At 49.8% G+C, this 138,529-nt stretch overlaps 6 protein-coding genes across 21 annotated transcripts; 5 read left to right on the top strand and 1 right to left on the bottom strand.

The window, feature by feature from the left end:
- The first annotated feature begins 1,765 nt into the window (after nucleotides 1-1,765).
- On the top strand, nucleotides 1,766-5,335 carry PSMG3 (proteasome assembly chaperone 3). Of its 8 annotated transcripts, none has more exons than XM_034065746.1 (3): nucleotides 1,766-1,899; nucleotides 2,286-2,506; nucleotides 4,695-5,335. In XM_034065746.1, exons 2-3 carry the CDS (start codon nucleotides 2,291-2,293, stop codon nucleotides 4,845-4,847), a joined length of 369 nt encoding a protein of 122 aa, XP_033921637.1. In that variant the 5' UTR covers nucleotides 1,766-1,899; nucleotides 2,286-2,290; the 3' UTR covers nucleotides 4,848-5,335. The 8 variants fall into 8 exon arrangements, with proteins under 8 accessions (XP_033921637.1, XP_033921642.1, XP_033921638.1 ...); XM_034065751.1 differs by having other exon boundaries at nucleotides 1,794-1,878; nucleotides 2,289-2,506; XM_034065747.1 differs by having other exon boundaries at nucleotides 1,832-1,899; nucleotides 2,289-2,506.
- A 1,869-nt stretch (nucleotides 5,336-7,204) lies between these two features.
- TMEM184A (transmembrane protein 184A) lies at nucleotides 7,205-15,987 on the top strand. Its single transcript, XM_034065847.1, has 9 exons — nucleotides 7,205-7,284; nucleotides 10,427-10,651; nucleotides 11,243-11,408; nucleotides 12,265-12,355; nucleotides 12,447-12,522; nucleotides 13,113-13,204; nucleotides 13,452-13,621; nucleotides 13,717-13,914; nucleotides 14,324-15,987. The coding sequence occupies exons 1-9, from the start codon at nucleotides 7,213-7,215 to the stop codon at nucleotides 14,572-14,574; spliced, it is 1,341 nt and encodes a 446-aa protein (XP_033921738.1). The 5' UTR covers nucleotides 7,205-7,212; the 3' UTR covers nucleotides 14,575-15,987.
- A 2,497-nt stretch (nucleotides 15,988-18,484) lies between these two features.
- Nucleotides 18,485-32,400, bottom strand: MAFK (MAF bZIP transcription factor K). Of its 6 annotated transcripts, none has more exons than XM_034065211.1 (3): nucleotides 32,254-32,400; nucleotides 24,577-24,656; nucleotides 18,485-23,393 (listed from the first exon to the last, which is right to left on the bottom strand). In XM_034065211.1, exons 2-3 carry the CDS (start codon nucleotides 24,610-24,612, stop codon nucleotides 22,959-22,961), a joined length of 471 nt encoding a protein of 156 aa, XP_033921102.1. In that variant the 5' UTR covers nucleotides 24,613-24,656; nucleotides 32,254-32,400; the 3' UTR covers nucleotides 18,485-22,958. The 6 variants fall into 6 exon arrangements, with proteins under 6 accessions (XP_033921102.1, XP_030901456.1, XP_030901453.1 ...); XM_031045596.2 differs by lacking the exon at nucleotides 32,254-32,400 and adding an exon at nucleotides 27,064-27,211; XM_031045593.2 differs by lacking the exon at nucleotides 32,254-32,400 and adding an exon at nucleotides 26,652-26,874.
- Nucleotides 30,679-46,297, top strand: LOC115945861 (lysosomal alpha-glucosidase-like). Its single transcript, XM_034065212.1, has 20 exons — nucleotides 30,679-30,785; nucleotides 37,124-37,649; nucleotides 37,824-37,969; nucleotides 39,043-39,208; nucleotides 39,656-39,752; nucleotides 40,699-40,818; nucleotides 41,026-41,144; nucleotides 41,214-41,345; nucleotides 42,039-42,149; nucleotides 42,939-43,052; nucleotides 43,196-43,280; nucleotides 43,633-43,750; nucleotides 44,094-44,227; nucleotides 44,331-44,482; nucleotides 44,608-44,756; nucleotides 44,841-44,982; nucleotides 45,175-45,273; nucleotides 45,402-45,566; nucleotides 45,641-45,787; nucleotides 46,016-46,297. Exons 2-20 carry the CDS (start codon nucleotides 37,134-37,136, stop codon nucleotides 46,076-46,078), a joined length of 2,775 nt encoding a protein of 924 aa, XP_033921103.1. The 5' UTR covers nucleotides 30,679-30,785; nucleotides 37,124-37,133; the 3' UTR covers nucleotides 46,079-46,297.
- A 909-nt stretch (nucleotides 46,298-47,206) lies between these two features.
- On the top strand, nucleotides 47,207-75,807 carry INTS1 (integrator complex subunit 1). Of its 4 annotated transcripts, none has more exons than XM_034065415.1 (47): nucleotides 47,207-47,313; nucleotides 47,411-47,701; nucleotides 48,269-48,465; nucleotides 48,669-48,806; nucleotides 49,239-49,398; nucleotides 49,769-49,874; nucleotides 50,153-50,339; nucleotides 50,481-50,626; nucleotides 50,924-51,065; nucleotides 51,410-51,586; nucleotides 51,940-52,048; nucleotides 52,625-52,745; nucleotides 53,406-53,483; nucleotides 54,009-54,166; nucleotides 55,273-55,369; nucleotides 55,745-55,836; nucleotides 56,173-56,233; nucleotides 56,609-56,806; nucleotides 57,043-57,172; nucleotides 57,348-57,527; nucleotides 57,619-57,768; nucleotides 58,334-58,513; nucleotides 58,694-58,798; nucleotides 59,625-59,792; nucleotides 60,141-60,252; nucleotides 60,693-60,854; nucleotides 62,035-62,181; nucleotides 62,592-62,690; nucleotides 63,060-63,184; nucleotides 63,863-64,117; nucleotides 64,783-64,948; nucleotides 65,544-65,684; nucleotides 66,089-66,263; nucleotides 66,348-66,471; nucleotides 66,997-67,115; nucleotides 68,144-68,231; nucleotides 68,859-69,085; nucleotides 70,072-70,195; nucleotides 70,674-70,807; nucleotides 71,191-71,383; nucleotides 71,625-71,752; nucleotides 72,242-72,354; nucleotides 72,909-73,022; nucleotides 73,890-73,960; nucleotides 74,511-74,602; nucleotides 74,719-74,828; nucleotides 75,233-75,807. In XM_034065415.1, exons 1-47 carry the CDS (start codon nucleotides 47,256-47,258, stop codon nucleotides 75,346-75,348), a joined length of 6,564 nt encoding a protein of 2,187 aa, XP_033921306.1. In that variant the 5' UTR covers nucleotides 47,207-47,255; the 3' UTR covers nucleotides 75,349-75,807. The 4 variants fall into 4 exon arrangements, with proteins under 4 accessions (XP_033921306.1, XP_033921308.1, XP_033921307.1 ...); XM_034065417.1 differs by having other exon boundaries at nucleotides 64,783-64,942; XM_034065416.1 differs by having other exon boundaries at nucleotides 60,696-60,854.
- An 8,481-nt stretch (nucleotides 75,808-84,288) lies between these two features.
- Nucleotides 84,289-108,529, top strand: MICALL2 (MICAL like 2). The gene is made up of 17 exons (XM_005145304.3): nucleotides 84,289-84,499; nucleotides 90,516-90,564; nucleotides 94,042-94,183; nucleotides 97,041-97,201; nucleotides 97,863-97,984; nucleotides 98,348-99,016; nucleotides 99,223-99,401; nucleotides 99,884-99,959; nucleotides 100,274-100,389; nucleotides 100,862-101,011; nucleotides 103,766-103,821; nucleotides 104,227-104,350; nucleotides 104,940-105,030; nucleotides 105,394-105,467; nucleotides 105,786-105,900; nucleotides 106,846-106,892; nucleotides 106,990-108,529. Exons 1-17 carry the CDS (start codon nucleotides 84,357-84,359, stop codon nucleotides 107,082-107,084), a joined length of 2,409 nt encoding a protein of 802 aa, XP_005145361.2. The 5' UTR covers nucleotides 84,289-84,356; the 3' UTR covers nucleotides 107,085-108,529.
- The last annotated feature ends 30,000 nt before the right edge of the window (nucleotides 108,530-138,529 follow it).

Here is a 138,529-nt window from a genome sequence, read left to right on the forward strand (position 1 = left end):
GCAAGGACAGCAGGAAGAATCTGGTCCTTTATGTTCCCTGGAGTAGAACTATTGTCTGGAGAAAGCAGAGCAGGAATAAACTTCTTTATGAGTCAGGAGGCTTTACTGACAAGAGCTGCCATTATCTCCATGGAACAGGCAAAGCCTCGAGTGATTGTGGCAAGCAAGGAAGAGGAACGTTGTTTTCCCACAGCTCTGGAAAACAGACTATTTCCCAGATTGCAAGGAGCGCCGAAGAGGCATCAAGCCTCTGAATTAACCACAAGTATAACCTGGTGCATTAAAAGCCTTTCCATGGACCTCTGCTGCTCTCTAACGGTGCTTTAAGGGATTCTCAGCACGAAGTTTAAATCCTCTGTAGCCAAGTTTTGTTACAACTTTTAATGCAAAACAAACGAAGATTCGTTAAATCCTTAAGAGACGTTACCTGCACAGTTCACAACTCAGGTCTCTATTGCTGCACCACAGCAGGGATAGTTTGTGTGTGGTGGGAATGACCGTAAGGAGAGATAACACACAGAAAACGAGGACTGGAGCCTATTTTAGACACAGCAATTGTGAGTTTGGAAGGTTGCAAACCTCTGAGAAAGCCCAATCTTCAGGGCTTTGTATAAATAGTGCTCAGAATTACTATTAATGAGTATTTCAAAGAGGAAAGATAGCACTGGATTACCTGTATGCAATTAACAGAGATGTTTATCCATACTGCTCGTGGGACATGAACATCTAGGTCTGCACTCTCCACATGGAGGTCTTCATCTCCTGATGCATGGATAGACTCCACAACTAGTTAAAGTTGTAAAGTAAGTATGCTTTTATTCAGCGCTGAGGGGCATGGGGATAGCTCCTCCAAGGCATGCACACCTCAGGGTTGTTCTCCCTTTACATTTACTCTCTTAAGGTATAGATAGACATGAGGTTGCTCAATCCACCTATACATATTTAGTATCTATCCCCGCTTCGTATTATAACGAGCCGGAAGGTCCTTTGCACCTGAGCAGTGCCCCTTCTGGCCATGGGCAGGGGTCTTCAAGATGAAGTAAATGAGTCTTCCTCTTCTTAAACTTTACACCTTTTAACCTTCAGACATGGCCTTAGGGTTTGGTCTGTGCCCAGTCTGCCTCTCCCTGGCTTATCAGTATAACCAATCATCTTCTTTTGTCCCTTGTCAGAAGAACTGGCATCTGCTTCTCCCCCTCCAGCAGTAATCAATGCCTTGGCAGGATGGCAATGGCAGGTACTTAGGACAGACAATACTTTTGTTTAAGCAAAGGAATTCCTTTAACCCCCTTGTCCAATTTCTCTGTATTACCCCCCTGTACATCGGTTACCCCTGTATCACTCCCATCACAGCCCCATCGTGCCCTCAAGCCCCACAAGTCGCTCATGAAGCAGCTGGACCATGGTCGAAGTGCCTTGATGCCAAACGTGCCTCTTGTCCCACCAACGAGGCGTGCGGGCTGTGACGGGGATGAGGACACGGCTGCTCCCATGGCCCAAACCACCCTTATTTTGACGGGAAAACACGGCCGGGGGCCTGAACAACACCCGGAGGGTGGGAGAGGAGAACACGGGGGTGAAAAACAGGAAAACGGCATCAAAATGAGGGCGGTGGAAGGGGCTCAGCCCCGGGGCCAGCGAGGGGCCACATCCCTGAGAGGAAGGGGGGGTAATGGCGGCGGTAATGGCGGCGCGGCGCTGAGGGGAGGGAAGAGCAGTGGCCGCCCCGCACCGCCGCCATCACCATCACCCTGCACCACCGCCATCACCATCACCCCGCACCGCCGCCATCACCCTGCGCCATCGCCCCGCGCCGGCGGAAGGACGGGAACGGAGCCGCTTCCGCCGCGGCGGGGCGGGCCTGGGCGGACAGCGGCGGTGCGGAGGGGCCCGGTGCCGGTAGGGGCGGCGGGGCTGCCGTCAGCCTCGGCCCGGAGGCAGGGGGAGCGCGTTAGGCCTGCCCGGCCCAGGGGTGGGAAGCGGGGCTCGGGGGTCCCCCCTTCGGTGCCAGCGGCTGGGAGGCTGCGAGGGGAGGGAGGTGCGGTTGTTGTTAAACCATGATGAGCTCGTTGTGCGGACGGCTGCTGAGGGGCGGTTAGATATCCCGTCCCCATCAGGGATGTGGGGTGCTGATCGCTGCTCCTGCACAAACACACACCTCCAGATGCGTTTGTGCTCTGTTAACACTGGGTATTGCAAATGAAGGATTCGGGCTTTTTATAGCCCATGGTCCGTGTTTTTAATGTTATTTTATTTTTTATCGTTGCTTTGTTGTGCTTTTTCAGCAGCCATGGCAGCGAATCCCGTTGTGATGTCCAAGCAGCGAGAGGAGGTGGTACACGGGGTCCCGACAGAGGTGGTGTGCACAGCGTTCTCCAACTCCATCCTCGTGGTAGTCACACAGTACGGCAAGATGGGCACAATCGTCTATGTGGACCCCCACACAGTGGGTGACAACGTGGGCAGGCCCTCGCTCACCACTAAGGTGCTGCTGGGCAAGGATGAGGTGAGAGTGGATACACAGGCAGCAAGGATAAGAAGGGGGGAATGTTGCAAGTGGGGCTGTGCAAGTTGCCAGGGAGTTGGTGGATGGCAGCAGTTCACTGGTGTTTGCACAGTGGCAAGATTAATTGAAGAGTGTCTTCCGAGGGCTTCATCAGGAACATGGGGTGCTCCTCTGCTCCTTGACATAACAGATGTTGAACTGAGTGGTTTGGGGAGCTGTTATTTCCTGTCCAAGGGTTACTTTGCTGTGTTTATGGAAGATCTGATAAAGCAGCTGTAGATTTAAGGGTTACAAGATCAAACATGCAACCTTTGACATCCTTTTTGGGGTTTCCTTTCCCAGTGAGGTTGTTTTCCTTCTTAAGTCCTTTTTGTTGCCCCCCCCAGTCTATGCCAGCCACATAATGGACTTTAGTTACCCTCTCCCAACTGTGCTTGCCAGCACCTTCCCTTGAGAAAGTTTCATTTGTTTTGCTTCAACAAAACGAGTTTTTATCGACCCTTTCACAAAGCTGGAGAGAAAGCAGAAGAAAATGTATTTCACAAAGCGTCAGCTAGTCAACCATTAAAGCACAAAGTTACAGCGCTACAATATGAGGCTTTCCATCAGAGTTGGGGCTATCAAATATTACTTTCTAACCTTAACTAGAAAATCTCTAGCAACACAAGTTCTTGATTCTACCTGCAGCTTCCCCTCATGGAGTTCTTGTCATTCAGTGGTAGATTCCCTTCTCTGTTTGGGAGGTGCTTTTCTTTCCCTGGTATGATGTCTGCTAATTCTGACCACCTCCATCCCCGAGCTGGTTTTGTGCTTTATTTGGAGATGGGAAGTGCCTTTGTTTTCTTTGTAACATCGATTTCTAAATCATTTTGCCAACTTTATTGATCAGACTTTAAGGAAAAGCTTTCACTGGTTTGCTGTCTTCCTGCTTGTCCCCATTAACAACCCCACCTGGGATGGTGCACACTTCCATAGCACACTGGTAGCTGAAACCAAGCTCATCCTTCTGATAAAATACATGACTGTGGTTGTAAATAAAAGCTAAGACAAGCTGAATGGGTCAAAGCTGCAGCAGTGAAGGTTCAGACTGGACATTAGAAAACACTTATTTACCAGGAGAATGGTCAAACATTGCAACAGGCTTCCTGGAAAGGTGGTCGATACCCTAAGACTGTCAGTATTTAGGAGGCATTTGGTGCCCTTAATAACATCCTTTAACTTTTGGTCAGCCCTGAATTGGCTCCGGGTTTGTACTAGATGATGGTTGTAGGACCCTTCCAACTGAAATAGTCTGTGCTATTCTGTTCCTGGTTTTTTCTTGTTAAAGAAACCTCATTAAGAAGATAATACGCCTCTTCTTCCCTCCTTCAGCATCACTACTTACTTCTGGGTTTCATTATTCCATTAAAATTAAAATCAAAACTGACACGTCTTTTACACATGCTGTAAAAGACTAAAAAACCACTATTTTGGGGTCTTTAGGAACTACAAAAGTAAGTTCGTTTCCAGAGCCTGTATGTTAACATACCTTCGTCAGCAACAAGTTTTTAAACAAAAGCTGCACTTGGAGACTTCCTCAGAATTCTTCTGATGGAAGCAGAAGCATTTTGATCCATGGCATTTCATATAATTTGATATTTGGTAGGTGGGAGGATTAGTGGAAGGAAATTGATGGTTAGGGTGGGAGGATTAGTGAAAGCTTCTCTGTACCAGCTTCCGAAGATATCTGGGCTGGTGCAGAGCTCGATTAAAGTGCAGCTCCAGTTCAGTTGTTTCAGGGTAGTTTGGGTGGCTGTCACTCCTGTGTCCAAACTCTTCCCTTTTAAGCTAGCTGGGTGCATACTTTGGCTTTGCTGACCAGCCAGACTGTGTCTGTTCCCAATCATGTTGCAACCTCTCAGCGAACTGCACTCTCAGTCTGAGTCCAGTATCATAGAATCATAGAATCCCAGACTGGCTTGGGTTGGAGGAGACCTTAAAACTCATCCAGTTCCACCCCCCTGCCACTGGCAGTGACACTTTTCACTAGAAGAGTTCACTCCAAGCCCATCCAGCCTGGCCTTAAACACTGCCAGGGATGTATCAACAGGTTCTCAACACGTTCCATGTCATTGCAGGGCTCTCCCAGCTCATGCAGGAGAGCTCTCCCAGCTGTGATAGTGTACATCTGTTTGCCTTTGCTTTTCAGCCCCTCGTTCATGTTTGTGCCAAAAACCTGGTGGCATTTGTGTCTCAGGAAGCTGGGAACAAACCCATTCTTCTCGCCATGGCTTTAAAGGACAAGACCATGGAAGGAATACAAGCTCTACGGGAAGTGATCCGAAGTTGCCAAGTGTGGTGAAGTTGTGCCATCTGGATTCAAGGAAATGATCTTGAGTCTGTGACTCATCACCACCTATTTAAAAGGACAAGAAATGAAAATGATGGAATGTCTTTGTGCTGGTTTTGGACGAACTGAGGAATTTCATGAATTTTTCTCTACTGTGTAGAACATTTGTGGGTTTTGTTACTGTGACAGGTTTGCAGTCCATACAGTCAGTGATGAGACGAGGGCAATTGTCTCAACATACAAGAGAAGTGTTATTTTAATCACATTGGGTGGGATGTATACTTGGGAAGTGGCGTGGCTCTTGCGTTTGTATCCTGAGGAGCGATGGATGCCAAGCTCTGGAGCTACGCTGCACCGCAGAGGGGGAACACCCAGTGCAGGGTGAATAAAAAGAAACATTGACAAATCTAATTTTACCTGTTTTCTTTTTTGCTCTGTGAAAATTGCTTCAATTGAAACACAAGCCTGTAACAAATCAACAGCAGTTGCATAATAGGAAAGGTTTTCCTGCTTGTTTTTAAGGAAATGAGTCCTAATACGACTGCTTTTGTCGTCGTGTCAGTCCCTTTCCTGATGCAGTCGGAATCCATTTTCCACTTTAGCTCTGGTTTTAAAGAGAGGCAGATAATTATGCTCTGCAAATTTCGTGAAAGCTGACATCAGGGTGGAAGACAGGAGCCCAATTTAGTGGTGAGAAGGAGACAAATAAGAGCTGCTTATGTGTTATGTGGTACCAGCACATCAGAGAGGCAGCACATACCTCGGTGGGACCACTTGGAAAGAGCTGTCCCTCTCCTGAAGCATCTGTCATAGGAGACAAGGGGACAAAAGTGTTTGGGGGGTTACACATGGGTGTTTCTCCCAAGTCTGTTGAAATAAAAGCGTTCAATGAAGTCATATGAGTTGATGCAATGCTTAATAGCCAGGCTTTGCTTGAAAACACATTTGGTTTTACCTCTTCTTGTAACAACACCAAGTAGTAAATTGTTAAGTGAGCTGTTACACACTTCTGTCACTTATTGGCAGAGCAGAATAGAGGCTGGGGCTTGGATTCTGAGCAGGCAAAGCCTGTGCTGCATTAGGACCTGTTGGTCAGGCAGAACCAGCCCAGAGCCTCTGCCTGCCCCACACAGATCCAGCTGCTGGGATGTTTCTGTTGCTAAAAAAATCCCCTACAAGTAGAAAAGCAGAAAGTGGCTTTCGAAAGGTCTCTTTTCTCTGAAGTCATTTACAGCAGTGAAGGGATTATGAGAAATGAAACTTTAAAAGTACATTCAGGCTCTGCAGGCTTGCAGCTGCCCCTGACAAGACATTTCATCTAAAAATAATTCTCCAAACTGTGCTTCCAAGAATCAAAGATTTGCATCTGTGAGAGCTCCACATTTTCCCTCATTTATGCTTTTTTATTGGTCTAGGAAGGCTGAGAGAGGCATGTGGAATTGGTTAATGACGATGCTGGTTTGTTAGTAGAGATCCTTTCCTGACATTAAATTCAATGTATTTCCCAAATCCCAGCCCTCTCTCAGTCTCCACAGCTCCAGCAACATGCGCAAACCGTACATTTATTAGCAAATTGAATGTAAATTGCATCTTCCACCATGGTGATATGGTGGCAAACCACTGCTGCACTCTGAAAACCTGAGTGCTGCTACCTAAAAGCCAGCCACGAGTTAGCCACCTTCATTTCCTGGCTCTGTGTGCTACCAGGTCTGCACAGGGTGGCAAGAAAGGACCTTTTCAGCTAAAAACTGGCTTTCAGGTAATGCCAGGGCATGGGGGTTATTTCCCTGCCCACCCTCTCCATATGACTCTCAAGGCCACCAAGGAGGAAGGACCTAGCACATAGGTATAAATTGAAACAGAGCAGCATCCATCTCTCCTTAAAGCCTGTGCAGAGGAGTGGGTGACACACACAGAGGGCTCTTGCTATGCTGGTCCTATGGGTGCTCTACCTGAAAGCACCAATTTGGTGTTGGAAACAGGACACACATACCTTGCTGCCTTTCCAGGGGTGATAAATTCGATCATGGGCAACAGGTCCTTAGCTTTGCTCCTCTACCCTGCAGCAAACCAAGGGGAAGGCCTGCCTCAAAAAGCAAGCACAGGTCTGCCAATGCCATCGCTTTCCTCTAGGTGAGGATTAACTCCCAGTTGCAATACAACCTGCCTTTGCCCCGCAGGACGTGTGCGGGTGTCAGGCTGCGCCATGGCTTTCGGTCCGTGTTTGCTTTCCGGGTTGGGTGCCGAGCGTGGCAGACTGGAAAGGTAAGTCGGGTGGCTTCTCCGACCTGCCGCTCCGGCTGCGGGCTGCAGGCAGGGTGAGCTGACAGCGGGCAGGGCTGGGAAGGTGCCCGGAGGAGGAGTCTCCACCGAGCCGATGGAGGAGGGCGCAGGGGATGCGGGTGCAGGTGCCCGGCAGCCAGGCCAGCTCCTGGAGCAGCCCCGCAGGGTGAGTGGGGTCCGGGGGGGTCCTGCTGCTCAGCAGCAGCCGGCACAGAGCAGAGGGTGCCCCAGCCATCCATGGGACCAGCATGGTAAATGCCCTGTGTGTGTGGGGCACCAACTTCTCTGGGATCGCCTTAAGGAGAGATTGATGCTTCCCTGTCTCAATTTATAGCTATGTGCTATAGGTCCTTCCTCCTGGGTGGCCTTGGGGTGCTATGGGGAGGCTGGGCAGGGAGATAACCCCCATATCCTGGGGGTTTCTGAAGGCAATCAGGAGGAAAGGCATGTCTCCTGTGGTGGGGCTGAGCCTGGATGTGGGTGATCCCACCCCCAGGATGGGGTTCGGGATCTCTCTCCCCTTACTGTGGTGTACAGCCAGCAGTGCACAGGCACTAGTGGGGGGACTAGGGGTTTGCCTTTCCTTTCTGACTGCCTCAGCCTCACGGGGACAAGGTGGGATTTGTCCTGTGTGCTTCAGGACATGGGAGGGATGTGATGCTCTGGCAGCCTGTGGATGGAGGGGAATCCCTGGCAAAGAAAAAGCCCCAAAAGCAGGTTTCGCTGCTCAGTTTATCTCCTGCTCAGTGCTCACTTAGCAGCTCTAATATTCCATGGAGGGCCGGTAACAGGTAGACATGGCAGGTACCTGCAAAGCGGCTGAAAACACCCGGACTGGATGTGGCACTGCCACTGAGAAGCTGAGTTTTGCTGCTAATATTGTTCTCTGTCTCCTTTCCGCCTTTGTTTTGGAAGCAAATGTCCCTCTAACTGCATTGAATTGCCCAGCTACCTTGCATGGCCGGGATCTAATTACCTGTGGAGCTGGGAGCCCTGTCTCCAAGCGGCACCGAGGCTTTTGTGTTTAATGACTTGCTCTGCCACGTTCAGAGTGTGACAATGTCGGGGAGCCTGCCAGGGACCGGCTGCTGGAGCCACTGTGCTCCTACCGCCGTGGCTGGGAAAGCCGATAGGGGTTGGGCTGGGCACCTGGGGCACAGTGATGGGTTAAAAACACGGTAAATGGGTCTAGCAATGAGCATGGGTCTCCGTTGTGTTCTGGGAGGCGAGCTGGACCCTTCCCTATTGTGATGTTTGAGCAGAGGGTTCAAACTTAGACAGGGGAAGTTCAGGTTGGATATAAGGAAGAAGTTCTTTATTGTGAGGGTTCTGAGGCACTGGAGCAGGTTGCCCAAAGAAGTGGTAAATGCTTAAATGCTCCATCCCTGGCCATGTTCAAGTCCAGGTTGGACAGAGCCTTGAGTGCCATGGTTTAGTGTGAGGTGTCCCTGCCCATGGCAGGGGGGTTGGAACTGGGTGATCTTAAGGTCCTTTCCAACCCTAACCAGTCTGTGATTCTATGACTCGATTAAAGCATGCCCAAATCCAGCCTATGGCCCCAGCCAGCAGCAGGGCAGCCCCTAGGAAGAGTGAGGACTGATGGGGAGCAGGGCACAGCTGAGCTCTCACCTCCCTCTCCGTGCCATGAGCTATCTCCCTCCTCCTGTTAATGTTTACAAGGCAGGTCCGGCAGCGTCATGGTCTGAGCAAAGACCAGCTCCCTGCCCGGCTCTCCCTTCTTCCTGCTGGCAGGGGCAGGGCCGTGGGACGGGCACAGGGAGGAAAGACCCGAATCCCGCTGCCTCCTCCATCCATCCATCCATCCATCCATCCATCCATCCATCCATCCACGCATCCACCTCCGGCTGTGCTCGCAGGTACTGCGGGTGAGCTGCTGGTTCCTCGCCAGCTCGCTGCTGCCCCGGGCATCTCGGCTTACAGGCAGCTCCTGCCAGGCGGAGGAGGGGGGGGGGGAAGGTATTTTTAGGGCTGTTGATCTGACACCAGCCGAGTTTCCTCGCCTGTGAGGCTGGGGTTCGGGCAGAGGGCAGCAGAGGCAGCCACAGGGCGAGCTCTCGCTTTGGTTTGTTTGCTATGTTTAAGTGGACCAAGGTCAGTACCTACCAGTCGGATCTGCGGCAGATACTTCCTTGCTTCTCATCAGTTCACGCTTATGGTTTTATCTGCAGGCAGTTGTTACCCAGCAGCTGAAATCTTTGTTTATGAATGCACCTAGAACTGTCTCTATAGTTAGAGCTCTGCTCACCGGTCATTGGTTTGGGTCAGGGCTTTTATAAACCACTATTGTGGTACTTGGGAAGAAGCAGCTTTCTGTAGATTAGCAGAAAGAGAGGCCAAACATGGCAGTTTGCGCATCTGTTGGCCTTGAGATATGAAGCTGCCCTATAAATAAGAGTGTATTATTAGGCTGGTCCTTGCTGTCTGGATCCGCAGGGTACACGGTGCCCTCATGCCCCAGCTGCTCTCTGTGCTGGGAATGCTCCATGCCTTGGGGCAGTGCTTCTAGGAGGACAGACCTGCTGGGGAGATGCTGGAGCACCACAGCATCCCCAAAGGGCAGCAGCTCTGCTGCAGCATGGCAGGCTTGCTCTCTCATGCTCAGTTTGTATAGGAGGGACCACCGGCTGCCCTTCAAGTCTTGGAGTTGGCATTGATGGCACACCAAGACCCCCATGATCCCAAAATGGCCAAGGGTTTTTTGGCCAAACAACCTGGGTGATGTCAAACATTCTTGGGCAGCCTTGGATTTTGCCTCCATCAGGCCATGCATGATGAAAGGAGCTAAATTTGGGAGGGGATCACAGGTATTCTTGTGTCTTCTGGGCTCCCAAGGAGAAGGATCTAAGTGTCCAGATGGCGAGTAGATAAGGGACTTGCTATTTTCATGACTGAGGGATGAGTTTAGCCCTTAGATATCTGGTTCCTGATGGAAAAGGGTCCTGAGCAACATGAGTGAACTCACAGTGACACAAACATAGACAGGTTTTCCATTACAAGTGGGATAAAGACCCCTGAGGAAGCAAGAAGCAAGGCTGGGAAGGAGAAGTATGTGTTCTGGGGGCAAGATGTTTGCATACACCTCCTGCTCTTGAAGGATGTTTGCATTTTCCTGCTGTTTGCATTTTCCAACCATCATAAATAGGCTGGTTTGGATGAGGGACACGCTGGAAAAACCCTATGGAGAAGATAAACCTCACGGGAGGTTTGCCCACACTGTGTGGGCTGGGAAATGTACTGGGACCTTCCCCTCACCAGCTCACCTCAGTCCTGCCTCTCCCTCCCTGCAGATGAGTAATGCCACACGTGCCTTGCCCTCTTCCGTGGAGCCCAGCACCCTGGGGCCCAGCACAGCACCCAGGCTGGCTTCATCCTCCCCATCCACAGCCCTTACCCTGCTTATGGCTGCCCACAACGACTCCCAGGACAGCCAGCAGCTTTTCCTGACCACTACAGCAGCACATGTCATCTCCAGCATCTTCGTGTGGTCGGCTCTCATCATCACCTTCCACCAGGTACAGGCTGGGGCAGAGACAGGGCTCAGCACTTGGGGCCAGGCTATTGATTGCCCCCAAGTTAATTGCAAATCACTCAGCTCCAGATAAATACCTCCTGCTGTTGCTGCCTGGAGGGGATATCTCTGTTGTGCAGAGGGAGGTGGTGCTGGCAGCTCCGCACAGTGGACTTTGCCCATTGCTCCCTGATGGCTGCCAGAGAAGGGCATCAGCACTGCCTGGAGGCAACACCCAATGGGGCTCCTCAGCTGGTACCTTAGGGTCTGTGCCTTTGGGATGCACACCACCAACTGCCATGGGCATGGGTTTGGGTGCTACTGAAGGCAAGCTGGTGCCTCTGAACACTGGGGTGGGGCTGGCACAGAGGAAGGTGTGCTCCTTGCATAGAGCCAGGGAAGGGACCTGATTTCCATGTGTTTGCATGGAAGGGAGTGCCCCAGGGACTGGGATGGAGCCTGTCTCTTGTGTCTATTCACCACAAAGGAGGGCTGATGTGGGATGAGCATCCTGCAGACCTGTGGGCTGGGGGGTACCTCTGGTTCCCCTTCTGATCAGTGGTAGCCACAGATCCACACACTGAGCACTTTGCAGATCTACACACACCTGAGGAATTACACCATCCCCAAGGAGCAGCGCTATATCATCCGCATCCTCTTCATCGTGCCTGTCTATGCCTTCGACTCCTGGCTCAGCCTCCTCCTCCTCGGAAGCCACCAGTACTATGTCTACTTTGACTCAGTGCGCGACTGCTATGAAGGTGGGTGCAGCCTCTCCTTGGCAGGGATGCTGATGGCAAAGCAGGGCTCTCATCCCACTGACCTGTCTCTGGATTGCATAAGGAGGCAAATCTCCACCTCTTTCACTTCCCTTCCTCCAAGCAGAGGTTTTCCCCTTCCTTCTCCATCAGCAGCAGGAAGCAGATGCCCCATAGGCAGACACGAGCCTTTCCAACAGCCTCAGATGGACCCCAGCATCATATTCCTGGGGAAAGAGGTTTTCTGGCTGCCTTTGGGGTAGAAATGCAGGTCCTCTGTAAAGCAGGATGTTGACATACCTAAGAAACTGGGGAGTTGGGGTGATTTGAGGTGCATGGGAAGCTTCTCAGGGTTGAGGTTGCACTTCCACCTTGTTCACCCCCTGAGGAGTAGAGAGTGTAGGCATGTGCATTCAGGTTTGGAGTATATGAAGAATAAGCAATGAGGATGTCCAATAAAGCTGTTCAGGACCTGCTCCTTGCTGGCCACTTGTGCTGCCCCTTAGCAATTCTGAGGTCTTTCCATGCAGATGGTTCCTGGCCACTGCATTCCTGCCTAGGTTTGTCTGGGTGTGCATGGTGCCTGGCTCCGTGCACACTGCTGAGACATACAACTGCTGCCCCATGCACATACAGACTGTGTGTGCAGAGAGGAGCTGCTGCATCTGCAGCAAACCCTGTGCACATGGTGCTGTGTGTCCGACTCTGCTTGCTCCTCTTGCTGGGCTCCACCTGCCAAAGGCTGAGGAGATGCTGGGGTGGATGACAAAACACCTGGGCAGGAAGGAATGTGACAGGTACCAAGCCCCTCCCCTATCTCCATCAGCCCTGCTGACCCTGTGTGCCCTTCCCTTGCCAGCCTTTGTGATCTACAGCTTCCTGAGCCTGTGTTTTGAGTACCTTGGAGGGGAGAGCACCATCATGGCTGAGATCCGTGGGAAGCCCATTGCGTAAGTCCCAGCAACACACAAGCTCCTTAGCCCTGCACTGACTATCCCCATCCAGCAGCCCCAACAGCATCCCCTCGGCTTCTCCTTCCAGATCCAGCTGCTTTTATGGGACCTGCTGCCTTCAGGGTATGTCCTACTCCATTGGATTCCTGCGCTTCTGCAAGCAGGTGGGTACCTGCTGGGGGACATTGGCTCTGCACCCCTCTGATGAGGGCTCTCTGGGTCCCTTCCCCACTGCCCTCTGGGGGCTCTGCTTTGTCACTCTCCCACTGGTTTGGGTTTTCTCCTCCAAGAGGCAGCTCACCCTGCTCACAGGCACCCAGCCAGCAGCAGGGCTCTCTGTCCTTGCCGCTGACTCACTGCTGAGTCAGGGTCTCCTCCCACTGCAGAGCTGAGATTGCCATCTCTGTCCAGTCCCAGGTTAGCCTGAGCTGCTCTAACCCTCTATAGGTCTGTGCTGCAGGCTGAATCCTGGCTCTCTGTCCCCAGATCAGCTGGTCTCCCATCTCAGAGTGGCCACGCTGCCTTTTGGGAGCCCTGCTACTTCCTATATGCAGGTTTTATATCTCACCCCACAGCACCAGTTGCTGCTGTGATGGAGAACTGCTCCCTCCTGTGTGTCTCTGTCCTGGGAGCAGAGGGGTCAGGTTGTGTGGAGGGGCTGGGTTATGTGGAGGGGTTGGGGCTAACAGGAGCTGCAGGGAGGGCAGTGGGATGTCCCTGCTGCTCAGGCTGCACTGTGTCTCTCCCCATGCAGGCCACGCTGCAGTTCTGCATTGTGAAACCCCTCATGGCAATTGTCACCATCATCCTGCAGGCCTTCGGGAAGTACCACGATGGGGACTTCAAGTAAGGATGCTGGGTTGGGATGAGAGGGTGAAGGGGGCAGGAGAGGCCCCTGCTTCATCACCATAGAGGAAAAGCTGAGAGTAGTCCCATGCTCCCCCCTTTCCCCCAGTCTCTCCTTCCCCTCCTGGGCTGTGCTCTCCCCTGCAGCAAAGCTATGCACTTCTCCCCTCCCCATTCATCCTTCTTTGCCTCTAGTTGTGCTCACTTTGTTCCTGCACCCCGGAGCATCATCTCTGTCTTCCCACAGTGTCCAAAGCGGCTACCTCTACATCACCATCATCTACAACTTCTCTGTCAGCCTGGCACTTTACGCCCTTTTCCTCTTCTATTTTGCCACCATGGACCTGCTGCGCCCATTTGAGCCAGTCCTCAAGTTCGTCACCATCAAGGCAGTCATCTTCCTCTCCTTCTGGCAAGGTGGGTACCACCACAGATGCCCAGTGCTTCTCATCCCATAACCACAACTGAGCCAGGGATACAGCACCAGAGCTGATCCCACTTCCCCTGCACAGGAACGCTGCTGGCAATCCTGGAGAAATGTGGGGTGATCCCTGAAGTTCAGATCATCGACGGGAAGGAGGTGGGAGCTGGGACAGTGGCTGCTGGCTACCAGAACTTCATCATCTGCATTGAGATGTTCTTTGCCTCCATTGCCCTGCGCTATGCATTCAGCTGCCAGGTGTACAGAGAGAAGAAAGAAAATTCAACAGGTAACTTTTCCTTTCTTTGTCAGTAACTAAAGAGATCCCCCTTATAGCATTACCAGTGGGATGCTAAAACCACAGGAGCAATTTTCTTCTCCTGTGCTCCACGAGTTCCTTCTTATTCCCTCATGATACCCATGAGCCACAGCAAGTGGATAGGAAGAGAGACCTTGATGTGGATGAGCAGAATTAGGGGATTTTGGTATTAGAGCACATGCTGCTGAGAGGATCCATCCTGTTGGAAACAGAGCTGGGGTTCCTTCCTTCTCCTTGGAACTTGCACTGCAAGCTGACATGGACCACAATATCTTGAATTACTATGGAAAAGTGTCACTCCAATCTTGGAGCACTTGGGCTCATGAGTGTCTAATGCCCCATTACCCCCCCCCCCCCCCCCTTTCTCTCTGTTTTTCAGCAAACCTTGCTCCAATGCAGAGCATCTCCAGCGGGCTGAAGGAGACCATAAGCCCCCAGGACATCGTCCAGGACGCAATCCACAACTTCTCACCCACGTACCAGCAATACACCCAGCAGTCAATGCATGAGGCAGAGCGCAAAGCACCAGGAGAGAATGGGCACGTGGCCTCCCAGGTGGATGGACTAAGCAGCAGAAAGAGCAAAAACATTGAGAAGAGAGTGCTGATCCTGTCGGATGAGGAGCTGTAGGGGACAATGGAAGTGACGGTGACACTGGGAACGTTAAAACCCATGCACATGAGAGGTGTCTCAAGGCTGAGACAACCTGGTCTAATGGGAGCACTGAGAAGCCAGGAACTCTACCCAAAAAGCCAGTCTCTCAAAGGGAAGATGCAATAAGCCAGGGAAAGGTTAAATCAAATAGTGCCAGTTTCTGCTGTCCCATCTCTTTGGGCATTAAGATTGGGGCTATCTTTGCTCCTGCAAATAAGCAGCCATGCATTGCAGCCTGGGCTTTGCTCCCACTGCTGGTGCCTCAATGCCCCCATGCCTGTGCTGGGGAATGCCAGGCAGGAAGGAGAGCCAGGCTACAGGATGGCCCAGCCGCCCTCGCCGTCCTCTTACCTCCAAGCAGTGCTGAAATGCTTTTCTCAGCACGGTTTTGCTCTAGTTTTTCCTGATTTGAGTGAAAAAACTGATCTCCAAGGGCCCCGTGGAGAAAACCAGCCCAGGAAGGTGACTTCACTTCACCTCAAAACCCGGTAACGCTTCAAAGACATCATTCCTTATTTGTACAGCTTTCCCCCTCTCCTCCTCCCAGAAAAGCCCATGGAGTTGTGCAGACCTTTACCAGGGAGGAAGAGTAAGTGATCCTCCTCTCCCTCCAGATGGGGATGCAGCTGGATGAGGAACTCCCCCGGGAGCAGCAGCAGGATCTCATTCAGGGCTAACATGGGGTCTTGCAGCTGCATTTGGAAAGCTGCTGGTGACAGAAGCACTTGTTTATGTCCAACCAGCTTATCTCTGCCTGGATCAGAAGTTAAAAGGGATTCCAGATTCCTTTTCAGAGCCTTTATTAGGGAACCAGACCGTGACTGGTGATGGTAGGAATGCACTTACTGGGAACTGTCTGTTCCTCCCAGCCCCTTGCTCTTTACCAACCTGGGGGAAGGCAGGAGGGAGCTGAGCACAGCAGGGTGATAATGATGGAGACAGAGATGCTGGGGGATGCCACTGCTCAGGGCAGGATCACTGGCAGGGGAAGATACTGCATGGGGGGATTCTGCCACATCAGTGATGGAGAGTGCACATCCTTCCTTTAAACTTCCTCTCTGGGGTTTTTCCCCACAGTTTTTAGTCCAATTTTTACTCCAAGATGATCCCTGAGAACGTCGTTAGGCACTGGGTGGGCTGTTATTAGGGGGCAGTGAAAGGACAAGGGCAAGCCTACAGTCTGAGTTGCACTCACGTGGCAAAGCAATGGGTAAGGCTTAAAGCTGTTTTACAAACAACTCCTAGCATTTGTTTGGTTCCATCTGTACCTCCTCTTATCTGCAAAATGCAAATCACATCATGAAATTATTTATGAATTTTTCTAATAAACAGCAATTTCTAGCACAGGGCAAGTGTTTTCCCTTAGCTCAGCAAGCAAAGCCACGATCTGCCTGTTCCTGCTAATGCTGATGCTCTTAAGCTCGGTGTCCTCCCTGCCCCTCACTGCTAGCCCAGCAGAAATACCTGCACACGCAGCATCCTGCACATTTTGGCATTCCCACAGGATTCGTGCTCATCTTTTTCACTCCACAAAGAGTGTGTGTGTGTGTGTGTGAGTCCCCTGCTTCCTCTCCTTCCACTGCGCCTCTTCCAACCCTCGTCTGAGCTGTGGATGCAGCAGTTCAGAGCTGCTGGATCTGCTTTAGCCAAGCCCAGACTCCAGCACCAAGACAACATCTATTTGTTGTTATTGGAGAAACCTTATCGTGCTGGAAGCCTGGACTCCACACAAGCAGCCTATAACTAAGCCAGTCTTGCAAGTCCCTTTGCTCTGAAGCACCTCAGCCCATACCTGTTTAGCTGGTGACAGCTGCTACTTCCCTTGCAATGAGGTCCATCAACTAGATCCATATGCATTGTGCATGCAGGCATCCACCCGTGGTCCTGGCATCCTGGAAGAAGAAATATCCTGCCTGCAAAGGGCAGCCTCAGTGCAAAGGAACGAGCCTGCTTGGCTTTGTAGTGCAGTCAGCACTGAAGCAGGGACATCACATGCTGGTCCTCTCCATTCCCTGGGAAAGGGCTGGCCACAGCTGCAGGAACAGAAGCGAGGGCAGGCTGCAAAGGTGATGATAGCACATCTGTTGGCATGCTCGCTGAGATAAAGACTTGCACAAGAACACAGCAAGAGATGCAGTTGTACTTCATCGCGCAAACGATCGACTCCGGTGCATAATGGGCTGCGTTCATTGCTCTTGCCAGCAGGTGCAATTCCCACTGCAGACAATAACATTTGCCTATTTATGTCAAGCCCTGATTACTGTATTATATGTAAAACAGGTCCTTCGTGCAAATGAAACAAGGAGGAGGGGTACCAGCTGTGGCTCATCCAAGTCAGCAGTGTGATACCAGCCTGAAGGAGCCATGCTGGGCTGGACACCAGCAGGAGACACAGCTTGACCTCCTGCTTCTTTAACTTGGAATAGGGAGCAAGGCAAGAGCTGGGCACTGGCAGGGCCCTCAAACCGTGATGCTGTCAGAACACATCCACTAGGGAAGGAAACACCAGCAGTGTTGTAGGTTGAGCAATGCGTTCCCCAGCAGACATGGTCCTGTGCTCCTCTGCTAACACGTCTCCTCCACTTCTCCAGCAAGGACACAGGGAAAGCTGGCAGCGAGCACACGGGTGACCTACACAGGAGCCCGGCTGTGCCTGGAGCCATGCCAGCAGGCAGCCAGGCAGGGACAGGCTCTGCTCCTTGCCAGCAGCAGGCTCCAGTGGTTGGCAGATTTGTTTTCCAGTTGTCTCTTGTTCTTGGGCTTTCCCAAGGACAAGGCTGGGATGCAGTTATGGTTCTCCCAAGCTTTTTGGGCTTGGGTCAGGCAGGTTTAGAGCCTGCTCGTGTCCAGGATGTATCCTTACATCAGGGAACACCATGCCACGGGAGCCGCAAGAGCTGGAGCTCATTGTGCTTCTCCATCAACACACACTGGCCTATTTCCCTCTCTTCCTCATTGTCACCAGCTCCTCGCTGTCACCCCTCCAGGCAGGAGCTGAAGCACATGATGATGAGTTTCTTGCTCAGTGGGTGACTGCAATCACTCCACAGGCTCCACCATGGTCCCTGCTCAGCCAAGCCTGCCTGGCCCCACCTAATGACCATCCATTACCTGCTGACACACAAAGCCTTTTCAGCCCTACCTCCAACTCCAACTCTGGCCAACACACCCATCTGCCTCCAACTATTGCCTCAAGCCGGCACAGACCAACTGTCTTCCTGCTTCACCTAAAGAAAATTGACCATGTGGAATAGGGGGTTAAAGCTAACATGGTCCCTCAGAGCACAGGGCACAAGGTGCCACCTCTTTAAAGCCCAAACAGGGTGAAACATAAAGATGAAATATTGATGTGTAAGGGGTTAAAGTGATTTATTCACAACCAGTCGCATAGGAAAGCAGTGAAGGACTGTTTCACAACCCACAGGAGCAGAGGAGAAGGTGTCTCTCCAGCACCACAACTTACCTAGGATGCACAGGGCCTCCTAGCCAAGAGCACCCTTGTGCATCCAGCTCTCAACACCATGACTGCAGGCAGGAACCTGCTGAGCTATCAGCCTCCACTTGTGCTACCATAAATACCCACTGATCACACACAGAGGCACAGCCTGGGTTAGAACCATGTGCTCTGAGCATGGGATCTACCAGAGGTGCAACTCACAAGAGCATGTTCCAAACACACCAGGGAAGCACCATGGCAAGGCCAAGGGGGATACATGGGCTCATCAATGCTTGCCAAACCCTGAGCAGCATCACACTCACTAAGGCCTCCTAAAAAACACATTGCTCACTGTCAGATTGGGGATACACAGGCAAAATTCCACAAGGAAAACACTCCACTGAAGATCAATTCAAGCTCCAAAACGCTGACCATAGACCAGGGCAAGTCTGAAACCAGAAAATGCTTTATTGGAAAGGTACAAAAAAACCAGTCACTGCAGCTAAATTTACAGCAATAAATTACGTTGTGGCTGTCAAGAGAAAGTAATGGACACATACACAGGGCTATCCGCCTTACAAACAGGAATCCACATTGCTTGGTATATCAATAATTTATTTTATAATAAAAAAGCAGCACAAAAATAAATATTGAAATGAAATTACTGAGTAACCACAGAGGATAGAATGAGCTGGTGATAAAAAACAAAACAAAACCAACTGAAAACAGAAGACGTCTATCATTAAAAAAATGAAAGCAAGTATCCACCATCTACAGAAACACCCCAGCAGACTGAAATACAGACGAAGGAAAACAAATCCACGTTACAAAAGGTTTAAGGTTTTGTATCTTTTTTCCTTTTTTTTTCCTTTTTTTTGTTTTTTCCTTTTTTTTGGTTTTCTTTTTTCTTAAATAAAAACAATCATGACAATGAAGTTTAAATGATTTGAGAGAGAAAAAACAAAATGCCACCTTCTCCTCCTCCTCCCCGGGATTGAGCCGTCCAGTGGCCTGGCTTTGGCCCTGCCACAGCTCACCCATCAGCGCCTCATCCCTCCTCCGGTGTCACCCCGGTCTCCATGGGCACACAGTGGAGTTGGGCAAGAGCAGAGACGCTGACTTGCTTCAAAGGGATCTAGAGCTGCCCTGGAGGGAAAAGGTTCCCCATTCCCAATAGAGAGCACAGCAAACATCCACAAGAACAGAGATGTCCCTCCCAATGTCCCTGCCCGATGCTTCCGTCTTCTCCTGCCTCCCACCCAACCCTTGGTACCCACGCTGCAGATGGGGAGCATCCCAAGCAAGGCCAGGCCCATGGGGAGAGGATCCCAGCATTCAAATCCAGAGCCGACCCCCCTCCTCCTCAGCAGCATGGCAGGGGGTGGGCAACACAAATGAAAGAGGGGCAGAGAAGGGAGCCCCCAGCATCCAAACTACTGCAGCAAAGAGACAAGCGAGAGGTACGGTCCGGGGGGATGCCACAGGCTGCAGCCAGCTCCCCACGCCGCCTGGCCCTGGGTGTCAGGCTTGCAAGTGCAGGACGGAGAGAAATAAAAACCCCAAGAAAATCAAAGAAAACCCCCCAAAAATAAAACAAAAAGAAGAAAAACCACAACAGAAACAAACCGACCCCCAGAGGAATGCAACGCGACAACCCCAAGCTGGAGGGACCCTCCAGGGTGGAGGAGCTGGGTCTTCAACACGGTCACAACAGCTTTCGGGTCATTCCTCCCTCCAACGTTACCTTGCAATTCTGATCCCTCTGTGGAAGTTTTAGCCAGGCCATTTCGTTCCCCTCCAGGTCACCACCCAGGGAGCCCTGGACCGGCAATTTCTTTTTAATAAAGATTTACAGTATCAAACTTGGAAAAAAACTTAATTTTTTTTTCTTTTTTTTTTTACGAAAAAATCTGTACGATAAAATGTATATAATTATATATTTATATATATATTTCTCTCTCTTTTAAATATTTCCACGTGGTCCTTATGGATATCCAATATGGATTACCTACCATGGCTATGGTATCAACAGCTTTAACAACACCCAGGCCTCTTGTTCTTTAGCGAGTGACCAGAGATTTAAGTGCCTACCAGCACTAAACTAGCAATCACTTGGACAAGCCTTTGGCACCCTTCCTTCCAAGAACTGGAAATAAAAGAAACACTTGGCCACAAGGGAACTGCCACGTAAAGATATGTTTCTCAACCCATTCCAACAGCAAGAAGACCCCATGGAACCAAGTTCGACCTCCAAGTTCCCTTGGTCTGATTGCCCCGGCACGGGGTTCAAGAGCAGCCAGAGGGTGTTCCTATCTAGCCAGGAATGTTATGGAGCTCTGGAGCTGTTTGAAAGACTGGAAGCATTTGGGCGTTTTCAAGTCAACTGGCCTTTTTCATTAGAGTTTTCATTTAAAGCCCCAACAGTGCCAGGAGTCTCCATTTTGCCTGTTTTCGGAGGCACCTGTAAGGTCTGGGAAAGATTCCAATGTCTGTGAGCTGGAGGACATGAGAGGACCAGGAAATGACAGTAACATCTTTCTCTTCCTCAGCTTCTGCTGTGGGAGTCAATATCTGGTACTGATACACAGGACATCGATCTGCCTGTTCGGAGATAGGGAGGGAGTGGAGGAGAAATGAGGTAACGCTAAGTGTCATCCAAACTCTACGTGTTGGAAAACCACTTTGAAGGAAACTCCCTGCTCCCCTCCAGAACACATGGATCTGGGCAGGGGGAACGAGCCTTCGGGAAGCGTTTCACTTACACCCTTTCTGGCTCAGTAAGGTCACGGCTGTCGATGTTGAGGACTGAACGAGAACCAAGTCTGAGGTTTCTCTTTTCATTAACCTATTTCACAAAGGACCCTCCTGGGAAATCCAGAGACTCCGATGACAAGGTGAAAAACGAAATCAAAATCACACAAAAAAAAGGAAAAGCAAGATAACTTCTTCCAAAGACAAGTAGGGCTTCACTAAATGTCTACAAACCTACTGCTATTCAAGGCCTCAAACAACACACTACACTGGATGTCAGGTGCCAGTTCACTGTCCCCTTTGCAACAACGGTGGCACTTGATTATTCTCTTTCAGTCCAAAACACTCGTGAATTCTCCGTGATCTTTGCTTTCTGTTCTGGAGCCCAAATCCTCTAAGCTCTTCTCCTCATCTTTAAACTTCAACCATCTCTTTCTCTTCTCACCTGCATGACAACAGGCATCGTCCGTTCCACAAGCCTCTGACCTGCCCTGCAAAAACTCACAGTCCCTTTTCTTTCCTACTCCAAAAAGGAAAACAAACGAACACCAACAGAACACATGAACACCAACATAGCTATTTTGTTTTTTACAGTGACCTGGAAACATTCAGCTTTTCAGCTCCTTTCAGCTTCCCACCTCCTGCCCATTGCCGAGCCAGAAATCCCTCTCCCAAACCACTGCTCAGAGCCATCCAAACAACTTTGCGATCCCAATTCCTCTGTCCCCTACATACACACTGACTTTTCCATCCTGTCCCCTCGGGATAATCCACCCATTGGCAAGAGAAAGCATCAAGTTTCAGGGTCACGTTCACACAGGTTGCCTGAACACTGAGGGTTATTCACTGTACTCTTTGGATCCCAACTTCAGCACCTGACGTGCTCTGGAGAGGAAGACTCTTCCAGCTCCCATCCAACTTCCCCATAGCCCTTCTCTGGTCAAAGACTGGCGAGCCCAGTTCTCCAGCTAGGATGTTCATTGCTAACCTGCCAATGCTTTTGTCAAAGAGGAGGCTCTGGAAGCTCTCTCTCCTCCTGTCTGAATGCTATTGCCCTTTAGTTACACTTCAGTGCTTGAAAAACATCCCTCTGAAATACCTCTGCACAAAACCCTTCTCATAGTGCTGATCCCAGCAGAACTGTCCCACCTTCTCGCAGCCAGTTCTGCCTCCACCTGGTAATACTTGCAGCATTTTTCCTCCTCATCTCCCCTTCTCCTCCCCTTCACCCTGCTCTTCACAGCATTTACTGTGCCTCCTTCCCTTATCAGCTTCAGGGAATCCAGAAAGAAAACAATAAAGCAGCTGCTACTTCAAGACTATGGATCATTTGGAAGAAATAAACTGCATAAATATACCCAATTCACAGGCACACCTTAGGGAAGCAGCTATCGGGAAACCTGGGCTTGGAAGAAAGGAGGCTGCAATGTAGTTGTTGGTTCTTGTTTTTCTTACAGGCCACACAGGTAATGGGGCATATTAAAATATGTAAAATAGATATATTTTCCCATATTTTAACAGCATGGATTGAAAACGAAAGGTTATTCCTAATGGGTGTGGTCAGACCCAAGCATTAGTCTCCATCGTCCTCCTGCTCCCATCCACTCATAGCAGGATGAAATCTAATCCAAAACGCCTATATCCCTGCCCTCATAACATCAGGTGGAAGCGGGGAAGATAGGGGGAAACCCTTCTTACAGGGAGTAGGATGCCACAATAGGAAACTCTTTTTTCCCATACATTCATCTCACATGATGATTTCTACAGTCCATCTGTTTCCTGGCTCTTGAGCATCATTCACAAAGACTCCGGAGGCTCCTCAGGTATCTTCTCGCAGCTGGAAAGCTGCCCACAGCTGAGAGGGGCTTGGGGGAGGCAGGGGTAAGGAGGAAGCAGATCTTGTTATTTGTTCTGCATACAGAGCTCAAATCCTGGACACAGGAGGTTGATGGAGCCACCGAGTCCAGACAGAAGCAACCAGTTAAGTTCCCTTTGTAGGTTTGGGGTAGGTTTTTCGTTTTCTCGTTTTTCTTTTCTTCTCCTATTTTTTGCACTTTTTGGAAGAGAATTGTTAAAATGCCAATTCTTGACGTGACCAAGTACTCCGGAACAATGCATAAGAGCCTTATCCCCTCCCTTCTGAAAGGCTGCTAGTTCCCCCCCACCGAGGGCACTAGGAGGCTGCTGAGAACGGCACAGAACTGGATGAGATTTCGGCTGATTTCACGATGGTGATGACACTGGTGGTGGCAACTTTGGTCGGGGTGATGGGCCCTCGCGCCACAGTACGAGCAAAGGTCTGGAGTGCTTCGTACTTGGAGCGCAAGGCATCCAGCTCTAGCTTCATGCTGCTGTTTTCTCTGGCCAGCTTCTCCACCTCTTGCTGCAGCTCAACCCGCTGCCTCTCCAGCTCCTCTTTCTGAGTCACGCGCTTGATGCGGCAGCTGGCAGCGTAGCCCCGGTTCTTCAGCGTGCGCCTCCGCTGCTTCAGACGGATGACCTCCTCTTTGGTGAGACCCCTCAGGTGCTGGTTCAGCTCCCGTACGGACATTGACACGAGTTCATCATCACTCAGCACTGGGGCATTCTCTCCTGACTCCTCCTTTACCTGCAAATACCAACAGCACAGGGGTAGCAGCAACCCTATGTGAACGGATGCTCTGGACAGTAAAAGAGACAGGCCACCCCTCAGCAATGTGACAGCCCTACCTGGAAAACACCCCCAAAGCACTGCAGAGAGCACATATTCCACTAAACACCTGCAGAGATCTGAGCACTGCTTTCTCGTCTGGGTTTTGGTGACCCTCTTAAGTCAGAGAAAGCAGTGAGCCTTCCTCACCCAGCATAAGCTGAATAGTAAGATTTCTAAGGAGATAAATGTCAAGCAGATTGTATTCCTTCTGTATTCCTTTGTCAGGACTCAGAATTCATACTATGAATGCTAAAGATGACACCTCTTCCCAGCATTATGCTGGGACACCAGTGCAGCATCTCAAAAGCAGAATTAGTCACTTATATGCAAGGTTTAACTCAGCATTTGGGGGCTTTTTTGCTGAAGACTCTCATTCAAGCAGTGAACAAATCCCTGCTTTGACCACAGGACCACAGCCTGATTTGGTTCTCCTGGTGCTTAGGCCAGACTCTGAAGTACATGAGAAAGACACCAAGGCCTTGTGCCTTCTTCTCAAGCAGGTTTGCTGCCACAATTCTTTTAAGAACCATGGAATCATTTAGATTAGAGAAGATGTTTAAGATCACTGAGTGCAGAACCTTTAAGACATCAGCCTTTTGTCTCTTCAGAGACTGCAGAACATCTGGATTGAAACGCTAGGGCAGGAGAAAAGAACTGTGACAATGCATGTACAACCCATGCATAGACTGCCACTAAGCTGGTATGTCTGAGGCATCTACTGTCTCATGGATCTGAGAGAAACCAGCTGAACACATTCTTTCCCCAGTGCTTTCCAGTCCTGAGATGAGAAAGATTTCATGGACAGGCCTGGGAGCACTTGTTTCAGGATGCTACCAACACCTGCTAAGTCAAAAGTCTCTTGGATAGCAACTGGGATACCTCTATGCCATCCCAGAGATTTCAGACACCTTTCTGGGTATCACCAGTATCCTTCTACCCTAACTTTTCCTGTAGACAGTAGGGAACTGTATGAGCACCTGTTTGTAAGAGTCTCTCAGAATGAAGGAGAACAGTCATGCATAACTAATATTGCACGAAGCACTGTTCTGTGACAGCCTCCCCCACCACCCAGCATCACCCACTCAGCCTTCTTCCCTACCTTTAATGCCTTGTTCGGTTTGGGATTAGTCGTCATAACCTGAGCACAGTCTTCCGGACAAAACTGCTCAGAAATTGCAACTGGAAAAACAAAACGAGATTTTCAGGTTACAAGAATGAATGTCAGAGGTGAAGGCAGGAAGAAGACACCCAATACATTGTGGAAGCCCCCAACTCAACCACCACTAAAAGCAATAACCACACCATTGTTTAAAACACCGGGATGGATTCAGAGATCAGTTTACCCCATTCAGATACAAGAGGAATCTGCGTTGACGAGTGCACTGCTTTTTGATGCTGAAGACCTCATATTTTGTTATTAACTACACTAAGATTAAGGAGGAAGGACAGGGCAGGGAGGGGGGAGAAGTGCACCAGCTCCTGTCTGTAAACAGCAGTTAGGCTAACCACCATGCACCACCTTGCAATACACCACCCCTTCTCAAGGGGAGTGCACGGTGTGGCCTCCCAGGCCCAGTCACTCGCTCACCTCCCTCCAGAGGAATCCCAGACGCCTGGAATGGCCTATTAGGGACTGGATTAAGAGTTACCTCTGCTCATAAAAGGCACGGAAAAGCCACAAGACAACAACTCCCTTCATTCTTATTTTGATTATTATTAACCCGGCTCGAAATTGAATCAGCAACCCAGAAAGAAGCTGCCTGGTTTGTAACCTGCTTCCAGCTCCGTCCCCACCCAAAGGAGACGCCACCAGAAAACCCAAACAACAGACACAAAAGCCCCCCCACCCCGATAACAAAGCAAAGGCAGGAGTTCACCTCTCCCAACACACCAAGACTGTTGCTTCCAGATCCTCTCAGCCCCAGGCTGCGAGAGCTGACCTGCCTGATGCTTCCAGTGACATGGAGGCATGCCCACCGACAGCAAGACACCGAGACACTGTCCTTCACTCTCACCTTAGCAAGAGACTACACCCCTTCGACCAGCACCTTGCACAAACCAAATCCCACCTGCCCGCACCTCCACCCGAACCCTTCACCCTGTGGTGACGGCAGCACAGAGCTCTGTCTGGTACCTACCGCAAGAGAGGCGACCGCAGCCGTGCCACCATCACAGCCTCTGCCTATGGCTCCCCAGTGGGGAGAGCACAAGGCACTGGACCCCCCCCACCGATGCACACCCAAGCGGCACCGCAGAGCGCGCAGCCTGTCTGGCGGGAGTCCTCTTCCCCCCTCCTTCCTTCCCCAGCCCAGCCCAAACCCTCCCCGTTTCCACGTCTGCATCGTGTCACACATCCTAATCATTCATGAAAAATCCAGCCAAAGCATCCCAAGCATGATTCCCTTCTGATAGTTGCCATGGTGACCTTGGGAAAGTAGCCAACCCAGAGACAGTCGCCATGGAAACAGAGAAGCCCAAAAGCAATAATGACTTCAGGTCATGTCTGTGCAAAGACATCACGAGGTCGTCGGAGAGTAAACAAACTCATTCATATCTGCAAACAGGGGGTGGCGGGATTTGGGGAGGGGGCAAAGGTGGGGCTGGGGACCAGTGGGAGCCGTGTGGGTAAAGGTGCTGGCTCAGCCTGCGCCGCTGTCACTTGAGCTTTATCAGTCGAGACACCTCATCATCACACGACTTACGTAAAGATCAAGATGAAGAGCAAGGAGGGGGGAGAGAGAAAAAAACCAATCCCCTAAGTGCAAAGCTGTGAGATAATATCCTAGATATTAGGGAGTGTATTTAGGCGCCTTCTCTATTTTTAAGCCCGAGACAGCACAGCTCTCCATGTCTGGAGGAGGGACAAGGACAGCCGCACAGCGCACAGCCAAGATGCTCTGTGATGAATGGACCACTTACAGCAACTGGTGTGCGCTGCATTTTCTAGAGCATCACCGAGCCCTTCCCTCCTCTCCTCCAGCACCGAACCCCACCCTGGGAACACCTCCAACAGCCCCTGCCTCACCGGGGCCGCAGGGGAGCAAGTCCCAGCCTCCGAGGGACACGGATGCGCCCGACCCACTGAGTGTTCTGCAGGAGGGCTGAGCGCAGGCAGGATCTCCTTCAGACCCCATTGCTTCCCCTCCACAGTGGGCCATGGCCACCCACCCCTACCTCCAGGGCCGGAGGCGCAGACGTAGGCGCTAGCACGGAGGAGGAAGGAAAAAGCTCCTGGTCTCAGCCCAACGGTCCCGGCGAGTTCAGGAGAGCAGAGGCGCTGCCAGTGCGTAGAGGAAACGGCCGGCAGCCCCCTCCCTGCAGCCGCGCAGGCAGTTGGTGCCATAGTTATGCAGTGAGTCACCAGCTGTTTACAGAGTTTGAGAGCTCACATTCCCACAGCATCAGAAACTCTTCCTTCCCTCGGCATCCCCCCCTCCCTCGCCGCCCCCATCCCTACAAGGAAAGGGGCACGCTGCCGGCACTCCGCGCTGCTAAAACCGGAAAAGGAAAGTCAAAAAGGAGGGGGAGGCCGACGGCAGAGCCGTCACACCCACCAATTACACAGAAAAACCCTTTTGATCCTCACCCAGCGCTCTTCAAAGCACTTTCTACGCCAGCCGATGGAAAAACTGAACAGGGCCACTTGGCTGTGCCGAGGTGGAAAGAAACGTAAAATACCATGGAAAACAAGAGCCAAGCGGTGAGGTCGCCGCCACTGGGGTCGGTGTGGGGCTCGCTTGCCACCCCTGCGATGCTCCGGCTCCATGTGACAAACCCCTTTCGGTCACCTGTTGCTCCATGTCGTCAAAGCTACATCTCCTGACCCTGCACATTCCTCAGCGGACGGGCTTGTGCTGCACGCCCATCTGCACTTGCACCCTGCATGGGCCAGCATCCCTCTGAGATGGACTGGGATCCATCCTATTGCACCAGAGCTGCTGCTCGCACAGGGATGAGCAAGAAGGTTGGGCCCTCTTCACACAAGGGTGGGAGACTGGGGTCTGCCCTGACCCTAAGGGCAGGATTTGGTAGTGCAAGTGGAAACACAGGCTCAGGTGCCAGGGTGAGTCTTATCTCTGTATTAGGTGAACCCACAGGTGTAGTTCAGTCTCAAAACCCATACAACACTCACAACCCTCACCAACAGTCCTCCGGGGCCTGGGGCTCCATCTCTCCACCTACAAAATCATTCCCATCAGGATTCTTTGGGACTCTTCAGCCACCAACTGAAATAAGCACAACATCTCCCACAAATAGAAGACAAAAACCCCACAACAAAATAACATCCTGCAAACATCCAGCAGCGTTCCCTAAACAGGGTCTGCTGGGACCCTGCCTGCGATTTGATTATTAGAACCCTTTTAGTCTTTACCCTATGTCTGCCCTTCTTTTCTTAATTGCGTTTGCTGCATCACGTCTAAAATTAGGAGCTCAGCTTTTTTGGAACAAGGACTGCATTACATCGCTGCTCTGTAAGCGGCACGACACGTTTCAAACGCCACATAAATAAAGCAGCGAGTAGTAATACAACTGTAAGGGGCAAAGGCTTTTCCAGTGCAGCTCACACTTGTGTTTAGGCAAGTGTTTTGACTGTGTGTTACATAAAGCACCCTTGTAATTCTGCAATAGTTACCCATTGACAGCCTTGCCAACGCCCTCTCCCTCTCTCATTCGATTCCTCAGTCTCTTGCAGCATCCTCCCAAAAACCTGGAGGTCTCTGGCTGACATCCCAAGCCTGACGGTCTCGGCCTGGACCATCTATAGACATCGCCATTCCTTTGCTTTGAAAGGGGAAGAGGGCAGAAAGCCTGAGTCGGGCAGAGGTAGGATGGTGCTTTCCATACCAGGCTTGCAATTAAGGAAGAAAACATGCCAGAATGAGCTTCCAGACTTTCCACGCTACAGGGCTTTCAAAGCGCGGTGTGTATTAAGGAATTACTATCAAGTCACTGCTGACACCCGACAACTGCGGATGAACTCGCATCTTAAAACTCTTTCTACACTGAAAGACAACCATGGCCAGAACATGAGAGCCTGGCAGGCAGCCCTGCCGGTGTTCAGCTTCCATCCTCAGACACATACAGCAAAGTGAAAACATGCAACCCTCGTTTCCAGCCAGGCCAGTGATGACTTCCAGAGGGCAGAAAAACAGCATGAGGTTCAAGCGGCAATGGGGATCTCTGCCACCGAGCACAGTTACACAGAGAATCCTTTACTCAATCCCAAATGCAGTGATTTAATCCCCAGGCAGCTATTTTAGTTAAATTTCTCATCTATTCACAACTTACTCCCAGCTCCAAAGCGCTACCCAAATGGAAGTGCCTACCAAGGATAACATCTGAGCTGACAGGTGAAGGGAACCAGAGATGCTTCAATCTTTGTGGCCGTGCCTCTGCTGCTCAGAGGCATGACATGGATTTCCAGCATGTTGCAGCATGGGAGGCAGAGCACCATCCTTCTTCCTAACATTCAAGAAGCCATTCTCCTGCTCTGACAATCTTCACACATCCTGTAAAGCAGACTGACGCTTGTCAGTCATTTGTAATGAGAGCGGGGAGGGACGGGCTGATGGTGTGAATCAGAGAGTAGAAGCATATGCGAGGCAATATATTTGACATGAAGGGAGAGAAGACACAAGGAGGGGGTGAGTCACTGTTTACTGTTCTAGAGGAGCTCCATGCAGCCCTCGCCCAGCTGGCCAGCTTTCCGTTTCCCTTATGGATCGGAACCAGCATCCAACAGCAAAGTGGAGATTCAGGAACCTTCAGAGCGCATTTGAGAGCTGCCAGGACACGGCTCTCTGAGGCACTCTCTGGGGAAGCCTCGACACATATCAGACAGCCTTCAGTGGTTTGGTAAACAATCCAGTTAGATGCTGCAGAGAGCCCATGGCCAGGCAGCAGAGGATACGGGGTACAAGAGGGCATGCTTGTGCATCACCTCAGAAATGCCACCAAGGAGGTGGCTGAAAGGGAAAGGTATGCAGCAGCGAGCCCTAGTACTGACAAGCATACAGCACTTTTTCCATCACGTGCTTACAAAACACAGTGACAGAGCTACACCAGAATTATGCCTCAGCATCACTAGCTCAGAGATGCACCTCCCCGGACAGCCAAGCTAAGTCATTGAGCAACAAATAACTTGCTTGAATGCACAGCCGGATCCTGGGGCAGAGCTGTGATTGGGATTCCTAGCTACACTGCTCCTGACCCCACGTGCCAGCCATCGAGTTGGACATCTTCATCAGCTGCTAAAAATGGAACACAGCACATCGCTATTCAGGGTCCTGCAATACTGCAAAGCAGTGTGACTCACTATGTAACCTGTCCCTCTGCTCGGGAGCTTAGTGGTAGGGTAATCACTCTCATTACTGCGTTCCCACCCCCCATTTCTTGTGTTGATGGTCACAGAGCACTCCATCACTTGCCCGAGTTTGAAGGCAGCCTGAAACAATAGCTCAGACAGAAGTGGAAACTGCCTGCTCATCTCTACAGGGTGCTGAGCCTGAAACTTCCTGATAATTGAAAGTGCTAGCACCGCTCAAGTACTTCACAGCTGGATGTTTACAGAAATGATCAGTGAGCAAGCTTATCCCACAAACCCCACTGCCGCGGGGGCCAGCGCTCCCAGCTGTCCTTTCTTCGCTTCCCAGACATCTCACACAGCTAGAGGTTTTCAATACCAAGTTCTGCAGCGCATTCCACCCCATTAATCATATTCCAAACACTGATGGAAATAAGACCGTATCAAGCTGATCTGTATTTTTCCCTTTCAGGAGGCACACAGCGGTACTGAACTCCTTGCCGCAACAGATTGCCGAGACGGGTGACGGCGCAGAAATGACATAAAACATGACAAAGCACACTAGCCTTGACAGGCAAACAAAAAGAGAGCTAACACATTTCTGCCTCTGGTTCAGAAACACTTGCGAAGCAGGGCACGAGCCTGACACAGTACAACCAACACCGTTTAATGCTGCTGTGGCACAAAGCCCTGACTGCTCAGAGCCTGCACAAGCAGGCAGGGTGTCTGGAAGGCAAGAGTCATGGCGTGCCCCAACCTTGCAGCAATCACCCCGTTGCTGCTGGACCCCCACTCAGCACCTCCACCGGGTAGGAGCAGAGTTAACTCGGGTGTCGCGCAGCCGAGTGCGCTGCCATTGGGCAACCATGACGTCCATCACCTCTAGGAAGTGACTGCACGAGGAAGGCTTCTCCAAAGGCAGCACCGTGTACACACGGAAGGAGAGGGGGGAAAACCGGACCAACACGCACCCGTTTCAGCAGCGAGAGTAAAAACCCCACAAGGTAAATCCGTGTGCTGCTAAACCCCCCTGGGCTGGGGCACGGGGCTGTGCTTCACCACGGGCAGGGATTGCGAGGACTGGAAGTGCAACAAAAAGGCGTGCAGCTTTCCCGGGAAACACTTTCCTCTCACCAGCTCCCTCTCCCCACCCTCGGCTGAGCTTCAGGACTATGATAGCAAAGGAGGTGGGTGCCAGGTGAAAGTGAAAATGGAGGCCTTTCCCTTTTCTGTAACAACTGTGCCCAAAGGGGGCTCGTTCCTAATTTGAGACCTCATGGCCTGCTTTCAGTGCAGTCTGTAAGAGAAACCCTCCGCGGAGCAGCCCACGAGGGAAGGGAGCAGGCTCTCAGCCTGAGGAAGAGGAGGAGGAAGGAAACAGACCCTGACACACTGATATCTCAGTTCCCCTCACTCGCACCCCATTTGCTTCCCCACCTTACACCACTGCCTTCATAGGGAGCCCGGACGAGGTTCCCCCACCCACCCCATCACTGACTAAACCCTCAAACCGTCCAGCGCCCACCAGACGGTCACACGGCACCCACAATGTCACCGTCCCCTTCCCTCCCACTGCCCCATCCCTGCTTGGCTACAGAGCACCTACCCCGTTTGCTGACCTTCCTCCTTACCCCCCCCACCGCGCACACACCTCCACCCCCCCCCCCCCACAGGCTCCGGGACCAGCCCGCTCCCACCACGCTGCTCTCCGCCTTTCATCCCAAACCCAACCCGCGCCTCGCAGCGCACCGGGAGCGGTGTGTCCGGGGGGCAGAGGGCGGCTCAGCGAGGCCGCCGCCACGCCCGGTGCCCACCGCACGCCGCCGCCACGCTGCCGGGCACCGGCTGCTCCCTCCCGTACTACAAAAGCAGCTATTTTTAGACCCCGGGGCGCGCGGCGTCACAACAGGTTTCCTCATGTATTTTAAGCGCCATTCAAAGGCACAGGCAGCGCGTTCAGCCCCGACGGGAGGGGAACAACAACAACAACAACAAACAACAACAGGAGGGAAGCAGCGCCCAGGCGCGGCCGCTCCCGAAGGGACCTCTCGGTGCGGCGGCACCCGCCGGGCCCGTCCTTCGGGCGGGACGCTGGGGAAGGTGTGACCGCGGGTCCCGCCGAGCCCCCGCCCCGCTGCGGCCAAGCCGAGCGGCTCCCCCGGTGCCCCCCCACCCTCCATCCCCGCCGGGGCCCCACGTGCGCGCCCGCCCGGCTCGGTGCGAGGGGCGGCGGCACCACGTGCCCGGCGCGGTGGTGACTCAGCACTTTTACCTCAGCCGCCCCGCCCGCCGCGCCCAACCGGACCCGAGCGGACCGTGCGGAGCCGCTGCCCCCCACCTCACACCCCCCCCTCACTCACCGGCAGCGCACACACCACCCCCCCCCTCCCCACCGTCCCCCCCCCCCGCTGCTCCCTTCACATCCCCTCCCAGCTCCAACCGACCCCCCCCTCCCGGGCGGCTCCCCCTCACCTGCGCGCCGGCGCGGAGGCGCGCGCGCGCCCGTGGCGGGTGTCGGCAGCGGGGGGCGGCGGGGCCGGTGGCGGGGACGGCTGCGCGGATCCCTCCGTCCCTGCCTGCGAGTCCCGCGGACAACAACAAGCGCGGGGCGGCCCCCTCCCCCCCGCCGCGCCGCCGACCAACCAGCGCCCCCGCCGCTTCCGGCATGGCGCGTCACGGTGCGCGTCACCCCGCCCGGCCCCGCCCCCCACAGGCGCGTCACCACCCCCGAGGCCACGCCCCCTCCCCGCGCCGTTCATTCATGGGGAAGGGCGCGGGGAGCGGGGTGGGGTGGCAGCGTCACGTGATTACCTCCCAACATACACGTACTGGGGTGCGCAGCGCCGAGCACCGTGATCCTGGGTGTGTGTGTGCGCATACGTGTTTATGTATGTATGTATGTATGTGTGTGTGTGTGAATATGTGTGTATGTATGTGTGTGTGTGAATATGTATGTATATGTATATGTGTATGTATATATATATCTGTGTATGTATGTGTGTGTGAATATGTATGCATAGGTGTATGTGTGTGTGAATATGTATGTATATGTATGTATACATATATGTGTGTATGTGTGTGAGAATATATATGTATACGTGTGAATATGTATGTGTGCATGTATGTGTGTGTGAATATATATGTATATGTGTGAATATGTATGTATATGTATGTGTGTATACATGTGTGTGAATGCGTATATGCGTGTATGTGTGTGAATATGTATGTATGTGTATGTATATATGTGTGTATGCATGTGTGTATGAATATATATGTGTACGTGTGAATATGTATGTATATATGTGTGTGTATGTATGTACATGTATGTATGTGTACATATGTATGTATATATGTGTGTGTGAATATGTATGTATGTATATGTGTGTGTATGAATGTATATGTATGTATGTTTGTGAATATGTATATGTGTGCGTATACGTGCATATGTGTGTATGTATATGTGTGGAAATGTATGTATGCATGTGTATGTGTTTATGCATGTATATGTATGTATACATGTGTATGTGTGAATATGTATGTATATATATGTGTGTGTGTGTCCTTACAACCAGGGTGTGCAGCGCCAAGCACCGTGACCCGGTGTTTTTTGTGTGTGTGTATATATGTATGTACATATGTATGTATTTGTGTTTGTGTGAGACTGTGTGTCTCCCTACAACTGGGCTATGCAGCGCCGAGCATTGTAACCTGATGTTTTCCGTACATGTGTATGTATGTTTATGTGTATGTATGTATGTGTGCATGTGTCCCTGCAACCAGGGTGTGCAGTGCCAAGCACTGTGACCATGTGTGTGTATATGTATGTATATGTGTGTGTGTGTGTTCCCATAACCAAGGTGTGCAGCGCCAAGCACTGTGACCCGGTGCGTGTGTCCCCATCCACTTCCCCCCAACCGCCAGGTTCCCTCCAGCCCAGACCAGCCCTGGAGTGTTCAGCACCCTCACATCAGAGGGCTCATCATCCCGGTTGGGCCTCAGAGCCCGTGAGCACTGCAGCATGGCCGGATCCTGACCTGGAGCCAGATTCCACACTAAGCTCTTGCTCTTTCCCTGTGCAACTGTGAGAGCTGCTACCACAATACCCTGACCCCAGCGATCCCAGACGTGTTGGATCCTGGGAGCATCCAATAATGATGAAAACACATCCAAAACCATGTAATAACCCAGCGGTTGCCCAAACCCAGCTGTCTACATCGAAACTGGGCTCCCTTTCATTTTTCCATACCATAACTCTATTAGAAGGTCTGCGTCTGCCCCATGCAATTTGTGCTTTCCAGCCTCAGGGGCAAATAACCTCATCTGAGAAGACCTAAGGGCCATACTTGAGGCTTTGAGTAAGATCCTGTCTTTCACTGCTCCCTTTGCACAACCCTAGCTGCAAAACATGGGCAGCCCCAAATCTGGCACAGCCCCATGGCTGCATGGCAGGTGCACCTCCCTGCTGTTAAGAAACCCCTATTTCTTATTGGAACTGGAGCAATGAGGGTGGTTAAAGCTCCCAGGTGGTGGCATGAAGCTTCCACCCAGTGTGACTACAGCAGCATTGGCCTCCACCTCTCCTGGAGCTGCAGACTCTGGCTGAAAACCTGCCCTGGGCGCTGTGACAGGGTGAGCTTGGGGTTGGAGGGCAGATTCCAGCCATCCCTATGGTCCCCATTGTTGCCTCTGAGGTTTGTCTCCAGATCTCATTTATATCCTGGTGGCTCAGAGAGTCAAGACAACCAAGTACCAGGATGCTGGTGGTGGGAGCCTTGGGCCACCAATGTCCCCAGCATGGCAATGATGGTCTGCAAGAGCAGGAGGGATGGGCTGGCTGTATCCTGGGTGGGGTGTTACCTTCTGTGGTGACAGACCCATGCATGGGGCTCACCACAACCGAGGTATTTTCTGTGGTCTTTGCAACAACATGGGTTTGCCAGGTTGCATATGGAATGGGGGGGGGGGGAGGGGGGATGATGTTATATAGCCTGAAATCCTGTTTCTGGGTGAATTGCCCTGTTCTCAACAGCTCTTACTTTCCGTTTCAATTCTCAGTGGAAAGCAACCCTGCTCCAAAGGTCTGTTGTCCATTGCTGCTGACCTTTAGACCGCAATGGCCTTTATAGTAAACAATGAAGAGCTCTCCAGTCCCCTGAGAGTGTGAAAGCCTGGGCTTTCCTGCAGTTATGGACACTGAAGGGTGAACAGGAGTGCATAGGAAAAAGAACCTCTGGTGGAAACCTGGATGGCAAAATGTCTTTGTTTTGGGTCTAGCCCACCTGTGTGCTCAAATCACATCCAGCATCATGGTTCCCTGAAACCATGGTGCTGGATTCAGCACAGGCACCTCTTTCAGGCTGTTTTGGGTGCAGTGCTCTTACCCTGAAAGGGAACATTAATAGTCTGGGTTTTGAGACCCTGGAGTACTGCATGCAGCTCTGGAGTCCTCAGGACAGGAAGATATGGACCTGTTGGAATGGGTCCAGAGGAGGGCCATGGAAATGGTCAGAGGAATGGAGCACCTCTCCCATGAGGAAAAGCTGAGAGAGATGGAGTTGTTCAGCCTGGAGAAGACTCCAGGGAGACCTTATTGCAGCCTTTCGGTTCTGAAATTTGGCTTATAAGAAGGATGGGAGAGACTTTTTAGCAGGGCCTATTGCAATAGGATGAGGGGAGATGGTTTTAAACTAGAAGGCTGGATGTGAGGAAACAATTCTTTATAATGAGTGTGGTACAACACTAGCACAAGTTGTCCAGGGAGGTGGTGGATGCACCAGCCCTGCAGACATTGAAGACCAGGCTGGATTCGCTTCTGAGTAACCTGATCTATTTGAAGATGTTCCTGCTCATTGCAGGGGGTTGGACCAGATGACCTTTGAATGTCCCTTCCAAACCGAGCTATTCTATGATTCTATGACCCTGAGTGCATCCAGGCTGGGAAAAACCTAAACAACCACTCATCCCCCATAATCTGCACCTCGTGGCGTTCGAGCGACATTACGTGTAGATACATATGTATTAAAACACACAAATACGAAGCACACAGACCAGAGGAGCAAGCAGGCTGCTGGCAAGCGTCCTGGGAGGCGTGTGTGGAGGCGCAGCTACTAGAGAGGAGCGGTAGGACCGGGCGTCTCGTAGGGTTTTTACGGCGGAGCAGGCATTGCTGCGGCGGCTGAGAGCTCTGCCCGCTGCCTGCCCGCTGCCTGCCCGCTGCCTGCCCTCTGCCCGCTGCCCGCCCGGAGCCACAATGTCAAGAGGAGACACGTGTATGTAAGCGCCTGGCGAGGCCGGAGCGGGGCCAGGGCAGGGGGACCCCGGACCGCGCTGCCTCCCCCGGGCAGGGATGGGGACCCCACGGCCGCAGGCGCTGAGTGTCCCGGTCCCCCATTGCGTGCCACGGCTGCGGGGTGGCATCGCATGAGCATGGGGCCATGGGCTGGTGGCACGGAGAGGACCCCGCGGTTCGCATGCCGGGTGGGTGCTCCCACCCCGGGGGACTCACGCGTGGGGAAGGGACCGGCGCTTGCATAAGGGTTCGGAGCCAGGCCGGGGCAGGTTGAGCCATTGTGGTGTCGGGGAATAAAAGCTGCCTTTTGGAGAGAGGCGTTTCGCTGAGCCTTTGCAGTGAGGAGGAGGTGTGCAGGGTCAGAGTGCTTATGGCTGGGGAGGGAGATGGAGAGAAGAAAGTTGTGTCTCTTATTTAAGGTGCTGAGATTGCCCCCGGCACTCAGCAGGAGCGTGGGGGTCTCCTTTGCTTACGGTCTAGGGGATGTTTGCCTAAGGGGTTGTGAAAATCAGGTCCGTCTGTGGGAGGCAAAGACTGACTGCATATTCCTTGCCATCCCTCACCCAGCCCTTGCTGGGGCTAAAAGCTCTGACTCAGGGCTTTGGGCAATGGCAGAGGATGCTCTGCACCTCCGAGCCGCAGCTCCCAGCACCACAGCTCTGTTCCCATGTGCAGAAGGAGCTTGGTTTTGCTTGCAGCTTCCAGAAATGCTGCAGCCCATAAATTCAGACCTGGGGAAAACCTGAGGGCCTCTCTGCCAACCCCCAGAGCAGGCAGATGCTGCCTTGTTCCTTGGAGCTGTCAAAGACTCATAGGGCAGCATCTCCCCACACTCCAGAAGGGTCAGGTCCACCCGACCCTGGCAAAGTCATCCTTTGCCAGGTTTGCTGCATGTATCTTAGCCAAGGGCACAACCATCACTGTGCAAGGTGCCAAGGTGGGCAGGCTCTGCCTGAACCACAGGCACCAGGAATGGGAAAGCCATCCTTGAGGCTCAGTGAGCTCCCCTATTCCCTCTCCTTGATGTTTGCCTCCTTCTCCCCCTCACTCCAGCACCAGCACGATGAAGTCGTACCAGAAGCTGACGCAGCCATCAGCATGCCGGCTGGAGGAGGAAGGGGGTACCCCAGCACCCACCGGCCATGGGAAGCTGGCCCCATGCTGGGTGGGCAGCGGGCTGCTGGTGGCTGCCGTGTTGCTGAGCGCCATCACTGTCTGGGTGCTGCAGCAGGTATCAGTGGGCTGGCCCCGACCCACAGTGCCCCCCAAGTGTCTCCTCGTACCCGAAAGCCACCGCTTTGACTGCTACCCGGAGCGGCGCGTGGTGGTGACACAGCAGCTCTGTGAAAGCCGAGGGTGCTGCTTCATCGAGAGCCCACCGCCGGCAGGGGGCAAGCGAGGGGTGCCCTGGTGCTTCTACCCCCCTGACTTCCCCAGCTACAGCCTGGAGAGCCTCAATCAGACAGCACTGGGCATGGTGGGGTTGCTGGTGCGGCGGGAGAAGGCCTATTACCCCCGGGACATCGAGATGCTGAGGCTGGATGTGGAGTTTGAGACGGACACGCGGCTGCACATCAAGGTGAGCCTCCCACTGGCTGCTCTGCTGCATCCCTCCATTCCATAGGTGACCCTGCTCAGGCAGAGCCTGCAAGATACTGTGCTCCAGACATGGCTGTATGGGGCCAATGAGCATCTCCAACCCTTTGCCCTCTTGCTCTGCTGGTCTGTAAAGCATGTTTTCTCTGTTTTGCAGATAACAGATGCGGCCAACCCACGGTACGAGGTTCCTCTCGAGGTTCCTCGGGCAATGAAGAAAGCAGAAAATCCCATCTACAGTCTGAACTTCTCCTGGGATCCCTTTGGTGTGGTGCTGTGGCGCAGAGCAACAGGGACGGTGCTGTAAGAACCCACCTCCTCCGCGTCCTGCAATGGGTGGGGGGAAGCTCATCCTACCATAGGCATGCTCCAGCATCATTCCCAGAGGGAATTCCCACACTAAAAGCTCTCCAGCCAATAATTACTCTTTGTTTTCACCTTTCCATGCAGCATGTGGCTTCTGCCCCCCCCCCCCCCCCCAGGCTGGCCACGCTCTTGCTGTGGCTGTGGCAGGGCTGGGTGGGATCAGCATCCATCCTAAAACCTCCCAGTACCCTGATGGCTCAGGGAAAGGGCCACAAGAGTGTTGTGGCTTTGCTTATTTCACCCTGTTTTGGGGTTTCCCTGGCTGTCCAAGCAATAGGGACACACACGGCTCCAGGCTTTCTGTGGACAAGGACTGCTTTACTGCACTGCTCAGTCACCTCCAAAGCTTTGCCCACCCTGAGCTGTTGGTGAGCACCAACAGCTGGTCAATGTATGGCCAGGGTGTTTTGGGATCCCATCCTTCTTCCTTCTTCCTGTGTACTGGTGCCTGTTGTCCATCCTTGAGAGGTGCTTATCAGCAACAGCAGGCTGAGAAACCCCACCACCACTGATGGTTAACAATAACCTGGGTGGAAACTTCTGGTGTCAAAGGAAAGGCTGTGCCCTGCTGGGTCAGGCTGATTCAGCCTCAGGCAGTGCCTCATGTCCAGTCAGACCCGAATTTGCTGCCTGGGCCAATGTGTTGGGGCTGGATGTGGTGTGGGACACATAATGCTGCAACAACCCTTGGGATGCTTCGAGAGCAAAGGGGTCAATTGTTGATGGGCAGATGGATCCCAATGGATCGCAGGTTCCTCTCTTGAATCATAGAATTAACTAGGTTGGAAAAGACCTTTAAGATCATTGAGCCCAACCATTACCTGAGGACTGTCACATCCACCACTAATCCATATCCCTAAGGGTAAACTGATCTCTCCTCATGGCTGCCCACTCACAATCACCAGTCACATCCACCCCTCATCTGCCTCCTCATAGTGGCCCACTAACCCTCATGGTCACCCCTCATCTACCCTCCTGACCTTCTCTCTCTCTCCATGTCACCCCGGCAGGCTCAACACCACTGTGGCCCCATTGATCTTCGCTGACCAGTTTCTCCAGATATCCACATTGCTTCCGTCGAAGTTCCTCTACGGGCTGGGGGAGCACCTCGGCCCCCTCCTGCACAGCATGGACTGGAGCACCCTCACGCTGTGGGCCCGCGATGTGTCTCCCACGGTACCATCTCCCCCCTCCCCATGGGGATGCAGGGGGTGAGGAGAGGGGGTACCACTCTCTACCCCCCTGGGAAAGCACATCAGGGGGTGGGCAGCAGGAGTGGGAGAGGCAGGGGGTGGTCAGGGCTGGCGAGCAGACATGTACCAGGAGGATTTCAGTGCAGTTGCAAAAGGCTCTTGGCACTTCAAGTGCTTTCTGCTCCACCCTGCTGCTCATGCAACATGTTGTGATGAGGCAGGGTTCCCCCTCGCCCAGCCCAGCTCGCTATCAGCCCCAGAGCTGTGAGAACAAAACAGCCTCCCAGCTCTGAAACCATCCTTATCCCTCACCTTGTCCTGTGTGAGCAGCAGATGCAACTTGGGGCCATTCATTCATCCCTGGTGACATGGGGGCTCTCCTGCTTTGCCTCAGAGCTGCTCTCTCTCAGCCATCACCTCCTCTTTGCAGGGATCGTTCAACCTGTACGGTGCTCACCCCTTCTACCTGCTGATGGAGGAAGGTGGAGATGCTCACGGGGTTTTCCTCCTCAACAGCAACGCAATGGGTAGGTGATCTGGGACATCCCAGACCAGCTTGTCCCTGGCAGGTGGGGCCACATGGGAGATGCTGGAGTGGCCGGTTTGGGAACTTGGGGCAAGAGGAAGCCATGAAAGGGAAAGATGTGGTTTGATAGCTCCGTTATTGAGCATCGCCATCTGTTTCCTGGCTACAGCGAGGCTCTTTAGCAACTGCCGAGCAGTTTAACCACACACCCAGCTGCCATCAGAAAAGCAAGTCCCTTGTGTGTGGGTCTGTGCCCGTTCCCCCTCCACCCATGACATCCTTGCCCCTAGGCCTGGCAGCGTGGCACAGGGCGCAGCCGGTGATGCCATCTGCCACCCGCGCTGTTCCCAGCTGTGGGATCTGCCAGCTGGTAACACAGCAGCTCCCCTGGGCTCCTGCCATGTTGGGAATGGCACCGGCAACCACCCGTGTCCCCCCTGGCAGCCGCTGCTTGCAGCCAGCTGGGGTGATGCTGTGACACTGCATCTCTCATAGCTCCAGCTGCGCTCGCTCTAGTGCAGGGATGCTCCACAGCAGGAGCTCCTGCGAGATGCAGCCACCTGAGCTGACGTTTGAGGGCCCTCTCCTTTTCCTTCTAGGAAAGCTCTTGCTCCCACCTGCTCACCTGTACAAGTAGCTCTTGATTCACTAAGGAGGGGGTTTTGCAGGAGGATGTGAAAGTAAGCCCTGCATGTGCTTGGTCTTTAAGTGGAAGCTGGGAGAATGGTGCAGTTTAGGCTTAAATAGCAGATTTCTAAGATAGCAACCTCCCAACGTAAGCCAGTGATGATTTAAGCCTCCAGATGCCCATTTCGCATCCGCTAAGCGCAAGGCAGGGATTTCTGTGTTCCATTGCCTGTGGTGCTGCCTGGTCCCTGCCATGGGGGGTCAGGGTCTGGGGGTTGCTCCCCAGTAGTCACTGTCTTCTTCTCTTCCCATCACCAAAGAGGTGGCTCTGCAACCCGCTCCAGGCCTGACCTGGAGGACCATCGGGGGGGTGCTGGATTTTTACATCTTCCTGGGGCCCGATCCCAACATGGTCATCCAGCAGTACCAGCAGGTGATAGGTAAGTGCCTGCATCCAGTGTGGCCATTTGCTGGCACATTCCCTGTGCCCCTTTTCCATCTCACCCCAGCTTCACCACTGTCCCCAGCCTTCCCAGTGAGGGAGGGGTCAGCAGTCACCTCCTTTCCCCCATCTCCCCTTCCCATCCTTTTGAGATGCTGCTGTTCTCTTGGGACACCCCATCCATGCTCCTGCTTTCCCACTGCAGGTTTCCCAGCCATGCCGCCCTTTTGGGCTCTCGGCTTCCACCTCTGCCGCTGGGGTTATGGATCCAGCAATGAGACCTGGCAGACCGTGAGAGCCATGAGGAACTACCAGATCCCTCAGGTAGCTCCTCAGACCTATGCAGGGGGGGTTCCAGGCTCCATGACCCATCCCTGAGCCTCTGTCCCACAGGATGCACAGTGGAATGACATCGATTATATGGACGGGTACAGGGACTTCACCTTCGATTCCCAGAAATTTGCCTCTCTCCCGTCGCTGGTGGAAGACCTGCACAAGCACGGGCAGCACTACGTTATGATCCTGGTACCCCTTCTTCTCCTCTCCCCCTGTGCTGTTTTGGCTGCAGAGCTAGGATGTGATACAGAGGCATAAGGGAAGCGCATGGTCATCTCCAGTCCCAGGGATTTTTATCCAAGACTGATCCCCACTGGAACTGCCACTGGAAACCACCCCCATGCAGGGGCCACAGAGACATGGGTCAGGTTATTGTGTTGTGCTCCTTTCTGCTGTGGGAGCACAGGGATGCCCTTATCCCCATGGGTGAAAGGATGGAGGAGCTGCGGGTCAGGCTGTTTAACTCGTGGTGCTCACATCCGCATGAGTGCTGGGATCTCATGACCTGCCTGTGGTCTCCCTTCTTCCCTCCACAAGGGAAGGGGGTACTGGTGCTGCTTGCTGGGGGTCCTGGGGAGGGAAAGGTTGTGTTCCCTCCCTGTTGAACTCCCCCTTGTATCCCAAGTCCATCTGTGACCTGACATTTCTTGCGTAAGCACAAGACTTCTTGCATTTATCCCCCCCTTCTTAAAACACCCTGATGGGTCCTGGGGCCTTGCAGAAGTGGTGCTTTAGATGTGTTGAAGCAAGTTTCTGTTCCCCTTGGGGGAAACAGCCACCGTGTGTGAGCTGTCTGGGTTGTCCTCTGAATCACACTAGTTTGGCACAAGGAAGAGGCTATGGCCTGCCAGGAATGGCACTAACACTCTGCTCCATCCCCAGGATCCTGGCATCAGCAGCACCAACCCCAATGGCTCCTACTGGCCGTTCGATGAAGGCTTGCGACGGGGCTTGTTCCTCAACACCACCCAAGGGCAGACGCTCATCGGGCAGGTGAGGAGCTCTGGAGGGAAATCCCAGCCCTGTGGCATTGAGCAATAGCAGGGCTGGGGTTTCATCCACGCTGGAGGGAAAGACAAGTGGCCAAGGGACCTCTCCGGGATGATTGCCAGGGCTTGGCTCAGCTCTCACCCCTGTGTGTCACCTCCTGGCTTCTCCAGCACCCTCAAGAGTCAGCCCCTGCCCCAGCAGAGGAGCCCGTGGGTGTCATATGAGCTGAATGGAGTTGGCAGTTCTGCTCAATCTGGTCATCTGAGTTCTGTCCCTTCCTGCTTCTGGGCTGAGGGGAGGTTGTCTGTGATGGGCACGTGCCTTCGGATCTGCTCTGCAGTATTCCCCTTGGCCACTTGGTCCCACCAGTTTTCCCTTGCTGTCTACAAGGAGGAAGCTTTTAACGTAGCCTGAAAATAAGGGGAAAAATGAATCAGCTAAAACTCCTCAAATGAAGCAAAGTGTGCAGAAATCATGGCCTCTCCATGGCAATCCCTGGCCTAGGTGGTGTCAGGGCTTATGCAAGGGGAGGCAGAGCAACTGCTCTATCAGTTGCCACTGCCCACCAGACCTTGGGATGTCTTCAGCATCCCGATGCTCCAGGGTACCACGGAGGCAGGAGGGATGCTGTGCATGCAGCATCCAGGACTCAAAGCAGTCAGCCTGAGTTTATTGACTGTTTCACCCCTGGTTCTTCCAGGATGCTCACACCCCTGCAGTACCCCATTGTGTGTGCTGGTACCCCACAAACCACTTGCTCACTGAAGCCATCATTTTGTGATGTCCCCACAGGTCTGGCCTGGCTTCACTGCCTTCGCAGACTTCTCCAACCCGGACACACACCAGTGGTGGCTGGAGAACCTGCAGCGCTTCCATGCCCATGTACCCTTCGATGGCCTCTGGATCGTAAGTCCCTCCTTGCCCCCATGTCACTCCGTGCCAGCAGCTCTGCTCACACCATCTGTTCCTTTCAAATGCAGTTTTTCCACTCTATCCACAAATCCCCAAAACTTCCCCCTTGAAATTGCTCCACTATTTTCTTTGCTTAGGACATGAATGAGCCGTCCAACTTCATGGATGGGTCTGAAGAAGGCTGCCCATCGGGAGAGCTCGACAGCCCACCCTACACACCAGGTAAGGAAGGAGATGACATACAGGGCTGTGCTGGTAGGTACAGTGTGCTTGGAGATCACTGGCCAGCGGGTGTGATAGGGAAAAGCCATTTTTAAGAGACATCACATCTCTGTTTCACACACTGAATGTCTCTATCCCACTTCCATGTGCCAGTATCCATACCCAACCCTTGAACACTTGTCAGCCCATGTCAGGGACCAGGGTAGGACCATCTGCATGAGCTTTCAGTGCTGGTTTGGCAGTGGTTGGCAGTGGTAGGAAGGATGCCCCAAAGCCAGCAAGCAGGGCAGAGGGATCTGCATCCCCTGCAGCCCTCTCACCATGTGCTGACAGCATCTCTCCCTCCTGACAGCCGTGCTGGGGGATTCCCTCTCTGCAAAGACAGTGTGTGCCTCCGCAAAGCAGAAAGCCTCGGTGCACTACAACCTCCATAACCTCTATGGACTGATGGAAGCCAAAGCCACAGCGAGGTACCCAAGCATCCCGCTTTTGTCTGGCTTGGGGATGGGATGAAATCCTGCTGCTCACAGCTGTGTAGGGAAAAGATGGGGATTTGAGTGCCTGACCCAAAGGGCAAATGCTGTGGCTGCTGACAGCCTCTGGGATGGGATAACCCAGCAGAGGAGGGAAGCTGACACTGCATATGGGGGATGAAGCCAGTCCTGGCACTGAGCCTTTGCCGTATTCTGGCCAACCCTCTAGCACTGCAGAGCTGCCATGGTGCTGACTTCTACCTCCTCTATTATGGGTTAAGGTGAACTCTTGGGGGGCTGCTCTCACCTCCTGCCTCTGTCCTTCCCTGTGGTTTCCCAGTGCCTTGGTCCAGATCCGGAGGAAGCGCCCCTTCGTCATCTCCCGCTCCACCTTCCCCAGCCAGGGCCGGTACTCAGGGCACTGGCTGGGTGACAACCGGAGCCAGTGGAAGGACATGTATTACTCCATCCCAGGTGGGTGGCAGACCACACAGGTCCTCCCTTCCAGCACCTCCAGCTCCATTGAGCTTCCCCTTTGCTCTGAGACATCTCGGAAACTCCCTGTCCCTGTCCTCAGGGCTGCTGAGCTTCAGCCTCTTTGGCATCCCACTGGTCGGGGCCGACATCTGCGGCTTCTCCGGCAGCACCTCGGAGGAGCTGTGCACTCGCTGGATGCAGCTCGGTGCCTTCTACCCCTTCGCTCGCAACCACAACACCCAGAACGAGAAGGTCAGGGCAAGGCATTCCATGGGTGAGATGCGGGATGTGGGATGGAGGATGTGGGATGCGGGTCAGGGGCAGTGGGGATGCCTGGCGAGGCTGGGGATGGGGATGACTCTCCTTGTCTCCCCCAGGCCCAGGACCCAACGGTGTTCAGCCCTGCAGCAAGGACGGCCATGAAGGACGTGCTGCTGACCCGCTACTCCCTCCTGCCCTTCCTCTACACCCTTTTCCACCGTGCCCACCTGCAAGGGGACACAGTCGCCCGGCCCTTGTTCTTTGAGTAAGAGCATCCCCACCAGGAGCTGGGAAGACACTGGGTCATGGAGAAGTGGCTGATCCCAGCGGCATCTCCATCCCACCACAGGTTCCCCCAGGATGTGACCACCTTGGGGCTGGACAAGCAGTTCCTGTGGGGCCGGAGCCTGCTGGTGACACCGGTGCTGGATCCTGGGGTGGACTCAGTCACAGGTTATGTCCCTCGAGGCACGTGGTATGACTTCTACACGGTGAGGAGCTTGGCTGGGGTTGGATGGTCCCTGCTTGACCATCTTGGGTCTGTTGATGGGAAGCCACAGCCGAGCCCAGCATTCCCTAATGGGGGAAGGGGTGGGGATGGCTGCTCCATCCCAGACCCATGCCCAAAGCCCTGTGTTGTGCCCCTGACCCCCTCATACCTGTATCTCTTGCTGCCTGCCCAGGGCTCTTCAATGAACAGCAGTGGGGAGATGGTGAAGATGTCAGCCCCCCTGGATCACCTCAACCTGCACATCCGGGAGGGTGCCATCCTGCCCACCCAGGTAAGCACCCATCCATCACCTCCCCTGGGCTGTCCACAGCATGTGTGTGTGTGTGTCCTGCACCTGAGCTCCCAGACCCCCATCCCATGTGCTCACAGCCCTACAGCACCCATGTCTTTGAACCCTAGAAACCAGCGACCACCAGCGAGGCAACCCGAAGGAACCCCTTGAACCTCATCGTGGCCTTGTCTTCGAGTGGCACTGCTTGGGGGGATCTCTTCTGGGATGATGGAGAGAGCCTGGACACCTTTGAGCAGGGCAGCTACTCCTATGTGGTGTTCAATGTCACGCAGGTGGGATGCAATGGGGAGGGTAGGGGGTCTGATGGTACCCAGGCACCCTGAGCTCATGCTGTCCCCTCCTGCAGAACATCTTCACCTCCACTGTCCTCCATGCCAGCGCTGAGGCCACTGAAGTCACCATTGGCACACTGAGCATCTTTGGGGTGCGAGAACCACCTAGCAAGGTCCTCCTGAATGGCCAAGAGAAGCCCTTCTCCTACCTGGACAACCAGGTATGGCCCCATCCCAGCGTGCTCTGTCCTGGGGAAGCCCCATCCTTGGGGGTCTCCATCCCTCCTCTCCTAGCCCTAAGGGCCACAGGCAGGTTGGTGGCTGAGGAGGTGGCTCTCCTGCCATGTCAGTGTTTGGGGGATGGAGCTCAGGCAGGCTGGGAAGGGGACAGGATGCTCCACATCCCCAGGCTGAGGCTGTACCCCAAAATGTTTCTTCTCCTCCCACAGGTTCTCACTGTGAGTAGCCTCGGTCTTAGCCTCAACCAGGGTTTCTCCCTGCAGTGGCTGTGAGCAGGGGGCTGGGGCTCACCCCCACCCAGCCATCGATGTCTGGAAGATGCTCGGTGCTCCAGACCTTGAAGCTGGGATGCTGCTATGAAGGAGGCGGTGGGGACTGTCACCATGGGCTCCCCCCAGCAAGGCTGGGGATGGGGAGCCTTGGAGGGGAGGCTCATGGGTGGTGTGGGAGCCTGCAGTCCCTGCTGCAATAAAGACACGTGGAGAACTCGTCCTGGGAGCATGACATGGGGATGGGATGAGGGCATGGGGTGGGATGCGAGTGGGGGATGACAGCTGCTTTGATGTCCCCCAGTTTTATCTGATCTCAGTCCTCCTGATGCGCAGATAGACTCCACAACTCGTTGAAGTTGTAAAGTAGGTATGCTTTTATTCAGCGCTAGGGTGCATGGGGATAGCTCCTCCAAAGCATGCACACCTCAGGGTTGTTCTCCCTTTACATTTATTCTCTTAAGGTATATATAGACATGAGGTTGCTCAATTCCACCTATACATATTTATTATCTATCCCCGCTTCGTATTACAACGAGCCGGAAGGTCCTTTGCACCTGCGCAGTGCCCCTTCTGGTCATGGGCAGGGGTCTCAGGATGAAGTAAATGAGTCTTCCTCTTCTTAAACTTTACACCTTTTAACCTTCAGACATGGCCTTAGGGTTTGGTCGGTGCCCAGTCTGCTTCTCCCCTGCTTCTCAGTAGGACCAATCATCAGTAATCAATGCCTTGGCAGGATGGCAATGGCAGGTACTTAGGACAGACAATACTTTTGTTTAAGCAAAGGAATTCCTTTAACCCCTTGTACAATTTCTCTGTATTACCCCCCTGTACACCGGTTACCCTGTATCACTCCCATCCCCTCAATGTCAGCTGCTTAATCTCATCCCTAATCTTAAACCACTCACTTCCAACTCCACATCCCACTCCCCCAGTTCCAGCCGCTGATTCCAACCCCTTGCTCAGTGTCACCAAACCACCCTCACCCCCCTAGAAAGCCCCTCAAGACACCCAGAGCTCTCCCATCATCCCCACCCATGGGTGCAGATCCCCCTCCAGCCCGCTTGGCGGCGCTGTCCCACAGGGCGGGGCGGGTCGCGCGTCTTTCCCCTCCACCTCCGAGCGAGAAGCTCCACTTCCGGTAGCGGCGGCCGCGTCGGGGCCCGTCGGCAGCGGCACCATGAACCGGCCGAAGGCGGCTGCCGTGCGGCGGCCTAGCACCGTGCCCAAGCCCTCCGGTGAGTGCTGCCGGGCCGGGGAGGGGGGCGGCGGGGGGGAGGCACCGGCGCTCCGCGGTGTCCGGCGCTGTCACGTCTGCCCCGTGTCCCCTTGCAGCGCATCCGCCGCCGGGAGACTTCATCGCGCTGGGCTCCAAGGGGCAGAGCAGCGAGGGCAAAGCCGCTGTCACCCTGCTCAAGTCGACCCCCCCCGGGTTGCCCTCCGAGCGCAAGCGGGACGCGGCCGCCGCCTTAGCGGGCCCGGCGGGGCTGACCGGCTTGACCAAGCGGCCCAAGCTGTCCTCCACGCCGCCCCTCAGCGCCCTGGGACGCCTGGCAGAGGCGGCCGTGGCGGAGAAGAGAGCCATTTCCCCCTCCATCAAGGAGCCGTCTGTCATCCCGATCGAAGGTGAGGCCTCGGGGTTCTGCCGACACAGGCGGGTTGGGGTTGCGGGTTTTCCTTTCCCTGCTGCTTCAGCCCAGGAACTTCACTTGAAACCCACATCGTGGCTTTGTGTGCTGCCCTTAAGGGTTTCCCGTGCTGGATGTAGGGCTGAGGTCGCAGTTTTGCCTCCTCTCCTGTTGGCAGTCACTTGTGCTCACTGTCCTGCCTCATAGGTGTTTAATCAAAAGGCTCTTAGAGGACGTCTTTTGAGTGTGGATTGTGGTGTTTTATTTATCTGTTTCTTTAGCAGAGTCTGGATCTGAATGGAACTTGGTTTTTGAATTGCCATTCCATTTTCTGGTGTTTGATATGTTTGCAGGGGAGCATGCTAGCATGAACCAACTAAATAATAACTAAGGGGCATTGTCAGGTGTGAATCAGAGCTTTTCATAGCAATTGGGTTTGGGAAGAGCCATTGAGGGGCTAAAGGTGAGCTGGTCCATGCTTCTGCTTTCCTGGTGACTGGCCTATCAGCTTCTCAGGGCAAGTTATTGAAGGTAAATGCTGATGCCTGTGTGTTGGTGATTGCAGTTGTCCCTACGGTGCTGCTGGATGAAATTGAGGCAGCAGAGGCAGAAGGCAATGATGACCGTATTGAGGGAGTGCTGTGTGGAGCTGTGAAGCAGCTGAAGATGAACAGGGCCAAACCTGATACCACGCTGTACCTGAGCCTCATGTACCTGGCCAAAATCAAGCCAAACATCTTTGCCACTGAAGGGGTTATTGAGGTGAGGGCTGTGCCTCTTTAGGCTGATGTATCATTGCAGCATAGTTCAGTATCGCTCAGGTCAAAGCTTAATGTGCATGTCTTTAAAATGCTGTATATCTGTGGTAAGCGACTGCAATTTGTAGTCCTCTTTGTAAAGCTTTTCTGTATGCTGTCTTGCTAGAGGGCTTGATTATTACTTTAATGTTGTGGATGGTATTCCAGGCACTGTGCAGTCTGCTCCGAAGAGATGCCTCCATCAACTTCAAAGCCAAAGGGAATAGCCTCGTGTCTGTCTTGGCCTGCAACCTTCTGATGGCAGCTTATGAAGAGGATGAGAATTGGCCGGAGATCTTTGTCAAGGTTATTGAACCAAGGGTGCTTCTGCTGGGTTGAGGCAGTGGTGGGCACACTGGGTAAAACCAGCCCAGTGTCACAGGGTCTTCTTATTTGTCTGTGGGGATTAAACCAGCTCATTAATTAAAAAGGCTAAGCTTTTGAAAGACCAGCTTCTGTATTTTGGCCGTAGAAGCTGTAAAATCTTTGCTAAGGATTAATCAGCTGTGTTGCTTGAGAGGGTTGGTGCCTGTAGAATTTGGGTTGTGATGGTTGGGATCTTTTTGCTCTTATGTGGCTTTCCTGCAGTCATTGATCTGTTTTCGATTCCTGCAGTGGTTATGCTGATTTCCTACTTTACAGCTGTATATTGGAAGTAAAAACTGGGGAAGCTCATAAGTACTCTGGTTAATCAGTAAAAATAACAGGCTTGAGCATGGTTTGTGCTCTCTTCTGCAGGTTTACATTGAGGACTCCCTTGGGGAGCGCATCTGGGTGGACAGCCCTCACTGCAAGACATTTGTGGATAACATCCAAACAGCTTTTAACACAAAGATGCCTCCTAAGAGCATGCTCTTGCATGGAGAAGTTGGACGTAGCGGAGGGGACCTTAGTGCTGGTAGGAAGGTGTTTGGGAAGCAAGATCAGAGAAGGGTGGGGAGAGCATGGAGACTGGTGAGCTCATTGACAGGTGGAATAGTTTGTTACTTGATGGTGTCACATAAACCAGACCTTGAGTTCCAGGCATTGCTTTTCCTCTCTTTGGGGCTCTTTCATTTCTTGGGGACATTTGAGGGCAGGCAGTGAAAGAGGTTTGGAGAACGTGCCTCTGTATGTGTGGTACAGTGTGAGGAAGCGATTAGTTGTGGCTTCCTTCAGTGTTGCTGAAGGGGGTACTTGAAAGTAGCCAAACACATGAGAGCATGAGTGAGTGCTCTGTAGAAAAAAGAGTTGTCTTATGAAGCATGCTGTGTGCTGGTCTCCCTTAGGAAGCAGCCCACACCCTTCCATGACAGAGGAGGAAGACAGCCAGAGTGAGCTGCTGATCGCAGAGGAGAAAATGAGCCCTGAGCAGGCGGGCCAGCTCATGCCCAGGTACAGTGCTTCTTGCTCTTCTGATGTAGCTGTGTGGCAGATCTGTCTGTGCTCACCCACTCCTGCAGTGCTGCAGCAGGGAGGTCCTCGGCACTATCTGTCCCATGGCACTTGCTAGAGGATGTTGAGCATCAGATAGAACTGATTGTAGGAGAAAAGGATAGACTTTGTCATGTGTACCACAAACAAGAAAGGATGCTGATCTCTGAACACAGCAAAGTGTGATCACATTGACTTGTGTGGAAGCAAGCAAATAAAATACAGTTTGTGTGGTCCAGGTATGAAGACCTTGCAGAGAGTGTGGAGGAATATGTCCTAGACATGCTGCGGGACCAACTCAACCGGCGCCAGCCAATGGACAATGTCTCCAGGAACCTCCTTCGACTGCTAACAGCAACCTGTGGCTACAAAGAGGTGCGGCAGACGGCTGTGCAGAGGCTGGAGATGTGGCTGCAGAATCCAAAGGTAAGGATAGAAGCTGTTGAAGCAGCACTACTCTTCTGGACCTGGTCTGGAATCTGGCCAGGAGGGCTGCATACTGCACACTGCATACATTTCTGAGCTGTGATAGTAAGTGACAATAGCCTTTCTGCTCTTCCGTTGCAGCTGACCAAGCCAGCTCAGGACTTGCTGATGTCAGTCTGTATGAACTGCAACACCCACAGCTCAGAGGACATGGATGTTATCTCCAACCTGATCAAAATTCGTCTCAAGCCGAAAGTTCTTCTCAACCACTACATGCTGTGTGTCAGGTGAGTGACTGGGACTGTGACAAGAAGGGAAGCACTCTGGAAGGTGTGTCCAGGGCCCTGATGGACTCAGTGTCCCTGCAGAGTGTTTTTTAAATGCCAGCTTGGACCATAGGGTGTCGTGTGTGACATTTAGATGGATTTCAATGGCCTGGAAATCTTTGTAATCCTTTAATATTGCTGGACATACGGGCTTCTCCCTCCTCACTTTCATGTGCTAAATACTTCAAAAAGAAATCAAAACAGTGGGTCTAGCTGCAGTGAAACATCAGCTCTGATACCTCTGGTCTTCCATTGCAGAGAGCTGCTGAATGCACACAGGGATAACCTGGGCACCACAATCAAGTTTGTGATTTTCAACGAATTGTCAAATGCAAGAAACCCCAACAATATGCAGATCCTGTACACTGTGCTTCAGCATAGCTCAGAGCAAGCTCCAAAGGTAGGCGTAGAGTCTTGTGTGACTGATGGTATTCCCAGAGCCCCACCGGAGAGATTTAGTTGATTTGAGGCTCAAGTGAAATATTTTCACATACAACTGTGAGATCTGTATCATACTGTTTTGAAATTACTTTATTACACTTGTCAGGAGTAAATATATGTGGGTATTTTCTAGCTCCCACATTCTGGATGACTAACCTTGGGGTAATGAAGTTTCATGAGAGAAGGGTTATTAAAGTTCCCTGGGGGTCTCAAGGAAAGGCACTGTTTCCTTGTGTCTTTTCATTTTGTGGATGAAGATACCTTACAGTACACTGAAAGTTTTCTCTTTCTGTATGGCCTTAGTACCTAGCAATGGTGTTCCAGGATCTTTTGACCACTAAAGACGATTACCTGCGGGCTTCACGGGCTCTGCTGCGAGAGATCATCAAACAGACAAAGCATGAGATCAACTTCCAGGCCTTCTGTCTGGGTCTTATGCAAGAACGCAAAGAGGCCCAGTATGCAGAAATGGAGTTTAAGGTACCACTATTTGACCTAGTGCTGCTGGGGGTACCAGTGGTGTACTGACTGTTGTGCTGCTGGGGGTACCAGTGGTGTACTAACTGTTGTGCTGCTGGGGGTACCAGTGGTGTACTGACTGTTGTGCTGCTGGGGTGTGCTGCAGTGGTGTACTGGGCTCTTCTATAGCTGCTTTTCTGGCTGCTCTTTCTGTTCTTCTTTGTTACCTGAGTGAGTAAATATCTCTGTGTCTCATAGCATCGCTTCCATATCCCATTTCCAAACAACCATGATCATAATCTTGCATGACAAAATGCTTTTCCAGAAGGCAGCTTTGGGTATTATTGATTCAATTAATCTTTTCTTTTTTTAAGGAGCGATTTGTCATCCACATAACTGATCTGCTAGCTGTCTCCATGATGCTTGGTATTACAGCCCAGGTGAAGGAGGCTGGAATTGCTTGGGACAAAGGAGAGAAAAAGAGTAAGTAGAACAACCTAGGCTCCTTCTGAAGATGGGCAGCTTAGTAGATATCTCCCCCTGAGGTTGGGGGTTAGGAAGAGGTGGAAGTCTCCATTCTGAACAGAAGCATGGGGGTGCTTGCTATCATCCTGAGACCTGACAGCTGGGAGATGTGACATTTGCATGGTTGGATGCTTCTTGTATCTATGGAAGTAGTGGCTGAGAGGCTGGGGAAAGGGAACTGTGTATGGAGAGGCCTCAAGCCTGGAGGAGCAGCCATGAGGATTACTGGGTATCTAATGCTGAGAAGACAGACATTTGGGGTGGCACTGAAGTGACTGCCCAGGTATCTTCTTCTCACAACACTAATTTGTCCATGCTACATCTTGTGGTTTTCTTGCAGCACACATCAGAAAGCAAAGTATGTGTGGTGTCAGTGCTGGGATACTCAAGGCTGTCCACTATACCTCTCCCCAGTTTACTGTTGATGCTTCAGAGCCCTGGTTACTATCTGCTCTTAAAACAGCCACCCTCTCCTGCTTGGCTCTTGAAGAGGCTCTTCATACATGTGTAGTTTGTAACCTGGCTGTTTTTCAGACCTGGAAGTGCTGCGCTCTTTCCAGAACCAGATTGCTGCTATCCAACGAGATGCTGTCTGGTGGCTTCATACAGTCGTTCCATCTATCAGCAAGCTGGCTCCAAAGGACTATGTGCACTGGTAAGAAACACAGCTTGGTAATCTGCAATGCATAGGCAGTTCCTTTCCCAACAGTGTATGACATTTTGTGAAAAGCCATGTGTATGCCAGGGTTTGGTTGGATTTCTCTCCTCCTGTCAGACAGGGAGCAGAAGCTGTTTTAGCAGCGTTTGTGCTGGGACTGTCTCCCCCTCTGCAGATCCATCCTCTTACCAGAAATATATAATGGAAAATAGTCCTGATTTGAATTATTTGGGTCCACACAATAGGGAATTTCCAGTTTCCTGACTAAGCATGATCCCTGTGGACTCCTTGTTCTTTTGTCTGCTGTCCTTTTTCAGGCTGTATGGTTATGGGCTCCATAGGTAGTGGTGTCTTCTCTGCCTGCTTCTGGCAGACAGCTTGTATCCTGGGCTCTTGGCACAAGGCATTACAGTAGCAGGTCAAGCCAGAATTAATAGGAAGTGGGATATGTTATTGAAGGTATAAAAGCTGAATGCCCATACTCTGCAGTCCTCTCTGTTATGATTCATGTTGTTACTTTTGCTAGACTAGCTTATCTGGGGAGTCTTCTTCATGTGCAGGATGGGAAGCATTAGCAGGAGCCTGGGGAGACTGGGCTGTTGAATGTATTCTTGAGCCTCACATAGATTGTGTTTACTGTCTTCTTCATCTCTACAGCCTCCACAAGGTGCTCTTCACAGAACAGCCAGAAACTTACTACAAATGGGACAACTGGCCCCCTGAGAGTGACCGCAAGTGAGTGCTTTCTCCACCCCTAGCTGGGTACTGGCATGGAGCTGCTGTAGCTGGAGGCAGAGGAATGGGTGTTTTCTGGTGTTCCTTATATAGCTCTGTGTTGGCAAGAATTGGAACTGTGCTTAGATTTTCTTCATCTGTTACATTGCCTCAAGATTGAGGGATGTTGCTTCATTCTCCATCTGATCCTTTCTCCTTTATTCCTATTCCCTGTGCCAAGCTGTTCTGTATCTTGATGCTGTAATTGTAAGAAGGGCTGTCCTGCGCTGTCTGCTTTACTGGGGTAATGTTATGGAGCTCAGATTCAAGCAGTCTGAAATGTAGAGGTGCAAGGCAATGTGAGCAATATTCCATAAAGCAGTTTGTTTCAGGTAGTTGCATTTGGAGCTGGAGACTTGGGAAGGGATTGTGAACTAAGCCGTGATTTCTCTTCTGCTTGGATGAGCTCTAGGGTCTGTGGAGGGTTTCAGGAACCCTCATACTGCTGTCAAAAGAAACCTGATTGATGTCTCATGTCTCATGCAGCTTCTTCCTTCGCCTCTGCTCCGAGGTGCCCATCCTTGAAGACACCCTGATGCGGATCCTTGTGATTGGTTTGTCACGGGACCTTCCCCTTGGCCCTGCGGATGCCATGGAGCTCGCTGACCACCTGGTGAAGAGGGCTGCGGCTGTGCAAGCAGATGGTAAGACTGCATAAACCTCCACTCAGCAAGTGGTTCCTCCAGTCTCCATGTCCTGTTATTGCCACAGCTGGCTGTGGCAGCTCCTACCACATACCGGAGAGCCTTTGCACCACCTAAAGCATGTTTTAGTTGGGGTGGCTAAGCATTTGTCTCAAAGCCAGGCACATGTTGCTGTTGCTTTCTCACCAGAGAAGCTTCTTATTTTCTACTACTGTCTCTTTCTGTTTCTAATTTTATGTTGGGGAAATTCTTGATTGCATTGAGGATGAAGGACTGTGAATAACCACCCAAAGCTTGGAGTTAGCATCTTAAAATTCAGTTTAGTCCTTTATACATACTGTAAAATGAGCACAAAATGCAAGGGTTGGAAGTTAAGGTAATTAACCTGTGTATAGCATGCTCCTCATAATTCCCTTCAAACACTGTTACAGAATAGCAGTTACAAAAGCAACCTTAACTCTTAACCCCTGTTATGAATTTGTTCAGCATTTGTCCTGTCATCCTTGGAGCTCATTTAGTTGAGTTACATGTATTTGTTTCAGAGTTTGATTCTAAAGCATCTTATGTGCTCTTAGTGCTCACTGGTTAATAGCAATTTCTAATCCAGTGCAAGTGGAATTAACTAGACTTTGCTGTGAAAATATGTCCAGTCTCTCAGCATAGTGTATTCAGTGCTGCACCATTTCAGATACTGGAAGAACTGGAGTTAGAGTCAGTCTGAAAACTTGCAGCAAAGTTGAATAGCATTTTTAGTTCCTCTGAGCCCCAGAAGTTCTGAGCAGATTTACTGCTTACGTGAAGAAGTTTATCTGAGTTCTGAAACAGGTATCATATTGGATGCATTTGGGGGAAAAAAACCTGCCCTTAAGAATTTAAACCAAATTGGAGCTGAAAAGCTCGATATCCTTATATATTGACTTACAACTTTTAAGTGTTGCTGCTTTTTAAAGTGTTGTTGGGTTTTGTTCCTGTAATATCATGAGAACAAGCCCACAATAACCTAGTTGCTTGAAGTGAAATTTTTCTTATACTGTAATGCTTTTCTTGAAGGACTTTCAGTCACGTAGACAGGTCAATAACTTGCTTAGTCTTTTCTTCTTCTCCAGATGTCGAGGTCCTGAGGGTAGAAAGAATCCAGCTGATCGATGCAGTCTTAAATCTGTGCACTTATCACCACCCAGAGAATATCCAGCTACCCCCAGGGTAAGGCTTATCACATAGACAATCTTGTTGTGGTCGAGCTCATTTTCACTCGGTGACTAACAGTCCTAACTCACAGATTTTGAGATGCTTTTCCCTACTACAGTTTGTAATAACAGAGTCATGAGGAAACCTTTCAATGTTCAGCTGGGAATTTTTCTAGAGCAATTAAGACCTAATTAAGACCTGACTCATGGAATGGGCTTTCCTCTGCAAGAACTCTGACCTTTCTGCTTGTGATATTTTCAGTTGAATCCGTCTGTCCCTTGTGAAAGAGGCTGAATCTTTAGATGGGTGCATGATTAAGGAGAAAAGCAGCCTTGAGGATGGCTTAAGTAACCACATCTGACAGCTTGTATTTGTTGATGGCTTTTGCAGGTACCAGCCTCCGAATCTAGCTATTTCTACCCTCTACTGGAAAGCCTGGCCTCTCCTGCTGGTAGTGGCTGCATTCAATCCTGAAAACATTGGTGAGTGTGGATGTCTCTCAGGATACTAGTTCTGCTGCAATAGTTGCCCAGGGTGCTTTCTGCTGAAGTCTGGATGCCTGTGTTCAAAGCATGTGCTGGGTTGGTGAGGTAACCACAGTTAACTAACTGTCTATTCCCTGTGTGTGCAAAAATGCACAGTGTGGAGGTTTAGACCACCTTGTGGCTGGAATCGTGTGGCTTGTGCTCTGAAGTGCGGTGGGCTGTTCTGAAGTGAGTTTGTTGTGTGTCTCCCCATTTTGGAGTGTGTTGGAATAGATATATAAAGGCCTTCACTTTTTCTCCTTGTAATCCTGATTGCTGTTTTCTCTGCTGCAGGTCTGGCTGCATGGGAGGAGTACCCTTCTCTAAAGATGCTCATGGAAATGGTCATGACCAAGTTAGTATGATTAAATCCCTACATAAGTCAGACCACTGAAAACATTTGTCTGAATGAAGTTTGTGCCACCTGGTTCATTCCTTTCCAGTAAAACTGATGTAAAATAATGTGGCTGGCAGCAGCACTACAGTTTTAGTGGGAAAGGTACTTTCCCCCAACAAAAATACTAGAAGTAAGGAATAAAGCTTAGTAGGGAGGGATAACTATGGTGTGCATTGCTGAAAAGGTTTCAGTCTCCCTGGCCCCATTGGGAAACTGCCTTGATTTTTTCTATGTTGCCTAATGGAAGCTGAAGTTCTGGGGACTTTCTGCCTGTGGTTCATGAGTTTTGAATAGGCCAAGATAACAATTTTCTTTTCTAACTTATTTTCTCAGTAATTATTCCTATCCTCAATGTACCTTGACGGATGAGGAGACACGCACAGAGATGATCAATCGTGAACTCCAAATCTCACAGAGAGAAAAACAGGAGATTCTTGCATTTGAGGGTCATCTGGCTGCTGCATCCACAAAACAAACCATTACAGAGAGCAGCAGCCTCTTGCTGTCCCAGCTGACAAGTCTGGACCCTCAGTAAGTAACCTCCTGCAGGCTGCTGCCATCATGAAATCCCAGTTAATGCTCCTCAGGAAACTACTGCTCATAGGGTGGTTGATGTGGGCAAGAGGAGCCCTGAGATTTGGTAGCCTAGGGTCCATGTCCTGTTGCCACTTCCATGTCCCACTCATATACTACTGGATTGACTGATCCTCTTAACACCAGAGTGAAGGTAAGTCTGCCTAGTGGATAACTTCTTGTTTCTCTGGCAGGGGACCCCCACGGAGACCACCACCACATGTCCTGGAGCAGGTGAAAAGCCTGAACCAGTCGCTTCGCTTGGGCCACCTCCTGTGCCGCAGTCGGCATCCTGACTTCCTTCTCAACATCATCCAAAGACAGGTGGGCTGCCTTGATGGTTTGGCTGTGTTGGGATCTGCTCCCTTGTCTCAAACTTTAGCAGAGTGAGGGGCAAAAGGAAGCTAAGGGGAAGGTGGTTTACTGCGCTGGAATTAAATAATCAGTGTGCTGCATCTATGTTCTGCTGCTGTTGCATTGTTATTCTCCTGCTTCCTAGGCCTCATCGCAGTCAATGCCATGGCTGGCAGATCTCGTTCAGTCCAGTGAGGGTTCCTTGGATGTCCTACCTGTGCAGTGCCTTTGTGAGTTCCTGCTGCATGATGCTGCTGATGAGTCAACCTCAGGTGAAGAAGAGGAGGAGGGTGAGAGTAAGGACCAGCGTGCCAAGAAACGCCAGGTGAGTATTCTCTTAGGGATCATTTCTGTTGCCTACTTTCTATGCATCCCAGATTTGACTTTACCGGAGAGGCCAACTTCTTGTTCCACAGAGACAACAGAAACAAAGGCAGCTGCTTGGACGCTTGCAAGACTTGCTGTTGGGTCCCAAAGCAGATGAACAGACAACTTGTGAGGTGCTTGACTATTTCCTGCGACGCTTGAGTTCCTCCCAGGTGGCCTCACGAGTCCTGGCCATGAAGGTGAGCAGAATGAAAATCTTCTTGACTAAAGCTTGTCCAAAACTGAGGGCAGAGGCCTAGGCTCTTATGAGTTAGGAACAGTGAAATTCTCTCATGTCACTGTTCTTCATAACTTGTCTCAGTCTTCAAACCCCATGAAATGCACTTCTATTCCTTACTGCTCAAACCCCTTCTCTCTTCAATAGCCAAGTAGTACTTAAGATAGATCTAGATTTTGCTGTTTCCTGTGAAGTTCAAGTGTAGACTCAGCAGATCATGTGTTCCATGGAGTAATAGGCAGGAGCTGGTGCCTGTGGGCAGTATAAATGGGTGACTGTCTGGTGTTCTAGAGCATAGTTAAGACAAGTACAATTGCACAGAGCTCAAGAAGAACATGCTTAGAGAAGACTGAAACTTCAAGCAGAGTAGCTGTCAAGAAAAGACATCATTTGAGATATGAAACCTGTTATGTGCTGCTTTTGGATTGCTCCATGATGTTTGAATCTTGTTTCTATTGTATTAGTATGAAGGTAGCAGTCCAGCTGTGGCTTCAAATGCAGCCATTGTGTCTATGTGACTTCTACAGGGCCTGTCCTTGGTGTTGTCAGAAGGGGGACTGCGTGATGGAGAGGAGAAAGATCACCCCATGGAAGAAGACTCTGGTGATTCTGAACTGCTGCAGGGATATCAGTGGCTGCTGAAAGACCTCCCCAGGCTGCCACTGTTTGACAGTGTTAGAGCAACAACAGCTCTTGCCTTGCAGCAGGTAGGTGTTAGTAGCTGGAAAGGATAAGTGACCAGCTTGCTGTTTGTCCTGCTCATGCTAAAATGAATCAGAGCAAACATTGCGATATCAACATGTTTATATGATCACAAAGAATTTTTCTTATGCTGTTGTTTGTTTTGATTAAATCTTGATTTCTAACAAGAAGAATTCTCGTTCTAGGCCATCCACATGGAGACGGATCCCCAGACCATCAGTGCTTACCTGGTGTACCTCTCCCAGCATGCCCCTGTGGAGGAGCAGGGACAGCACAATGACCTTGCACTGGTGAGAGGCCAGGTTGCTGGTGCAGAAGGGTTGCAGGAGGGAGACCTGGCCTGACTTAGGACCGTGGTGACTTACTGTACCAGCAGGATGTTTTGGGAGCGTGTGGATCTGGTTGTGTTTCTGTGTACGGGTTGGAAGGTGACCTGTGGTTTTGGTTTCATATCATGAAATGATATGGGGGCAATGACCTCCAGTCCAGCTGCCCATCAGATGGGGAATGTGAGAGTGAACAGTGGTTTGAAAGGGATCCCATCACTTGGCTGTGTTTCATGAGTAAGCAGGTGCTAAACCTATAGTCCCATGTATCTGGGGAGAGAATGGGAAGTCAGAACAGTAGTGGTGGGCTGTGCATTTACCTGTCACCAAAATGTCTGATTTTTCTTTTTTTTAAAAGGTTTTGGTGATTTATTTTTTTATCAGTTTATTGTTTTCCATTGTTCTGTCTCCAGGTGCTTTTTTTCATTGTTTTAAGGCTCTTTCCCCCTCCATAGATGTGTTTAGATACATGGAGAAGGTTAACTGATAAGAGTCAATAGGTCTGTTTCTTTAGTGAAATGCAGGTTTTTTTACTGGGTAATGCTCACTTTGTTATGGGATGCATCAGAATGCAGCTGTACTACAGCTGGGACACTGCAATGTTATCACAAGACGCATGCAAAGCACTGGCATTTTCCCTGTTGTGACAGTTCTACTCTTGACTTTACACATTGATCTTCAGAGTGGTATTAACTGGGATGATGATGGAAACTGGAGAATGTGATACAATGAACAGGAGAACCTGGCTGTGTTGTTCAGTAAAGACCTAAGGAATCTTTTCCCCTTGCAGGATGTAGCCCGACTCATTGTGGAGCGCTCTACCATCATGTCTCACCTCTTCTCCAAGCTCTCCTACTGTGCTGAGTCAGATGCAGTGCTTGTTGCTCTTCTCTCCATCTTTTCTCGCTACATCAAACGCATGCGCCAGAGTAAGGAGGGCGAGGAGGTGTACAGCTGGGTGAGTGCCTTCCTGTTTTAAGCAGGTAAAAGGTTTTAAGCAGGTAAAAGAAACCAGACAAGTTAACAAAAGAGAAGCCCTTTGTGGGTATAAACCATGTCTGGTTCAAGAATTCCCTCAACTAAGGTAATTGGATGTTGGCATAATATCAGAGCCAGTCATAAAAAGCTTTTTGTAACTTCCTTGGGTGAATTTTATGGCCACTGTTGGAGATGTTGGGCTGGGTGGGGGACTTTGATCCAACTAGATTTGTCCAATATCATGTTCTCCTTTCATCTGTATGTCACATATCCATTCCCCTTTTTCTCCCCACCTTGTTCATCCTCATTTTTTCCTGTTTTTTCCCAGTCAGAGTCCCAGGATCAGGTGTTCCTTCGTTGGACTAGTGGGGAAACAGCCACTATGCACATCCTGGTGGTTCATGCCATGGTTATTCTCCTGACACTAGGGCCACCTCAAGGTTAGTGAAATGTGCTCAGATATATTCAAGGGGCCATGGGCAATACAGAGACTTCTCTATCTGCCATCTCCTAATGGGTCAAGGTGTTCATCTTTCTACTCAGGGGCTTGTCCCTTGCAGTTCTTGTTTGTAGCAGTAAAAGATACTGGAATATTGCTGCACAGAGTTATTTGCAGGCTTATTATTTTTGCATTCTGCAGATGGGAAATATTAAAATGCTGTTTCCCACTGTACTAAACAAGAGGGACTCCGAGACTTACTATAGTATGAGAACTGGGCACTTGGATTTGTAGTTCATATTTCCACTTGATATTGTTTACTGCCAAGTTGTTTCTGACGATTGAACAAAGAAGTGTTGTGGTGTATTGATCTGCACAGAGAAGGGCAGGCTGTTCTAGGTGCTTATGAACTTGGGAGATAATTTTGTATCCACTCTTAAGCAGGGGATGGTGATTTTTACACCTTACTGGATATATGGTTCCCGGAGAAGAAACCCCTTCCTACTGCGTTTCTGGTTGACACCTCAGAGGAGGCTCTGCTGCTCCCCGACTGGCTAAAGCTGCGTATGATCCGCTCGGAAGTCCCACGTCTTGTGGATGCAGGTGAGCCTGTGGGATGTTTATTGGTGGTTCAGGCCCTCCTGAAAGGAAGACAAGAGGCTTCCCTGCTCCAATCCTCTGTGCTCCCAGCTATCATACTTGGATGCCTTTGGATGGGGCCATCAGTCACTGCAGACACTGCAGCTGCTCAGGGAGCTTGGATTTAGCAAGCAGCGTGTTTAAATGCAATGTAAACATACAACAGATTCTTTGGTACATCCTTTAGGGCTGCCAAACATACAGAATATGAGCTGGTTGTGAGCATGGAATGTTAAGGGATGTCCCAGGGTGATTCCGTGCTCAGCCATGATGTGTAGTTCATGTACAAGGGTCTGAGAACAGATACAACCTCGCTAACCATCAGACCCCATGGGTTAATCCCCACAGCATTAAAAGCAGAACTCAGGGAAATCGGAGACCAAAGGGGAGGTCAGTGCCTTTGGTAGAGTTTCCTGCTGCAGCATGAAGGGCATTTCCTCCCACTCTGATCTACCTGAATCTTGCCAGCTTTTGTATGCATTCGCTATTACTTTTAAAATAGAGGAGTAAGTCTATATGGGTGTTATGCTTTCTGAAGTTTTTAGAGGAAATGGGGGACTCTGAATTGAAGTCCCATCATTATTACAACAATTCAGATTGAACTAACCTATGTAGTCACCAGACAAAAAGCAGAGCACTGCTTCCACAGGGCAGTGCTTGCAATGTGGAAAGCAGTGTTTGAAGGATGTAAGCTGTGCCTCTAGTTACTTTTGTCCTTGCACAGCTCATCTGTGCTCTTTTTCTTCTTGGTATTCAGAGCTTTGTTCCTTTCTTACTAATTAAATGACAGCTGTCTATAGACAGTGATTGAATTATTCAATAATTCCTGCCTGCAGCCATCAACAGATAGGGTGGAAGTTATTTTTTAATATGAGTGATTGGGTTACTGAGGTTTTGATCAAGTTAAACAGAAGATCAAATTAAACAGTGAGTGAATTAACTGGAAGATGCAATAAGAAGGCAATGATTTGCAGAGGAAAGGAGGCACAGTAAGCAGCTGTCAGACCTTCTGGCTTTAGGCTCTCTGCAGTCCTGTCATTAAAGTGTCACTTTTGGTCCAGCCAAAAGCACAAAGATCAGGTGGTAGAGATGACCATCTGTGGGCGATTCAGAGGTCTGAGGACTCAGTGTTTGTGTATTTCAGCCCTGCAGGACCTGGAGCCACAGCAGCTGCTTCTCTTTGTTCAGTCCTTTGGAATCCCAGTTTCCAGCATGAGCAAACTTCTGCAGTACCTGGATCAGGCAGTATCTCATGATCCACAGACACTGGAGCAGAACATCATGGACAAGAGTAAGAGCTTCAGATAAGGCTGGCAAAGCATTTTACTTGAACAGCTTTCACAAGTATCTCATATGACTTCTTTGGGAAAATCAAAACTAGTTCGGCAAAATGTGTGGACAGGCTGCTTTGGCACCCTGTTGTCACTGTAGATATCTGCCTAGAGCTTGTCTACATGGCGGCCTTTGGCTGTATTTAGTGAAATAGAAGAAGGATTTTCTAGATTAGATTGTAAAGAGTCTAAAAAGTAACATGGAGGCTATCTTGTAAAAGAAACGAGGTTTAAAAGCATTGTGTTCCCAAAGTCCATCGGAGCAGCAAATTCTCCTCACTGTGGGAGTGATACAAACAGCGGACATTTCTGTCCTGGTTTACTAAAGAGGGCAAGACGATGATGTGTTCATGGTTTTTTCCTTTTTCAGACTACATGGCTCACCTTGTAGAGGTTCAGCATGAGAGAGGAGCAACAGGAGGCCAGACTTTCCACTCCCTGCTCACTGCTTCCTTACCAGCCCGCCGAGGTACTGCCTGGGATGGCCTAAACTGCCAAATATCAAAGTCGTCTTCCAAACTTCCTTGCTGTTGATAAGACAGGAAGAGCTGTCTTCAAAAGGGGTTGTGTGGCAGTATATCAGCAAGCTACAGTTAGACACCAGTCCTTGCTAGAGATTTTTGCTCCTGGCAAAGGGAGGAATAGCAATATTTTTGGAGTTTACTACAATGAATTGTTGTGAGTGATACGGAATAATAGGTCTTGCTTGGCCTCGAGAAAAGCTACTAAATTCCTCACTAGTTAGAGACTGTAAAGTTGAAGGTGATCCAGTGTTGGGGCTCCAAGTGCTAACTGTCATAACAGCATTTATCTTTGTGTTCTTTTACTTCTCTTGCAGATAGTGCTGAGACTGCAAGGTCAAAATCCAGTCCTGAGAACTCTCAAGGCCAGAGCCGGATCCGGGCCTTAAGCCAAGTGCGAGTTCTGGGCCCAGAAGATGATCTGGCAGGCATCTTCCTGCAGGTACTTGTGTAACCTCGAGCTGATAAACTGCTTCCCTGCAGCAGCCTCACAAAATCTGTTTCTCTTATTCCTGTGTCTTCTGACCCTTCCTACTGCAGTGTTTGTAGGCAATGAGAGCCCTGCATGCAATGAGGCTGGGCCATTACAGCTCAGTGGGATTGATACTGGAAGGATTTTTCCCTTTTACTTTGAACATGATGTGGCTTTTGATTACGCCTAATGCTGTCAGTGCCTCTTAGCATGTTACTGTCTCTGTACCTTGTTTGTCTGTGAAGAGTGGCTTTCCTCTCAGCACTAGATGGAGGATTTGTGACATGCTCGCAGGGCCTAGGCAGCACAGCAGTGTGCAGATAGCATTTGTGCTGTCTTGCCTGCTTGCAGAGCCTCCCTCTCTTCATTGACTCCAGAGTCTACAGGGAATTAGTTGGCCAAGTTAGTTGCCACTATTTGGGTGGCATGGTGATTCCCCCACAGTGTTAGTGCTGATAGTCATGTTGGGGTTGCATAGATGCTGTGTATGTTCCTGTACCAGGAACTGAAGCATTAAATAAGCTGTATCAGAAGGTTCCAGTTAGACCACAGTCAGTATAATTGTACAGGTTAAATCAGTCCTCTGCTTCAGGATGTTCATGGTATAGCAAGTTCTTTCATTTCTTACTCCTTTCTGTATTCTATCAGCTTTTCCCACTAAATCCAGACCCACGATGGCAGAACTCAAGCCTGCGCCCACTTGCCCTGGCACTACAGCAGGCCATGGGGCAGGAACTGGCTCGTATCCGCCAAGGGAACACACAGGTGACTGGGATCACAGCACGACTTCTCCAGGCAGTAGCTGCACTCATGAACTCGCCGCACAGCGGAGCATTGGTGATGGCAATGCATCGCAACCACTTCATCTCCTGCCCTCTCTTGCGCCAGTTGTACCAGTATCAGGTGAGTGGTGTTAAGATGAGGATCTCTGTAGTATTTAACAAAGAGGTGAGGAGGAAATAGTCTGCAGTTTATCTGCTCTGCTGTGTGCAGACTCTCTGCCTCTAATGCTGAGCATGACACAGAGGGAGTTTAGTTGCCTAGACATAGACATCTGGGTGGAGGCTTGCCAGATTAGTCTAGCACTGCTGAGAACTGGGCCTTGCATGCAGGATTAGGTGTCTCTTACCTAGTCTGGCAACTGCAGCGTGGTGGATTAGCAGCTGGTTGGTTTTGGGATCTCTAGCCTGTGCTGTTTTGGAGCAAGGATGTGTCTTCCAAGCCAGGGCATTTGCAGACAACTGGAGAACTGAAGTCTGTTGTTCCTTAAAGATGTCTTCAGAGCAGGCTGAGATTTATCCAATGAAATAACTAATTCCTTTTGTCACGATGAAAGAAGGCACAAAGTTACTTCTAGTTATGCTGGGAGAGGTATTGTGTGTGTGACTCAGTCTTCTGCTTTGCATTTGTACACTGGAAACCACTGCCTTATGAGTGAGCTGTGGTCCAACAGTGTAGGTGTGCTCTATGTGTTCTTGGCAGTACGTGCCACTATCTGCATCTTTCCTGCTATTTTTGTTGTATCCTTGAAATGGGTATAAGCAAGTGTCTTTTGCTGCACTCCCCAGCGCTGCATGCCACAAGACACTGCCTTCTCCTCGCTCTTCTTCAAAGTCCTCATGCAGATGCTACAGTGGTTGGAGAACCCTGCAGTGGAAGATGGTCCTCTGCGTGCTCAGCTGAAGGCCTTTGCTGTGCAGTACTCCTCAAGGCACAGGATCAGTGATGGTACCGGTATTGTGCAGCTTATGAGACTCAAGAGTGGACAAAGTGGGACAAGAAAGGGACAGAAACAAAACTGCTGCCAGGGTAGAAAGTGTAGTGGGCTGCCTTTTAGAGAGGTATGCTTAGGAATAATGAAGGGAGGTTTTGTCCTGTGCTGTATAAACTCCATGGGGATGCAAACAAGTGACTTAGCTCTAGGGGCTTGCAATAGACAACTGGCAGCGTCTCACTAAGCACAGCAAATCTTTCAGGGGAAACTTCTAATTGCTCAGGCTGGGAATTCTGTGCTAGCTGTAGTCGTGAAAGAGGAGAATGCCTCTGGAACAAGGTCACATCATGACTTGTTTTACCATCTGCCATCCCATGGGAGGAGGAGTATATAACCAATGGGAAATGGGTTTGTGGTTCCGGAGTTTTCTCGTAGCCACATGTCCCTGTAACATGTAGAAGAGTTGTCAAGAGTTTTGGTGGGAATAAAAAGGCAGTAGTGTAGTGTGTTTGTGTTCTTTAGTTGTGCCCTGGAGCTTCATGGGCATCTCGAGAAGAGAAGGCTGATGTGAGGCTGGCTTGGCCCTGTGATGCCAATGCTGTGATTTCTTTGCAGTCCGAGGTGGCTTCTTGCACCTCACAGAAGCTCTGACTTTCCGTCGTGACCCTGATCTGATCAGCTCCACGGTACGTGCCATCATTGCAACCCTCAAATCGGGAGAGAAGTGTAACGTGGAGCCGGAGCTCATCAGCAAAGGTATGGCTGTCCTTCTGCTCTGCTTCCCCTGTTGCAGCAGCAGGTTGAACTTCCAGCCCAGCAAGGGAGTGCCTACTGTGCAGGCTGTGGGAAGCTGCCTTCTGCCTGGATCAGGAAATGTGAACTGATCTAAGCTTGGTTCTATCTTGTATCACCTGCTTACCCTGCACTGGTATGTGGGTTTGTAAACTGGGATCTGGGGCTGGGGTTAAGTCTCTCAGCACTGTTTCTGCTAACAAAATGAGAAATAGAAGTTGTCTATCCCAGATAGAAGTCAGATTCTCTGTTTACTGAGCCAGGCCCTCAGGAATGCTGGGCTGATTGCTTTCGTGGTACTCTTATAAGATTCTATAGCTTTCACCACATCCTGAAGTTAATGAGCGACATCTTTCTCCCTCTGCTAGTCCTTCAAGGTCTGATTGAAACTCACTCTCCATATTTGGAGGAACTCCTGACTGTCCTCTTCTCAGCTAATGTTGAGACCAGGTTTCCTGCCATGAAACCGATTGCTGTGGTGAGCTCATTGTTGCTCCAGGACAAAGAAGAAACACCAGTGAAGAAGGAGATGGACAGTTGCAGGTGAGCCTAAGACAATGATGGGAATACACTGACAGATCTGGGTTCACAACATCACTGCTGATACTGGCTTTGTTTTCTCCTCAGTACTGAAGCAGCTTGGCTAGGGCCCTCGTCTGGCCTTCTTAATGACTGGCTGGAGATGTTGGACCCAGAGGTGATCAGCAGTTGCCCTGACCTCCAGCAGAAGCTATTATTCTCCTGGAACAAAGTAAGAGTTGTTGGGTAGAGATGCTGAAACCATCTTCCTTGGGGTGCTGACCTGCACCTAGAAACAGGGCAAGGGGTAGTTTTGTGTTTTCCCACATATTGGTAGATCAGTTCCAAAGCAGTACAAGATGGCTAGGAGGGGGGAGTCTGTTGTGTCCTTCTCGGTGCAAGGCTTATGTTTCATCTTATCTTTATATTACCTCAGCTGTGTCCTGTTCAGGACCTCGGAATGCATTACAGACACAACATACTCCCCTAACAACCCAATCAGCTGTGTTTTCATTGGTATTTTTGCAGACAGATCAATAACTTCCCCAGAAGTGCCATGTCAAGGTTAAGACTAAAACCGAATCTCATGGCCAATGCCATGTTCTATTAGAAAGTACTGCAGAAAAAAAACAAAATTCACCTGTTGTCTTCTGTGCTGCCTGGATCATCATCCTTCTGTGGTATACGTAGTATTTCCTACATCCACCTTGCAGCAAGGGTCCATTTCTTACATCTTTGCCTTGTTTGGTCCTTTCAGGCAGGGTCCCAGGTACCCTCCTTCCGCCCATATCTCTTGGCTCTTCTGACTCACCAGTCCAGTTGGACCACACTGCACCAGTGCATCAGGCTTCTGCTCTGCAGAAACAGGGAGCAAAGGTGAGCCTTGTTTTTTTCAGGCCCAACAAGGAGTTTTGAGTTGGGTGACTCATTGTGTTGGGAGAGAACAAACAGGAGTTGAGAACAAGAGCTGCCACGTTCCACGGTGCATCTGCCAGGAGATGTAACCCAGCCAAAAACAGTCTTTGTGAGAGGGATGCTGATTTCAGTCATGCTGATTCATGTACCTTGATATAAATACTGCCTGCTGTTTGCTGGAAGCAGCACATAAAGATTTGGCTGTGTTCTAAACAGGAAGTGCTAATCACTGGGTAATCCATCTAGCATTGCCCTTGTTGATAATCTTTATGAATACGGGGTCTGTGAGATGCCTTGGATAGTGAAATCACAGCAGTCACTACCTGGGCAGGCTCTGTTGGATCCTTGGTTGTACTAAACTCCATTACCAGTCTTTCTCTAACCCCCTTCCTTGCATCAGTCTTCCAGTTCTGACCTGTAAAGCAGCCCTAGCTCTCAGCTTCTTTATACCATTGGTCTTGAATACTTAAGTGCCACTATAGTAGTATCTTGCTTAAACTTGGTATGCTTACGGACCAGATAATGTTAACACCTCATAGCAGTAATTCAGGACATGAATAAACTAGCAGGACTTCTAAAGCTGGTAGTATTTCAGTTTGCTAATTACTCTGTTATTGATCTCTTGCTCAGTAACAATTTCATTCATTTCTGCAGTCCAGGATAACAGCCAGGATAAGGATGTTCTGTTCACTAATTGTTTGTGTTGATGACCAGCTTTCGGTGCAGGACTCCATGTAGCTGCACACTTGCTGAATGTCATTTGTTCAGCTCTGTACCCTGTGCTGTGCTTATTGAAACAAATATTTAGTCATAATCTGGGAACAGAACCAAACCCCTTCTTGGGACTTAATGGATCCTATTTTTACATTTGCAGATGTTTCTTTCTTCACAGCGCTCAGGATGTTTAGAGACACTACCATGTGTTTGTGTGCTGCCTGAGGGCTGTGTTGTCTCTAATTGCAAATCTGTCTTCTTTTGTCTTCTGGCAGGTTTGACCCAACTGCATCCTTGGATTTCTTGTGGGCCTGTATTCACATTCCTCGGATCTGGCAGGGGAGGGACCAAAGAACTCCTCAGGTAGTGGTTCAGTTCTTCCAAGATTCCTTTCTGGATGGAGTTAGAGACAATACTTTGACAATGCCTGATTTTCCCATGGCCCAGAGATGGCTGGAGTGGTAGAGGTGCAGCATGCCAAGTTTGCTGCCTGTACCTCAGCTGGTTATTTAGCTGCTCTGTTATGTTACATATTACAGTGGCAGTTTTGAGTCCAAAAAGCTGATATGAACACACATAAGTTTGCCCACTTGGCATGTCCCCTACAGCAATTGCCGCAGTGCCTGTTAAAGATCTAGGAACAAGGATACAGTGGTGAACAAGCTAAAACCCAGGGTGGAGTCATTCCCATTTTACAAAGAAAAGGGGGTTGCATCTCTTTGCCACAGAATTTCTTTGGTTTGGTGACTCAGTTATAGTTTCTGACCCATCACAGATGCTGGGATGGAAGTGAATGAGTTCAGAAGCAGCAGATGGGTAAAGACATTTCATTTGGGGCTGTGAAGCAAGCTTTCAGAGCTCTAGATAGGGGCAGTTCTTAAGTCTAGTTCTAAGAGATGTTCCATTTCAGTTGGGGAAGGTGTGACTAGAAGGAATTAAGAATCTAGGGATTTACTGTGGATTCATTTTGGGTTTTCTCTTGCATTACAGAAGCGCCGTGAGGAATTTGTGCTTCACCTGAAGGCATCCGAATTGATCAGCATGGTGGAGCTGATCCTGGCTGAAGCAGAAACCAGATACCAGAACACTGAAGAGGCCTCCTGCACACTCATCCAATCTCGACTGCCATTGTTGCTCAGTTGTTCTCATGGGGACCTTGAGAGCATCAAGAAAGTGACGGAGTATCTGACTAGCTGCATCCAGCAATGGGGAAGCAGGTGGGGTTGCAAATGGGGAGCACTGTCTACTGTAATTCTACTTGGACATGGGCAGCCAGGTGATGATGAGACTTGCTAGCATGTCTTCATGAAGAATACTGTGTTCCAGAGTCCATATGAAAAGTCCGTGCTGTCCTCCCAGATGTTTTTTGGGGAATAATAAGTAATTTTAAGCGGTACATGAACCAGGAAGGTGACTTTAAAAGTGAAGTCTAAGGGCCCTTTTAGGACATCAGGATGAAATGCTTGCTATGCTTGTTTCTGTTTTTCCTTGTAAGACAATGGTTATTTTTAATTACTGCTTCCTTATGTGGGATTTCTTGTTTACTCATGCCTTGAATCACTGCTCATAATGCATCCTGCTTCTGCACCATTATGATTGCTCTCTGAATGGAGACTAGATTGCTTCCTAACAGCTATGTTAGCACTGTGGGAAGAACAGGAAGATGCTGTGTTTGTGGCAGTGAAACAAACTGACCTAATTCTAACCTCATTTATGGTGGTGTTAGAAAAGATACTGAGTAATCTCAGTTGACACTGCATTGTACTGCCTCCCAGTACAGACTGTGCCACGTTTTATGGAGGGCAGGTGTATAGAGAAGATGCTAGCTAGTCTGAATAGTTCTGATTCTGACTACTCTTCCAGTTGGGATGGGGGTGACCATGAGTACCATGTGCAGGAACTCTTCACTTGAGATGTAAGCAGAGCTTTCTTGTCCTGTGCCCCTTTATAACTGCGGTGTTCTAACTCCAGATGGTCTATAGTGATGCATCCCCATAGCCTGTGGATGGATCCCTGTGGACTGTGAATGATTTGGGTAGGTCAGAGGAAGCAAGGACTGAAAAAATACTGGTTCACATTATCAGTGGCTGCTCTTTTACGTGGTCTGCTGGTCATATGCAGGAAGGCTGTTACTAATTTGATGGGTCTGAGATGTTGGAACTAAAATAGTAACCAGTTGCTGACCTCTCCCTTTTCTCTTCAGCTCTGTGGGCAAATGCTGCCAAGACCTTCTGCTTCAGATATACCTGCAGCTACCTGAGCTGCTTGTGCCTTTGCCAGAGATGCTTCTCACCAGTGAAGGAGCCAGAGACAGCAGCACCTGCAAGGTAAAGTTAGAGGCATAGGAAGGCCCCTTTCTAGTTGTATACCCAGAGTGGATACTATCTTTATGCCCAGAACTGGCATAAAGGACAGTCCTGGCGAAAAGGACGGGATTGGCAAAAGCTTCCTGGGTCACTTGGTTTTTTTACCATGCTCTTCTGTTGCTCCCTCCCTGTATGCACTCTTAGGAGCAGAGGGTTCAGGTCTGGTTCATTTTGCAGTGTCTTTCTATGAAATAGTTTAAGCTCCACAAGCTTCTGTAAAGCAGAAGTGTGCAGGCATTGGATCCTGCATTGATGTCTGTAGGGACTGTGGACTTCAGATCTTGTGCCAGCTGGAACATTGCATCTGCTCGCAGTTTCTACTTGAAACTGATTTCTGTTACCCCCCTCTGTAGTTGGAAAGGAATTGGGAAACGCTGCTGAATAGCCAGGGGCTTGTGCTTCAAACTTCTTAACTGTGTACTCATTGCTTTTCTTCTAGCTCGATGCCCTGGTTCACAGATTCATTAACCTCCTTGCAGACACCAGTGACTCCAAGTCATCAGAAAGCCGCGTGTGGGATGCCAATATGGCCTGCAGGAAGCTAGCTGTGGCTCATCCCATCCTACTTCTCAGGTACTGTTCTTCCCTTTCATCCTCTGTGTAGCTGGAGTTCATTGAGAAGCATTCACCCATGTCCTGGATGGGGAACAACCTTGCTGCCATCATCGTGATTGTGACAGAATCCATGTTCAAGGGCAGCAAAGTGACACCTCTTATAATGAGGCAGCACCTATTTTGCCTCCATGCCTGTCCAGGAACAGTCTTCTTGGAACTGGAGACTAGAGAACAGAACATGAGTGGGAAATGGGTCTTACTGATTCTATGGATATGGGGATGACATCCAGAACCCTGGGAAGAGGATAAGGGACGCTTCCTTCCAGGACCTGAGGTGTAACAATATGTAATTGTTTCTAGAAGGAGGCTAGATCAGGATTTTCTTGTGTTTGGTGTTTCAGGCACTTGCCAATGATTGCAGCACTGCTGCACGGCCGTGTTCACCTCAATTTCCAAGAGTTCAGGCAGCAGAACCACTTGACCTTCTTCATCCACGTCCTGGGGATCCTGGAGCTGCTCCAGCCGCAGGTCTTCCAGAACGAGCACCAGGCGGCACTATGGGACTGTCTCCTGTCCTTCATTCGGCTACTGCTGGTAGGAAAGTCCCTGCTCTCCTTTCACACGTTCGGGCTGCCAGCCACTAGGTGGAGAAGCTGCTGTAACACAGGGCAAGGCCAGCTCCCTCCTGTTCGGAGGGAAAACTTTCATATACCTAAGAACAACAAAGTACTTCGGAGAGCTTAAAGAGGAGGCAGGAGCTCAGAGGTGCAGGCTGGGGCAGTGCATCACTGTTGTTTTTCTTTTGTTAACTCTCATCTTCTCAATCCTTTCTCAGAACTACAGAAAGTCCTCACGGCACCTGGCTGCCTTCATCAGCAAGTTTGTGCAGTTTATCCACAAGTACATCACATGCAATGCCCAGGCAGCTGTCTCCTTCTTGCAGAAGCACTCGGATCCACTCCAGTAAGCTTCCTTACTCCTTAGTGGTTATGTCGTGGAGAACTTGGACAGTCAGGCTGCCGTGAGCTGATGGGACAGAAAACAGCATATGAATGTGACAAAGTAGCTATTAGTATGGCACTTTTCACCCTTATCTCCCTGCAGCCTCTATTGAGATGAGCAGCATATCCTTTCTTATTGATGAAACCTTAGTCCAAGGAGGTCAGATAATGATTTCAACTCACATAATGGCATAAACATTCTACTGAGGCCTAATAGTGCCCTGGAGTCATTTCCAGAGGGCCAGCAGGAGGGTCTTTTCCCTAAGTGATGGCTGCAGGGTCCCACCTGCAGATACAGGGGGAAAATGCATTTGAGTTCCAGTTATGATGAAAGGAAAAGTCTTGTTGCTGCTTCTGAGATATGATGCATTTTAGTGTACATACGTGTGCTGTTACTTCTCCTCATGCCTTTACTGCTGTTGAAAGCTAAACATGATATCTCTTCCCCCAGTGACCTGTCATCGGACAACAGTGACCTTGCAATGTTGAAGTCCCTTCTGGCTGGGCTGAGTCTGCCTAGTAAGAGTGGTGTCTTGGATAGGGGCTCCGATGAAGAAAAGGATGGTGAGTCTGAGTGGGGGGAATGTTATTCCAGCTGAGTTTGCAATATGTTTTGGAGCACAGATGCTTTTATGGGCTGTATGGTGTGCTTGTTCTTCTCATACCAGCCTAATGAAAGGGTATTTAGAGTGGAGACTGTCACCTGTATACTCAACAGTTTGGAACCAGTATCTGGGATGGGTCAGTGGTATGATTACTGGAGCAGAAGAACAGCTCTTAACAAAGGCAGGTTTAATTGTTGTGGATTTTGCCATCCTTAGCTGCACTTAAGGATTTACCTATCAGGATAGTCTAAGGGTAAATCCACTTCTCCACTGCTTACAACTTGTATGGGAAAAATACTCAGTATTGAAACAGCTTGGGAAGGTTCCTTTGTGTCTGCTGAGGGGTACCAGAAGATGCAGTGATGCTACAGGCAGTGTGAAGGCCGGGAACTGTATTACAGTATTGCTGGTTTGCTTGTGATACACCACTGTACTGGTAGGGAATACTGGACCTGTCTCCCTGTTAAAGCTACATGGACTGGGGAGTGACTTATTCTCTCTCTTTTCCTCCAGATGAAGCAGCAGCTGGCTCTCTCCCCCTGGTCAGTGTGTCTCTCTTCACTCCTCTCACACCAGCTGAAATGGCCCCATACATGAAGAGGCTTTCTAGAGGCCAAACAGTTGAGGGTAAGTGAGGACCTGTAGAGCAGGGCAAATGCAGGCATATGCCAACCCTGTGACTTACCTGTCAGCTATAGGCTAGCTTCCTGCTTCAGTCTTGTGTTTGGAAGTCTCCAGCAGTTAGGATGTGGTTTTGTTTTGGTTGAACTTGTCCATCACTTGCTGCGACAGAGGCTTATGATGATGCTGTTATCACTTAGCAGTGCTGCAACTGCCTCTGTTTTGGAGCTCTTCAAGCATCTTATAAGTGCTCTGGGAGATAGAAGTAATTCAAGCAGTTCATGCAGAGCCAGATCTGCAGTGCTAATAGGAATGCCATTTTTTTACTGATACGAAAATACCAAACTGATGAGAAGCAGGATTTTGTTAGAAATCCCCAAATGGACTTCATGGAAGAAAACTGTGTTAACCTGACATGGGAACAACATGCTTTTTCTCCAGAGGTCTCTGAAATTGCAGGTGTTCAGACCTAAGTTGTAGTATTGGGGTGACAGTTTTCTTTCCACACTAGAAATAAGGGGAAGAAATCCTGCCTGGACGTGTTTTTGAAAGAGCCTTTCTGTAAAGATCCTTCAGTTAACTTCAGAAGAAGGTGTTCTGGAATTGAAACCTCACACCCCACTCTTTCCCTTGCCTATGGTGTGACAGTGCTGGTGACTTCTGGCTGTGCAGGCTGGGATGTGCTGATCTGGCATGTGATCTACCTGTTCTCTTCCTTTCTGAAGAACTGTTTGTATTACAGTAGTTCTGTGTCATAAAGACAGGTGGGAAAACTTGACTGCTTGGGAGATTGGATTTGTAGGGCAAAAGAGAAAGATCCTGTGCTGGATCAGTGGATTTCAGTCACCTCTTTCAACCTGTGTCTTCCACCAGACATCCTGGAGGTGCTGACAGACATAGATGAGATGTCCAGACGGAGGCCAGAAATTCTGTCCTTTTTTGCTGTGAGTATTCGTGTCTCAAACTGCCACTGGAAGGAAGAATTTCTTCTCACCAGAGTCTGTGTTGCACAGCCAGCTTAACTACTACCCTTCCTCTGTTTTTTGGGTGGTGGTTGGAGCATCATCTTCAGTTAGGCCTTCTGAGAGCAGGCAGTATTTACTTCCTACCATCTACCCTACTTCCTACCATCTACACCTACTTCCATCCATTGCATACTGGGTCTGCCATCGTCCACTTCAACTTTTCTTTGTCAGAGGAAGAATTAACACTCTCTCCTCTTCCCAGTATTGGGTAGACAGCAAAACAGCTCTGTTGCAAGTGCTGGAGCAGGGGGGAAACTCAGCTGACCCACATGGAATAAGATTACAGAAAGATGCTTTAAAGTATTCAAAACCAGGATAATCCTTCTTACAAAGAGGGATTTTCTGGCTCAGCCAGTACCTGCTGGATGTGTGTTGGGCTGGATTGGTGGTGGAGGGGTAGTAATGCAAGTGTGAGGAGTGTTTGCTTCCTGGCTGGCCCTGTGATCCTAATTTGTGCATCTTCTTTCAGACAAACCTACAGAAGCTGATGAGTGCATCAGAGGAGTCCTGCCGAAATCTGGCCTTCAGCCTGGCTTTGCGCTCCATTCAGAACAACCCTAGGTGAGGCCCACTGGAACTCAAGCTGTCCCAAGTCACTGATGGGCACTGGCTGCCCATCTTGAATGCCTGTTGATGGTGATCTGGACTGTACTGACACTGTCATGTTTTACTCCCAGCATTGCTGCAGACTTCCTTCCCACCTTCATGTATTGCCTTGGTAGCCGAGACTTTGAGGTGGTGCAGACAGCACTGAGAAACCTGCCTGAATACACACTTCTTTGCCAAGGTAGGTTGATATCTGCCACCTTTGGTGCATGCTTGGCCTCACAAGGGTCAAAGCTGGGCTTCTGCTGGGAAGAGCCTTCCTGGGAAGTTGCCAGGGGTCAGAGTTGCCTAGACCTGGCCATCAAATATGCAGGTGATTATGTCAATAATAGCTTTGATCTGAGCATCACAGGGGAGATTTGTTATAGAAGCAAGAAAGGCTTCCTTGGAGTAGATTTGATCCCTTATAACCTTCTCTGAGTTGTGATCCCTCGTGTGATCACATAACCACAGAGCTGTTAAATGGTGGATTGTGTCATCCTCTTGTGGCACAGCTGCATTCATCCCCATATTTGTTGGTGGATTGCTCTTGCTGGCATGTTGAAGCTCTTGGGTCAGTCCTCATGCTCTCTTTCCCTTTCACAGAGCACGCAGCAGTGTTACTGCACAGGGCCTTCCTGGTGGGGATGTACGGCCAGATAGACACCAGCTCTCAGATTTCAGAGGCCTTGAAGGTTCTGCACATGGAGGCCATGATATGAGCATGTGGTTCTGGGACATCCAGTTCCAGAGGAATTAATTGAACTGGACTCATCAGCTGCACTGAAGCCCTGTAAGAAGACAGTGTATTTCAGCCCATGTGCTGGAGGATCAAAGAGGTGATGTAGCAAGCTGGACTGCTGGAAAAGGAGTGTGTGCTGATGAAGAGCAGAAAAGGGCAGTCTGTCTGGCTAAGACATCATTGCTCATCTCCCGAACACTGTGCCAAACAGGGACCACTTCCTTCATGGGGTCTTGGGGCAGTGGCCATTGGTTGGTTGGTTGTTCTGTTGTGTCTCCAAGAAGGCAGAGCCGCTGGGAGAGCAGAAGGGAGCACTGGCCCTTGCACTTGAAATCTGCACCCTCTTTGTTGGAGGGAACATGCAGATCTGCGCAGGGGAGAGACCTTTTTGTTTTCTGGGGATGGGGTTTTGGGTTTTTTAATTAAAATTCTCTTTGTTTCCATTGTGCCTTGCTCTGCTTTTTGCTGCCTTGGGTGTAGCTTCACGTCCCTCTCTCTGTTACTCTAGACAAAGCATCTCTGGAAGACCTGTCTCCATGGACAAATGCTCACAGAGCTGTATTGGCCTTTTACAGAATGTGTGGGAAAGAGGTTTAGAAAGGTCAATGAGGTGTCATAGGTGAGTTTAGTCAGCACCAGCTGCTGGCAGGATGACTTGTAAGGGGTTCTTAAAAACAGCTGCAGAAAACTTCTTGGTACCTCTGCAAACATCCCAGCAACTGGCTGCTGTCACAGTGGAGTCTTCAAACAAGCAGTTGGGTTTCCTCTTTGGGATCCACCCTTTCCTCCCTAGGACTCTTCTGACCACTGCTCTCTGGTCCTTGTGTGCTGATAGGGATGGTGGCTTACTTGCCAGCTGTCATTTGAGGACAGAAGAGGAGGTGTCTTCCTTCTCTCTGCCCCAGAGAAATAACTGTCATGTATGTTTGTTCTCCAGTCTTGCTTAATTCTAGTGACCAGTTTGCTTCCACATTTGTCTCTATTTCTCTGGCACTCCACTTTGTTAGTAGAGAATTTGTGTAGTATTCTGGATAGATAGTGGTAGACAAGTGTGTCTCCTTGCTGGTAGCAGGAGTTGTATCCTCATGGGTGGAGAAATACTGTCTATCCTTGCAAATGAGGAGCACCACAGCTGAGCCCTTGTGCTGATCTGTCAAAATAGGAATGAATGTCCAGCAGGCTTTGCAGAGAGGTGAAGAAGAGAGATCTGAACCTCCCATCAAACGTAAGTTGCCTTGCCTTTAAATAAAGAGATTAGAGCCATCACTTAAGGATGCAACATGCTTCCTTTCCTCAGCAGCATCTGCTTCACATCCAGAGCCACTACTGTGGCAATTAGCTACATATAAATTATGTGGAGAAACAGCTGAAGATCAAGTAATTGAAACGGTTTTCCTGAGGGGCTCAGTGACAGCAGGATTAATGCCTGTCTAAAGGGTTCCCAGTGAGATTACTGACTCCTCTTACCTCAGTCCCTTATCAGACATCATTAAGGCACTTCTCTATCAGAGCAGGGAAGTGGTTCTTTTGGTGCTGCTGTGGACCTAGAGCAACTGGGAATTTGTGGGACTGGCTGGAAAAGGGCTTTTCACTGGACTTTGAATAAAGGAGCAAGAATGATGTCTCAAGGCTTCCCACACAAAGATGGTGAGTCAAAGTAGTGGTGCTTGAGTGAAGATCCTTCCTGTATAGGGGGCTTTCTAGAGATCCTGCTCCAGGGCTACTACTAGAAACATTTATGTGTAAAAACAAATTGTGTGGCTGGCCCCAGATTCTACTCTGGTGATGCCTGCTGTGAGCTGACCACCTCCAGGATGCCAGGTTTGGAGGAGCAGGGTGTTGGCAGAGCTACTTGATGAGCCCTCAGGTCAGAACAGCCAGGCTTTGTAGGGCAGTGTGGAGAGAGAGACATCTGAGAAGGTGGAAGGAGCATCTCTATCAGCAGCAGCAGACATCCTCTTTTGGGAGATTAGGAATCAAATTCAAAGGGAAGGAATGTGGGGAGAAGTTACTCTGAAGAACTGTGCCTTCCCGTAGATCTCCCGGTACAGAAGCATCATCCATAACTTCTTTATTTCTCTCCTTTTTGCTGTATTCAATGTTCCCATGATGAATTTGCTCTGCTGCCACCCTCTGCTTGGACGCAGTGGAGCTGAGCGGGTTGCCCTGGCTTGAAGCACATCACCAAAACCAGATGAGTGCTGAGAACAGAGCTGTCAAGGGTTGCCTTGCTGTGCAGACAGCTCAGGGCAGGAGCTCGTCCCTCCTGTCTGAGAAGGCAGCCGTGACAGCTCTAAAACCCTTAGCGACAGCATTACTGATGCCCTGACACTCGCCCGCCTTCTAATCTGTGCTGTGTAACTTTCATCTCCGCCTGGCTGAGCGCTTTGCCTCCTCCCATCCCTGCTGAGCTGACAGGGGTATCCTTCATGGGTCTGCCGGGCTCCTGGGAGCTGGAGCCACCTCAGTCTTCAAGGAGAGCTGGTGGAGAGGAGTGGTGAGCAGGTCTGCAGGGTTGTTCCTGGCCCAGCCTGTGGAGGTGGTGGCATGGTGCAGGCAGGCTGCAGCACAAGAGCTAAGGCTTGAGAAGAGAGGGATATGACATCTCCTCGCCCATGTGATGGCATTCAGGTCAGGTCTTGAAGGCCAGCTGCTTCCTCACAGAGATGACCAGGTCCCAGCTCCTGGTGGGAATCAGGGGATCACAAATCCACTGCAAACACCAGGCACCTTTTGTGGTCGTTTCCTGCTGCAAATCATTTCTCTCTGCTGCAGAGATAAAATGTTTTTATGACCCAGATGTGGCAGCCTTTGAAGGGAGATGGACACTTGTCCAGCATGCACATGATGGATCTTTACTGCATGGGCTGTAGGCATCTCTAACCTGACCATACCATGTTCTGCTATGTGTGGTGCAGGGCATAGAATCATAGCATGGTTTGAGTTGGAAAGGAGCTTAAGATCACCCAGTTCCAACTCCCTGCCATGGGCAGGGACACCTCACACCAGACCATGTTGCCCAAGGCTCCGTCCAACCTGGCCTTGAACACTGCCAGGGATGAGGCATTTACCACTTCCTTGGGCAACCTGTTCCAGTGCCTCACCCCCTTCACAGTAAAGAACTTCTTTCTTACATCCCACCTAACTCCCCCTGTTTTAGTTTGAACCCATCACCCCTTGTCCTATCACTATAATCTCCAGCATCCCTGTAGGCTGCCTTCAGATACTGGAAGCTGCTCCGAGGTCATGACTAATGCATGCTTCTGACTCAATGGCAGCTGCCTCTGGGGCATGCTTGGTGCTGGGGAGCTGGAAGAGTTCCAGCGCTGAGCTCAGAGGCAAATCTGCCCAACCTGCTACGTCAACAGCGGAAATGCAGGGAGAGGTGTACAGGTTACAGCCAGCAACTGGGATTTCATGGTTTCAGCATTTTGCCAGCCATTAAAGAAAGAGGAAGAGAAAGAGAACTTCATTCTGCAAGTAACAGCATGCAAGGAATCTCATAGAGGGGAAAAAAAGAAGAGGAAAGCCACCTCCACTGCTTATTCTCTGTGTGTAAATGTGGGCTGTAATGTTTATTCCTGGGGCCCCACCATCCTCTTCCTCCAGCCAACCTTATCCATGACCTCTGCCAGTGACAAACACCATTCCTGCCTGCCCTCAGTTAACTTCCTTCTGGCCACACCACAGCTCAGGATGGTGTGATTCATGCTTAACTTGAGGGATTGTTCACCAAAAGCTAAAAATGGTAAGAGGTTTTTTTAGCTTTGGGGATGTCAAAGCCAGCCCCACACCAGCGGAGTAGCCTGGCTTCTTAGGGATAGCATTTACCTAAGGGGGGCTGAGTTTTAAACCTCTGTGTGTTTAGCTAATTTAGCCCTAAAGCAGCAGAATATAGAGCTTGTGTTTTCCCCTCCTTTCAAATTCAAGAGACCTTTATACTACTGTATCTGCCTGTCCTGTGTAGCTGGTGCTGTCTTGCCTTTGGCATTACCCTGTTTGCATGAACAGCATCTCTAACACAAGAAGAAATTGGGCAAAAAACCGTCAAGACCCCCAGCAACAATTAAAAAATTCATTAAGCTACAACAGGCCCATCACTGCTGGGTAATTATTAAGCTGTAAGAATTGCTAATTGTCTTATTAGCATTAAACAATTATGCAAATAATGGAAAACATACCATAAGAGTAATAAAATTACCTCCTTTTCTCTCCTTTTTTTAACCAATAATGAGATTTAAAACCTAAAGTGATGCTTATGGTTTTACTTGGAACATCTTCAGAGAGGAGTGAGACCTCTAAGGGCACTCAGCACAGGGTGAGTAGGACACCTTGAACTGAATCTACCATGAGGTGTCTTGGAGAGCTTGTAGTGCTTCCCTGTTCTACATCAGTTCAACACAGGGACACACATATGGCCTTGGAGGACCGTGCAGTGGTCACACTGCTAGGCCAGGACCAAAGAGTTTGAATTCTGTATTATTATAGACTTCTCATGGATGTCCCTGGTCTCCCCCACATAAAGCCCATGGTGCTTCAGGGTTCCTTCCTGAGTGAAAATAATGAAATTTTTCATCAATTCAAGACAAAAGTGCAAAGTTCTGGCCTGTAAAGTTATGTTATCTCAAGGACTTAATTACTATCAAGTTAATAACCTGAGGTAAGCGCTGAACTCTCTTCCAAGCGAGGTTCCAACTGGATTTTGGAGGTCAGCAATAAGTTGAATGATGAGCAGTCATTGTCTTCCTGCGAAATGAGAACAAGTCCTTGTTTATCCCCACCACTAGGAAAAGGAGACCTCACTTGCTCATGTTCACAGTGAGCTTGGAAGAGACAAAGTGCTCCTTTGTTTCAACATGTTAATGCTGCTAATCTCTAACAAATATTTTTGGTTGGCAGGCTGTAAACTCTGCTGATAAGGCACAGCACTTCAAAGCAGCCAGGGTGGGTCCTGCTCCCATGGTGATGCAATGATAAATACAGGTCACCTCACTCAGTCTTGTATTTAGACAGGTTTTCATCACCAAAACACACCTTCATTTTCACTTTCTGATAAGAACAGTGAAGCGGATGGGGAGGGCATTCTGCCATGGCAGTGCAGATTGGGGTCACCACCACCCATTTCAGCCTTCTTAGAAGAGGAGGGGAGTTCACCTAAAACAGTGTCCTTGAAGAGCTGCTTCTAGCTCCCAGGGATATGCTGGTACCCCATCAAGCAGCTGTTTGTGGCCTTTTCCTTCTCACTTGGTGTGTAAGATGCAGCACGTGAGGAGCAGTTCCTCATCCTTGTTGCCTGGAAGTCCTTTCTGACTTTGACCTCACCTCATTGTTTTGGGGGACAGGAAAACCAGTGGGCAGGAGGGAAAACAAAGGAGAAGGACTTTTTCCATGTGACATTGTGTTGTATCTGGGGGACAGGACACAGTGAGCTCCGATGCTCCCTGATCTTGAGGTTCTAGGCTAATGGGTTTACTGTTGATGAGCTTTTGAGGGGCACGTGTCATGGAGAGATTCACTGAAGTGCCTGTTCCTGTCAATTCACATTTCACTTTCACATTATTTGAGTGGAAATTTGTGTTCAGACTTGAATTTCAGAGTACCTTCATTTATTTTGGGCTGCTTTGCAGGTCAAACTGAGGAGCTGTGAAACTGTTGGGGCTTTCTTTTCCCTGGCTTGGGCCTTTCCGTCTCTGGAGTCAGCCTGGCTGCCTTCTGGGAAGGGAGAGCTGATGAGGCATGTTACTGATGAGATGCATACTTTTTCCTTCTCATTTTGAATCCCTCAATTTATTACAGGTCACTGGCATGGGAATGTATGAGAGCTTTTGGCTACAACACACAATTCCTGTTGTTGGGAGTGAACAGCCCTGTGTACAGCCTGCAGCACAATGATGAAGTAGTTCAATTTGATCAGCTGATTTTCCACAGTAGTTGAAAGATGTGGTTTTTCTATAATGTTTCATTCTCTTATGAAAAAAAAACTTCATTCTCAGTTTCATGAGGCCCCGCAATGCCTGGTATAAGGAATCCACCCTTTCCCCCTAACTCAAGTCCTCAGACAAACTATGGTTGTTTTTCTTTGGGCTTTAGAGTGGTCCTAGTCATATATTTAAGGTTTTTTTTCTCTACTAACACTAAAGTCCAGTCTGCTGCATACAGGAACCAGGATAAATTTAAGAGGCAATGGCAGAGGGTGGTCCCCATCACTCATAGTCAAAACAACCATCAGGAAGCACTCAGCATTTCTCTGCTGCAGTTTGGTATCTAGGAAGAGAACTGAAAAGGAAGAGAAAGAAAAGGAGATGTGTCTCCTTTAATAGAGAAGAATAAATCAGTTCATGTCTGTGGACTGCTACTCTCCCACAAGCTTTCAAACATGCCTTAGGAAGGGATCTAGGGGATCCTGTGCTTGCAGGACATGCTCTGCTCCATGAGCTGGCAGTGAACTGGCTGGAAATCTTACCCAGCAGCACTGGGAACAGCTCAATGGGTGTGGGAAAGGTCCACAAAACAGATGAGGATACATAAGGCTCCTACAAGGAAAGGTTGTAGCAGGGAAAAGTACAATACAGAGAAGGGATTTGTAAGCATCATCCCATGAGGAATATCCTAGGAGAAGAGTGGTTGTGGGTAATAGTAGGCAGCTGCACAGGCAGCTCTGCTTCCTTCCTGCCCTGTTCCTCCCTTGAGTGCTTGTTAGTTTACCTGTTGGTACATTAAAGACTCATCATTGCTATAAACTCCTGCAGAGCTCTCCTTAATCACCAACTAAGAACACTGCACAAGTCGCTGATGCCTGTGTTTTGAAAAGCCATTATTGGGCCAGTAGTAATACTATTACTGCCTTAGCTAACTCCTTCAGCAATGTCATTTTAATCACCTTAGTGCATAATGCGGACCTGATTCTTCTGGTGTACCAAGGGCTGTACCTTCAACCTAACCCTCTGTGGGGTGCACAGCTTGGAGCCAGCAGCTAATAGTTTCTTCTCCTGATGTTTGCAAGCCTGGATTCCTTCCTGATACAACTGTTGTGGCCAAACACAGATGACCAGGCTCAGCACAGGGAGGGATGAGGTGAAATGCAGTGGTCTGTGACACACTGAACATCACAGCTGGTCCCAGAGTCCAGCCTGGCTTTCTGCTCCATGGGTCTATGTCTCCTGCTACCCAGCTCCAGCTGCCCCTTCCCAAAGCACAGGGTAATGAGAAGGAACCAACCACACTGAGTCATTAAGCTGGGTTTGTGAGAAGACAGATTGTCATGTTAAACAAATATAGTTTTTAAAAAGCTCAATATCATTCCCTGGGCTGTGCCCCATCTGGGCCATTAAATCTGAAAGGGGTAACTACAGCTGTGTCAAAGCTGAGCTCTGAAGCTGCTTCTCACTGTTTGTACTACCAGCGATTGGCAACAACTCCCATTTTCAAACATCATTTTCTTCTCCTCATTTCCCAGTGCTGCACTGTATAGATTGCAAGCACGGCAGGGGGCTGTACGCTGCTAAACAAACCAGCCTTTGAGACTTGCAAAAAGAAACCCCACCAAATACATTTCCTAACCCCTTTGCATCCTCTGTATTTCAAGCCCTAGGTTACCTGATGACAGAGGATGGGAAGGGCTGCCTATCATTAGGAAGTTAGCTTTTGGTTATCAATCTAATGAAAAGGTGGTGTGGAAATGAAGCAGGACAGCTCAGCTTCCAGGGCTCCAGCGCTGCAAGTTTCCAAGAAAGCAAGCATCTTTTCCAAGGGAGTGGGTAAAAAAAAGCCTTTTGAGTTAATCCAGCATTTCTTTTGATTGGTCCCTTGGTAGTCTGATTAATTTTGAGTGCAGATGTTCATGCTTTCCTTCACAGAATACACCCAGTGCTCGGGAGCAGGCTCACTGTACTGTGCTTCCTCCTTGCCACACCGTTCTTGTTACGGTTGTGCAGCAACATATGCTAAGGCCTTATTACAAGGGATTCCTATAAATGGCATAAAGGATTAATAATGTATTTATAACACAGCTTTGTTTTAGTATAAAGTGATCTATAAATTTGTAATAAATGTTTTATAATGTTTTTGTAGCCTGTTATAAATGATAAATGGGAGACTATAGATGCCGCATCAAATATTCATGCTGCATTGTGTGCATTATTATGCTGTTACTGTTCAGGAAACCATTAATAATAAAGTGAATGGAGATGTAAAAGTTGCTGACATGCCCAGCAAGCCATTTATAATGAAATGTATAATCCTTACCATAAAGTAAATACATTGGCCGGTGATTGTTGATGAAATGGGAACACACTGAATTATTTGTGAGGTATTTATATATTAATGTATATTATCCATATCATGTCATAGAAACACCATTAATATATGTATTATTAATTATTTTAACCTAATTTATAGGCAGCTCTTCAAGCATTACCTTGTCTCTCCTGCCGTTTTGTCAGCCGCATGAGGCCAGGTGAGTTACGGTGTGTGATGTGCATGCCATGGGGCAGCCGTTGTGTGTTGGTGATGGCGATGCCGACCAGCACAGCACCAACGCGGGTGGTGGCCTCACCCACCATCCCCATCCATCCCCTTCTGCAGGGACAGGGGCTGAAGGTGATGGTAACAGCCCATGGCCGGCTCCCCTCCTTCCTTAGCCACGACGAGGCCTCAGGGCAGCCGTGCTTCACCCTCCCTCCCCCTCACACCTCCCTGAAGGACTCGGGTCTCTGTGTGTGGGTGTGAAGGAAACCTCCATTGCCCACACGTGTGTGACCCCTGTGTCGGGGGCTGCAGCCGCAATACCCCCGTTCCCCACCGCTTCTCCCCCGGCTCCGCCAAGCTCGGCCCCAGGGCGAGGCCCTGAGGGGCCGCCGCTGCCCGCCCCTCGCCCGCCCCTTCCCCGCCTCCTGCGCGGCGCGGCCGGACGCCTCACACCGAGCCCGGGCTGGGCACGGCCCGCGGCTCCCTCAGCGCTGCCGCCGGCTCCCCCGGCCCGTCGAGGCCATGGCGGCCATCCAGAACCTGCAGCTGTGGTGCAAGCAGCAGTGCGAGGGCTACCGCGATGTGAACATCACCAACATGACCACCTCCTTCCGCGACGGCCTCGCCTTCTGCGCCATCCTCCACCGGCACCGGCCCGACCTCATGTGAGTACCCGCGATGGGCATCGAGGACAAGGCCTGGGCTGCCGGCTCGCCGGGGCTGGCACCCTCCATGGGCTGCTGTCGAGCCGCGGAGCAGAGCCCACCATGGGCCCTCGCCTTCCCTCAGCCCTGCCGAGATGAAGCTCCTCATGGGGAGATGCTGTGGGCTGGCGGCTGGCGCCAGGAGCAATGCTATAGCACCCACGCTGAGGCTGTCCAAGTGGAGAGCTGTGCTCTCACTACCCACACGCATTCCTCCCCTCCCCAAGATTTTCCCTTTTCCTTTCCCTCCGTGCCTGGATTATGCGTGCTTTAAAAGCGTCTTTTTCCATTGCAAAACAAGTTCAGGCATTGGTTTTGGGGGAAGCGTTTCCTCCGTTGCTGTCGGTGTTTGCTTAGGTTTGGCTTTCCTTGTGCAGCCCCACGGCAAGCTCAGCTGTGAATGGGGAGGTGAGGGCTATTTAACCAAAACACAATAGAAGGGCAGGGCTCAGATTCCTGTACATCACTCCATTTTCCCATCTTTTGCTCTGTCTGTGGGAGGCAAAGCGTTTTCCACCCCTTGCCGGTGTCATTGCTGGCTCTCTGCGGGTTTTGACCTGTTGCTGCCTAAGTGTTAACATCTGGGAAGGTGAAGGGCCAAAGGGAAGCATAGATCCTGCTTCCTTGTTGGTCTGGGTTTGTTTTGTTTTATTACTTCTGGGCTCTTTGGACTTTGAGTTGGGGGAGTTGAGAGGGGAGGTCAAGGCAAGGGATCTGCAAAAAGATTGCCCGGGATTATCGATTTAAGCCCAGGTCTCTCCCAGTCAGATGTGTCCACAAGGCAGAGGACCACATTGAGTTGTCTGTCCTGCAGTTTTCCTCCTGTTCCTTGAATTCTGCCTTTTTCCTTGTGCTCCCAGAACAGCCTGACACTTGAGTTTGTGTGTAGAGATCTTTTACATGTGTCTTGCTTCTGGTGGAATCCCAAGATCTATTGCTCTTCTCTCCTCTTGCAACTTGGAAGAGGTACTTAAGGCACACCTTCTGTAGTCCCAGTGCTTGGGCAGTCACCATGGTGTTGCTGTGTATGGCTTCCTGCCATGCTGTCATGTCCACAGGACTCCAGATATTTCCTTTCCTTCCTTTGATTCACAGTCCCAAAGATACAGAATACCAGAGCAGAAAGGTTGATGTGACCAGGACGTGCTCCTAGAGGGATCGTGACTGCTTCCTGGCCAACTCTGCAGCTGGTCTATCCGGAGCATGGGTGTACACAGGGGCTCAGCAGCTGAAGAGCTGGAATAATCCTGTTGATCAGTTTAGTGCGTTGTTTATAATCCTTGAACTGTGGATACACATATCTTAAATAAATCCTCCTGTGCTGAAGATGGGAGATGTGCCTTGTGGCATCCCCCTGTTCCTATTCATTTTCTTTTATGCCTGGCTTTATTCAGGACCTTACAGAAGCGCTTCTGTCTCGGGCCAGCTCAGCAAAGACTGCCTGGAGGTTAAAGTAAGAGAGGCTTCTATCAGCGGCCTCCCTCATCAGTGTCAGTGGTGTAATGCAGGAAAACACCAGGTGTATCCTTGGCTGGGCAAAGTCCTGCTGGAAGGAAATCATGCTTTCAAGTGGCTGGGGCTGCCGGGTGTCATGCATTGGATCCTGGGACTGAATAGTTGTGCCTGTCTAGCTCTCTGTGTTGTGACAGAGTTGTGCCTCTGTCTAGCTGTAAAAGCTTCTCGTGTTGATAGTACAGAAGCCACAGGCAGAGAAGCACAGCTGGGTGCACATGTGGCTGTGACCCCCGCTTCCCAAGCACTTGGAAGTGATTTGCCCTGAGCTTTTCCCCTTTGCTTCTAGTAAAGATCCTGGTTGAAGATTAAAAGCATGGTACTGCAAATAAAACAAGGAAAAGGATAAACTGGTGTTTGCAGCAGCTCTTCTGTATTAATCACTTGCAGGACATGATTCAGTCACAGCAGCAGAGTTTTGCAATGGAGTGTTTGCTGTCGTGGTTTACACAAATGCTGTTCTTGGGCTGAGGAGTGCAGGGGATTTCTCCTTGCACAAGTTCCCAGGAAAACTTCAAGCAATTACAAAACATGGTCATAATCACAGGCTTCTCTTCTGGGGCATGAGGCTGCTGGGGGTCTCTCCTCCCCCTTCCTGTTTTCTTGCTGGAAAACATATGGAAAATATGATAACTTCCCTCAGACTTGCCTGATGTTGGTTTGTATGTTACCAGTGAGCAGGGCAGGCTGTGTAAAATTAGAAATGCATTTCCCACTCTCTTCCCACTCACCGAAGGATGCTGTGGGGGAGTGAAGGTGAATGTTGGATTACCATGGAAATTCATTTCTCTTTCGTCCCAGCTAAAGAGTGCTCCAGAGCCAGGCCCAGCCAGGCACGCACGTGTGTCAGGCACAGGCACACACGTGTGTCAGGCAGGTCCCAGCCCATTCTCTGGGGTGACTGCAGAGCCCTGAGGCTCCTCTCATCAGAAGGACGTGCAGCCTTGCAGCAGTGCGGTGAGAGGCTGGGATCAGAGCTGCTGCATGTGATGGCCATGGCTGTGCAAGTTTTAGTGGCCTTGGCTGAATAAGCGAGTTAGAAGAAGCTGGGGAGCTGTGCGCCCTGACTCCAATATTAATGCCAGATGTCAAGGAAAGGTTTTGATTAAGCTGCTTCTCTCTGGGATCTTGCTCTTTCCCAGCCTGTTAGCTGGTGGTCAGCTCAGCAGCCCCGGGTGGCTATTCCAGCAGTGTTTCCTGGGCTTCTGTCAGCTCAGCAGGGCAGGATGAGGTCAACAGTCATCAATACAGACAGGGAAGGCCCTGGCTGTGCTGAGGATGGGTTGCACTCTCCGTCCCCTTAGCAAAAGGCTGGGGTGGAGCAGAGCTGCTGCCTGCTTGGCCTCCATGTAGTTGTGGATTGTGTGGTGGGCATAGATGAGCAGAGGATGGTGCTGGGGTCAGTTGTTAGTTACCCCCAGCAGCACACTGAGCAGACCAGAGCAGTGTGGAGCATGCGCTGCTGAGAGGAGTGATGAGCGCATTGAAGCATCTTCCAATTGGGATTCCTGGCTCTGTCCTCTCTGCACAGGTTGTTTGCACCTCCAGGAAGAGCACAGCTGAAAGGTCCTATTCCCAGCAGAACACGCTGGATTTGAACCCTCTGTTCCAGAGCTGGGAGCTGGCAAAAGGCATTTCACTCTTTTGCAGTGAAATATCTTATTATCTAGAGAGAAGATAGTACAAAAGTGCTGAGGAGCAGAAGCTTTTGGTACTGTTAATGGCTCTGGGATTCCCCCCCACTCCTCAGTCTGCTCCAAGGTCAAGTTTACAACCAAGTTAGTACTTGCAGCAGCAGAGATTCCTCCTGTGGAAGCACATGTGCTTTGTGAGCACTGTGTCTGTGCAGCTGGAGCTGTGGGTGTTCAAGGAGATTTGTGGTCATGAGAAGCACTGGGCCACTTCTTTTTGCTAAGAGAAGGGTTATTTTGGGAGCTAAAAGCTTCACTTGTATTCCTGTGCTGGTGAACTCCACTCTGATTTGTTTCCAGCACTGGAGGCCCTCTCTTGGGTCAGATTATATTTCTCACCTCTTCCAATTAATTCAGTTGCCTGTGTTTTCTCAGCGGAGAACTCCTTCTCCGTTTGTATTATCTTTGCTTTCTTAGGATTACAATGGTCCAGAGAGCTTTGATATTCCAAGATAGGAGTTGCACCAGCAAGATCAGCTTCCAAAAGAAATATTATATGCAAGCAGTTCACCTGACTAGCCAGGGAAGAAGTGATGCTGAGCGGGAATGACCAAGTAACCTGGTTGTTTGCACTCTCCTTTGGGGTTTCAGACATTCACCATCAAGAGATTCAGGTTTTAGGTCTCTTACATGCTGGGCAGTGTGAAGCTGCATGCACACTAGCAGAGCAAACAGCATTCAGTGTGGCTGAAGGCTGCTGACCAACAAAGAGTAGTATGTTACATCTTATGTGTCAGCCTGATTGAGTGAGGTCAGTCTGATTGAGCAAAGTCCCCTTTGCTCTTGCAGGTGTTTTCCTGTGTTTCCCTGCTACAGAAACTATTTGGGAGCAGAACCAGGAGTGAAGCAGAGTGCTGCAATCATCTCATTCAGCTGGCTCTTAAAGAAAGCTGATTTTCTTGTCTGACACAACCAGGATGATTGTATTGTACCACTGAAACTTTCTGTGATTGTTTTTGTTGCTCTTTTTAATCCATTGTCTCAGGGAAGGGAAATCTCTGGGCAGGAGCACTGCTTGAAGGAAAAATCGCAAGTCCCATTGATTTTGCACAGGAAAGAGTATATGATTTAGAGGTGGGATGTGCCTTGTCTTTATGTGCTTCTCGGGGGAGTTTGACCTTTGGGTTTTATCTGTCATTCATTCTCTTCCTTATCCCACATAGCAATTCCAGATGCAGGAAGCAGGGAGGAGGCACAGGCTGTGATGTGATGGACAAACCTGGTTGAAGGTGCCTCTCTTATGTATAATGTAATGCTCCACTTTCTGTAGTAAGTAGATGAAGGACCTGGCTTGCTCCTTGCTGATACAAGTCATGGAAAAAGTTCCCCTGCTATGCTCCAGATCATGTGTTTGTCTCATGAATAGGTTGCTGTGGGCCAGCTTTGCCCTGGCTTTCACACTGTTATCCTGGCTCCTCTTAGAGCTGAGGGGCTGGCTAACAAGGGTAGGTCCACATGGGTTAGAAAGGTGCTACATTCAAAAATGCAAAGTTGGTCTGTAGCTTTTTCTGCTTATCAGTGAGAATTTCCTCTCTGATACCAGTTGTTTGCTTCAGCTCAGTGCTAGCAGGTACAAGGATTGTAAAGTGAAACTGGGTTATCAGAAAGGAATTGACCCTGCCTGCTTGCCTGGGCAGAAGGAAGCGGTGCTGGAGAGCAGGGCTGGCAGCCAACAGGCAGTTTTGTATTCCCAATTTAGCAAGTGACAGTCACTTTAAAACAAAGCTGACGGTGGCTGTTTCCTAGGCAAGGGACATGCTCTGCTATGGGTGAGAAAGCACATTGTGTTGTGGCTCTACTTCCAATAGCACAAACATATTCTTCCCAGTGCCTTCTTGCCTGTCTTGCCAGGTCCCCACTTTCTGAGTTCCCAGCACAGCACAGAGAGAGGTGGCATCTGGGTTGGACCAGAGAGGAAGAGAGCAACTCTGTGGTAGAGGAGGAGGAGGGGAGCAACTCTGTGATAGGGAGGATAGGGGAGGATGTCCAGGAACAGCAGAAAGGAAGGACTGTTGACTTTGGCTTGTAACATGCAAACAGTAATTGTCTCTTCAGTTACTGGTTCTGATTACAAATCAAAGGAGACAGCCCTAGGGAAAGAAGAATAACATTTCTACAGGCAACTGTGGTGTTATCAGCCACAGTGTTGTGTTGCGGGCAGAGGTATTTCCCAGGCACATTCCTGGTGCTGGTTTTGTGGAGCTCTGCCAGAGGTCAAAAGAGGTTTTGAAACCAGAACCTGGAGCTGAGGTCTCCCTGTGTGCAGACAACTTGCAGGATGGGAAAAGAGCATGGATGTGATGGTTTGGAAAGTATTTCTGGGGAGAGAGTGTTGCAAATCTGGCTGGCAGGCACCAGTGTGGCTTTCTGAGGTGGGAGAGGAGCTGGGCTTTCCATGAGTTAGAGGTTGCTCCTGTCTGTCTCAGCAAAAGCTCTGAATTTGCATGGGATGTCTTGGCATCAGCACATCCTGACTGTGGGAGGTAGCCCTGCAAGGGTAGATGTGCCAGGAATGTGTTGTGCTGCTGGTGCGCAGATGGCTGTGCCTGCTGAGTCTCCTGCACCTCTCTGTCCTGGGAGATACTGCAGGTCTGCAAGTGTCTTGGACGGGATCTGACGCACTGCTCCCTCCAGAGCATCTCTGAGAAGGCAGGCTGGGAGGAGGTGCTCTGTCCCCTGGACCAGTGAGGCTCGGAGAGGCTTGAGAAGCTGGAAGTGAAGCATCTTGCTCTGCATCACCAACCTGAGATTTTTCTCTTGTTCCTATATTTCAGAAACTTCAACTCCCTCAGCAAAGAAAATGTGTATGAGAACAACAAGTTGGTAAGTGACTTTTTAATGTTTTACTTGTGGTCTGGTCCATGACCTGGCCCATTGCTTATATGCTTTAGCAGACACAGTGTGCTGTGTGCTAGACTCAAATGCTTTGCCTTATTCTGCATGTTTACAGCCTTCAGATTTAGATAGCAATGTCTAGGCTTGCTGGCTGCTTGAAAGCACCATCAGACCATTCACACTTCTTCACTGGCCTCACAGTGATTACTGTGTCCAGTGTGTCCTGTGACAGCAGGGACTCAGAAATGCCGGAGCACACGATGCTCCTGAGGGATGAAGCAGGAGCTGGGAGGTAGCTGGTGTGAGAGGGGAAGTGCCGGGAGTTCTCATTACCAGTGCAGGGGATGAAAGCTGCTAGAAAGTGGAGACATCCTAAAACCTCATCCTTCTTGGATGCTTTACTCCAGGATGGGATTTGAGTTTCTCTTCACAAAGAAGGTAGAAGTTGAGCAGGCCAACCCCCTCCTGCACTGGATTCAAGCATGGACTTAGTGCTCCAAGGAAGGATTTTTTTTTCCTCCCTCTCTCCCTCACAAAGAGAGAGGCAGTGCATTAAAATGCTTGTCTTCCCTTGGCATTGCTCCACACAGCTTCGTGGCTGCTTGGCAGGAGCTTGGGATGTGAATGAACCACGGCAGCTTACTCTTGTCTGGACTGGAGGAATGACATCCCGTGACGCAGTGAACTGTCTGAGGTGGTCCTTGCCTCTGGGAGAGCTAAACTCACCCTCCACATTCCTTAGCTTCCACTCCCTTTCAGCCCCAGCCATGTTCACAGTGCCTGTGGCAGACCCCTCTCTCCCCAGTGTGGGGCTGCAGGCTGTGAGCAGTTATGTACACCCTCTGGGGTTCAGCCCTGCATGTTCCCCTCCTCTAGGTGAGGGTCAGACCACACATTTTTGCCCTTGAAGTTTGGTATTTGGCAGGCATCGGGGCCTCTTTGCCATGGATGGTCATCCTGCCCAGAGTGCTCTGCAGCTCTGAGTGCCCAGCTGGGCTGATGGTGTCTCCTCTGCTGGCAGTTTCGCTTGTCTCTGGGAAATGAGCTGTATGAGCTGCCTCCAGTGCTTTTATTAATGAAAAGCTGCTTTGTGCCTCTCATATAAAGAGTTGCTGCCTCCTTTGTTGCAGCCTGTGTTTCCCCCACCTCTTCATTTCTTAGTTTCTTCTATGTCCTTTATTTTGCTCTCTTCCTTATTCCCCCTGCTGTAAGATGGCTTGTCTGTGTTACCCTTTCACTGCTGATACCCTGCTAGCTTGGCTTTTGCCCCTCCATCTCCCTGTGGGCTCCTGGGCTGGCCTTCTCTCTCGGACTCATGTCCATCCTAGCTCTTACACTTACTCTGGCTGCTCTTGGGATATGACTGGGTCTGATTTCTCCCAGTGTGCTATTCCTCTGCTATTGCTCAGGCCCTCCTTGATGCCTCACTGTTCACTTCTTAGAAGCTGCATTATTCAACTAAAAACTCTTGTTTGAGCTGCAGTTTGCCATATAAGGTCTTCTGCTGAGGAGGAATTTGTCACTTCTTGAGTGCCAAAAAACCAACCCACAAGCCCTAGAAAAATTCCTGTTGGTGGCATTTTCTTGCCTAAGATTTCAAATATGTATAAAGAGGAGAAAGGCTTCTAGTGGCCTTAGGTCCAGTTTTTTCAGTGCTAATGGGTGTTGGCATGGTGCAGCAGATACAGTGGTGATCTGTGTCAGAGGATGCTGTGCCTGGCAGACTCAAATGACCTCGAGTGTATCACTTTGCCTCCCCTATGCACAACGGGAGCAGTGGCATTTACCTCCTTGTAAAGCACTCGGAGCTGCAGTGGTGAAAAATGCTATGCAGAAATAACATGTTGCTGCTTTAAAGCCCAGCCTAGGCAGGCAGGTAGAGGAGAAGGGCAACTGGGCCATGTTAGGTCCATCTTGGATCTCCAGGCAAGAGCAGTTCCCAGGAGCACAAGGATGCTGTAGGCACAGGGGACACTACACGTAATGCTGCTGTCTGCAGTGCTCACCTGGTTCTGGCCAAACCAGTTGTGTGCATGGAGCATCCTCCTCTTTGAGATCCAGGCAGCCCTCACACTTGTTCTGTGCCCATTGCACTCTCACCCATGGCACTGTGTGGCAGGAGGTGGCGTGTTGCTGTGTAGCTGCTAGAGTGCACATGGGGAATGTCCAGCAAGAAAACTCCACTGGTCAGACCAGTTGTGCAGCTAGTGCAGAGGGGAACACTCCAAAGGATATATGGAGTACCAGGTTATGAGGCAGGCGAGTGCCAGGCTGGGCTGGCAGCACAACACAACCAGAGTTAACTGGCTGAAAGCATTTTTAATGTCAGCTCAGTTACATTTTTACTGGGCTACCCAATGGAAAAAAATGGTAATTATCTTGCTGTAAAAGAGTGGCTGTTTGTTTCTTCTAAGCAGGAATGGTTGGCTTGTACACCAACACTGTGGTGTGTCTGTGCCAGAGGTCAGATGCGGAGGGTTTTAATAAGTTCAAGTCTTTCTTTAACCCTTTCACTGTGGGCTTCAGCAGCAGCATCCTCTGGTTCTGTAAGGGCTGCTTTCCTTTGTTGTGTTGGCATTTCGAATGGGATGCTCCAAAGGGGGATGGAAGGGATTCTTTTCCTATAAGCTAGGAAGGAAGAGGGCTGGAGAAAGTCCCTAATAAAACCCTGCAGTGATTTGAGCAAGGGCAAAGCTGAGTTATGGATGTTGCAATATTTTTTGTCCTCTTGTAAAGGCTCTTGCTCAGAGGCAAAACGGAAATAGCTTTTGCCTCCTTTATCTGACTTTGATCCTGCAGTTTCAAAGCAGAGGGCAACACAAAGAGGAATATTGGCCCCAAATATTGACAGCATGGAGATGGTTAAGCTGGAAGGGAGAGAAGTATCAGGAATTCTGCATTATTCCTCTCTTCCCCCTCTCTGTAGTCTGGGAGTGAAGGCTCCCTCCTGCAGCCCTTTGTTAGATGGGGAAGAGCAGGCAGTAGTAGGCAGGAAGCTTTAACCTTTGCACAGCACATGGAGGTAGAGAGCTGCCTGCAAACACCTACCAGCACACCGTTAACTGGGGAGCACTCCAGGATGGGCTGGAAGCCTGGAAGCGAGTCTGCCAGCCTGGACTGACACATCCCCTTCTGCCAGGCCTCACTCTCAGCAGCTGTGCATACCCAGCTAGAGGCGGGCTGGAGGCAAGCAGGGGAAGCCCAGGTGAGTTCCTGTGCAGTGAGCTATGGCCAGCTTGCCAGGCCAGATTTTTGGCTCCCTGCCTGAGTTTCTCAATGCAGTGGCTGGAAGCCATGACTCCGCTGGTTCCTGCATGATGTTGGAGTTAAACTGGTGCAGCTGTTCCCCAGTAGAGTTATTATTCAAGTGGGGCTGTTTGCAGTGATGTTTCCTACTTCTGATGAGGACCAGTTCTGTTGCCTGAGCTGGACAAGACCCCTTTTGTTTTCTCCTTCCTTCTCTAGGCATTTCAAGTGGCAGAGGAGGAGCTGGGGATCCCAGCCTTATTGGAGGCAGAGGATATGGTTGCTATGAGGGTGCCAGACAGGCTGAGCATCCTCACCTATGTTTCCCAGTATTATAACTACTTCCATGGACGGTCTCCTAGTAAGTACCATATTCTCTGGAGGGGTGGGAAGGATCAGGGCTTAATTCTTTGCTTTCCTTTGCCTCTTAACAGCTTGGAAAAGCAGTTTAGACTGCACAGAGGCCTTTTGGTACCAGCACTATTTCAGTGGAGGATCTGAACACCAGACTCCAGTAGCACCAGTGGAAGGACACAGGGCCATGCAGTGTCTTTAAACTAGCTCCTTAAAACATACAATACAATCTAAGATTTCTTATGGTCCAGCCAGTCAGGAACACTGAAGGTTTTCCTCCTTGTTCCCTACCTCAGCTTTTCTTTCTTGAGCACCTCCATCCCTGCTTCAGTCTTTGCCACACCAGAGGGCTGGTGAGAACACAGAGTCTAACAAGGCTGAGCTTGTCTGTGAGCCTGTACCAGTGGAACAGCATCAATGGTAGGGCTTGTACAACAAAAGCAGTAGTGATAGAAGGAAGTAGAAGAAAACGACTCCTTGCCAAGCTGCAGTAGATGGCTCTATGTCAATGACCAGCTGAGTGCATGGAGCTGGTCCTGGGGATGGGTGAGGAACCAACTGAGAGCTTATGGGTCAGGATTAAAGGGAGGACATAGACAGGTGACATTATAGTGGGGGTCTGCTACAGGTCTCCTGACCTTAGAGCAGCTTCCAGTGCCTAAAGGGGCTGACAGGATAACTGGAGAGGGGCTTTTTATGAGGGCCTGTAGTGACAGGACAAGGGGAAATGGTTTTAAACTGACAGAGGGGAGACTGAGATGAGATCTTAGACAGAAGTTCTTCCCTGATGAGACTCTGGCACAGGTTGCCCAGAGAAGCTGTGGCTGCCCCTTACCTGGCAGTGTTCAAGGCCAGGTTGGATGGGGCTTTGAGCATCATAGTGTAGTGTGAGGTGTCCCTGCCTGTGGCAGAGGGTTGGAACTGGATGACCTCTAAAGTCCCTTCCAGCCCAAGCCAGTCTGTGATGATTCTCTGATTAACTGGTGTAATTGTGATAACAGTTCTTTCAAACATAAAACAGCTGTCAAGGCATTATATTCACGTACTGGAGAGTTTATGTGGGCTCACAGGAGCGTTGTTGTAGACTTGGTTTATATTTGGCTCTAAGCTCATACAAAATGAAATAATATGATAAGCCAATTTCACAGGTTCCTCCAGAGGAAACTTCAGAAAGTGGGCCATGAATGACTTAACCAGTTAAGGTGAATCTAGATGGAGAAGACAGATATGTATTGAAAATGTCCTATATCTTGGAAAAAAGAAGCACAATTCACTCTGAGAGCTGCTTTTAATATCTAAACTCTTCCCCCTTCTCCACCTCTTTACACATTTAAGCATGCCTTTTCCTTCACAACCTCTTCCCCTCTTCATTACTTTTGTTTCTTGTCTTAAACCCATTCTGATTGAAGTCAAACAAATTCCATCGTGTTTGTGCCAAGTGGTGAGAATCTGGGTCAGTTTGAGGTCTTTACCTCTTTCCCTCTAGCATCTTACATACCATGTCATCAAGCACAGTGCATTTTTATACTCTCTAGTGTCCCACAAACCACTCTGGTTGCATTCCTGTTGCTGGGGCGAATGTACATGTCTGAAAATGAGCCCAGCCGGGAATGTGCCCTCTGACACTAAGCAGACTCCTAATACCATAGTCATGCCCTTCAAATGGGCTCCAGCAGGACCATGAAATAAGCAGGACACAGGAGGCCAGAGAAGGGTGAGCAGCCAGTATTTTATTGAGGTCATGCATTTATGGAAGAGTAGAGCTGAAGCCACCAATCTTTGTGCTGGGCTTTGGGAATTCAGTGAATGGCACATGTGGAAGTGAGGAGGCAGCATGAGACTAAACCCTTTGCTGGGCTGGCTGTCACCAGCCCACTGGTTGCTGCTGTAAGAGAGCCTTGGGTGTTTATTTACATTGCTGGCTTTCTTGAGGGAAGGCTGCTGGGAGCTGGGCTTCCTCTCTGTTCTCTGCCCAGACTCTCCCTGTCTTTACTGAGAAGGGTATAAATCTCTTTTAGATGGGTGGTCATTTAATTGGACACCCTTAAAGTGAAGCTGTGACTCAAATATCCCACAGGGAAAACAGACATCTCATTCAGAAGAAAAAGTGGAGCAAAAATAACATCCCCATGAGAGAGATGAGGGGTCTTGTCTGTAAAAGCTGTGTCTGAAGCCTGATTTCCCAGGGATCTCCCTGCACTTTCCAGGGCACAGGGTGCCATTCCTTGCTTGACTAAAGTGTGTTGAAGGTTCTCTTTTCTTCACTTCGTGTAAATTTGGAAGGTTTTCTCTTTCACCTGCAAAGAAAACAGGATTGGGTGGAATTACCCATTTTTGTGGTCATTTCTGTATTTAACCTGTTTGCTCCATGAGTGTCCCAGCTGGAATGTGGGATGGACATCCACAGCAGTGAAGGCTCAGGGTATGTAGGAAGTCTGGAGCACAGGAACTTAAACAAAGCAAGCTCTCCGTGCTTCAGTTCCTCAGCTGTAATACCCAACAGCAGTGCCTGTTTCAGTGGTAATCAGTTCCAGCCATACTGTAGTCGAGGTACAAACCCAAGGTGTTGTCCACACCATTGATGGATGGTGTTTTGTCTTTTTCCACTTTCTAAATCTCCCTCCATGGAATTCCCTGAGAAATAAAAAATCAGCATGGTAAAAAAAATTAGAATGTTGCTAAAATCCACTTGTTGCCTCTTGTCCCATACTCCACAACAGAACTGCTTGTGAAGGCAGCCTGTGTCTCCTTGTATGCTTTGCTTGTTACCCATCAGGCACCTCTGGATCTCCTTATATTGTAAATTACATCTAAGCCCGTGGGTTTTCCTTATGTTTCCTTCAAATCTTTCCTCTTCCTTCCAGTTGGAGGCATGGCTGGGATCAAGCGTCCTTCCTCTGAACCTCAGGAGCAGCCTCTTGGGAAGAAAACTGTTTCCGAGCCTCCTAAGCCAGTGCCACCAAAGCTGCCTCCTGCCCACCCACCAGCCAGAGCTAAGCCAAAAGAAACCTCCCCAGTCACCACGGTAAGCAATGTGTTTTGGGGTGTTCTTTATACCTTAAATCTGCTCAGCTAGTAGGATATTGGGCTAGTTCAGTGCTCCTAGGGCTAAGGACTTGGTCTCTAAGTTTTCTGCTCACTATGGGGGATTTAATCCAGAGGCCTGGTTACTGCACAGATTCAGGTGGGAGTCACTGGAAAGCCATCAGAGAGCTGGGATCCATCTCGTGGTGGACAGGACATGGGTGTCTTAGGACACAGCTATTCTGTTCCTAGATCTTGGGGATGGAGATTTTTAAGAGAATGTGTTATATTGATTAAATTCCTGAAAACGGTTTCAAAGCAGAGCAGGGAAGAAAACAGGGTGGAAGAGAGGAAAACATGCTCTCAAAATGGTAAGGCCCTTTCCCAGCTAATTCAAATCAGAGACCTCTACACTTCAGTTTCCCACAGACAGACAAAATCCCCATGTCCTCTGATTTTGTGGGAACCAGTCCCCCTTACTCTACCTTCTTGAGGGCTGTTCCTCTTCATATGAGCAAGGGTTTAGTGGGAGCAGGGATTTACTGGGTATCACTTCTCTATCCTAGCCAGCTGACTAACATGGCAAACATTCACCTGACTATGGGAGCTCTATAGCCACAGGGCCACAGTGCTGCTTGCTCACCCACTGCTTCTCCCCACAGAAAGGGGTCCTGGCAGACAGCGGGAATATCCCAAGCAGCAGTTGTGGGGTCTGTGGGAGCCATGTACATCTGGTGCAGCGGTGCTTGGTGGATGGGAAGCTCTATCACAGGAACTGCTTCAGGTACAGCTCTTCAGATTTGGGACCTGTGGGTTGCAGAGGGGCAGCCTGGTTCCTTTGGGACTGGATTGAGAGTGGTGTGGGACATTGTGTCAGAGTGGAGACAAGATGGACCTGCTCTTGACCTGTCCGGGGGAGGCTATTTGCACAGGCCTGTTTTCATCCACACATTTCCCACTTCAGACCTTACTATCAGCAGCTCCTGGTTTTGGTGCCTGAGGAATGTGCACACGGGGTCTGCTCACTGCCAGTGTGGTACCTTCACTCTCCCTGTGCTAATGGTGGAATCGTGCCTGCACTCTCAGCTGCATGTCAATGGCGTCCCTGTGCTCTGGAGGATGTTTGCTGAGAGTTTTGTATCCACAGGTGCAGGCAGTGTTGGAACATGCTTCTTCCTGGAAGCTACAAACCTGGGCCTGAGCCCAACACGTTCATCTGTATCAGCCACCAGCAGCCAGACAGTGTCCAGATCTCTGGTCTCCGCAGCACCGGGAACAAACCTGAGAGTACCCCAGCCCCTTCTGCTGCCAGGGCTTTCCAGAAAGCAGCAGAACCCAAGAAATCAGAGCAGGTGTTGAAGAAACCCAGCCAGGAAGGCCTTCCTAATTCAACCAAGCCATCTGTTTCATCTTCTGGAAGCTCTGGCTTCAAAAGTGTAAATACTCCATGGGCCTCTTCAGCTGTAAATAAATCAGATGACTGCAAAGGTACCCTGTTGGGAAATAAACCAGATCATCATGAAGGTGCCCCCCCAAGGCCTCCTTGGACAACCTCCACAACAAAAACACGGCAAGCCCGAGAACATTTCTTTCAGTCATTAGAGTCTTCCAGCAATAAACCCTCTGACACTAAAACCCAAGTCCCTTCTCATGGCCCTGCTAAAACTGCCTCTGCCAAAACCACTACTGAGGTCCGTCCAGTGAATGCTGTGAAGGATCAGGCACGTAACCATATTATACAGGCTCTGACTGGATCAAACACCTCCCCAAACAAGCCAGGAGGACTCAGTTCCACTGGCTTCTCAGCATCCAGCAGGTGAGTACCATTTCTCTTTCCCTTCTTACTCCCAAGATGATCATTGGTATAACTTGGAGAAATCCCAATCTTTCTTCCCTTTTCCCTGACTGCTTTTGTGGCTGAGATTTAAAGAGCTGTAGAGGAACTAATCCAAGTCTTTGGAACAGAGGCCAACAAAAAGGTCCATCCTTTCAAAAGACTGACTAGGTTGTTCTTTCTTGCAGTGGCAAATTTTCTCCCATCAGTTCTCAGTGGCAGAGTCCAGCTCCAAAAGCACAGCCCAGCAAAATAGGGTACACAGCACTAAAACAGGAAAAGATTACAGACCCTCTGCCCAAGAGCCAAGCTGCCAGCAGCAAACCTGTTAACTCTGTGCACAAGCCAGAGTCAAAAGGCATCAAAGGTGAGGATGAGTCATTCACATACAGCTCTGTCTGGACCCAGCACACCATCTCTGCACCTTTCTCCTGGACCAGTACAATGAATGTGTCAGTAACTCCTATACTTTCTATCTGTACCACCACATAAGAGTTTGAGTTCTGGGGCTCCATTTATCCCTGTGCGATTGTTCCCTCTAGCATGGTGAGTTTTTCTACTCTGATGACTTCCAGGTATTTGAATTTGTATTAGCTGTCACCAAACGTTGGGATCGTGGTGGATTTCAGAGGCTCAAGTACACTTTTCCAGATGGGAGAACTTGATGGAACTTCAGGATGATTCCATGATTGTAGCTAGGGCTCACCCAGCTTCCTTATCTCTGGTTTGCTGCAGTAACATCAAAGTATCTGCCTCAGTGCATGGCTTACCTAAGATCCTCCTGAGACTTAAATCTCCTTGTTTCTTTCTGTTGGATCTGCTGTTATCTTGCTATGTTCTTTTCTTTAGGAAGCATGAGTCCTGGTGAAGACAAGTCTGAGAGCCCAGCAGACTGGAGATCTCGGTTGAAGCCTGTAGCAAACAAGTGAGTGTCTTAGAGCTGGTGGTTCTCCATGACAAGTGAATGGGGATGTCCATGCTTGCATCTGTGTTTGTTGCTGCAGGTCTGCATGCACACAGGAGGAAAGAGCTCCTATGTTTTAATGCTTCTGTTTCCAGCAATTTGATGGAAAAGGGAAAGGCTTTAATTTCTGGGGGAGGGAAAGTACATTTCAAATTGCTGGACTCTGATTAGAAAAGTGAGACCAGTTGGAGATCCAGCCTAGGATGTCCAGAACTCTTCCTGTAGACTATTCTGAAAGAGGAGTGGTTTCCTACCTTTGTCTTTCTTCTTTGCAGAGACCAAAGTGGCCCTAAGAAACCTACTGGTAACTCCCAGGTGGGAACAGGGAGTCCAGAACACAAGGAGACAAAGCCAAGCCCATTAGTTGTCCCATCAGCAAAGCAGGACTCTGGTATGAAGGATATAAGCTTTGCCTTCATTTTGCTAGTTAGGCAGGGGACAGGCATTAGGTGCTGCAAGGCACAGGCAACATGTTGGTTGAAATAGTGCCTTGCTTTCAGGGACGTTTGTTCTTTGCACCTCCTTTGGCCCTGTGGTGACTATTTGGAGAGAGGGACTTTGTCTTCACAGTGTGCCCTTCTTCTAGCAAGATTTCACTTACTGTCTCTTGCATAAATGTGTAATGGTAAGAAAATCCCATGATGGTTCCAAGCCATTTATTCTCCTGCACCCATCTCCTACTCTGGCTTTGTAATTGGTGGTTTCTCCCTGTTTCCTTTGGGCATGTGCCCCCCCCCCATCGCCTAGGGCTAGAAATGAAGGTGGCTAGTGACGGATGCAAGAGATGATGGGCAATAAAGGGAGTTTTGGGAGATGAGGGTTGAAATTTCTTACCCCAAACCTGTCTGTGCTTCTTAATCCAGCTCCATCTGGTGGATTCGTGAAGAAGAAGTTGATCCCCAGCTCGGATCTTGTCGGGAGCTGTCAAAATTCAAAGCAAGGCTGGGAAGACTCTGGGGGCTCAGCCAAGAAGGAGGGAGAGGTCAACCAGCTGAAGAAAAGCACTACCACAGGTAAGGTCTCTTCTGCCTGCTTAAAGGCACTCTTTCCTTTGCACTGTCAGGGAACAGCCTGACTGGTCAGTCTGGGAGATGTGTCCCTGAGTTTCCTGTGGCTGTAGTCATGGGGTAAAAATCTGTGTCCTTAATTCTTATTAGCCAGCTTGGCCTAAGCAGGAACCAGCCACGCCAGAGAATTCAGTGGGAAGGGAAGAAATGAAAACAAGGATTTGTCAAGGTCACTGCCCTGTCATTCTTTAGACTCAAAGCTATGATGAGGACCATCTCATTCTGAGAACTGGGATCTAGCTGATATCTCTTCCCTTCAGTTGAGTGGCTTTGGAAAATGAAAGGAATGCAGGGAACTGTCAGCCAGAGTCTCCAGCTGGCGGGACCATCATAGCAGCAGCCTTGGTTGCTTTCCTTCTTGGACATTCAAAGATGTCCTGACCGGTTCTGACCAGTTTGTACCTACCCTTAATCCAGTTTCTTCTGTACGTTCAACCAGAGCTTTACTGTGTACCTCTCCTCCTTTGCCCAGCTGTTTTTGCTCCTTCATATCCTTTCAGAATGTAAATGAAACTTTCTGGAACTTACCTGATGTTTGCTGCTGTCCTGTTTGCTCAGCTTGTTTGATCTCCCCTTTTCTTACCCCGTTTAGCTCTGCTTTATCTGTTTATCAGGGCTCAGCCCTTGCTCAGATGTTTGTCTTGGAGCAAGCAGGATTGGTCCCCGTGGCACCGTGGCCTCAAGCTATAGTATTTGTTAGCTGGTTCCAGCATTGTCCTTAGCCTGCTCCTCTGATAGCTACAGAGCATTCAAACTCCAGGTGTGTCGTCTGTTTTTAAAGTTTACCATGGCACCACTTCCCAAAACTTTCCATCTCCTTTTTCCACAGCCTCAGCCACAAGGATCAGCATTACATCCTTCCCAGGAGTGAGCTGTTAAGATAAGGGAGGCTGGTTTTATATCCGTCTTTCTAATGCTTACTGATTGCAGTTGGGGAGTGTCTGCTATGGGAAACTTTTCCCAGCAGTCTCCCCGTTCTCCCACTTGTGTGCAAGGCTGCCATCCCAAAGGCTGTTCTCTTGCTGCTGTCACTTGGCAGCCTGCAGATTAAGGACAGACTTGTTGCTCCTCTGTATAGGTCTTTACCTCAGCATTCAGAGACAGCTGTGAACAAGCAGCTACCATTCCTGCCCTTAATCCTCTGTGTGTTGTGTGGGGCTGTGGATGGTGAGCGTTTCTGTAGATCATCCATTTTCTTTGGTATAAGTAGAGTTTTCTTTTGAAACAGGGTTTTTATTTGAGTCATTTTGCTAACTGTTCCTCTCCAGTGACCTTGGTCTTCTCATGATCAGTGGTGCAGCTTTCTGCCTTGGTTGGAGGTGCTATAGAGATCACTCAGAAGAAGCCTGGAGATGCAGGGCTGAGCTGGGAGAGGGAGGTTGCTCAGGCAGTAGCAGCAGACTGCTCCTGGCAGACCAGGTTCCTGCTGGAGGGACCTTTAGGAGAGGTTGGAAAAGACGCTGGGTTGGACAGGGCTTGGAGCAACCTGGTCTATTGGAAGGTGTCCCTGCCCATGGCAGGGGATTGGAACTGGATGAGCTTTGAGGTCCCTTCCAACCCAAACCATTCTGGGATTCTGTAAGTGCAAGTTGCAGGTAGTGTACAGGGCAGTAAATCAGCAGCATCCAGAAGGAAGTGTACCTTGACAAAGGCCAGCAGTGCAGGGACAGCACAGCTCATTGCCATGTGCAGCTGCATCTCCTTTTGCACTCTTCCTAAAAAACACAGTAGAGCAAGGCCTGGGCAATTGGAGAGGTGTCCTTGAGTGCTTCCTCATGTCAACACCAATTGCCAGAGACTCTCAAGAGGCTTCCCTAGTCTGTCCTGTCTTTCTCCTTGTGTATGCTGAGCCTGCACTGCTGCTGCTTTTCTTACAGCTATGCTCTTTTGGTACTAGAGTTTTCCTTCCTTATCACATCATCCACGTATGCCTCTGTTCTCTCTCTGTAGTAATTATCCAGCCCAGACCCTTGGGTATCCGAATACCTCACACTCTTCTGTAGTTATCCTTGCAGCACAGTTGGGCAGAGGAAGCTGAGGCACAGTGGAACAAATACACGTTGCAAAAAGAATTGATTTTAGTAGGTGTCCAGGGCCTAAATAATGCTGTGTAGTGGGGCCTTGGGGACTTCTCACCTAGGAAGTGTTTTGTGGAAGGAATTGAACCTTTCGTTTCCTGAGACCTATGATAAGGTCCCCTAGACCATCTTTATTTCATAAGTATTTACTGATACTTCTTTTTAAAAGACCACTAGAGGGGTGTTTTCAAGTCTATCTTAGTGTTTCCTCTGACAGTAATCCAGCATTCCTGTACTATCCTTTGGAGCTTAATAAGGGGTAGCTTTTGCCACCAGAAGTATCTTTGAGTTTTAACAAGGTAAAGAATGAACGTGGAAGTCAATATTCTTGGGTGGAAGATTGAAAGTCACAGCTGAGTTAGGTGGCTGGCTATGCCCTTTGAATGAAAGCAGCACGTTGTAACCAGAGGGTATCTGAGTATCCAGCCATAAGGAGTAAATCAGGCTGTGCTGTTTCCTGTGGGCACATCTCCCACCTTAGTCAAGGGTGTGATGCATGCATGTTGTCAGTGGCATGGCAGGGATCTGTCATGCTCTGCTGGTGTAGGCACTGTCCCACACCACAAAACTGTGTAAAGTACTTTGTGGAATTCTTTGATTTTATGTTTTTTTTCCCTTCTAGTTAAAATCTCTGCTCTGAAAAGTACCCAGAGCCCTGAAGCAGTGTCCCCAACCAAGGTATGGCTGGAAACCAGGTATAAGTGGAACAGGCTGGGGTTGTTGGGTGTCCTGTTGGAGTGCTTGCCCACTTCTATCTCAGTTTGTCTTATTGGGACGTAATAAGATAATAAGGCAGCTTGTCTTATTGTTTGAATTCCCAAGGAGCGGATAACACAAAGCCAAACAAAATTCTGGTAGACACTGTGTCCCCCAAAGAAGGAGGGAGAATGTCTCTGGGTTGACAAGTGTGGTAGATCTTATCCTGTAACATGTCAGTGGCCACCATGCTGATGACTTGGCCCTTCCAGGACATGGCTCTGCAGTTGGGCTTCTGAAGTCATTTCCCATCTCAGTTGGAGCTATGACCTCAGTGGGAAGTCTGAGGGCACTGAGCTCTATTTGGTCCTACATTTGTTTTTCTAGCTGCGCCCAGACTACCTCCCTGAAGAGGAAATCCAGGACAAGGTGCGTGACATCGAGAAGCAGCTGGATGAGCTGGAATTGAAAGGAGTGGATCTGGAGAAGCAGCTGCGTGGCTGTGAGGGAGGTAAAGGAGACTCTGGGCCAGCTCTGATACAGTGGGGAGGTGTGAAGCTCATGTCTTACCTCATGGCATTCTTGGCTCCGTTTCTAGGAGCTCTTGCTACGTGTGAGACACCAGGTTTCCAAAAGTGCCTGGTATAGCAAGATAAAGCCCTGGGAATTTCAAACCCTGTCTGGCTGTTTCCTAACCTATTGTTTGAGCAAGGACTTCTGTTTATTTGGCTGAGGATCAGGGAGTTTGGGAGTGGAAGGCTGCTATTGATCTGACTGATCTGATCTCAAGCCAGACTGGTTGTCATGGCTGGCTCCAGTTTCACAGGGGTTAGTGGATTCATTCAGAATAGCAGAGTTGAGCTGGTCACATAGAAGATGAGCTGGCTGCAGAGTATCTGTGAGCATCTTCCTTGGATCTGCAGGGAGTGATCTGCATCCTTTCCTTTGTGCTCAGGAGTACCAAAATGAACTGTAGCTCATCACTGCCTGTAGCTCATATTAGTCATCCTGGGATCTCCCGCAAGTATTGTTTGTTTGAGCCAAGGAACCTGAACTGGTGCATCTTCTGAAGGAATCTTTCCCTTTGTCTCCTCTTGCAGATGAGTCTGAGGATGCTCTCATGGTGGATTGGTTCAAACTGATCCATGAGAAACAGCTGCTGCTAAGGCAGGAATCAGAGCTGATGTACAAGTAAGTACAACCAGAAATTCACCCATCTGCTTGTGCACTTCAACTGGGAGCAGTAAGCAGTGAAAGGAGAGGGAGTGTGGTAGCCCCAAAGAATAATGTGCCAGTTGGTGGGATGAGGGAGACTTGAGGATGTCTTTGGGAGAGCTGCCAGCATCCTTATGGGCCTTTGAACACTGATGATCACCCAGAGCCTGTGATGAGCTCATGGGAGGGAGACTTCACAGATGTGATGGAGGAAGATTTCCCCTGACCCACCAGCTCCTGCCCAGGTAGTGGGCAATGCAGAGGAAAGGCTTTAGCATGATGAGAAGGGTTCAGCCCTGTGTATGGAGGGGCAGTTACCACATCTGTGCTTCCTTCCAGGATGAAACAGCAGAAGCTGGAGGAGCAGCAGTGGAACATTGAGATGGAGCTGCGACACCTCATGAACAAGCCAGGTGAGGACTGGCTGCACTGCAAGTCCTGCTGGCCCCAGGCTGTGTGTAGCCCTCCACTTTGTGTGCCAGCCCTGGGATGCCCTTCAGATCCAAATGACACTGCCAGGGATTGCAGTTTCACTGCGGGGTGTCTCCTGACTGCACTGCTGAGCTGTCAATTGCAGACTCCCTGTCGCATCCAACCCACCTGCACTGGATGTGAGATGTGCCCATGAGCATGAGGATAATTTGGGCCTGTGAGAGGGACTTGGTGGAGCAGGGTGGAGGCAGGAGCCACTAACATAGAGCTGTGAGAGGGACTTTCCTTGTGTTGTGCAGAGGAACTGAAGACACACAGGGAGAAAGAGCGGGAGAAGGAGCTGCTGGAGTCGTACCTAAACACAGTCAATGATCGGAATAGCATTGTGGAGTGCCTGGATGAGGACAGGCTCAGGTGAGGACCCCCAGATGGTGGGAGATGAGCCAACACCAGGGATGATTTCCACTGTACTTCTTCCACTGCCCAGGCTGCAGGGGTGGAGGAATGGCTATAATCCAGACTTCTGCTCCATGCGAGGTGGGCAGTGTGACCTGTCACCCAGCATCTCATCCTAAATGCTGCTGCCATTGCTTCCTTGGCAGCTGTTAGAAACTGAAATCAGGACCACAGCCATATTCAATGCTCTTTCAAGCTAATGCTGCTTTGAACTGTGAAAAGAAGGCAGGGGAAGAGAGAGGCTAGAGATGGGGAGGATGGAGGCGGTATGGGAGCTGCAGAACTCTGTGAATATGAAGGCAGGAATGTGTTTGTCTGCTGCAGCAAGTAAAAGAACTGTAGCTGGGAGCTGGATCCTCCCCAAGCTCAAAGAAAGACTGCTGTGTCAAGTAGCTGGATTTGTGCCTCCTGTTGCTGACAGCAACCTCTATTTCTTGACCTCAGGGCACCCACTCAAGCTTGAGATGAGTAATGCTTCAGCTTTTGGCTCTGGCTTTGCCCAGGCCCATGGAGATAGCATTGCATTTGTCCCTGGTTGCGATGAGCACCCCTGCAGCACCGCAGCCACTGGTGTCTCATCTCCTAGGGTGTGGTGTTGCTTCACAAGTGGTGAACTCAGATGATTCATAGGCCAGGAAGGACCTCTCTGCTCCAGGGCTAGATATCCATGATCTGGAAATCCCCAAACAGGCCCTTGCTCTCAAGAGAACCAGATGTAATTTGCTAGTATCTAGGACTCCTCTTCACTGCTTGTTTGGCTACTTTTTTCCTGCATCCTTCTCAGCATGTGCTGTAGAGGTTTATCATTGCTGACTGGGGGTGGTGTCTTTGCATGGGTTTTGGTGTCTACCACCTTGTCATGAAACATAGCAAGTTTTCTAATGCCATGCTGTTCCATTACAGAGAGCAAGAGGAGGACCAGATGTTGGCAGACATGATCCAGAAGTTGGGTAAGGGCCCATTGTACTCTGTGGAGCAGCACTGGGTGGCTCTGGGGCTGTCTGGGGTGGGTCTTAACCTGCTCTGTGTCTGCACCCTCTCCTGCAGATGGATCTCTGTCTCCTGGCTCTCGAGAGAAGAAAAGCAAGTTCTGCTTATCCAAAATATGGAAGTCGAAAAATAAGAGTAAAGCTCAGGAGTGATGTTCCTTTGCCCAGTGGCTCAGCAAGGGCTATCATAGGTATGTTTCTTCCTCACTGCTGCTTTCCTGGAGTCCTGCAGGACTGTGATGAGGTTCTTCTGCTCCCTGACATGGAGACTGCACGTTTGTCAACCAAAGGGACAGTGCGAATCCCCTCTGGCCCTGGTATGGGGGTCAACGATACCTTTCCCAAAAGGTGGACTTTAAAGAGTGTTTTCCTTCTTTGGATCTAGCTCAGAGCTGGCTTCAGCCCTGTTGTCAGCGCAGGAGGGCAGAGCTCAATTTGCCCATCCACTGCTCAGGTCATTGTATTCCTGAATGCAGGAGCATGGCACTTCATGTTACCCCACTGTGCCCCACTCGTGTCAGCCAGGGCTGCACTAAGGGCACTGCACTGGTCTGCAAAAGGGCCACACTCCCTCCCTTCCTCTCTGCATGTGCTGTGGTTCCTTGGCCAGGATCAGAGACACAGAGGGAGGTGCTATGGGGTGAGAGAGATTGAGGGTCTTCCCCTTGTAATCCGGAGCTGCAGGCCCCACAACTGGGAGGAGGCAAAGAGCAGAACCCCCTCTGTATCTATGGGATGGAATGTCCTAGAACCAGATTGTTTCAGCAATAATGTTTTTTATTCCAGACCTCCTTTTGGGAATGTCTGCAGGCTGGTTTCTCAAAGCTCATTGTTTCATTCCCTCTGTGGGGGAGATGTGTAGCTCCCTTATTTCTCTGGCTGCACAGTGAAGCAGGGTTTTCATTATGGCCCCTTCTGCTGAAAATGAACAAAAATCTTCTTTTAATAACCTGGTGCTAACCGGGAGCAGAAGGACATTAACGGGTTTGTCTCATCCATGAGTTTTCTGCATGGGACCAATACTTTAGTTCCTGAGGCTCTGTCCCTGGGCAGCCAGCGCCCTCAAGGGGTGCTGCAGTTCACATTGGTGAGGCAAGGCGAGTACGAGCGTGTCCTGGGCTACTGGCAATGAGTCTCTGCTCTCCCCTCCATCCAGTGACTGCAGCCAGGCACCTGCCTGGTGTGGCAGCATCCTCTCTTCCCAGTCAACCTGGGGAGCAGGGATGGAGACAGGCAGGGAAAGGTCAGATTCATTCATGATGCCTCTAGCTCCACTATGTGTGGGCTTCCCTCCTCCCTCCCAGCCAAGTACTCTGAGGTTTCTCAGGGTCCTATTCTCCAGCAGGGTCTGGGGTTTTGCACAGAGGGGGTTTGCTGCCCGCTCTGCCCGATGGCAAAGCAGAGGCGATGCATCCCTTACCCACGAGGTGGCAGTGGGACTCTCTGTCCCAGGAAGCCTGCCCTGGGCACCGCAGGGCTGTGCTCAGTGAGGTACCAAGTGCCTGAGGGGTTCCTGGTGCCCGCACTGTGTGTACATGTGGTGGGGCACCCTGTACCTGCATATGCTTTTGTCCAATAAAGAACTGCTGGAGCACATCTCTGAGTCCCAGTGTGAGTTTGGATGTGGGATGTGGGCTGCCCTGGTTGATGTGAGCACTGATGATCCCTCTCTGGAACTGTGAGTGGTAGCAGGAGCTTGGCATCGCTGTGATGGAAAGGCTCCCCTGCCCAGAGCTTGCAGCCTAACTGAAGGTCCTGGGAGAGCAGCAGTGCTAAGGAGTTTCTCAGTGATTTCAAACTGCCCCCAGCTCTCAGGTAAGTACATTTTCCACCTTGCTGCTTCAGCATCACACACATCCCCAAGCCTTGTGGGATACCAGCAGTCTGAGGGAGAAAATGAGAAGCAAACCCTCTTCTGCCATAGTTGTACTGGGGCATTGGTGAATGGCTGAACTGTGGTTTCATCATGTAAAACACTTCTGGAAGTGCTGTCACCACCACACTCTTTGCTCCATGTTCTTCCAAAGGGAAAGACGAGCTGGTTTTGGGGCACATGCTAACCACAGTGGCTGGCATGCTGTGCCTTGCATCCCGACCTGCTTGTCAGGAAACTGTTTGCAAACATGAGGGGAGGAAGGATAGAGGGAGTCCATTCTTCCAGATCTGGGCATTAGCAGCAAATCCCCAGAATTAAACATGCCTGTGTGGGCTCTGCCAGCTGAGAGTGATGGAGATAAAAACACCTCTGCTAAAGGGAGGAATACCCTTCCTAATGAGTGGGTCCCCCTCCTGCAGCTATGCCACACTGTCATTATTGCTGGGCTTAGATTCTCCAACCTTGAGAAGTTTAGTTTGTGTGGATGTGGGGGTGGCAGCATCATCCAAACTCATCCAATCCTTCTCTCTCCAGGACACACGGAGCAGTTTAACCCATTTTGAAGGCAGGCAGGAGATGGGTCTATACAGTAACACGGTGCTTAAACAACAACCCCCAGGGCTGTGCAGCAGCAGTAAGTGCATGGTTTGACCTGCTGCAGGGTTTGCTTCGTGAGATCAGCTGCTACCAGAAAGCAGGCACTGGTTACACTTACTAGCTATGTGCTTACTTGCCTCCAATAAGAGGTTCTGAAGGGAAAACTGCTGCTTCTCCCATCTGGAGTCTCTTGGAGATGGTTACCCTGGTCTAAGGTATAAGAGGCTCTCCTGGAAATGCTCTGTGGGTCTTCAAAGGTTTAAGTGTTCTTCTAGATACAGAAATATTGAGGAGAGGAACAGAGACAGGGCCTCAGCCTTCCTCACCATGCCACTGTCAGCAGGAGGTTATGGGCTGGTGTGAGGCTGACTTAAGACTGACCTCAATTATTTCTACGTCAAAAATGAGCAGATTAATAGTGGAGTAGTGATCCAAACGCATCCTGCCCACATACCCAAACTCCTGTCTGTACTGATGCAGCACTCTCTGGTCACAGGCAGGGTCTAGGGGTCCCAAGCCCTATACAGCCTCCTGCAGCCCCACAGCTCCTGTGCACCCAGACAACTGCTAGTTGCCAACATGAGGACAGCACAGCTTGTTCCTCCATCCTCTACCTTGAATTTGGGACTTAAGGGATTTGCATTTCCACCACTCTCCTAATCAAGACTTGAAACAGGCCCTACACAACTAAGCTGTTGGCTAAGGTGGAGAGAGGGAACGGCTTTTTTCCAGCTGGCTGCTTTCGGCTGAGCCAATTCTCCCTGCCCGACCCCTGTTTGCTCTGCTGGCACAAGCAGCTTTGCTCACCCTATGGAAGTGCTCCAGGAGGCAAAGCAGGAGGATTTGGCCTCAGGACTGAGTGAGGAGGGAGGTGTTGGGAAACCAGCCTCTCCACTGCAGTCACTCCTGAGTAATTAGGCAATGCAGGCACCCTCCTGTAACAGAGCAGGAGTCGAATTCCTCTCCATCCTCCATGGGCCTGTTTCTGCTCTACTCCAGCCTCATCAGATGCCAAACCCCGAGGTCAGGCTAGCAGGGGGTTGACAGATAACGTTGCTGTGTGCATGTGGGTGTCTGCATTTCGGTGATGACTGATTGCTTAATTACTCTTCTAGGTCAGCTTCTCCACTTCCAAAATGGTTTGAAGGGGGCTGAGCTTCCTGCTCATTTCCTGATGGCCGCAGTCGAGTTCATGGCCTCACCAGCTCCTGGGTACCTGGAATGCAGCCACTGCTTTCTTCATAGCTGAAGAGGAGTGTGTGGGGACTATATGGAGGTTGGGGGCTGCACCCTTGAGCTCTGTTGTTTAGGAGGCTCTTGGGGCTCCTTCTGCAGGCTTGGGGTGATGGGGAGGCTGCTGGCTGCTCCTGCACTTCAAGACTTGCAGATGAAGCTGTGATGAGGCACTCTGTGTGTGTGTGTGTGTGTGTGTGTGTCTGTGTCTCTCTTCTGCAGTTTCCTTTTAATTACAATCTCGGAGGTAATTTCTGACGCATCATTAACAGTTCTGAGTAAACAAGGGGAATTCTCCAAATTATTCGCCATGAGCACAAAGGGAAATTGGCTTTCATCGTCTCCCTCTTCAGCCAAGGAAGAAGCTGATCTGCAGGAGGCACAGGGAAGGAAGGGAGCACTGGGCTGCCCTCAGATGCCTTAAGTCAACTTGAGACGGAGCAGCAACCCCTCCAGTTTATCCAGCTGACTGCAGAGCCAGCTCTGTCTGCAGCGTTTTGTCCCTACCCCTGACCTTAGTGCCTAGGACTCAATACAGTTGTGACTGTAAATGCAAAGTGCCTCTTGCCTATGTTACCTTTGGGTGCTGCTTTTGGGTAGTCCGCTCCTGTTTCCTGCTAGGTGAATTGATACCCATGCTGCTCAGGATACAGGACAGACCAAAAGCATCCTCAAGGCTGTGTCTCAGCATGGAAGGTGCCACCCTGGTGCTTGGCGATTGAGGTTAAAGGTAATGCCTGAGAACAGTATGGAGTTGGGAAAGGAAGGAATAAGCACTGATATGGAGGGACTTGGGGCCTGGGAAGCTAGATTTGGTCCAAAGCAAGAACTGGGAGGGATGCTGATGCACCCTGTGAGAGCAGCAAATATGCCTGGCGTGTGAGGAGGTAACTGGAGAGGACCTCTTTGTTGGGCACCCATGATAGGGGAAGGGGCTTTGTTTGAAGGGTGGCACATGAAGCTCAAGACAAGGCAGTTGCATCCATTGGAGCATCCCCACCTCTCCCACCCTATGTACAGTGTTGTCAGCCCCTTCACCTGCATCCCAGCATAGTGGCAAAGCGTGTGCAGCGGCAAGCGAGGGAGCACAGGTTCTTTATATTCACGCCACAGCGCTGCCAGCCATGACTCTGTTATCTGCCATGCATGAATATTACTTGAATACGGAGTTTGTCGTGACTATTCTTCCGTGTGAAACAAGGGATTTGCTGCGGGATGGGAGCCCTCCCTCCGGCTGTCAGTCAGGAGGGGTTTCCTTTTCCTGTCTCGCTGGAAGCCGCGTCCCCAGCAAGGTGAGACAGTGGACACTTTTTCTCTTGTTAATATCCATGTCTAATCTCCTCTCAGAGGGGCCCTTTGTCCTAGGCTGTAGCCAAGATGAGTAATTCAGGGATAGATGAGACGCTATAATTGGTTTGTGACAAATTAAAACGTTTTTCCTTGGGAGCCGAGAGCAGGACTGTGGTCTGGAGCTGTCAGGCGTCACAGGGGAGGGCGATTTTTCGGGGTAAGCGCATTGCAAATTGGCTCCAGATACGCCTTGGAGTCTGAAATTAAACTCCAGCTGGTGCCTCTTCTCAGTTGGGGTTTTGTTTTAGGGGGGGGACACAAAGGGAACATGTGCACGGAAGGGACAGCCTGATCGATACAGAGAACGTGACTTCTTTTTGCATCATGCAATGAGCTGGGGACCACAGCGAGCCCTTGGTGGGGATGCTGGGGAGCACCCAGAGGTGAGATGGAGTGAACAGGCCAAGAGCTTTGCCTGCTTTTTCTACATGCTGCTCTCAATGGTTCCTCTACCGCATCCCAGGCAGGAAGGACCATGATGGGAAGTTGCAACTCACATCTCTTCCCTTGGTTGTGAGTGGGTGCTAGATACAGAACCTCCTCAGGAGCTGCAGGCTGGTCCTTGTCCCGTCATTTTCCTGGGCTAAGGAGAGTCCTTCACCTCCACCTGGAGAGCAGGGGACCAGCTAAAAGTCAGGAACATACAGGAAATCAGGACAGACACTTTGGGTGTTCATCAGCTGGCTTTGAGCAAAGGGATGGAGGTGGAAGGAAAACAGCTTCCTGATGCAACTGCTTGGCACTGCTTAATGGAGGATGCTACAGAAGAAGCGTCTCCACCTTGTGATGGAGTTGGATGGAGAATGAAGGAGTGTATAAACAGCAGACTTGGAAAGGATGTGGGTCTATAAAGGGGGGTTAAAAGAGGCGAGAGGAGTCACCATGTGGGCTGGTTTGTGTGTAAAAGGTGGTAGGGGAAACTCTGAGCTGGGAAGAGTGGACAAAGTCTGCAGGACAGGGGTACTGGGGCTAGTTCAGTATGGGAATGGGTCAGATGAGTGGAAACAAGGCCTTTAACTGTTTCCCACAAGATTTTGTACCTGACACCAAAGAAAAAGGGGACCCAAGGAAGGGGTGCCATGAGTTTTCAATGGGTTGTACCTCAGAGTGAAGGAGATGGTCTGGAAAAGAGACTTGGGAAACACAGAGAAACAGGGAAAGCACAAAGGCTGTCAGCATTGTTCAGACCCTGGATGTGTTGGGTGAGGAAAGGAGGAGGAGATCTGGGCATCTCCTAGATGTGAAGAGCATAACTAGCAGGCCACGGTAGTGATGGGCAGCTGGAGGATGTGGAAGGAAAGATCACAGGATCTAGTTTAGCAATGGAAAGTGCACAGATGCAGCAAATCCTGACCGGCAGGATCAGATGGTGAGCTGTGACTGGTGTCACTGGCATTAAGACGTTAGCTAATCCGGTTTAAGGGGATAAGCCCAGGAAAAACTGTGGAGACCTAAATTGGAGCTTGTCACTCTCCTGTGCAAAGCAGGAGTGTGGAGGAGGAGGATGATTTGCTGAAAGGGGCCCTGGATTGTTGGTCAGAAGCAGAGGGTTGCTGGAGGAGGGCTGTGAAGATGAAGGGTCAGGAGGTTCCGGGTGGGAAGGAATGGCACAGGATACAGAAACCATTCACTGTGGGAAAGAGAGACCATGGAACAGCTCCGTGAGGGGTGGCCAGGGCAGAAGATGATCTAAGGGGTATGGGAGGGGCATGCATAGGAGAAATCAGGGCAAACCTTAAAGAGAGATGCCTGTGGCTTCTTGCAGTGAAGGGTGTGCTGTACTTCCGCATTCATGCACAGTTTCACTGTCTTTCCTTACTGTAAGTGTGATGTTGCAATGGAATGGCAAAAGGATGGATCAAGTCCAGTTGTCTTGCTGGTGAGGGTAAAATAAATCCTTAGCTGCATGATTTTTATCAGCATTGCTGGATATGTTTCAAAAAGGAGTCAGGGAGGCACCAAGAGCTTGTGACTGGAAATTACAAGGTCTGGAAGAAATCACTGGTCTAGTTTCACTCCATATGTAGCTTCCCCTGTTAGAGTTTGTCCAGGAGCCTTCTGGGCTGCACAGTCTGTCTTTTAATAGCTGACCTATAGCCCATCCTGCTGGTGAAACTGGGAAGGTAGCAGCAAATCTACAGGAACCCAGTGACTGTGGTCTGGGAAGCCTATACGATGCATATCAAAGCGAGCGTGTGAATTGCGTAAGTGTGGTGTAGGTCTGGTACTAAAGTGATAAGAGTCATATCAAGGGAATAACTTAATTAACTGGTCTTGATCAAAGAATTATATGAATTCAATAGCCCAGTTTTCAGCACTAAATGAAGTTTAGAGACACTGTACTTGATGCAATTATCAATTTTCCTGTCCGAGGAGCTTTGAAGTGGCATTGAGAAGGGACAGTCTGTTGTTCTGTTTAGGACAGCTTCCTCCCTCCCTCCAGTGATCAGGAGGCAGAGGGGCTCCCTCTCCTTTTCAAGTGCTCATTTGAAATGGTCTGAAGCATAATAAACAGTGGGTGCCAAGGGGAACGGTATCTCAGCTTTCACAAGTTAATTGTTTCAGATGATGTAAATCAGGAACAAAGAACTGTCCTTTCCGTGTCAGCCAGACAAGGAAGTCCTTAATTTCCCTATAGCTTTCATTTTGCTTGGGAATTTGGGGGGTCCTAGACCTTTGTCCCTCTGGCACATCTCCCTGCTGCATTCTGCTCAATATGATGGATATGAGAGCAAGACAGCAGTTAGGCTGTAGAAATGCTCCTGGAAGTCTTTAAAACACCAAAAGTCCTGTGTGTTTATCCAATTTGGGTGCATCCGTATGTACCACAGTGTTGGTGTCTATCCCACAAGTCAGGTTTCTTTGGGCTGGAGAGTGTTTGACCTGCATGAACCAGTGTGGACAGACTCAAATGGTTTGTCCAGCTGAGTGAGCATCATCCTTTTGGTGGGTTCCTCAGCTGCTGGTACTTCACGTCTAGCTGGTGCCCTGGAGACTCACCCTTCTGTACTCTGTCAGTACAGGAGATAGGTCCATTCTCTGCTGTTGCCTTGGCAGACCTCAATGAGGTCTTCCAGGTGGGCAGGCCAATGCATTTACATATGCCTTGTGGAAAAGCACACCTAAACCTCATTCAACCATCAGTGACAGTGATGGGGGAAAAGCCCTACTGCTTCCAGCTGCTGTTACCTGTGGACAGGCTTCCCCACTTTTCTCCATCCCCTGGGCACTGTGTCCTTCCCACCCATGAGTACCTCCTTCCCAAGGCAAGGAGAACTGGCTATGTGTCGTATCAGACAGATATGGTATGAGGCTGCTGTGACAAGCTGGGAAGCCCCAGAAAAGCCTTTGGGAAGTAGAAGATTAATTCAATTTCCTTATGATTCTGGGCCTTCCTGCTACAGAACACAGATGGACTTTGATTTTGCTGTCTGAAATGAGATGGTTCCTTCTCCTGGGCAGAAAGAGGGAATGGTTTCCAAAGGCAGCAAGCCCAAGGTCCATTCACTTGGGTCTTCCACAGAAGATGAAGGTGGGATGCTTCACTCTCAGAGCCACAGCACTGGGTCCTTTCTAGGAGATGGAAGCTGGGTGCTGGTAGCTGGGAGGTGAAGCTGCAGCTGGCCATGCTGGCTCTGAGCAGTGAGGGCAATTAGAGATCAGAGGAGCTGGGGTGGCTTCTTCACATTTCCTTGCTGCTGTTCTGGAGGTGATAATATAATTCATATCAGAAGAGTTAGTGGGCTGAAAATGAATTGGAGAAATCAATCCAGAGGGTATAAATGAATTAGCATGTAAATGAGGACACTTGCTCTACATAGTTTAATATTGCCTGCAGCTGTAAATAATTCCAGGGATGGAATCAAAAGCAGCAAACAACTTCATTTTGGTGCTCCTCCTCCGTCCGAGAGCACCTGCAGCTACGACCGACCCACCCTTGCAGAATCACTGCACTGCAAGGAAATTAAAGGAGGTGAGATGTATATACAGTTCTTATTATTATTTCCCTGATTGGCCATTATTTACGAGGCTGTTCCTGGTTTCTGGCACCAAGTCGCTGTTTGTGCATGCACACGGCAGTCCGAGCGGCAGGGAACGGGTGGCAGGTACCAGCCTGCAGTGAGAGCTCGTGCAGCGTATCATGAGCTATCCTGGTCACCCTGTGGTGGGTTTATATGGGTGTGAAATAGCAATTTCTCACCAAGACCTGCAGCATGAAGGGCCTTGATTGGGGTGGAGGATTTACCCCTCCTGGGGTGTCTAAAGGTGGGTGCTTGGAGAATAGGAAGCAGCCAGGAGGAGCGGCTGGTTAAATGAAGAGGTGCTTGGAGCTATCTGGAGAGACGGCTTTTCCAGGAGAGATGGAAAACTGTTTGCACTGGGTACATGGTGGGACTTTGCTGTCTACAGTCTGGAAATGGTGCAGAGACAAGTCATCAGAGTGGGGAAGGTGTTGGGAAACCCCTTTATGAGAGGTGACTAAAACAAGCACAGCTTATTTAGCCTAACACACTGAAGGCTGAGAGGAGACGTGATTGCCCAGGCAGATAAGCACAAGGGAGGCAGAGGAGCTAGTTAAGCTAAAGGCCAATGTTGATACCAGGATGTGCAGATACAAACTAGTCATGAATAAATTACAGAGGGAAATGAGATGGAAGTGTCTAAGCACCAGAGCAGAGGCTATGGACGAGTGCTGGGGAGGCTGCTCTTGCACTGGCGTTTGACTGTAAAATAGGATTAGGGAAGAGCAGGTCCCTCAAGATCAGGCAGCTGGGTTTTGTGATCTGGGAAGTCCTGCCTGTTGCCAAAGGCCCCTTTAATATTCTGGCATGGGAAGGATGCAGATCTGAAGAGGACATATGTCTTGTCAAGTGACTCCAAGAGCAGTTGTGGAGAGCTTTTGGATGGTGCCGATGACAGGAGGTTAAAGATGATCCTCAACAGTCTTTTATCAGTGCTTCCCTCTTGGTTTTGACACTGATGGATCACTGAGTTCCCTCTTTCATCAGGTTGGAGTTTCAGGTTCTACACTAACTAGATCTCCCAGGTGGACTGGAAACACTGATTAAGATGGATAGAGTGAAAGCAAGTCCATTAAATTGTTAATAAAGAATATTACACACATACCTTAATCTGCAGCTAGCCTGACACTTTATAAAAGTACATTAGGATATAATCCAATTGAAGCCACAATATCGAGAACATCTTATCTCATCACAAATTGAAATTATATCATATTCCTCATTTCTTAAATTAAAAAGCTAAAACCTTTTAGTTTGCTCTCATATGCTTGTGTAAAACTTAATCAGTGGTTTTAACAACATTATTTTTCAATATGGGCCATTTCTGCTCTCATTTATTTACAAGAGAGAACTTCCTGGTAGAAGTGATTCAATTTGCAGGAGGATACATCAAGCACTTAAGGATTTTCTAGGGATTGATTGATTATTTATCGTGTTATCTTGCCTGGAGATGTCTGATATGCCTGTGCTTTTGCTATCTCTCATTCCACCTAATGCTCTTCCTTTGCATCTCGCTCCCTTCCAGCGCTCTTCCCATGCTCATGTGTCTGCACGGACATGGTGGAGGAAAAGGGGGTCAGGGAAGGCAAGGCTGAGGCTCTCTCTGTTGGTATGAAGATGCTGGACTGGGCCGATAGGAGAGATTCGTTTCACTGGAAGATAGCAAAGAAGTAAGAGAGGTTAAAGGGTGGTTTGAAATTCAGCTGGGTTTTAACCGCAGGCTGCTGCACTGCTCAGATGTACATCTCCAAGTGTGTCAAACGTGTCCTTCCTCAAGAGGAAGGAATTGTGGCCATCAGCCCTGGCTGGGAGCTGCTCCTCTTGGGCTACTCTTCCCAGGGTAGCTTCAAACACCTTCAGGTTGCCCAGTGAAGCTTCCTGGTGCTTCCATAGGACAGTTCTTCCTGATCAGCTAAGCTGCCACAGTGATGCACTGCCAATGACTTGTCTAAGGCTCTTTGTAAAGCCAACATTGTCCCCATATTTGTGATGAATCTGGTGACCCAACAAAGCAAGGTTTGGGAGATGGAGAAGAAGGGGTCAGTTCCTGATGCTTAAAGGAAACCACTCTGGTAGCAATAGCCTTGCAGGGTGAAGGATGTGAACTGTCTCCCACTGCCTCGCTGCAGCAGAAGGACCTGTTAGCAATGGCAAGTCTTTCATAAGATGTCAAGCCCAAGGCCAACGGGGAAACATCCAAGGTCTCCATTTGAAGTGGGATGACTACCATGAGGCTTGCAAGAAGCTGTGGCTTGAGCTTTGTGTTGAACATTGGCTTCATTTTGGTGCTGGGGGATGAGTGAAGGAGGGATACTGCCCATGGGGGCTCTTGGCCTCACATTCCTGGTGGAGCTTTGGAACATTGGATATAGGAAGAAAACTTTAATTCAAGTTAGAAAACAATGACAACAGAAACTCCCAACCAAACCATCAACTGTTTGGACCGTGGTTGTCTTTCTGGCAGGGAGAAGCACTGGGAACAAGGGCATTTGAGGTTTATTCTTTTCACTGCTGCGGATTCTGGCAAATGCTCTCCTTGCTGTAGTTTTCCCTGAGCAGATTGAGATCAGCTGGGTTTATTCTTTAATGAGTATTGGAGTGCAGGAATTGGTCTCTTCTAGTGAAAATAAATACAGAAATCCCGAAGCACAACCCCAAAGAGAGAGGAGCCTGCGAAAAGCACCAGGCTGGAAAAGGGAGTACATTTGGGTTGTCTGGTTTTCCTTGTGATTCTTTGGCTTGTGTTGTAGGGATTGCACCAAGATGACAGACTAGGGAGGTCTGAAAAATGGGAACATAATCCCCTGGCTCCAGGAGCTCAGACTTACATATCAACCAATACCTCAGGATGCACTCGTGAGTGCTGATGGAGCAGCTGACTTAGTGAGCTTGGAGGTGAACAACTCCAGAGCCCCCACAGAGCCCCATGGTCCTGATTTGCTGAAGCCAGCGGAATAAATTCCTGTATAGGCTGATCCATGTGCCCATGCTCCTGAAGGATCAGGGCCAGCATTGCAAAGTGCTGTGAGATGCTTGGATGAAAGGGACTACAGAAGCGCAAAGTATTACTTTTTCATGATTACTGCAATTGCTATCCTTGGGGCTGTCCAAGTGTTGTTGTTCCAAGTGAAAATATAAACCCCTTTTGGCACGTTTCTTTTTTGCCTTGTGATAAATAGAAATGCAGGAGGCGAGAAAAAAACACCCCAAATCTCTTCCTAACAGTGAGAGGAGGAAAGCAGCCCCTGTGCAATTTGTTACACATCTCATATGTCTCTGACTGCTAGCAGTGGAGATGTTTAGAGGGAGTATTTAGCCAGCCCAGTGCATAGCCTCTGGAGGACCAGCTTCTGATTTGGTCCATGCTTGGTTGAACCTTTACAGCAGCTTTATAGGTTTTTGACACAGCATTTCAGGAGAGGTTTGATTCTGGAGGATGCCAACTGCACCCAGTGGGGCTGAGATGATTAATCACATTATTGGAAGGGTGCTCGCCAGCACTGGGAAGTGACCAGTCTCTGTCCTAATCTCCGGATAGAGATGTCAAGGCAGCATCCAGCTCGGAGCACTGAGCTCGCCAGGAGGCAGAGGAGGGAAAGAGATCTCCAGCAGCAAACATCCTGGCAGGGCTGCCCATGGTGGGGAGGGATGCTGGCCATCAGGGGCCAGGGCTGGTCCTGCAAGGGCTTTGCATGTCAGGAAAGCCAGACAGACCTGCTCCAGCTGCTCCAGAGCAGGAATAAGGTGATGGTTCCACCTCAAACTGCCTTCTTCCCACTGTAAGGAGGGAGGGGGAATGACCAGGATGTGCTGTGCTCCTGACCGGACACAGTGTATGGGCTCCTCTGCTTCCATCCCAGTTTTAGGTCTTTGCCAAGCAGAGCAGAGGAACAAGTGGCCTGGCATGGAAGAGACACAAGCACAAAGTAGCTTTGAACACCAGTTTAAGGTAATTAGAAGAGCTGGGGCTTTGGTTGAAGTCTTGCAGGGGATGGCTTAGGGTGGATGGCATGGGGCCACCCTCATAGGGCTGGCAGAGACCTCCACAAGACAAGAAACACGGTAGGGAGCAGGGACCTGGATCCAATGATGCGCTTTTCTCTTTGGGGATCAGATGGGTTCATTGCCCATCTGCTTTTTATTTCAGTGTTTGGATTTATCTGATGTTAAAGATGGAGCCAGAGCACCCAAACAGGAGAAGGTATGTGCTGCAGCAGCACTGCACGGGGCAGCTTGGGCTGCATTGAACATGGGGTTAAGAGGGAAGGCAGCCACATGGGGATGAGGGACTCTCTGCTGCCCTGGGGCTTGTGGACAGAAGGGGTTTCCCCAGAGCCAGGGCAAGCACTTGGCACTGCTGTGTGGGGAATTGCAGGTCTCAGCTCTGCTCTCTGGCTGGCTGGTGTCCCTCCTGTGTAAGCCCAAAGCGTGCTGGGGTCCCTTTTGCAGCATGAGCTGGTGGCACCTGGGGTGTTCATGGACCAATGACCTGAGCATCCTCACTAGCTGCCCTCCCCACATAGAATCATAGAATAGTTAGGGTTGGAAAGGATCTTAAGATCATCCAGTTCCAACCCCCCTGCCATGGGCAGGGACACCTCACACTAAACCATGGCACCCAAGGCTTCATCCAGCCTGGCCTTGAGCACCACCAGGGATGGAGCATTCACAACCTCCCTGTGCAACCCATTCCAGTGCCTCAGACCCCTCACAGCAAAGAACTTCTTCCTTACATCCAACCTGAACTTCACCTGTTTTAGTTTGAACCCATCACCCCTTGTCCTATTGTTACAGTCCCTGATGAAGAATCCCTCCCCAGCATCCCTGTAGCACCCTTCAGATGCTGCTTCCCTGCCCACCATTCAGTTCTCTCCCCATCTCTCCCCTTCTCCTCCAGCCCCAAATAGGGGTCATTGTCCCTCGGCCAGAGCAGCACCAGAGCCATGTGGATGCAGAGCCCCCAGTTGCCATCTGCACGCACCCAGCCAGGCCCTGCAGGTCGAGCTGCCTTCATCCCCCAGCCCATGGCACCCATGGCACTGCCATCAGCTGATGGGGAGGATGACTCAGCCGGCAGCTGTCGGGCCCCTAAAATAATGACAAAAACAATTAGCAGTCCAAGCAGTAGCCTCTCCTTAATTATCTCCTCCGAGTTTAATTAACTAGCTAAATTATCAGCAGTAATGTAGGCATTAATTATGTCAAATTACAGTGTAAAAATCACAAAGTGTGGAAAATGTCAATTCAGCTGCGCTCACCTGCCGGGCTGAGACAGCGCTGGGGACAGAGGCTCAGCCCAGCGCAGGAGAAGAGGCTGCTCATCCTCCCCAAGGGGTCGAGACCCACCATGGATCCTCAGCAGGACCAGGGGGACACTGGTGCCAACAGGAGCCAGTGGCACAGGTTGGGTTGGGGAGCGTTGGGGGATGCCTGGGTGGGTGCAGGAGCAAGGAGAAGGGAAGCGTTTTGGCTCTGGCAGAGGGAGGGGAAGGAGCGTGGCTCCCCAAACCAGATGGCTTGGATGCTGAATTATTAAATTATGAATATTAATACAAATCAAGACACGGAAGAGGTAATAATTTTGCTGCCCTACAGAAATAATTAACATAATTTTGATAAATTACGTGATAAGAGAATCTCAAAATTGAGGTAGATTTATCTTAATTAATATCTTGGACTTGCTCCGAAAGGTAAATCGTTCTACTGGGGACTGGGGAAGGGTGAACAAGGGGCCCCTGGTTCTGTGAGCTGGACTGTTTCTGGGGTTGGGGTGGTGGGGAGATGGGGCAGCCCCCCCCGGCTGCACCCCAGCCTTAGTTCAGCCATAAAGGGGGAAGCCCCACAGGGACATCAAGTGACTCAGTTCAGGTTGCATGGGTCAGAGTAGAGGTTTGAACTGGCAAACTCTGGTTATCCAGTGCCACCCTCTGTGTTTTGCTCTTTCCATAGAGGCAGTGCTGGACACACACTGAGGTCTGAGCCCACGGGATCAATGGCTTCACCAGAAACTGCTGCCCAAGTGCCCCTTTCCTCTTCCTGCATACATGTACATCGTGCCACATGCCTGCTGTATTCATCCATCTGTGTCACTCCACGCACAAGAGGGCAGTTAGTGGCTTCTTGTTTTCACAGTTCATGCAATGATCTCTGTGTCTTCTCTTGTCCGTGTCTAGCCAAGGGCTGGACGTGAGAGTAAGATTTTATATGCTTTCTGTGCTTGCACTCACATGGCTTTTATCCTTTCCAGTGCATCTTCAGCATCATCATCCATACGCTGGTGACAAGCCAGCTACAGAAGCAGGTGAACACTGCTTCCCAGGGCCCACAGAGCAGTGTCTGTGCTGCACGTCTCTGACAGCATCACTCCAAGGCACCAGGACAGGGCTGCATCCCGAGCAGATGGAGACACACCAAATGGGTAAAGTGCTTTTGTTTTCTGCAGGTGAACCACCAAGAGCTGTGAGTGTGGGGACATCCCAGGGTGGAAGTTAGCCTGGAAGGGAAGGGGACATTCAGTTATTGAATGATTTGCTTCACCATCCATCGTTGTGATGTTGGGATGTTTTGCCACTGCCCCACATTGTTTTCATTCATCTTTCATGACTCCAGAGAAGCCTGTGTCCCTCTCTAAGTGTGTGTGAAATGAAGGGGCAGTGCCCTTCCCAGTTTCCAAGCCATGGTTATTGCCATGGTCTTTGTCTTGGTGGTGCTGCTGATCATCAGCTCAGCCTGGAAAGGTGCAAATCTGCCCTTAAAAGGGTGTACAGGTGGGGTGTATAAATTGTTTCATGTTGCATAAAGTCTTGTATTGGAATCCTGAAGGCATAACCTCACACCTTCAGCAGAGGTGCAGCCCAGAAGGAGCCACTGAAGCAGCAGACACCCCACAGGCACAGGCAGTGCATACTCCAGTATGGATATATATAGAGATCATCAATAGCTTGTGGCATCAAAGCTCCAACTCAAATTACAGGGCTAATTGCAAAATTAAAGGGAATAATGCTTTATTATGATGTTTTTGCAATACCAGCTCAAGCAGTCAAGGAGAAAACGTTATCTGCACATTAATGGTGTCCATTTATGTGTCCAGAGCGGTAGCTCTGCTGCAGTTCTGTCTGTAGCCTAGTTACGTTTCAAGTGTGTGTCTGCTTATAGCTTAGTTGATGTATTTCTGACATGGGTGAGCAGGAGGAGTGCGAGGAGCAGCCCATTGAGGCTGTTCTCAGGAGGCTCCAGTCTTGGTCTCGAGCTCGAGAGGTTTTTAGATTCACATCCATGCGTTTGGCAGCTTAATTGGCAAAAGTTTTTGTTTTTCAGAGGGGTTAGAAATCTTGATCTGTTCCCACTGGCAGGATTTGAAGCCTCAAACACTTTCCTTTTTCAAAGAGCTGTACAAATGGTGACTAATACAGAACCCGTTGAATACAGTCTCTAGATGGGGAAACAGAGTCACATGCTGCATGCATCCCTTAGCCTGCTCGGAGGAGCTGCTGAGTCCCCCATCCCATGCTCCATCCAGAAGGCACTGTCATCTCTTCCAAGCCTTCCCCACTCTTTCTTGCTGCTGTAAAACCAAAGTGTGTTTTGTATTATTTGGCTGGGGGGAAAATAATGGGAATTAAAAACCCAAAGCCAATGACTGCCATGATGCCAAGGCTGGAAGCAGACTTGTGATGTGGCAGCCTTGTTTCATCCAGGTGAGACCAGAGATGGTGCTTGGGATATTAAGGGGCATTCCTGGGCACAAGGAGCAGTAGAAACCAGTACTGGGAATATCATTCATGGAAAAAACACAACGGGAGAGCCTTTGCCTTGCTTTCTGGTGTTGCAGGAATACCCCATGTGCATCATGCCTCACAGTCCCAGGAGCATTTTATGGGAGGCAGGCCTCACGCTGTGTGTAGATGTATGCATGCACACACACAAACAGATGAATGGACAGGCACCAATGCTGCCCACTGCATCCAACAATTCAATTTGAGTCCAGCCTTAACCCCTTCACCACTGCAGGAGGCATGTTCTGTGGCTCGGTCCCATCAGGAGAGGGGACGTGATGCTGGTGGTACTTTGATGGAGCTGTTGAGATGGGAAGGATGTGGCTGGCCTTGGGGGGACCAAATTGTTCAGCTGTGTTTGATGTAAGGGTTGGAGAAATGGAACTGAAGACCAGTGTAATGTAGGGCACAAAGGAGGGATATTAGGAGGGCTGGGTGGAAGGAGGATTGGATGGAGAGTGGTACTGGCAGTACTCCCCCATTTGGGCAGCAAATCCCAAGCTGTAGGAGGAAAGTGGGGGAAACTGAGGCAGGGAAACACATACAGAGAGGGGTATTATTAGTGTGACTGCTCTGCTTCTGCAGAGCAAGGATGGGGTATGAGAATGAGGGACATTTGTTTGGGGTGAAGGAAACCAACCTAAGACACAAGAGAGCACAGGAGCCACCCCTGTATGTGCACACACATGGGTATGAGCAAGACATTCCCACCTGGGAGAGCACATCCATGATGTGGAGCTGGTGGAAACCTCATCCTTCCCCTCCTCTTGCAACCTCCCCTCTGCTGGGGCTGGAGGTGGGGAGACTGGCTCTGCTCCTGCCTTTTGTGGTTGCTACTTCCACTTTGTTCCAGGTCTCTCCTCTGTTGGGACTTTGGGCCTTCCCGTTCCTCAGTAATTGTATAATTACTTCACAACACGCTTCAGGAATAGTCGGGGAGACAGCTACAGCCTAGCACAACAATGGTGACAAGTAAAACATTAATTTCTGGAGTTCTTTTAATTAATTCATCAGGAATCGTGCTGTGCGGGATGATTACGTTAAAGTGTTTAATTACAAATTTATATGTAATGATGCACTTTAATTACTTTGGACTGGTACAATATTATTGGGCCCTTTTCCCAAGATTCCTGGCACTGGGTTTGGGCTGCACAGAAGCAGTGCCATGGATGCTTGTGCCTCTAAATTATTTACATGGCATGGGAGAAATCTGCTCCTGATTGATGAGGGCAAATTCTCCCCTTAGCTGAATGGGAGCGAGGGCCGTGGGGCATGCGGAGAAGGCAGGTCAGCGTGGCGTGTGTGTGTCGGGCTCAACATCAGGGTGGGTTTTGTTGGAAGAATAGGGGTTAATCTGGTGGAAACTGGAGTGAGATAGAGAGCCAGGAGTGATAAATATTTATCAAAGGGACTGGTGTCAGGATTCTGGTTCACTGACATGGATGCATCCCGGATGGATCTCACAAAGCAGCACGAGATGCTGCTGCAAAGAGCCCTCGCCAAGCATGTAGGATGCTTTTCTCCTGCTCTGCTCCTTTTGCTTGTCCTGCTTTCCTTTGTCTTGCCTGTCTTTGTGTGTGTGTGTGCACATGCTCATTTTCTTTCCCTTTAGGCTCCCATTCTCCCCTCATCCCATCTCTATTTGCCTCTGTGCATGGGGAGCATCTGTCATTCTTCTCCTTTGTCAGCATCCTCCCTGGCTCCCAGACCCCAGAGGGGCAGACACACTCTTGTAAAGCCCTGTGAGCTGAAGTGCTTCAAGTTAAGTTTGAGGTTGGCCTCTCTTTAAGATGTTCTATGCGCAAAATAACCAGTTATGTGGTGAAGTTGATATATATAAATATATATATCTGTGCTGCACAGAGTAATCCGCAGGGCAGGCACTGCCTTGCTGTTGTGGGTTCACACTGTCTGGCACACAAGGGTCTGGCAGAACTTGGTTTGTTTTACTTGAGTCTGGAGGTCATGATCTAGAAAGGAAGAAATCCAACAATATCCTCTTCAAGAGCAAGGGAAAGAGAGGTCAGTTTTGGTTTGTTAGGCTGGTAGATCCACTCACAGGAGGTTTGGAGTGGTGTCACCGATGCTTGTCTTTGCCATAGGGAGCCCAGGTTTGGGCTGGTTACTCTGGGGAGCTGCCATAGGAGGAAGAATGTCGGGACATGGACCAGGAGCAGCCAACAGCAGAACAGGAGGGGATTTAACAGGGGGGATCAGACCACCCATCCGGTCATCTCTAGATCTGAAACACTTCATCTGCAGAAACTGAGTGAAACCAGATCTTTGGTGGTCTCTGGGTGGCTGCTGCCTGGAGGATGTAGCTCAGGTGGTGCCCAGTGACAGCCCCAGATATATTAGTTGCAATTCAGTCTGTGGCTATGGAGGGCTTCATAAGGAAAGAACAACACAGTCCTGCAGGGCTTAGATGGGCAGGAGAGCCCATGGCCAGGGTGGCTGGGATAGAACTGAATAGAGAAGGGTACAGGCTCCTGGCAGTCACTGCTTATTAATGATAGAAAGGGCCATGATGACTGTATCCTTCAAGAAGACAAAACACAGGGCACATTACTGCTGAGTGAGAGATGTCCTGGTAAAGTAACGCCATTGCCATGGGTAAGTAAGTGAGAGTGAGTCCCTTTGGGAGCCAAACTATGCATCGCCCTGCTGACTCCCAGCATCTGCTGCTCCTGATGATGCTGTAGCTGAGGTGAGGAAGGAAAACCCCTTTTCTTCCATGTGTTTTGCCTCCTGATGGTCAGGCTTTGCAGAGGCTGTCCCAGCAGATGGAAATGGTCCCTCATTGCACATGGCAGTGAAGGACTTCTCCCCCCCCAGGCTTCCCCTGACCCTTTCCTTCACCTACGTGTTGAGAAGATGCAAGTGCACTTTGGCAGGGAGCGGGGAGCGCTGGACATCTCAGTGAATGCAGAAGAGCTTCTGGCTGCAGCTTGGGTGTTTCCAAGCCAGAGCTGATCCCAGTGTTTGGCACTGTACATGCTGGGTCATGCAAGCCTTTTCCTGGCAGTCTTCAGAGGGAAGGGTTTTGCAAGCGATGGCAAGAGCAGGGCTTTCCTGGAGTGTGGGTGGGAGAGAGGGGGCTGCAATCAAAGTACAGGCAGAATGTGTGGGCATCACGAAGATCAAGCCAATCACCTCATGTTCAGCCTGAAATCCCACAGTGTTACATATCCTGCCCGTGTTTGTAGCAGCAGTATTCTCTGCCTGATGCAGTTGGCTGGACCGCCACGCAGGCTTCAGATGTCTTCTTTTGCTGTTCACTTTGACATTACTCCAGACATCCAGGGATGGTTTCAGTGCTGGTACTCACTGTGGAGGGGGAGATGGGGTGCTGCACACATAGCCCCCTCTCCTAAGTGCACAGCATGGGTCAGAGGCACAGAGCAGCTCTCCAGGACAGACCCATCCTGAGCAGAGAGATTCATTCTGCCACAGATAATTCCTGGTTGTGGCTTTTCTCCTGCCTGCATTGGGATGGTTCAGGTTCTAGAAGTGATACCTCACCGTGATGGCTTGGAGCCTTGTATGCCATGCTAGGGAAGGCTCCAGGTGGTGCCATCTCCCCACTGCCTGCTGCTCCTGGGGGATCATGGAGATAATAATGTAGCTGAAGATTGCCAAAAGCTCCCCTTTCCATGGGGGGGATGAAGGCAAGAACCCGCCTTACCCCAACTCCCTTCTCCAAGCCCTATTCCCAGTGGCATCGTGGCACCTTGGCTGTGCCGAGCGTGGTTGGCACCATCCATGTCCGTGCTGCCGGCGCAGGGCCGGCTCCGTGGGCAGCATCCCTGCCAAGGCCAGATGGTGTTTGTGAGCAGCGCCAGGTCCCAGCTGAGCGCTGCCCGGTGAGACGCGTGCGGGAGCCGCCGCCGCAGCCGGCGCTGCCAAGCCCATGGCATATGCTGTGCTCTGCCCTACACCTGCCCATGGGCAGCCTCACGTGGAGGAAGAGGGAGAAGCCACAGCCCCATCTGGAAGGAATCGAGCGGATCAATGAGGGCAGCGAGACCCGGCAATGCCAGCCTGCAATAAGAGATGGTACAGGGGGAGATGCAGCAACCCTGGTAAGGTCATGGGGTGCATGGGAACGGGGTGGCCGGCACATATCCCCTTTGCATGGGACCCCCATCTGCACCAGGATCCCCCTTTGGGGGTTGGACCAGATGATATTTAAAGGTCCCTTCCAACTCAAACCATTCTGCACAGCTCTGCCACATCCCCACTAGCCCCAGCAGAAGGTGCTGGGAAACTGCTAGGGGATATTTAACTTCTCCAGGAGCAAATCCCAAGCAATCATGAGAATAATGGATGGGAAAGTATACTTGCTGCCTGTGTTGAATTTACTTTGGTAAACTGTATGCAACAGGGGCTTGGGTCTATAATTTATTGAAGGGAACCAGACTGGAAACCAGCTTCATACTGTGAGTAATTTCTAGCATCGCTGTAATCTATCACTGGGAGACAGGGCACTTTGTTCCTCTGAAAAATTGTTTTTTATAGTTGGCTTAGTAACAACAATTATTGTTATTAATATTAATAACTACTTGTGTAAGGCCTTTCTTGTGTGGTTTAGAAAGCATTTTGTACCTGAGTCAATAGGAGTTAAGGGGCATCTCGTGGGAAGGGAAACCGAGGCACAGATTTGGCCGCTGCCTTGCTTAGACTCACCCTGGCACGCAGCATCCTTACTCTCCACGTACAGCTTGGTCCACTGGATGCTGCTGCCCCTTGTGTATATCTGAAATGTTTGAGGATTTAGTAGTGATGAAGGAGCAGATCAGGGAATTAGTTTGTTTTAAATCTGGGTCTGCTTAGATTTAAAAAGTTATGAAGGAAACTCCAGAAAGACGTAGCCCTCACCATGCCATGGTAGCTGGAGCTGGTGTGCAGATTGCTCCCCTCGTGCTGCAGCTCATCCCCTGGGAGAGCACAGAAACAAGCACATCTGAACTCAGAAACAGGGGCTCAAACGTTTCCTCCATTTAGTTGTACTGTAAGGGAAGTATGAAGTTTTAGAAGCCTTTGATTTCCCCCTGAGTGGCTCCCTGGCATCTGCCCTGTGGCCATGGGACACCCCTCCTTAACTCCGTGCTGCCAAGCTCACCAGCTTGGCTTATTGGATAACACAGTGTCACCTACAGGGATCTCCCCAGTTTCACTTCCCAGAGTGGAAAAACGTCATTTCTGCATAGAAAGCAGCAAAGACCTGCTGCTGAAAGCACACTGGGTGCTGGGGATGGGGGCAAAGCTCCCAGCCTGGCTCAGGTGCCAGACAGGTATGGATGGGGACACCTCAGCATCACCCTCTCCATGGCTTAGGCCATATGCAAACTAAATGTGGCTTTTCTGGACGTGTGTGAACCTACCATAATTTATGGAGTGAAACTACTCCAGGTGACAATTGCATTCTTTCTATGGAACTGGTGTAAACTTTCTATCCATACACTGTTCAAGATGCTATTTTATCTGTAATGAGAGAGTTCTGAAGCTGAACTTTATCCCTGTCTCTATTCACTTCTTGCTTTGTAGCAAGAATAACAATATTTAACATTGATGGAGCATTTTACACCTCCGAAGTCCATTTGCAGGCATTAACTAACATACCCTTGAGTCACTCCCATGAGGTGGAGGAGCACAGCATTTGCAAGTGGAAAAGTCAAGGCAGGACAGGAGGTAGGACAGGATCAGGACTGGAGCATAGGCTTCCTGCCTGGCCTCAGGCAGCATCCCTCAATGCCTTTTTGTGGCCCACCAGCTCTCGGTTCACTTGCAAATGTTCACTTCCAGTAAGAAAAGTGGGTAAAAAAAAATAAATTAGAAGAAATATATATATTTTCTTTTTTTAAATTAGGAATTTTGGCTTTCTTTTGGCATTTCTCTGTATTTCTTTAACGCAATGAAGAACGCTCAGAGCAGAGCCGTGTTCCTTAATCCTGTACAGCAGTAATATAATCTGCATTTGTTTGGAGCCATTCAACCTAAATCATCCCTGAGCACTGAAGCTGATGTGCACGCAATGCACGGCGATAAACCCAACCTCCACCTCGATGGAGGCACTTCAGTTAAAACACAGCGAGACAGCCCTGGCACCAGAGAGGCAGGAGAGGAAACTCATTCCCTTAGCCAGCAGTACATGGATCTGAAGCCTTTGCAGAAGATGCCCATTTCTGCTCAGTTTGCTGTGCTGGAGTCAGATGTGTAGGTCCATGTGCAGGTCCATGATCCCTGGACATGTGTTGCCAGTGCTGTCCATCTGTCCAGGGTTTCTGGACATTGGCAGCTCCATCAGGGTCATGCAACATCTGCATATCCCTGAAAAATCCCTTTTCCACCTGGATAAGGATTCCAGGAAGGTGTGTTGGAAGAGACACAGTGTGCAGTGGTGGTAGTTAATTATCCAGCATCCCAATGGGACTGAGCTGTCACTGTCACCACTAAGGCTGGAGAAGCAGAACCATGGGGAGGGCCCCCCTCACATGCACCGCCAAGCATCAGATGGAAAAGCAAAGTGTTTATGCTGCCAGACCCATCATCTCTGCCTGCAGAACCTGGAGAGGAGGCCAGGCAGTAGCCTGGGGAAACCCGGGCACACGTAATGGTTCCCCCCCCAGTTTTCTGCTGTTTCCCAGGACTTCCAAGGGTTTTGCTCCATCGCGGGTGAGGAAGCCAACAGATGGCACTGTGCTGTTTCTGGAGGAGCTGGAGGCCAGGCAGGGATTCCAGAATGCTGGAAAAGCATTGCACTTCAGGGAAGTTTGTGCAGAGGCACAGGAAAAGTCTCCCCGTGGTCCTGCATCCAGCCTGAGCTGCTGCTTCGGCCCAGACCATGATGCAAAGCGTGTTTGTACACAACCCCAGGACATTATCTGTTAACTGGAAATAGGATGTAAAACCATTCTGCAAAACCAGGTCAGAGTCAGAAAAGCTCAAACTCCCATTAAGAACATTCTTCTCCCTGCATCCGCAGATGCAGGCACTCCCCAACACTGTGCTGATACCCAGCTGAGGAAATCAATTGTGGGAAGCTGGTTGTTTTGGCAGGAGACACAGGGCTCCCTGGGACAGTGGCCCTCATCTGGAGTTTGCCTTTAGCCCCAGGGGCTGCTGCTGTTTGGGACCTGCAGAGCAGAGGTGAGGGATGGGGTGATGCTGGGGTTGGTTCCTGGCAGACAAACCCTGCCTGTTCTTCCCATCAAGCCTCCCCTGTGCCAGAGCACCCTTTATTTTACATGTCCTGCAGGTTTCCACTCACTGCTCTAGAAGCAGAGTCACATTAATGGCTCCAGGCATAGGTTTGTGCCTTGTAGCAGTGTTGGGTGGGTGTTTGGGGTGAGTTATCCCCACTGCTCCAAATGTGCCTGTTTTCCAAGCTGAATCTCTAACTCTTTTCCAGACCTGCGGAGCCATTCCCCAGTGTTCCCAGTCCTATCTGGTGGGTCATCACTGACATGTTGCTTCCACCTCCTTAACAAGCTTCTATACCCTGAGATCTTCCTGTATAAATATCACATCCTCCAACCTGTGATGGGGAAAGCTGGGCTCCAAACCCAGCATCGGGAACTGCTCTGACCTGGTAGCTACATCTGAGCAGACACAGATGTCAAGGTCTGTCAACTCAGACATACAGCCCTACTTTTTTGCCTGCAAGACCTATTCTAGCTGGCAGGACCAGCCCTGAGTGCACACCACAGCTCCGCACCCTGCCGTGCCATCTCTCCGCCTTCTCCTCCCTACAATTTGCCATTCTTTCTTTCCTCCCTCCCTCTTCTAAAAGCCCTCTCAAGGTCCAATCCAGTGGAGGTAAACAGTGTTTTCTGCCAGGTCCTGAGCATCCCTGTCTCTCATGGAGCCCCTGCACACCCTCCAAGGACATGTTCAGCATCGCTGTTGTACCCAGCCACCCCCTGCATGTGATGGGCTTGACCCCGCTGCCGTCCGATGCTGCTTTTCAAATCGCTGAAGCCAAATTAGGGTAAGTAGTTATATTAGGCTGACCTATGCCTTTTCAATCTTTGCATCATTCAGAGGCAATTTAGCCTATTCATTCATAACAAGAGGCTATTGATTGAATAATCTCTGTTATTAGCGTTTGGGTAGAACTTGCTCTTGGTTTTATTTTATTATTAGCTTGGTGTGTTTAGCTTAAACCCGTTTCTGTTTTGCCCTGCTGTAACTGCAATTACTGTAAAGAGTGTGAGCAGATACTTGATTAAGCTTTGCAGAGATTATTACAAAGCAAGGCCTCTATCCTAATGCACATATTTCAGGAGAAATAGCAGAAAGAAGAAGCATGCATGTGTGAATTCCTAGAGTCTGCAAGCACCATTTATCCTTGCAGGTCAATAGCTCGTATTGTCTGCGCTGCAAAATTGTTCAAACATATACAGTGCTCTCAAAACATTGCTTAATTAGATTCTAGAGAACATTGACACACAAACAAAAGATATTAATATCAAGGATTTCAGCATCAAATGTAGTTTACACAGATCAAAGAACATTTTTGGTCCAAAGAGGTTATGAATGTGACAGGTTGTTACTCCGCAAGTGAAGAATATGACAAGAGGGGGAAGCAGTGATCAGAGAGTGGAGCACAAAGAGGAACGAGTATGGGCTCGTGAGGGACATGGGGAAGATGAAGCTGCAGAAACATTAAAAGGAAGATTACTGGAGATGCAGGGAAAACACCTTACAGAAAACAGTGACAGATTCTGTGACAATGCACCTTAAAATGGACATGATGGTTTTGGGGGGTATAGGGTTGTGGATTGCTTGTTGTAAGGTAGAATAAGACTTGTCCTCTTTCATAGGGATGGCATATTAAGAGTAATATCCAAAACCTAAAAATGTGTTTCTGGACATAATCTTTCTCAAAATTGATGGCTAAGGTCTGAATGGAGACTTGGTCCTTAGGTCGGAGCCTGTTATTGCTTAGACATTTTATGTGGTCGGTGTTGCTTGAAACTGGAATGAGGCAGTGAAGAGGGGAAGGAAGGGGATGTGGAGATGAACTGGAAGAGCCATGAAGTGACAGACATAAGTCAGAGGCAAGTTATCAGAAGATGTGCAGTCCTAGCCAGGCCTGGGATCTTGGGTAGCAATAAGATAGGAAAGAGGACAAATAGAGTTAAAAATTGTCTGTCTTGAGTTTTACAAATGCTGCTGAGAACAAGTGACATATCTGTGTATGCCCAATATGGGGGAGATCGCTGATCTCCTTGGGATGTGGGTATCCTGTCCCCATCACCTTGAAACAGCTGCAGGGCCTGGGAGCAGCTTCCTGGAGCCTTGGTGATCCTGGGACAAGTAGAACTGCCCCAGATGTGCAGCCTGAACTGGGAAAATGTTCAGTCTGGTCAATGGGATCTTAATTCAGCTCATACACCACACCTGGAACAGGAAATTACTCTCTGGTGGCTACCTGGAACAGAATCAAGGACCTGGAATGAAAACATAGGAAACAAATGTAAGGGCAGGCACAGAGTAGCTGTCCAGGAAAACAAGCAAACAGCTAAAAGAGCAAGCCAAGGGAAATCAATGAAATTGACTTAAAATACATATGACTGAGAAAAAAATTAATAAGCCAAAGCTGTATTTAATGTCAATATTGTTGTAGTAGTCTGAGAAATCATGAATAAATAAAAACAGATGGTGGATTGATCATACAACACCAAGAAAGGCACTTGTGAAGAATATTTTCTTCTCAAGGCACACAGGCTCGTATGTGCGTTTCTCGTTTACTTTAATGGGAGTCATGTTTGCAAACTCCTGTGTTTTGAGAAACTGGAAAACCTCAGTGGTTAAGGCTTGTTTTGACACCACTGTTTCCTTTTTCCCCTGGAAAGTATTAATTTCTGTTTCAGAAGTGTTCCACCTGCATATTGTGCTATGTATCACAGCGACGTGCCAAACCCAAAACACACTGACAAATCAAGGACTGGCATCTTAAAACATAGGTAACTTGTAGCATTACAGAAGAGCACCCTCTCCCTTCAACATCTACTAACAAGCACTACAAGCAAACTGTCCCTGCTGCTTCTGACAAAGGGATTGCCCTCATCCGAATGTTGGTGGAGCTACTGGGACCTACATCTTGGTCCTAAGAGTGCTCTCAGAGCCAGCCACAGTGGAGAAGCTCAGCTCATTGCCCAACTTTGCATCTATTGATTTTTCTATGTGGGTAACGCTTCATGACATCCCAATTCAAAATTTGGGAAGAGAAAATCTGCATCATGATGAGCTACATATTCCTGGAACAGAGGGCACGCTATTGGGCCCTATTCCAGAAGATCATTTAAGCATGCACTTCCTGAACAATCTTATTTTTAATAGGCTTTTTCATTAGGTAGGTCCTTAGCTATACTGTGGGTACAGAGACAGGCAATTTGTCTATCACTAGTTCTCATTGCTGTGGCATGTAGCCTTCAGAGACTGAAATAACATCCTTAACATCCCCATGAAAATGAATTATTTGTTTTAAAATGTATATCCTATTATTGAAATCAAAGTGGGAGCAATAAAGAAGTGGCCAAATTCAAAATCATCAGAGTATGTTCAATTATGTGCCATTTTTATCCCAACTTCAGCTCACATCATCAACAGGAAACATAAAACCTTTGTGTTCCTTCTCAGAGAGCACATGGGATGACATGTTCCATCTCTCTGGAGCAATGGCAGGAAGTGTCATCCATGCCATGCTTTGGCACAACTGTCTGTTCAAGGGGAAACAGCCTCAAGTTGCTCCAAGGGAGGTTCAGGTTGGAAATTAGGAGACATCTCTTCAGGCGTTGGAACAGGCTGCCCAGGGAAGTGATGGAGTCACCATCCCTCAAGGTATGTGCAGATGTGCATTAGGGACTGTAGTGACAGGACAAGGGGTAATGGGTTAAAACTTAAACAGGGGAGGTTTAGACTGGATATAAGGAGGAAGTTCTTCACTGTGAGGGTGGTGAGGCACTGGAATGGGTTGCCCAGGGAGGTTGTGAATGCTCCATCCCTGGTGGCGCTCAAGGCCAGGTTGGACAGAGCCTTGGGTGCCATGGTTAGTGTGAGGTGTCTCTGCCCATGGCAGAGGGGGTTGGAACTGGATGATCTTAAGGTCCTTTCCAACCCTAACTATTCTATGATTCTATGTGGTGCTTAAGGACATGGTTTAGTGGTGGATTTTGCAATGCTGGGTTAATGGCTGGACTGGATGATCTTAAAGGTGTTCTCCAACTGAAATTATCCTATGATTCTATGAATCAAAATGCTGCTAAGTGTTGTCTATTCATGGCTATGAGCACCCTGAGCTGGGGAGCGTCAGCAGAGTAGGGACAGGAGACTCCTGTGTCCAATCAACAGGTAAGGAGATCCAGTCTTCCAATGAAAAAGGTGGACCTGTCGCTTGTGAGGAGATGCAGACACAAAACAAGGGCAGGGAATGGCACTGCCTGCCAGGCAGAGGTGGAAAAGACTGATGGATATTTGGCTGAGGCTTGCAAAATCCTGAAGGCAATTTATAAGGTCATTCACCAAATCCTGTAATAGTAGAACGGGGGCACTCAATTGAAAACAGTAAGAGATTAAGTTTGAGATAGATAAAAGAAAGCACTTCTGGACTCGGCAGGTAGTGAACTTTGGGAACTTGCTGCCACAGGAGGAAAAGGGGATTAGACAAACTCATGGAAACAGCTTTATAAGTGACATCTAAAATCCCTGGGCAAGGACAAGTCAGGGAGCTGGGAAGCACAACAGGGGTTGAAAGTGCCCCAGGTAGCAGGTTCTCCAGAAATACCATCTCCTGCTGTGCCTATCAGAGACAGTATGCCAGGATGGATATCCTGCTGGATGAGGCCAGCCAGGGCATCCTGTTCACTCAGCTTTCTGGATGAGCATTTGTACTATAGTACATGCCAGACTGCATGGAACTGGCATTCTTCTCATGCCAGGCGTGCAAAGGATATCACCCCACAGCTTATTCTGCGTCAAGGAGCAAAGCTGATGGTGGTAGAATTCAGTCCCCATCCTTGGGGTAGGGGATCTGCTATCCCCTGCTCTCCATCCTTCCCATACGGAGCCTAAGTGATGGCAGCTGCCTGGAGAGTACCTCACATCTACACCGTAAGACACATGGATCGATTAACTCAGTTGCTGGATTTCACTTTTGAATCAATTAACTGGAACTGAAATTAACTAAAAATATCCTTTGGTTATTAACAGACTGAGCTAATTGCAATAAAAGGTGGGGGAAAAAAGAGAAACACAGAGATGCTATTTGTCACTGAATCTCTGCCCTCATCTTTATTGCAAATATCCCTCATTTACTGGGCAGACTAATGACTCTACAACCTCCAAATTGGTAGTGTCATCCCATGAGGAGGCAGCTGTGCTTCCCACCATCCCCAGCACATCCTGGCCCTGCAGGGCTAGGATGGGACCTGATCAGGACCTGCTCTGATCTCCACCAACCCTCCTGCCCTGTCTGCTCTATGGGGCCTGGCAGCTTACAGCCCTCTTTGTCTCGCCTTCCTTCCCTTTGTTTCTGGCTCCAGTTCTTTGTTTGCCTGGTTTTTCCCTTTTTTTTGCTGTTTGCATCTATCAGTCCTCTCTTGGCTTCTCCCTTCTCTTTACTTTGTGCATGCCCCAACCCTGTCCCAGGGATTTCCATTCCCCAGCCCTTTCCTTCTCCCCTCTTTCCCTTCCTTCTATCCACAGTGCTATTCACTCCTTCCCTCCGTCTTCCCAGCTGCAATTAGAGCTAATCAGATACCTGAGCAGCTCTGCAAAGCTATTAGTGGCTTCCCGCTCATCCCAGGGGAGGGGAGCAGAGCTGGACAATTAGGCTTTTCCATGCAGCCCCCAGTCTGATAAACACAATAAACAACACAGGGTGATGGGTACATCTCTGCCACCAATGGGACCGCACTGGAGAGCATCCCTGGCCAAGCTGGTTGTCCCGTGGTGGGACCCAGCATTTGGGATGCTCCGGGGGAGCACACCCGGACACCCTGCTCCTGCCCTCCCTCCGGATCACCCCATCACAGGAACCCAAGGGGTGGTTTTGGTGCGGGACACAGCCTCTCCTTGCAGGGCTGATGCATGGTGTTTGTTGCAGAGCATCTCCCCGCTCGCTCCGCAGCTCAGCACACCCCTCCTGCTGCTGGATCTATGAGCTGTGTGTGTGTTTTGTAATTAAGCAGTTAATTGCACTGGAGTTCTTGATTAGCTTTGGGGGATGGTAATGTTCTAGCAGGATGAGATGTTGTGTACAGTTCAGAATCATTTACAGAAATTGGAGCTAATTTTGCTGTCTGTGCTTATTACTGCATTAATTTAATTTGGGTTGCTTTTAGCTCATTAACACATCTAATTAATTCGTTGACATCACTATTAAGATGTCTCTTTGAAATTGGCGTCTCCAGATAATCAGGATGGAAGAGGCTGACAGATCAGGCGCGAAGCTGACTGGGAAAATGGGGAAGGGAGGAAAAAAAGGGGACGACTAATGAATTTTCCATCAGAATCACACAGTTTGTCAGAGTTGGTATCAGAGAGGCAGAGACGGAGCTAGTGAGACGGAGAAAGGGCATGAGAGAGACAGCAGTGGTAAAGGAAGACTAGTTCTTTCAAAAACATTATATTTGTTAGGAGAGCAAGCAAGACACGAGAGGACAATAAATATTCTTTAGCAAATTGACATCAAGGCTGCATATTTCTCAGTTAATTTTCCTCTCTCCCTGGTTTTCCGCTGTGGCCTTTTGGCTGATTTCAGGTTTTTTTCCATGCCACAAATGATTTTGTAATACCCGTGCTGTGGGTTTTGATGGACTGAGTGTGATGCCCCTTCTGATGCTGTGGGTCCTGCTCTGCTGCGGATGGGGGAAGGCTACAGGGATGGGAGACCATCCATATTCCATGCTGCTGTGAGTGCCAAGTTCAGGGGATGGACAGACAATTGCAAGCAATTAAATTATGGTTGTTTAATGAGTTAGCACATATCAGCAGAACCTCAGTATCTGGCTGTATGCTGGCACTTGTGAAAGAAAACAGCTTAACTTGAGCCTGCCTTCACCACTAGCAGAAGATGTCTTACAGGTCTGTGGCCCACTGGATTGGGTGGAAAGTCACAGCAAGACCATACACTTGTCCAGGAGCTGCTGGTCCCATATGTGGGCAGAAGACCCAAAGCTGGAAAATAATCTGCATGGGAGCAAATATGAGCAAACCCAGCAAAATGAGGCTGGCAGCAAAGAGGCAAATAACACCTCCCATCAGGCAAAGGTTGGTGCTCTTGTCCAGGGCATAAACTCACAGCCCCATTTTTGAGTGCAGCCATGAAGATGATGCTGTGTCGTGAGGCTGGGTAGTAGAATGGCTCAAGCCATTCTTTGGCATGGGCTAGAGTTAGGTGTACTTCTAGAGAGAAGAGAAGGTGACATGGCCCCTACTCCATGACATAGGTTGATAAGAATACAGTATATGCTTAAAATTACTTAAAAGAGCTGCTTTTCTGGCTCCAGGACCCAAATATGGAGGGCTGGTGTGCTCCCCAAGGCCAAGCACAAATTTGGAGCAGAGCTGGATAAAGAAATACAAGAATGGTGGAGGATTTGCACAAAGGGCAGAAATATTACAGACAAAATAAAAGCAGAAAGGCACAGGGGGGGTCTTGTGGGAGAGATGAGAGCTGGGGGAGTCCTGGTATTACAAATACTTACTAAAAGGAGAAGCAATGTTTGAGGAGCAGGT

Source organism: Melopsittacus undulatus, chromosome 8, assembly GCF_012275295.1.
Source record: "Melopsittacus undulatus isolate bMelUnd1 chromosome 8, bMelUnd1.mat.Z, whole genome shotgun sequence".
In the NCBI taxonomy this organism is placed as follows: Eukaryota; Metazoa; Chordata; class Aves; order Psittaciformes; family Psittaculidae; genus Melopsittacus; species Melopsittacus undulatus.

Bases quoted from the DNA above. Each gene is read 5' to 3' on its own strand.
- PSMG3 (XM_034065746.1), top strand. From the start codon at position 2,291: ATGGCAGCGAATCCCGTTGTGATGTCCAAGCAGCGAGAGGAGGTGGTA. The intron at 2,507-4,694 runs GTGAGAGTGGAT...TTTGCTTTTCAG, and splicing joins TGCTGCTGGGCAAGGATGAG to CCCCTCGTTCATGTTTGTGC.
- TMEM184A (XM_034065847.1), top strand. From the start codon at position 7,213: ATGGAGGAGGGCGCAGGGGATGCGGGTGCAGGTGCCCGGCAGCCAGGC. The intron at 7,285-10,426 runs GTGAGTGGGGTC...CCCTCCCTGCAG, and splicing joins TCCTGGAGCAGCCCCGCAGG to ATGAGTAATGCCACACGTGC. The intron at 11,409-12,264 runs GTGGGTGCAGCC...TTCCCTTGCCAG, and splicing joins AGTGCGCGACTGCTATGAAG to CCTTTGTGATCTACAGCTTC.
- MAFK (XM_031045593.2), bottom strand. From the start codon at position 26,820: ATGGCACCAACTGCCTGCGCGGCTGCAGGGAGGGGGCTGCCGGCCGTT. The intron at 24,657-26,651 runs GTAGGGGTGGGT...TTGTTTTTCCAG, and splicing joins CTGCGCCTCCGGCCCTGGAG to TTGCAATTTCTGAGCAGTTT. The intron at 23,394-24,576 runs GTAGGGAAGAAG...TGGTATTTGCAG, and splicing joins AACCGAACAAGGCATTAAAG to GTAAAGGAGGAGTCAGGAGA.
- LOC115945861 (XM_034065212.1), top strand. From the start codon at position 37,134: ATGAAGTCGTACCAGAAGCTGACGCAGCCATCAGCATGCCGGCTGGAG. The intron at 37,970-39,042 runs GTAAGAACCCAC...TCACCCCGGCAG, and splicing joins AGAGCAACAGGGACGGTGCT to GCTCAACACCACTGTGGCCC. The intron at 42,150-42,938 runs GTGAGGAGCTCT...ATGTCCCCACAG, and splicing joins GGCAGACGCTCATCGGGCAG to GTCTGGCCTGGCTTCACTGC.
- INTS1 (XM_034065415.1), top strand. From the start codon at position 47,256: ATGAACCGGCCGAAGGCGGCTGCCGTGCGGCGGCCTAGCACCGTGCCC. The intron at 57,769-58,333 runs GTGAGCAGAATG...TGACTTCTACAG, and splicing joins CACGAGTCCTGGCCATGAAG to GGCCTGTCCTTGGTGTTGTC. The intron at 73,961-74,510 runs GTGAGTATTCGT...ATCTTCTTTCAG, and splicing joins AAATTCTGTCCTTTTTTGCT to ACAAACCTACAGAAGCTGAT.
- MICALL2 (XM_005145304.3), top strand. From the start codon at position 84,357: ATGGCGGCCATCCAGAACCTGCAGCTGTGGTGCAAGCAGCAGTGCGAG. The intron at 99,960-100,273 runs GTGAGTGTCTTA...TCTTCTTTGCAG, and splicing joins TTGAAGCCTGTAGCAAACAA to AGACCAAAGTGGCCCTAAGA. The intron at 105,901-106,845 runs GTGAGGACCCCC...GTTCCATTACAG, and splicing joins CTGGATGAGGACAGGCTCAG to AGAGCAAGAGGAGGACCAGA.